The sequence below is a fragment of the Phyllobates terribilis genome, unplaced genomic scaffold, assembly GCF_046119375.1.
Source record: "Phyllobates terribilis strain yellow unplaced genomic scaffold, ASM4611937v1 Scaffold_13__5_contigs__length_258822181, whole genome shotgun sequence".
In the NCBI taxonomy this organism is placed as follows: Eukaryota; Metazoa; Chordata; class Amphibia; order Anura; family Dendrobatidae; genus Phyllobates; species Phyllobates terribilis.
The window spans coordinates 164,685,799-164,829,977 of record NW_027362773.1 but is presented as its reverse complement, the minus strand read 5'-3'; the positions used below and the strand labels follow the sequence as shown (position 1 = coordinate 164,829,977).

The 144,179-nt window shown below is 46.7% G+C and overlaps 1 protein-coding gene across 2 annotated transcripts; it reads left to right on the top strand.

Moving 5' to 3' along the window:
* Nucleotides 1–24,185: 24,185 nt before the first annotated feature.
* Nucleotides 24,186–143,007, top strand: SWAP70 (switching B cell complex subunit SWAP70). Of its 2 annotated transcripts, none has more exons than XM_073659011.1 (12): nt 24,186–24,384; nt 72,186–72,326; nt 87,675–87,848; nt 127,196–127,423; nt 127,798–127,944; nt 128,100–128,208; nt 131,216–131,397; nt 131,592–131,699; nt 139,935–140,101; nt 140,916–141,114; nt 141,265–141,361; nt 141,510–143,007. In XM_073659011.1, the coding sequence occupies exons 1-12, from the start codon at nt 24,289–24,291 to the stop codon at nt 141,623–141,625; spliced, it is 1,764 nt and encodes a 587-aa protein (XP_073515112.1). In that variant the 5' UTR covers nt 24,186–24,288; the 3' UTR covers nt 141,626–143,007. The 2 variants fall into 2 exon arrangements, with proteins under 2 accessions (XP_073515112.1, XP_073515111.1); XM_073659010.1 differs by lacking the exon at nt 24,186–24,384 and adding an exon at nt 67,468–67,599.
* Nucleotides 143,008–144,179: the final 1,172 nt, after the last annotated feature.

Below are 144,179 nucleotides of genomic sequence, written 5' to 3'. Positions count from 1 at the left end.
CTGTCTGTTGAGCCGTGTATCTAATCCTCTCTTGTGTGATACTGGGATGAGCGTGTATCTAATCCTCTCCTGTGTGATACTGTCTGCTGAGCCGTGTATCTAATCCTATCCTGTGTGATACTGTCTGCTGAGCTGTGTATCTAATCCTCTCCTGTGTGATACCGTCTGCTGAGCCGTGTATCTCATCCTCTCCTGTGTGATACTGTCTGCTGAGCCGTGTATCTAATCCTCTCCTGTGTGATACTGTCTGCTGAGCCATGTATCTAATCCTCTCCTGTGTGATACTGTCTGCTGAGCCATGTATCTAATCCTCTCCTGTGTGATACTGTCTGCTGAGCCATGTATCTAATCCTATCCTGTGTGAAACCGTCTGCTGAGCGGTGTATCTAATCCTATCCTTTGTGATACTGTCTGCTGAGCTGTGTATCTAATCCTCTCCTGTGTGATACTGTCTGCTGAGCCGTGTATCTCATCCTCTCCTGTGTGATACTGTCTGCTGAGCCGTGTATCTCATCCTCTCCTGTGTGATACTGTCTGCTGAGCCCTGTATCTAATCCCATCATGTGTGATACTATCTGCTGAGCTGTGTATCTAATCCCATCATGTGTGATACTGTCTGCTGAGTCGTGTATCTAATCCTATCCTGTGTGATACTGTCTGCTGAGTCGTGTATCTAATCCTCTCCTGTGTGATACCGTCTGCTGAACCGTGTATCTAATCCTATCCTGTGTGATACTGTCTGCTGAGCCGTGTATCTCATCCTCTCCTGTGTGATACCGTCTGCTGAGCCGTGTATCTAATCCTCTCCTGTGTGATACTGTCTGCTGAGCCGTGTATCTAATCCTATCCTATGTGATACTGTCTGCTGAGCCGTGTATCTCATCCTCTCCTGTGTGATACTGTCTGCTGAGCCGTGTATCTAATCCTATCCTGTGTGATACTGTCTGCTGAGCCGTGTATCTAATCCTCTCCTGTGTGATACTGTCTGCTGAGCCGTGTATCTAATCCTATCCTGTGTGATACTGTCTGCTGAGCCGTGTATCTCATCCTCTCCTGTGTGATACCGTCTGCTGAGCCGTGTTTCTAATCCTATCCTGTGTGAAACCGTCTGCTGAGCCGTGTATCTAATCCTCTCCTGTGTGATACTGTCTGCTGAGCCGTGTATCTAATCCTATCCTGTGTGATACTGTCTTCTGAGCCGTGTATCTAATCCTATCCTGTGTGATACTGTCTGCTGAGCCGTGTATCTAATCCTATCCTGTGTGATACTGTCTGCTGAGCTGTGTATCTAATCCTATCCTGTGTGATACTGTCTGCTGAGCTGTGTATCTAATCCTCTCCTGTGTGATACTGTCTGCTGAGCCGTGTATCTAATCCTATCCTGTGTGATACTGTCTGCTGAGCTGTGTATCTAATCCTCTCCTGTGTGATACTGTCTGCTGAGCCGTGTATCTAATCCTATCCTGTGTGATACTGTCTGCAGAGCCGTGTATCTAATCCTCTCTTGTGTGATACTGGGATGAGCGTGTATCTAATCCTCTCCTGTGTGATACTGTCTGCTGAGCCATGTATATAATCCTATCCTGTGTGATACTGTCTGTTGAGCCGTGTATCTAATCCTCTCCTGTGTGATACTGTCTGCAGAGCCGTGTATCTAATCCTCTCTTGTGTGATACTGGGATGAGCGTGTATCTAATCCTCTCCTCTGTGATACTGTCTGCTGAGCCGTGTATCTAATCCTATCCTGTGTGATACTGTCTGCTGAGCTGTGTATCTAATCCTCTCCTGTGTGATACCGTCTGCTGAGCCGTGTATCTAATCCTATCCTGTGTGATACTGTATGCTGAGCTGTGTATCTAATCCTCTCCTGTGTGAAACCGTCTGCTGAGCCGTGTATCTCATCCTCTCCTGTGTGATACGGTCTGCTGAGCCGTGTATCTAATCCTATCCTGTGTGAAACCGTCTGCTGAGCGGTGTATCTAATCCTATGCTGTGTGATACTGTCTGCTGAGCCGTGTATCTAATCCTCTCCTGTGTGATACTGTCTGCTGAGCCGTGTATCTCATCCTCTCCTGTGTGATACTGTCTGCTGAGCCCTGTATCTAATCCCATCATGTGTGATACTATCTGCTGAGCCGTGTATCTAATCCTCTCCTGTGTGATACTGTCTGCTGAGCCGTGTATCTAATCCTCTCCTGTGTGATACTGTCTGCTGAGCTGTGTATCTAATCCTCTCCTGTGTGATACCGTCTGCTGAGCCGTGTATCTAATCCTATCCTGTGTGATACTGTCTGCTGAGCCGTGTATCTAATCCTATCCTGTGTGATACTGTCTGCTGAGCCGTGTATCTAATCCTCTCCTGTGTGATACTGTCTGCTGAGCTGTGTATCTAATCCTCTCCTGTGTGATACCGTCTGCTGAGCCGTGTATCTAATCCTCTCCTTTGTGATACTGTCTGCTGAGCCGTGTATCTAATCCTCTCCTGTGTGATACTGTCTGCTGAGCCGTGTATCTAATCCCATCATGTGAGATACTGTCTGCTGAGCCGTGTATCTAATCCCATCATGTGTGATACTGTCTGCTGAGCCGTGTATCTAATTCTATCCTGTGTGATACTGTCTGCTGAGCCGTGTATCTAATCCCATCATGTGTGATACTGTCTGCTGAGCCGTGTATCTAATTCTATCCTGTGTGATACTATCTGCTGAGCCGTGTATCTAATCCCATCATGTGTGATACTGTCTGCTGAGCCGTGTATCTAATTCTATCCTGTGTGATACTATCTGCTGAGCCGTGTATCTAATCCCATCATGTGTGATACTGTCTGCTGAGCCGTGTATCTAATTCTATCCTGTGTGATACTGTCTGCTGAGCCGTGTATCTAATCCCATCATGTGTGATACTGTCTGCTGAGCCGTGTATCTAATCCTCTCCTGTGTGATACTGTCTGCTGAGCCGTGTATCTAATCCTATCCTGTGTGATACTGTCTGCTGAGCCGTGTATCTAATCCCATCATGTGTGATACTGTCTGCTGAGCCGTGTATCTAATCCTATCCTGTTTGATACTGTCTGCTGAGCCGTGTATCTAATCCCATCATGTGTGATACTGTCTGCTGAGCAGTGTATCTAATCCTATCCTGTTGATACTGTCTGCTGAGCCGTGTATCTAATCCTATCCTGTGTGATACTGTCTGCTGAGCCGTGTATCTAATCCTATCCTGTGTTATACTGTCTGCTGAGCCGTGTATCTAATCCTATCCTGTGTGATACTGTCTGCTGAGCCGTGTATCTAATCCTATCCTGTGTGATACTGTCTGCTGAACCGTGTATCTAATCCTATCCTGTGTGATACTGTCTGCTGAGCCGTGTATCTAATCATCTCCTGTATGATACTGACTGCTGAGCCGTGTATCTCATCCCATCCTGTGTGATACTGTCTGCTGAGCCGTGTATCTAATCCTCTCCTGTGTGATACTTTCTGCTGAGCCGTGTATCTAATCCTATCCTGTGTGATACTGTCTGCTGAGCCCTGTATCTAATCCCATCATGTGTGATACTATCTGCTGAGCCGTGTATCTAATCCTCTCCTGTGTGATACTGTCTGCTGAGCCGTGTATCTAATCCTCTCCTGTGTGATACTGTCTGCTGAGCTGTGTATCTAATCCTCTCCTGTGTGATACCGTCTGCTGAGCCGTGTATCTAATCCTATCCTGTGTGATACTGTCTGCTGAGCCGTGTATCTAATCCTATCCTGTGTGATACTGTCTGCTGAGCCGTGTATCTAATCCTCTCCTGTGTGATACTGTCTGCTGAGCCGTGTATCTAATTATATCCTGTGTGATACTGTCTGCTGAGCCGTGTATCTAATCCCATCATGTGTGATACTGTCTGCTGAGCCGTGTATCTAATCCTCTCCTGTGTGATACTGTCTGCTGAGCCGTGTATCTAATCCCATCATGTGAGATACTGTCTGCTGAGCCGTGTATCTAATCCCATCATGTGTGATACTGTCTGCTGAGCCGTGTATCTAATTCTATCCTGTGTGATACTGTCTGCTGAGCCGTGTATCTAATCCCATCATGTGTGATACTGTCTGCTGAGCCGTGTATCTAATTCTATCCTGTGTGATACTATCTGCTGAGCCGTGTATCTAATCCCATCATGTGTGATACTGTCTGCTGAGCCGTGTATCTAATTCTATCCTGTGTGATACTATCTGCTGAGCCGTGTATCTAATCCCATCATGTGTGATACTGTCTGCTGAGCCGTGTATCTAATTCTATCCTGTGTGATACTGTCTGCTGAGCCGTGTATCTAATCCCATCATGTGTGATACTGTCTGCTGAGCCGTGTATCTAATCCTCTCCTGTGTGATACTGTCTGCTGAGCCGTGTATCTAATCCTATCCTGTGTGATACTGTCTGCTGAGCCGTGTATCTAATCCCATCATGTGTGATACTGTCTGCTGAGCCGTGTATCTAATCCTATCCTGTTTGATACTGTCTGCTGAGCCGTGTATCTAATCCCATCATGTGTGATACTGTCTGCTGAGCAGTGTATCTAATCCTATCCTGTTGATACTGTCTGCTGAGCCGTGTATCTAATCCTATCCTGTGTGATACTGTCTGCTGAGCCGTGTATCTAATCCTATCCTGTGTTATACTGTCTGCTGAGCCGTGTATCTAATCCTATCCTGTGTGATACTGTCTGCTGAGCCGTGTATCTAATCCTATCCTGTGTGATACTGTCTGCTGAACCGTGTATCTAATCCTATCCTGTGTGATACTGTCTGCTGAGCCGTGTATCTAATCATCTCCTGTATGATACTGACTGCTGAGCCGTGTATCTCATCCCATCCTGTGTGATACTGTCTGCTGAGCCGTGTATCTAATCCTCTCCTGTGTGATACTTTCTGCTGAGCCGTGTATCTAATCCTATCCTGTGTGATACTGTCTGCTGAGCCGTGTATCTAATCCTATCCTGTGTGATACTGTCTGCTGAGCCGTGTATCTAATCCTCCCCTGTGTGATACTGTCTGCTGAGCCATGTATCTAATCCTCTCCTGTGTGATACTGTCTGCTGAGCCGTGTATCTAATCCTCTCCTGTGTGATACTGTCTGCTGAGCCGTGTATCTAATCCCATCATGTGTGATACTGTCTGCTGAGCCGTGTATCTAATCCTATCCTGTGTGATACTGTCTGCTGAGCCGTGTATCTAATCCTATCCGGTGTTATACTGTCTGCTGAGCCGTGTATCTAATCCTATCCTGTGTGATACTGTCTGCTGAGCTGTGTATCTAATCCTCTCCTGTGTGATACCGTCTGCTGAGCCGTGTATCTAATCCTATCCTGTGTGATACTGTCTGTTGAGCCGTGTATCTAATCCTCTCCTGTGTGATACTGTCTGCAGAGCCGTGTATCTAATCCTCTCTTGTGTGATACTGGGATGAGCGTGTATCTAATCCTCTCCTGTGTGATACTGTCTGCTGAGCCGTGTATCTAATCCTATCCTGTGTGATACCGTCTGCTGAGCCGTGTATCTAATCCTATCCTGTGTGATACTATCTGCTGAGCTGTGTATCTAATCCTCTCCTGTGTAAAACCGTCTGCTGAGCCGTGTATCTCATCCTCTCCTGTGTGATACGGTCTGCTGAGCGGTGTATCTAATCCTATCCTGTGTGAAACCGTCTGCTGAGCGGTGTATCTAATCCTATCCTGTGTGATACTGTCTGCTGAGCCGTGTATCTAATCCTCTCCTGTGTGATACTGTCTGCTGAGCCGTGTATCTCATCCTCTCCTGTGTGATACTGTCTGCTGAGCCGTGTATCTCATCCTCTCCTGTGTGATACTGTCTGCTGAGCCCTGTATCTAATCCCATCATTTGTGATACTATCTGCTGAGCTGTGTATCTAATCCCATCATGTGTGATACTGTTTGCTGAGCCGTGTATCTAATCCTCTCCTGTGTGATACTGTCTGCTGAGCTGTGTATCTAATCCTCTCCTGTGTGATACTGTCTGCTGAGCCGTGTATCTAATCCTATCCTGTGTGATACTGTCTGCTGAGCCGTGTATCTCATCCTCTCCTGTGTGATACTGTCTGCTGAGCCGTGTATCTCATCCTCTCCTGTGTGATACCGTCTGCTGAGCCGTGTATCTAATCCTATCCTGTGTGAAACCGTCTGCTGAGCTGTGTATCTAATCCTCTCCTGTGTGATACTGTCTGCTGAGCCGTGTATCTAATCCCATCCTGTGTTGTACTGTCTGCTGAGCCGTGTATCTCATCCTCTCCTGTGTGATACTGTCTGCTGAGCCGTGTATCTAATCCTCTCCTGTGTGATACTGTCTGCTGAGCCGTGTATCTAATCCTATCCTGTGTGATACTGTCTGCTGAGCCGTGTATCTAATCCTCTCCTGTGTGATACTGTCTGCTGAGCTGTGTATCTAATCCTATCCTGTGTGATACTGTCTGCTGAACCGTGTATCTAATCCTATCCTGTGTGATACTGTCTGCTGAGCCGTGTATCTAATCCTATCCTGTGTGATACTGTCTGCTGAGCTGTGTATCTAATCCTCTCCTGTGTGATACTGTCTGCTGAGCCGTGTATCTAATCCTATCCTGTGTGATACTGTCTGCTGAGCCGTGTATCTAATCCTATCCTGTGTGATACTGTCTGCTGAGCCGTGTATCTGATCCTATCCTGTGTGATACTGTCTGCTGAGCCGTGTATCTAATCCTATCCTGTGTGATACTGCCTGCTGAGCTGTGTATCTAATCCTATCCTGTGTGATGTGATACTGTCTGCTGAGCCGTGTATCTGATCCTATCCTGTGTGATACCATCTGCTGAGCTGTGTATCTAATCCTATCCTGTGTGATACTGTCTGCTGAGCTGTGTATCTAATCCTATCCTGTGTGATACTGTCTGCTGAGCCGTGTATCTAATCCTATCCTGTGTGATACTGTCTGCTGAGCTGTGTATCTAATCCTATCCTGTGTGATACTGTCTGCTGAGCCGTGTATCTCATCCTATCCTGTGTGATACTGTCTGCTGAGCAGTGTATCTAATCCTATCCTGTGTGATACTGTCTGCTGAGCCGTGTATCTGATCCTATCCTGTGTGATACTGTCTGCTGAGCCGTGTATTTAATCCTATCCTGTGTGATACTGTCTGCTGAGCCGTGTATCTAATCCTATCCTGTGTGATACTGTCTGCTGAGCCGTGTATCTAATCCTATCCTGTGTGATACTGTCTGCTGAGCTGTGTATCTAATCCTATCCTGTGTGATACTGTCTGCTGAGCCGTGTATCTCATCCTATCCTGTGTGATACTGTCTGCTGAGCTGTGTATCTAATCCTATCCTGTGTGATACTGTCTGCTGAGCCGTGTATCTCATCCTATCCTGTGTGATACTGTCTGCTGAGCAGTGTATCTAATCCTATCCTGTGTGATACTGTCTGCTGAGCCGTGTATCTAATCCTATCCTGTGTGATACTGTCTGCTGAGCCGTGTATCTAATCCTCTCCTGTGTGATACTGTCTGCTGAGCCGTGTATCTAATCCTCTCCTGTGTGATACTGTCTGCTGAGCTGTGTATCTAATCCTATCCTGTGTGATACTGTCTGCTGAGCCGTGTATCTAATCCTATCCTGTGTGATACTGTCTGCTGAGCCGTGTATCTAATTATATCCTGTGTGATACTGTCTGCTGAGCCGTGTATCTAATCCCATCATGTGTGATACTGTCTGCTGAGCCGTGTATCTAATCCTCTCCTGTGTGATACTGTCTGCTGAGCCGTGTATCTAATCCTATCCTGTGTGATACTGTCTGCTGAGCCGTGTATCTAATCCCATCATGTGTGATACTGTCTGCTGAGCCGTGTATCTAATCCTATCCTGTTTGATACTGTCTGCTGAGCCGTGTATCTAATCCCATCATGTGTGATACTGTCTGCTGAGCCGTGTATCTAATCCTATCCTGTTTGATACTGTCTGCTGAGCCGTGTATCTAATCCCATCATGTGTGATACTGTCTGCTGAGCCGTGTATCTAATCCTATCCTGTGTGATACTGTCTGCTGAGCCGTGTATCTAATCCTATCCTGTGTTATACTGTCTGCTGAGCCGTGTATCTAATCCTATCCTGTGTGATACTATCTGCTGAGCCGTGTATCTAATCCTATCCTGTGTGATACTGTCTGCTGAGCCGTGTATCTAATCCTATCCTGTGTGATACTGTCTGCTGAACCGTGTATCTAATCATCTCCTGTGTGATACTGACTGCTGAGCCGTGTATCTAATCCTATCCTGTGTTATACTGTCTGCTGAGCCGTGTATCTAATCCTATCCTGTGTGATACTATCTGCTGAGCCGTGTATCTAATCCTATCCTGTGTGATACTGTCTGCTGAGCCGTGTATCTAATCCTATCCTGTGTGATACTGTCTGCTGAGCCGTGTATCTAATCCTCTCCTGTGTGATACTGTCTGCTGAGCCGTGTATCTAATCATCTCCTGTATGATACTGACTGCTGAGCCGTGTATCTCATCCCATCCTGTGTGATACTGTCTGCTGAGCCGTGTATCTAATCCTCTCCTGTGTGATACTTTCTGCTGAGCCGTGTATCTAATCCTATCCTGTGTGATACTGTCTGCTGAGCCGTGTGTCTAATCCTATCCTGTGTGATACTGTCTGCTGAGCCGTGTATCTAATCCTCTCCTGTGTGATACTGTCTGCTGAGCCGTGTATCTAATCCCATCATGTGTGATACTGTCTGCTGAGCCGTGTATCTAATCCTATCCTGTGTGATACTGTCTGCTGAGCCGTGTATCTAATCCTATCCGGTGTTATACTGTCTGCTGAGCCGTGTATCTAATCCTATCCTGTGTGATACTGTCTGCTGAGCCGTGTATCTAATCCCATCCTGTGTGATACTGTCTGCTGAGCCGTGTATCTAATCCCATCATGTGTGATACTGTCTGCTAAGCCGTGTGTCTAATCCTATCCTGTGGGATACTGTCTGCTGAGCCGTGTATCTAATCCCATCATGTGTGATACTGTCTGCTGAGCCGTGTGTCTAATCCTATCCTGTGGGATACTGTCTGCTGAGCCGTGTATCTAATCCTATCCTGTGTGATACTGACTGCTGAGCCGTGTATCTAATCCTATCCTGTGTGATACTGTCTGCTGAGCCGTGTATCTAATCCTATCCTGTGTGATACTGCCTGCTGAGCCGTGTATCTAATCCTATCCTGTGTGATACTGTCTGCTGAACCGTGTATCTAATCCTATCCTGTGTGATACTGTCTGCTGAGCCGTGTATCTAATCCTCTCCTGTGTGATACTGTCTGCTGAGCAGTCTATCTAATCCTATCCTGTGTGATACTGTCTGCTGAGCCGTGTATCTAATCCCATCATGTGTGATACTGTCTGCTGAGCGGTGTATCTAATCCTATCCTGTGTGATACTGTCTGCTGAGCCGTGTATCTAATCCTATCCTGTGTGATACTGTCTGCTGAGCCGTGTATCTAATCCTATCCTGTGTGATACTGTCTGCTGAGCCGTGTATCTAATCCTCTCCTGTGTGATACTGTCTGCTGAGCCGTGTATCTAATCCTCTCCTGTGTGATACTGTCTGCTTAGCAGTGTATCTAATCCTATCCTGTGTGATACTGTCTGCTGAGCCGGGTATCTAATCCCATCATGTGTGATACTGTCTGCTGAGCCGTATATCTAATCCTATCCTGTGTGATACTGTCTGCTGAGCCGTGTATCTAATCCTCTCCTGTGTGATACTGTCTGCTGAGCTCTGTATCTAATCCTATCCTGTGTGATACTGTCTGCTGAGCCATGTATCTAATCCTCTCCTGTGTGATACCGTCTGCTGAGCCGTGTATCTAATACTCTCCTGTGTGATACTGTCTGCTGAGCCGTGTATCTAATCCCATCATGTGTGATACTGTCTGCTGAGCCGTGTTTCTAATCCTATCTTGTGTGATACTGTCTGCTGAGCCGGGTATCTAATCCCATCCTGTGTGATACTGTCTGCTGAGCCGTGTATCTAATCCCATCATGTGTGATACTGTCTGCTGAGCCGTGTTTCTAATCCTATCTTGTGTGATACTGTCTGCTGAGCCGGGTATCTAATCCTATCCTGTGTGATACTGTCTGCTGAGCCGTGTATCTAATCCTATCCTGTGTGATACTGTCTGCTGGCCGTGTATCTAATCCTATCCTGTGTGATACTGTCTGCTGAGCCGTGTATCTAATCCTATCCTGTGTGATACTGTCTGCTGAGCCGTGTATCTAATCCTATCCTGTGTGATACCGTCTGCTGAGCCGTGTATCTAATCCTCTCCTGTGTGATACTGTCTGCTGAGCTCTGTATCTAATCCTATCCTGTGTGATACTGTCTGCTGAGCCGTGTATCTAATCCTCTCCTGTGTGATACTGTCTGCTGAGCTCTGTATCTAATCCTATCCTGTGTGATACTGTCTGCTGAGCCGTGTATCTAATCCTCTCCTGTGTGATACTGTCTGCTGAGCTCTGTATCTAATCCTATCCTGTGTGATACTGTCTGCTGAGCCGTGTATCTAATCCTATCCTGTGTGATACTGTCTGCTGAGCCGTGTATCTAATCCTCTCCTGTGTGATACTGTCTGATGATCTCTGTATCTAATCCTATCCTGTGTGATACTGTCTGCTGAGCCGTGTATCTAATCCTCTCCTGTGTGATACTGTCTGCTGAGCTCTGTATCTAATCCTATCCTGTGTGATACTGTCTGCTGAGCCGTGTATCTAATCCTATCCTGTGTGATACTGTCTGCTGAGCCGTGTATCTCATCCTATCCTGTGTGATACTGTCTGCTGAGCAGTGTATCTAATCCTATCCTGTGTGATACTGTCTGCTGAGCCGTGTATCTAATCCTATCCTGTGTGATACTGTCTGCTGAGCCGTGTATCTAATCCTCTCCTTTGTGATACTGTCTGCTGAGCCGTGTATCTAATTCTCTCCTGTGTGATACTGTCTGCTGAGCCGTGTATCTAATCCCATCATGTGAGATACTGTCTGCTGAGCCGTGTATCTAATCCCATCATGTGTGATACTGTCTGCTGAGCCGTGTATCTAATCCCATCATGTGTGATACTGTCTGCTGAGCCGTGTATCTAATCCTATCCTGTGTGATACTGCCTGCTGAGCCGTGTATCTAATCCCATCATGTGTGATACTGTCTGCTGAGCCGTGTATCTAATCCTCTCCTGTGTGATACTGTCTTCTGAGCCGTGTATCTAATCCTATCCTGTGTGATACTGTCTGCTGAGCCGTGTATCTAATCCCATCATGTGTGATACTGTCTGCTGAGCCGTGTATCTAATCCTATCCTGTTTGATGCTGTCTGCTGAGCCGTGTATCTAATCCCATCATGTGTGATACTGTCTGCTGAGCCGTGTATCTAATCCTATCCTGTGTGATACTGTCTGCTGAGCCGTGTATCTAATCCTATCCTGTGTTATACTGTCTGCTGAGCCGTGTATCTAATCCTATCCTGTGTGATACTGTCTGCTGAGCCGTGTATCTAATCCTATCCTGTGTGATACTGTCTGTTGAGCCATGTATCTAATCCCATCATGTGTGATACTGTCTGCTGAGCCGTGTATCTAATCCTCTCCTGTGTGATACTGTCTGCTGAGCCGTGTATCTAATCCTATCCTGTGTGATACTGTCTGCTGAGCCGTGTATCTAATCATCTCCTGTATGATACTGACTGCTGAGCCGTGTATCTCATCCCATCCTGTGTGATACTGTCTGCTGAGCCGCGTATCTAATCCTCTCCTGTGTGATACTTTCTGCTGAGCCGTGAATCTAATCCTATCCTGTGTGATACTGTCTGCTGAGCCGTGTATCTAATCCTATCCTGTGTGATACTGTCTGCTGAGCCGTGTATCTAATCCTCTCCTTTGTGATACTGTCTGCTGAGCCGTGTATCTAATCCTCTCCTGTGTGATACTGTCTGCTGAGCCGTGTATCTAATCCTATCCTGTGTGATACTGTCTGCTGAGCTCTGTATCTAATCCTATCCTGTGTGATACTGTCTGCTGAGCCGTGTATCTAATCCTCTCCTGTGTGATACTATCTGCTGAGCCGTGTATCTAATCCTATCCTGTGTGATACTGTCTGCTGAGCCGTGTATCTAATCCCATCATGTGTGATACTGTCTGCTGAGCCGTGTATTTAATCCTATCCTGTTTGATACTGTCTGCTGAGCCGTGTATCTAATCCCATCATGTGTGATACTGTCTGCTGAGCCGTGTATCTAATCCTCTCCTGTGTGATACTGTCTGCTGAGCCGTGTATCTAATCTTATCCTGTGTTATACTGTCTGCTGAGCCGTGTATCTAATCCTATCCTGTGTGATACTGTCTGCTGAGCCGTGTATCTAATCCTATCCTGTGTGATACTGTCTGCTGAGCCGTGTATCTAATCCTATCCTGTGTGATACTGTCTGCTGAGCCGTGTATCTAATCCTATCCTGTGTGATACTGTCTGCTGAGCCGTGTATCTCATCCCATCCTGTGTGATACTGTCTGCTGAGCCGCGTATCTAATCCTCTCCTGTGTGATACTTTCTGCTGAGCCGTGTATCTAATCCTATCCTGTGTGATACTGTCTGCTGAGCCGTGTATCTAATACTCTCCTGTGTGATACTGTCTGCTGAGCCGTGTATCTAATCCTATCCTGTGTGATACTGTCTGCTGAGCCGTGTATCTAATCCTCTCCTGTGTGATACTGTCTGCTGAGCCGTGTATCTAATCCTATCCTGTGTGATACTGTCTGCTGAGCCGTGTATCTAATCCTCTCCTGTGTGATACTGTCTGATGAGCCGTGTATCTAATCCTATCCTGTGTGATACTGTCTGCTGAGCCGTGTATCTAATCCTATCCTGTGTGATACTGTCTGCTGAGCCGTGTATCTAATCCTCTCCTGTGTGATACTGTCTGCTGAGCCGTGTATCTAATCCTATCCTGTGTGATACTGTCTGCTGAGCCGTTTATCTAATCCCATCTTGTGTGATACTGTCTGCTGAGCCGTGTATCTAATCCTATCCTGTGTGATACTGTCTGCTGAGCCGTGTATCTAATCCTATCCGGTGTTATACTGTCTGCTGAGCCGTGTATCTAATCCTATCCTGTGTGATACTGTCAGCTGAGCCGTGTATCTAATCCTATCCTGTGTGATACTGTCTGCTGAGCCGTGTATCTAATCCTCTCCTGTGTGATACTGTCTGCTGAGCTCTGTATCTAATCCTCTCCTGTGTGATACTGTTTGCTGAGCCGTGTATCTAATCCTCTCCTGTGTGATACTGTCTGCTGAGCTCTGTATCTAATCCTATCCTGTGTGATACTGTCTGCTGAGCCGTGTATCTAATCCTATCCTGTGTGATACTGTCTGCTGAACCGTGTATCTAATCCTATCCTGTGTGATACCGTCTGCTGAGCCGTGTATCTAATCCTCTCCTGTGTGATACTGTCTGCTGAGCTCTGTATCTAATCCTATCCTGTGTGATACTGTCTGCTGAGCCGTGTATCTAATCCTCTCCTGTGTGATACTGTCTGCTGAGCTCTGTATCTAATCCTCTCCTGTGTGATACTGTCTGCAGAGCCGTGTATCTCATCCTCTCCTGTGTGATACTGTCTGCTGAGCCGTGTATCTAATCCTATCCTGTGTGATACTGTCTGCAGAGCCGTGTATCTCATCCTATCCTGTGTGATACTGTCTGCTGAGCCGTGTATCTAATCCTATCCTGTGTGATACTGTCTGCTGAGCCGTGTATCTAATCCTCTCCTGTGTGATACTGTCTGCTGAGCCGTGTATCTAATCCTCTCCTGTGTGATACTGTCTGCTGAGCTGTGTATCTAATCCTATCCTGTGTGATACTGTCTGCTGAGCCGTGTATCTAATCCTCTCCTTTGTGATACTGTCTGCTGAGCCGTGTATCTAATCCTATCCTGTGTGATACTGTCTGCTGAGCCGTTTATCTAATCCCATCATGTGAGATACTGTCTGCTGAGCCGTGTATCTAATCCTATCCTGTGTGATACTGTCTGCTGAGCCGTGTATCTAATCCTATCCTGTGTGATACTGTCTGCTGAGCCGTGTATCTAATCCCATCATGTGTGATACTGTCTGCTGAGCCGTGTATCTAATCCTCTCCTGTGTGATACTGTCTGCTGAGCCGTGTATCTAATCCTATCCTGTGTGATACTGTCTGCTGAGCCGTGTATCTAATCCCATCATGTGTGATACTGTCTGCTGAGCCGTGTATCTAATCCTATCCTGTTTGATACTGTCTGCTGAGCCGTGTATCTAATCCCATCATGTGTGATACTGTCTGCTGAGCCGTGTATCTAATCCTATCCTGTTTGATACTGTCTGCTGAGCCGTGTATCTAATCCCATCATGTGTGATACTGTCTGCTGAGCCGTGTATCTAATCCTATCCTGTGTGATACTGTCTGCTGAGCTGTGTATCTAATCCTATCCTGTGTTATACTGTCTGCTGAGCCGTGTATCTAATCCCATCATGTGTGATACTGTCTGCTGAGCCGTGTATCTAATCCTATCCTGTGTGATACTGTCTGCTGAGCCGTGTATCTAATCCTATCCTGTGTTATACTGTCTGCTGAGCCGTGTATCTAATCCTATCCTGTGTGATACTGTCTGCTGAGCCGTGTATCTAATCCTATCCTGTGTGATACTGTCTGCTGAGCCGTGTATCTAATCCTATCCTGTGTGATACTGTCTGCTGAGCCGTGTATCTAATCCTATCCTGTGTGATACTGTCTGCTGAGCCGTGTATCTAATCATCTCCTGTATGATACTGTCTGCTGAGCCGTGTATCTAATCCTATCCTGTGTGATACTGTCTGCTGAGCCGTGTATCTAATCCTATCCTGTGTGATACTGTCTGCTGAGCCGTGTATCTAATCCTATCCTGTGTTATACTGTCTGCTGAGCCGTGTATCTAATCCTATCCTGTGTGATACTGTCTGCTGAGCCGTGTATCTAATCCTATCCTGTGTGATACTGTCTGCTGAGCCGTGTATCTAATCCTATCCTGTGTTATACTGTCTGCTGAGCCGTGTATCTAATCCTATCCTGTGTGATACTGTCTGCTGAGCCGTGTATCTAATCCTATCCTGTGTGATACTGTCTGCTGAGCCGTGTATCTAATCCTATCCTGTGTGATACTGTCTGCTGAGCCGTGTATCTCATCCCATCCTGTGTGATGCTGTCTGCTGAGCCGCGTATCTAATCATCTCCTGTGTGATACTTTCTGCTGAGCCGTGTATCTAATCCTATCCTGTGTGATACTGTCTGCTGAGCCGTGTATCTAATCCTATCCTGTGTGATACTGTCTGCTGAGCCGTGTATCTAATCCCATCATGTGTGATACTGTCTGCTGAGCCGTGTATCTAATCCTATCCTGTGTGATACTGTCTGCTGAGCCGTGTATCTAATCCTATCCGGTGTTATACTGTCTGCTGAGCCGTGTATCTAATCCTATCCTGTGTGATACTGTCTGCTGAGCCGTGTATCTAATCCTATCCTGTGTGATACTGTCTGCTGAGCCGTGTATCTAATCCCATCATGTGTGATACTGTCTGCTGAGCCGTGTATCTAATCCTATCCTGTGTGATACTGTCTGCTGAGCCGTGTATCTAATCCTATCCGGTGTTATACTGTCTGCTGAGCCGTGTATCTAATCCTATCCTGTGTGATACTGTCTGCTGAGCCGTGTATCTAATCCTATCCTGTGTGATACTGTCTGCTGAGCCGTGTATCTAATCCTATCCTGTGTGATATTGTCTGCTGAACCGTGTATCTAATCCTATCCTGTGTGATACTGTCTGCTGAGCCGTGTATCTAATCCTCTCCTGTGTGATACTGTCTGCTAAGCAGTGTATCTAATCCTATCCTGTGTGATACTGTCTGCTGAGCCGTGTATCTAATCCCATCATGTGTGATACTGTCTGCTGAGCCGTGTATCTAATCCTCTCCTGTGTGATACTGTCTGCTGAGCCGTGTATCTAATCCTCTCCTGTGTGATACTGTCTGCTGAGCCGTGTATCTAATCCTCTCCTGTGTGATACTGTCTGCTGAGCCGTGTATCTAATCCTATCCTGTGTGATACTGTCTGCTGAGCCGTATATCTAATCCTATCCTGTGTGATACTGTCTGCTGAGCCGTGTATCTAATCCTCTCCTGTGTGATACTGTCTGCTGAGCTCTGTATCTAATCCTATCCTGTGTGATACTGTCTGCTGAGCTCTGCATCTAATCCTATCCTGTGTGATACTGTCTGCTGAGCCATGTATCTAATCCTCTCCTGTGTGATACCGTCTGCTGAGCCGTGTATCTAATCCTCTCCTGTGTGATACTGTCTGCTGAGCCTTGTATCTAATCCCATCATGTGTGATACTGTCTGCTGAGCCGTGTTTCTAATCCTATCTTGTGTGATACTGTCTGCTGAGCCGGGTATCTAATTCCATCATGTGTGATACTGTCTGCTGAGCCGTGTATCTAATCCTATCCTGTGTGATACTGTCTGCTGAGCCATGTATCTAATCCTATCCTGTGTGATACTGTCTGCTGAGCCGTGTATCTAATCCTATCCTGTGTGATACTGTCTGCTGAGCCGTGTATCTAATCCTCTCCTGTGTGATACTGTCTGCTGAGCCATGTATCTAATCCTATCCTGTGTGATACCGTCTGCTGAGCCGTGTATCTAATCCTCTCCTGTGTGATACTGTCTGCTGAGCTCTGTATCTAATCCTATCCTGTGTGATACTGTCTGCTGAGCCGTGTATCTAATCCTCTCCTGTGTGATACTGTCTGCTGAGCTCTGTATCTAATCCTATCCTGTGTGATACTGTCTGCTGAGCCGTGTATCTAATCCTCTCCTGTGTGATACTGTCTGCTGAGCCGTGTATCTAATCCTATCCTGTGTGATACTGTCTGCTGAGCCATGTATCTAATCCTATTCTGTGTGATACTGTCTGCTGAGCCGTGTATCTAATCCTATCCTGTGTGATACTGTCTGCTGAGCCGTGTATCTAATCCTATCCTGTGTGATACTGTCTGCTGAGCCGTGTATCTAATCCTCTCCTGTGTGATACTGTCTGCTGAGCCGTGTATCTAATCCTCTCCTGTGTGATACTGTCTGCTGAGCCATGTATCTAATCCTATCCTGTGTGATACTGTCTGCTGAGCCGTGTATCTAATCCTCTCCTGTGTGATACTGTCTGCTGAGCCGTGTATCTAATCCTATCCTGTGTGATACTGTCTGCTGAGCCGTGTATCTAATCCTATCCTGTGTGATACTGTCTGCTGAGCTGTGTATCTAATCCTATCCTGTGTGATACCGTCTGCTGAGCCGTGTATCTAATCCTCTCCTGTGTGATACTGTCTGCTGAGCTCTGTATCTAATCCTATCCTGTGTGATACCGTCTGCTGAGCCGTGTATCTAATCCTCTCCTGTGTGATACTGTCTGCTGAGCTCTGTATCTAATCCTATCCTGTGTGATACTGTCTGCTGAGCCGTGTATCTAATCCTCTCCTGTGTGATACTGTCTGCTGAGCTCTGTATCTAATCCTATCCTGTGTGATACTGTCTGCTGAGCCGTGTATCTAATCCTCTCCTGTGTGATACTGTCTGCTGAGCTCTGTATCTAATCCTATCCTGTGTGATACTGTCTGCTGAGCCGTGTATCTAATCCTATCCTGTGTGATACTGTCTGCTGAGCCGTGTATCTAATCCTCTCCTGTGTGATACTGTCTGCTGAGCCGTGTATCTAATCCTATCCTGTGTGATACTGTCTGCTGAGCCATGTATCTAATCCTATTCTGTGTGATACTGTCTGCTGAGCCGTGTATCTAATCCTCTCCTGTGTGATACTGTCTGCTGAGCTCTGTATCTAATCCTATCCTGTGTGATACTGTCTGCTGAGCCGTGTATCTAATCCTATCCTGTGTGATACTGTCTGCTGAGCCGTGTATCTAATCCTATCCTGTGTGATACTGTCTGCTGAGCCGTGTATCTAATCCTATCCTGTGTGATACTGTCTGCTGAGCCGTGTATCTAATCCTATCCTGTGTGATACTGTCTGCTGAGCTCTGTATCTAATCCTATCCTGTGTGATACTGTCTGCTGAGCCATGTATCTAATCCTCTCCTGTGTGATACTGTCTGCTGAGCCGTGTATCTAATCCTATCCTGTGTGATACTGTCTGCTGAGCCGTGTATCTAATCCTATCCTGTGTGATACTGTCTGCTGAGCCATGTATCTAATCCTCTCCTGTGTGAAACTGTCTGCTGAGCCGTGTATCTAATCCTATCCTGTGTGATACTGTCTGCTGAGCCGTGTATCTAATCCTATCCTGTGTGATACTGTCTGCTGAGCTCTGTATCTAATCCTCTCCTGTGTGATACTGTCTGCTGAGCCATGTATCTAATCCTATCCTGTGTGATACTGTCTGCTGAGCCGTGTATCTAATCCTATCCTGTGTGATACCGTCTGCTGAGCCGTGTATCTAATCCTATCCTGTGTGATACCGTCTGCTGAGCCGTGTATCTAATCCTATCCTGTGTGATACCGTCTGCTGAGCCGTGTATCTAATCCTCTCCTGTGTGATACTGTCTGCTGAGCTCTGTATCTAATCCTATCCTGTGTGATACTGTCTGCTGAGCCGTGTATCTAATCCTCTCCTGTGTGATACTGTCTGCTGAGCTCTGTATCTAATCCTATCCTGTGTGATACCGTCTGCTGAGCCGTGTATCTAATCCTATCCTGTGTGATACTGTCTGCTGAGCCGTGTATCTAATCCTATCCTGTGTGATACTGTCTGCTGAGCCGTGTATCTAATCCTCTCCTGTGTGATACTGTCTGCTGAGCCGTGTATCTAATCCTATCCTGTGTGATACTGTCTGCTGAGCCGTGTATCTAATCCTATTCTGTGTGATACTGTCTGCTGAGCCGTGTATCTAATCCTCTCCTGTGTGATACTGTCTGCTGAGCTCTGTATCTAATCCTATCCTGTGTGATACTGTCTGCTGAGCCGTGTATCTAATCCTATCCTGTGTGATACTGTCTGCTGAGCCGTGTATCTAATCCTATCCTGTGTGATACTGTCTGCTGAGCCGTGTATCTAATCCTATCCTGTGTGATACTGTCTGCTGAGCCGTGTATCTAATCCTATCCTATGTGATACTGTTTGCTGAGCTCTGTATCTAATCCTATCCTGTGTGATACTGTCTGCTGAGCCATGTATCTAATCCTCTCCTGTGTGATACTGTCTGCTGAGCCGTGTATCTAATCCTATCCTGTGTGATACTGTCTGCTGAGCCGTGTATCTAATCCTATCCTGTGTGATACTGTCTGCTGAGCCATGTATCTAATCCTCTCCTGTGTGATACTGTCTGCTGAGCCGTGTATCTAATCCTATCCTGTGTGATACTGTCTGCTGAGCCATGTATCTAATCCTATCCTGTGTGATACTGTCTGCTGAGCCATGTATCTAATCCTCTCCTGTGTGATACTGTCTGCTGAGCCGTGTATCTAATCCTATCCTGTGTGATACTGTCTGCTGAGCCGTGTATCTAATCCTATCCTGTGTGATACTGTCTGCTGAGCTCTGTATCTAATCCTATCCTGTGTGATACTGTCTGCTGAGCCATGTATCTAATCCTCTCCTGTGTGATACTGTCTGCTGAGCCGTGTATCTAATCCTCTCCTGTGTGATACTGTCTGCTGAGCCGCGTATCTAATCCTATCCTGTGTGATACTGTCTGCTGAGCCGTGTATCTAATCCTATCCTGTGTGATACTGTCTGCTGAGCCGTGTATCTAATCCTATCCTGTGTGATACTGTCTGCTGAGCCGTGTATCTAATCCTATCCTGTGTGATACTGTCTGCTGAGCCGTGTATCTAATCCTATCCTGTGTGATACTGTCTGCTGAGCTCTGTATCTAATCCTATCTTGTGTGATACTGTCTGCTGAGCCATGTATCTAATCCTCTCCTGTGTGATACTGTCTGCTGAGCCGTGTATCTAATCCTATCCTGTGTGATACTGTCTGCTGAGCCGTGTATCTAATCCTATCCTGTGTGATACTGTCTGCTGAGCCGTGTATCTAATCCTATCCTGTGTGATACTGTCTGCTGAGCCGTGTATCTAATCCTATCCTGTGTGATACTGTCTGCTGAGCCGTGTATCTAATCCTCTCCTGTGTGATACTGTCTGCTGAGCCGTGTATCTAATCCTATCCTGTGTGATACTGTCTGCTGAGCCGTGTTTCTAATCCTATCTTGTGTGATACTGTCTGCTGAGCCGTGTATCTAATCCTCTCCTGTGTGATACTGTCTGCTGAGCTGTGTATCTAATCCTATCCTGTGTGATACTGTCTGCTGAGCCATGTATCTAATCCTATCCTGTGTGATACTGTCTGCTGAGCCGTGTATCTAATCCTATCCTGTGTGATACCGTCTGCTGAGCTGTGTATCTAATCCTATCCTGTGTGATACCGTCTGCTGAGCCGTGTATCTAATCCTCTCCTGTGTGATACTGTCTGCTGAGCTCTGTATCTAATCCTATCCTGTGTGATACCGTCTGCTGAGCCGTGTATCTAATCCTCTCCTGTGTGATACTGTCTGCTGAGCTCTGTATCTAATCCTATCCTGTGTGATACTGTCTGCTGAGCCGTGTATCTAATCCTCTCCTGTGTGATACTGTCTGCTGAGCTCTGTATCTAATCCTATCCTGTGTGATACTGTCTGCTGAGCCGTGTATCTAATCCTCTCCTGTGTGATACTGTCTGCTGAGCTCTGTATCTAATCCTATCCTGTGTGATACTGTCTGCTGAGCCGTGTATCTAATCCTATCCTGTGTGATACTGTCTGCTGAGCCGTGTATCTAATCCTATCCTGTGTGATACTGTCTGCTGAGCCGTGTATCTAATCCTCTCCTGTGTGATACTGTCTGCTGAGCCGTGTATCTAATCCTATCCTGTGTGATACTGTCTGCTGAGCCATGTATCTAATCCTATTCTGTGTGATACTGTCTGCTGAGCCGTGTATCTAATCCTCTCCTGTGTGATACTGTCTGCTGAGCCGTGTATCTAATCCTATCCTGTGTGATACTGTCTGCTGAGCCGTGTATCTAATCCTATCCTGTGTGATACTGTCTGCTGAGCCGTGTATCTAATCCTATCCTGTGTGATACTGTCTGCTGAGCCGTGTATCTAATCCTATCCTGTGTGATACTGTCTGCTGAGCCGTGTATCTAATCCTCTCCTGTGTGATACTGTCTGCTGAGCTCTGTATCTAATCCTATCCTGTGATACTGTCTGCTGAGCCATGTATCTAATCCTCTCCTGTGTGATACTATCTGCTGAGCCGTGTATCTAATCCTATCCTGTGTGATACTGTCTGCTGAGCTCTGTATCTAATCCTATCCTGTGTGATACAGTCTGCTGAGCCATGTATCTAATCCTCTCCTGTGTGATACTGTCTGCTGAGCCGTGTATCTAATCCTCTCCTGTGTGATACTGTCTGCTGAGCCGCGTATCTAATCCTATCCTGTGTGATACTGTCTGCTGAGCCGTGTATCTAATCCTCTCCTGTGTGATACTGTCTGCTGAGCTCTGTATCTAATCCTATCCTGTGTGATACTGTCTGCTGAGCTGTGTATCTAATCCTCTCCTGTGTGATACTGTCTGCTGAGCCGTGTATCTAATCCTATCCTGTGTGATACTGTCTGCTGAGCCGTGTATCTAATCCTATCCTGTGTGATACTGTCTGCTGAGCCGTGTATCTAATCCTCTCCTGTGTGATACTGTCTGCTGAGCCGTGTATCTAATCCTATCCTGTGTGATACTGTCTGCTGAGCCGTGTATCTAATCCTATCCTGTGTGATACTGTCTGCTGAGCCATGTATCTAATCCTCTCCTGTGTGATACTGTCTGCTGAGCCGTGTATCTAATCCCATCATGTGTGATACTGTCTGCTGAGCCGTGTATCTAATCCTATCCTGTGTGATACTGTCTGCTGAGCCGTGTATCTAATCCCATCTTGTGTGATACTGTCTGCTGAGCGGGGTATCTAATCCCATCATGTGTGATACTGTCTGCTGAGCGGGGTATCTAATCCCTTCATGCGTGGTACTGCGCTGTGTCCGGTGCAGGCAGATGATACCAGTGTGCGCTGCAGCAGCTGAGTCTCGGGTGGTTGGGGTCTTCCCCGGGGGTTTCTCTCTCTGCAGATGTTCGGTAACAGAGCGGCTTTCACTTCCCTCTCTGGCACCAGATCCGGGCGGCAGATGAGGGGCACCTGGGTCTGTGCTCCCCCCACTGTACCCCTGAGAAATGCGGCAGCGTCTGACATGTGACAGCAGGTGGGCGACGAGTGACGGAGCGTGAAAACGGAAACCCCCAAATAATAAATGAAATCCGTCCATAGGGGCGAGCGGGGACCCCGGGATCAGGAGGGGCGAGTGGGGACCCCGGGATCAGGAGAGGCGAGTGGGGTCCCCAGGATCCAGAGGGGCGAGCGGGGACCCCGGGATCAGGAGGGGCGAGCGGGGACCCCGGGATCAGGAGAGACGAATGGGGACCCCGGTATCCGGAGGGGCGAGCTGGGACCCCGGGATCCGGAGAGGCGAGCGGGGACCCCGGGATCAGGAGGGTCGAGCGGGGACCCCGGGATCCAGAGGGTCGGGCGGGTCCCCCGGGATCAGGAGGGGCGAGCGGGGACCCTGGAATCCGGAGGGGCGAGCTGGGATCCTGAGATCCGGAGAGGCGAGCGGGGACCCCGGGATCCTGATGGGTGAGCAGGGACCCCGGGATCAGGAGGGGCGAGCTGGGCTCCCAGGATCTGGAGAGGCGAGCGGGGACCCCGGGATCAGGAGGGGTGTGCGGGGACCCCGGGATCCTGAGGGGCGAGCAGGGACCCCGGGATCCTGAGGGGCGAGCTGGGCTCCCGGGATCTGGAGAGGCGAGCGCGGACCCCGGGATCAGGAGGGGCGAGCAGGGACCCCAGGATCCGAAGAACGAGCCGACACTGGTCCCGAACCGAGATGCAGTCCAATGGGGGTTGTACTCCAAAGGAATAATGGGAGTTATCGTCTTTCATCATAGGCTGCTTTTTATGCCCATAAGCCGCGTTCACATGGTTTTTAAAGACTGTTGAAAAATGTCACTGGCTGCAGTGTGTGAACACAGCTATAATCAGTGACTCCGGCTCCGCTGCAGCGTCTGTTGGAGCCTGAGGTTGTCTGAAACTCATGTCCATCTTCTGTAGAAGCTCCACATGATGTTCTGTCCTTACTCTGTTCTTTACACTGCAGTCCAGCTCCATTAGGGCACGCCCACGATTGCTGCAGCAGCTGAGGTGTGTATTATGAGGTTCTGCAGCAGCTGAGGTGTGTATTATGAGGTTCTGCAGCAGCTGAGGTGTGTATTATGAGGTTCTGCAGCAGCTGAGGTGTGTATTATGAGGTCCTGCAGCAGCTGAGGTGTGTACTATGAGGTTCTGCAGCAGCTGAGGAGTGTATTATGAGATTCTACAGCAGCTGAGGTGTATTATGAGGTTCTGCAGCAGCTGAGGTGTGTATTCTGAGGTTCTGCAGCAGCTGAGGTGTGTATTATGAGGTTCTGCAGCAGGTGAGGTGTGTACTATGAGATTCTGCAGCAGCTGAGGTGTATTATGAGGTTCTGCAGCAGCTGAGGTGTATTATGAGGTTCTGCAGCAGCTGAGGGGTGTATTATGAGGTTCTGCAGCAGCTGCGGTGTATTATGAGGTTCTGCAGCAGCTGAGGTGTGTATTATGAGGTTCTGCAGCAGCTGAGGTGTATTATGAGGTTCTGCAGCAGCTGAGGTGTATTATGAGGTTCTGCAGCAGCTGATGTGTGTACTATGAGGTTCTGCAGCAGCTGAGTGATGTATTATGAGGTTCTGCAGCAGCTGTGGTGTATTATGAGGTTCTGCAGCAGCTGAGGTGTATTATGAGGTTCTGCAGCAGCTGAGGGGTGTATTATGAGGTTCTGCAGCAGCTGAGGTACCGCCAGGTTACAGCCGTCCCGAGCTGTTTAGGGAAGTCGGGTGGGCTGTGATTGGCCTCGGGAGGAGGTCACATGACAGGGAGGAGAAGGAGCTGACAGTCGCAGGAAGCCCGGGGCTGCACTCTCGGTTCGGCAGCGCAGCAGGAACTTTCTGTCTTTTCTTTCTTCTCTTCTTCCTCCTCGATGGCGCTGAAGGAGGATTTGCTGAAGCCGATCTGGCACGCCTTCACCGCCCTGGACGTGGACAAGAGCGGAAAAGTCTCCAAGTCCCAGCTGAAGGTAAGGAGGCCACCAAGGGGTTAACTCCTGCCGACGGCGAAACCACAAGTCCCAGCACGTAAGCTGATGGTGAACTACAACTCCCAACATCACACTAAGTAATGCAATGTATCATATATCCACCTGTAGAACCTACAACTCCTATCATCCTTGCCAAATAATTTGGGTGGTCGTGCCCCTGTCCTATACAATAATCCTCATCATTTCATCATTGGTCTAAACAAGAACCTGACGCTTTGTAACTACAACTCCCATCGTCTTACCCAAAAGGCATAATGAGCCTCATTCAATGCTGTACAGCGAGTTGTCTGCAGCTTCGCCAGCACATACTACAACCCCCAATATCCATCTCCAGCTTGTCCTCCTAGTCTTCATGACAGATCACCTTCATATAATCCGGGGGGCTGTGTCCCCTACAGCTGATGCATCCCAATGGGGGGTAACTGTCCCTTTAGGGCTGATTCCTTTGGCAGAATTAGTGTCACATTGTATCAGCTCTTACAGAGGTCACTGCCCCGGATATCGGGGTCCTCACTCCATGGCTGTCGCCTCATCCCCAAAAATAGAACTGACTACCCTCCCCCCCAGTAAATATCCCTGCACCCTCCGCCCATAGTGGGGGTCACTCTGCAGCCGGTCGGGGAAGGGGAGACTTTTCTATGAAGATTTGGGTACATTGACGACATCCATCCCTCATTCCGGAGGTCGCGACTCCTAATATCTGACCCGACACATCCTAATCCTGCAGTGTGGCCCATTCCCAGCTTGACGGGTGAATGTTGGGGGTTGTAGTTCTAGAGTTTGCATCCTTTGTGTGGCCAGTGGATTTATTTCCTCTGTGATCCAGATTCTCCGGGGAGAAAAGAACAAAATAATGATGGAGGTTCCACTTCGAGGGCGCAGTCCGGGGCCACCTCCACCTGCAGCTGTCAGGAAATGCTGGGAGTTGTAGTGTGACCACTAGTATTTGTGTGTCCTAAGTGATAGTCAGCGGCGTACATAGAAATCATGGGGCCCCATAGCAGAAGTTCTAATGGGCCCCCCCCCCCTATCCCCAACAACCACAAAAAATCATTAATATTCGGTGGGGCGGCAGAAGAGCAGATCTCACAACATTGCAGCCTTTGTAAAGTAATATTCCCCCTACTGAAGCCCCTAGATTCCTCTGTCATTGCCCCCATAAAGTATGATGTCTACAAAAGTGCCCCCCAAACACAGTATGATCCCCCTACGGTGAATTCCTCCACATGCGCAGTGTAATCACTTTACTCTACCCCACCTCAACTCCCCCGGAAAAGCATGGTGACCCCAACACAGTAGAATCCCCCAACTGTGACCCCCACAGAAACCATCACACTGTATAATTGCTCGCATACAGTATAATGGCCCTTAAATATATTGTACACTGCACCCCATAGTCCTCCATATTGTACACTGCACCCCATAGTCCTCCATATTGTACACTGCACCCCATAGTCCTCCATATTGTACACTGCACCCCATAGTCCTCCATATTGTACACTGCACCCCATAGTCCTCCATATTGTACACTGCACCCCATAGTCCTCCATATTGTACACTGCACCCCATAGTCCTCCATATTGTACACTGCACCCCATAGTCCTCCATATTGTACACTGCACCCCATAGTCCTCCACATTGTACACTGCACCCCATAGTCCTCTATATTGTACACTGCACCCCATAGTCCTCTATATTGTACACTGCACCCCATAGTCCTCCATATTGTACACTGCACCCCATAGTCCTCCATATTGTACACTGCACCTCATAGTCCTCCACATTGTACACTGCACCCCATAGTCCTCCATATTGTACACTCCACCCCATAGTCCTCCATATTGTACACTCCACCCCATAGTCCTCCACATTGTACACTGCACCCCATAGTCCTCCATATTGTACACTGCACCCCATAGTCCTCCATATTGTACACTGCACCTCATAGTCCTCCATATTGTACACTGCACCCCATAGTCCTCCATATTGTACACTGCACCCCATAGTCCTCCATATTGTACACTGCACCCCATAGTCCTCCACATTGTACACTGCACCCCATAGTCCTCTATATTGTACACTGCACCCCATAGTCCTCCATATTGTACACTGCACCCCATAGTCCTCCATATTGTACACTGCACCCCATAGTCCTCCATATTGTACACTGCACCCCATAGTCCTCCATATTGTACACTGCACCCCATAGTCCTCCATATTGTACACTTCACCCCACAGTCCTCCATATTGTACACTGCTCCCCACAGTCCTCCATATTGTACACTGCACCCCATAGTCCTCCATATTGTACACTCCACCCCATAGTCCTCCACATTGTACACTGCACCTCATAGTCCTCCACATTGTACACTGCACCCCATAGTCCTCCATATTGTACACTCCACCCCATAGTCCTCCATATTGTACACTCCACCCCATAGTCCTCCACATTGTACACTGCACCCCATAGTCCTCCATATTGTACACTGCACCCCATAGTCCTCCATATTGTACACTGCACCTCATAGTCCTCCATATTGTACACTGCACCCCATAGTCCTCCATATTGTACACTGCACCCCATAGTCCTCCACATTGTACACTGCACCCCATAGTCCTCTATATTGTACACTGCACCCCATAGTCCTCTATATTGTACACTGCACCCCATAGTCCTCCATATTGTACACTGCACCCCATAGTCCTCCATATTGTACACTGCACCCCATAGTCCTCCATATTGTACACTGCACCCCATAGTCCTCCATATTGTACACTGCACCCCATAGTCCTCCATATTGTACACTGCACCCCATAGTCCTCCATATTGTACACTGCACCCCATAGTCCTCCATATTGTACACTGCACCCCATAGTCCTCCATATTGTACACTCCACCCCATAGTCCTCCATATTGTACACTGCACCCCATAGTCCTCCATATTGTACACTGCACCCCATAGTCCTCCATATTGTACACTGCACCCCATAGTCCTCCATATTGTACACTGCACCCCATAGTCCTCCATATTGTACACTGCACCTCATAGTCCTCCATATTGTACACTGCACCCCATAGTCCTCCATATTGTACACTGCACCCCATAGTCCTCCATATTGTACACTGCACCCCATAGTCCTCCACATTGTACACTGCACCCCATAGTCCTCTATATTGTACACTGCACCCCATAGTCCTCTATATTGTACACTGCACCCCATAGTCCTCCATATTGTACACTGCACCCCATAGTCCTCCATATTGTACACTGCACCCCATAGTCCTCCATATTGTACACTGCACCCCATAGTCCTCCATATTGTACACTGCACCTCATAGTCCTCCATATTGTACACTGCACCCCATAGTCCTCCATATTGTACACTGCACCCCATAGTCCTCCATATTGTACACTGCACCTCATAGTCCTCCATATTGTACACTGCACCCCATAGTCCTCCATATTGTACACTGCACCCCATAGTCCTCCATATTGTACACTGCACCCCATAGTCCTCCATATTGTACACTGCACCCCATAGTCCTCCATATTGTACACTGCACCCCATAGTCCTCCATATTGTACACTGCACCCCATAGTCCTCCATATTGTACACTGCATCTCATGGTCCTCCGCTAAACTATCCAAATTTTTAAAAAGTCGCACATAACAAATCAGTCAAAAACATCTGGAATATTAAACTCCACCCACAAAGAGGAAACAAAGAACAGGCAGCGGATATAGAATAGACCTCAAAAGAGTCGCAAATAGAATAATGAATTGGGTATTAAGAAAGGTGCAAAAAACAGGCGCAAAGGCAACGACGAATCAGGGACTTTGTCTCATATCTGCACATGGCCCCTTGTCACTGTATGGGACTTGGGTCAGAGGGATGTATGTGTGCGCCCCTGCGCTATATGGGTGGTCGTGTGCACCCCTGCACTATAGTATGTTCATGTGCGCCCCTGCGCTATAGTATGTTCGTGTGCGCCCCAGCGCTATATGGGTGGTCGTGTGCGCCCCTGCGCTATATGGGTGGTCGTGTGCACCCCTGCACTATAGTATGTTCGTGTGCGCCCCTGCGCTATAGTATGTTCGTGTGCGCCCCAGCGCTATATGGGTGGTCGTGTGCGCCCCTGCACTATAGTATGTTCGTGTGCGCCCCTGCACTATAGTATGTTCGTGTGCGCCTCTGCCCTATATGGGTGGTCGTGTGCGCCCCTGCACTATAGTATGTTCGTGTGCGCCTCTGCCCTATATGGCTGGTCGTGTGCACACCTGCACTATAGTATGTTCGTGTGCGCCTCTGCCCTATATGGCTGGTCGTGTGCACACCTGCACTATAGTATGTTCGGGTGCGCCTCTGCCCTATATGGGTGGTCGTGTGCACACCTGCACTATAGTATGTTCGTGTGCGCCTCTGCCCTATATGGGTGGTCGTGTGCGCCCCTGCACTATAGTATGTTCGTGTGCGCCCCTGCACTATAGTATGTTCGTGTGCGCCTCTGCACTATATGGGTGGTCGTGTGCGCCCCTGCACTATAGTATGTTCGTGTGCGCCTCTGCCCTATATGGGCGGTCGTGTGCGCCCCTGCACTATAGTATGTTCGTGTGCGCCTCTGCACTATAGTATGTTCGTGTGCGCCTCTGCACTATAGTATGTTCGTGTGCGCCTCTGTCCTATATGGGTGGTCATGTGCACACCTGCACTATAGAATGTTCGGGTGCGCCTCTGCCCTATATGGGTGGTCATGTTCACACCTGCACTATATAGTATGTTCGTATGCGCATCTGCCCTATATGGGTGGTCATGTGCACACCTGCACTATAGTATGTTCGGGTGTGCCTCTGCCCTATATGGGTGGTCGTGTGCGCCCCTTCACTATAGTATGTTCTTGGGCGCCTCTGCCCTATATGGGTGGTCGTGTGCACACCTGCACTATAGTATGTTCGTGTGTGCCTCTGCGCTATATGGGTGGTTGTGTGCACACCTGCACTATAGTATGTTCGTGTGCGCCTCTGCCCTATATGGGTGGTCATGTGCACACCTGCACTATAGAATGTTCGGGTGCGCCTCTGCGCTATATGGTTGGTCATGTGCACACCTGCACTATAGTATGTTCGGGTGCGCCTCTGCCCTATATGGCTGGTCGTGTGCACACCTGCACTATAGTATGTTCGGGTGCGCCTCTGCCCTATATGGGTGGTCGTGTGCACACCTGCACTATAGTATGTTCGGGTGCGCCTCTGCCCTATATGGGTGGTCGTGTGCGCCCCTGCACTATAGAATGTTCGGGTGCACCTCTGCCCTATATGGGTGGTCATGTGCACACCTGCACTATAGTATGTTCGTGTGCGCCCCTGCACTATAGAATGTTCGGGTGCACCTCTGCCCTATATGGGTGGTCATGTGCACACCTGCACTATAGAATGTTCGGGTGTTCCTCTGCCCTATATGGGTGGTCATGTGCACACCTGCACTATAGTATGTTCGTGTGCGCCCCTGCACTATATGGATGTTCGTGTGCGCCTCTGCCCTATATGGGTTGTCATGTGCACACCTGCACTATAGTATGTTCGGGTGTGCCTCTGCCCTATATGGGTGGTCATGTGCACACCTGCACTATAGAATGTTCGGGTGCGCCTCTGCCTTATATGGGTGGTCATGTGCACACCTGCACTATAGTATGTTCGTGTGCGCCCCTGCACTATATGGATGTTCGTGTGCGCCTCTGCCCTATATGGGTTGTCATGTGCACACCTGCACTATAGTATGTTCGGGTGCGCCTCTGCCCTATATGGTTGGTCATTTTCACACCTGCACTATAGAATGTTCGGGTGTTCCTCTGCCCTATATGGGTGGTCATGTGCACACCTGCACTATAGTATGTTCGTGTGCGCCCCTGCACTATATGGATGTTCGTGTGCGCCTCTGCCCTATATGGGTTGTCATGTGCACACCTGCACTATAGTATGTTCGGGTGTGCCTCTGCCCTATATGGGTGGTCATGTGCACACCTGCACTATAGAATGTTCGGGTGTGCCTCTGCCCTATATGGGTGGTCATGTGCACACCTGCACTATAGTATGTTCGGGTGCGCCTCTGCCCTATATGGGTGGTCATGTGCACACCTGCACTATAGTATGTTCGGGTGCGCCTCTGCCCTATATGGGTTGTCATGTGCACACCTGCACTATAGTATGTTCGGGTGCGCCTCTGCCCTATATGGGTGGTCATGTGCGCCCCTGCACTATAGTATGTTCGGGTGCGCCTCTGCCCTATATGGGTGGTCATGTGCGCCCCTGCACTATAGTATGTTCGGGTGTGCCTCTGCCCTATATGGGTGGTCATGTGCACACCTGCACTATAGTATGTTCGGGTGCGCCTCTGCCCTATATGGGTGGTCATGTGCACACCTGCACTATAGTATGTTCGGTGTGCCTCTGCCCTATATGGGTGGTCATGTGCACACCTGCACTATAGAATGTTCGGTTGCGCCTCTGCCCTATATGGGTGGTCATGTGCACACCTGCACTATAGCATGTTCGTGTGCGTCCCTGCCCTATATGGGTGGTCGTGTGTGCCCCTGCACTATAGTATGTTCTTGGGCGCCTCTGCCCTATATGGGTGGTCGTGTGCGCCTCTGCCCTATATGGGTGGTCATGTGCACACCTGCACTATAGCATGTTCGTGTGCGCCCCTGCCCTATATGGGTGGTCGTGTGCGCCCCTGCACTATAGTATGTTCTTGGGCGCCTCTGCCCTATATGGGTGGTCGTGTGCGCCTCTGCCCTATATGGGTGGTCATGTGCACACCTGCACTATAGCATGTTCGTGTGCGCCCCTGCCCTATATGGGTGGTCGTGTGCGCCCCTGCACTATAGTATGTTCGTGTGCGCCTCTGCCCTATATGGGTGGTCATGTGCGCCCCTGCACTATACAGTCATGGCCAAAAGTATTGAGAATGAGACAAATAGTAATTTTTCCAAAGTTTACTGCTTCATTTTTTGTAATGGCAATTTGCATCTACTCCTGAATGTCAAAGAGTGATCAGCTTAACAGCAATTACTGTACTTGCAAAGTCAATATTTGCCCAGAAAATGAACTTTAACCCCCAAAACACATTTCAACATCATTGCAGTCCTGCCTTAAAAGGAGCAGCTAACATCGTTTTAGTGATTGATCCATTAACACAGGTGTGGGTGTTGATGAGGACAGGGCTGGCGATCAATCAGTCATGATTAAGTAAGAATGACATCACTGGACACTTTAAAAGGAGGCTGGTTCTTGGTATCATTGTTTCTCTTCAGTTAACCATGGTTATCTCTAAAGAAACACGTGCAGCCATCATTGCACTGCACAAAAATGGCCTAACAGGGAAGAGTATCGCAGCTACAAAGATTGCACCTCAGTCAACAATCTATCGCATCATCAAGAACTTCAAGGAGAGAGCTTCCATTGTTGTCAAAAAGGCTCCAGGGCGCCCAAGAAAGACCAGCAAGCGCCAGGACCGTATCTTAAAACTGTTTCAGCTGCGGGATCGGACTACCAGCAGTGCCGAGCTTGCTCTGGAATGGCAGCAGGCTGGTGTGAGTGCTTCTGCACGCACTGTGAGGCGGAGACTCTTTGAGCAAGGGCTGGTTTCAAGGAGGGCAGCAAAGAAGCCACTTCTCTCCAGAAAAAACATCAGGGACCGACTGATATTCTGCAAAAGGTACAGGGAGTGGACTGCTGAGGACTGGGGCAAAGTCATTTTCTCTGATGAATCCCCTTTTCGATTGTTTGGGACATCTGGAAAACAGCTTATTCGGAGAAGAAGAGGTGAGCGCTACCACCAGTCTTGTCTCATGCCAACTGTAAAGCATCCTGAAACCATTCATGTGTGGGGTTGCTTCTCAGCCAAGGGAATCGGCTCACTCACAGTTTTGCCTAAAAACACAGCCATGAATAAAGAATGGTACCAGAATGTCCTCCTAGAGCAACTTCTCCCAACCGTCCAAGAGCAGTTTGGCGCCCAACAATGCCTTTTCCAGCATGATGGAGCACCTTGCCATAAAGCAAAGGTGATAACTAAATGGCGCATGGAACAAAACATAGAGATTTTGGGTCCATGGCCTGGAAACTCCCCAGATCTTAATCCCATTGAGAACTTGTGGTCAATCATCAAGAGACGGGTGGACAAACAAAAACCAACAAATTCTGGCAAAATGCAAGCATTGATTATGCAAGAATGGACTGCTGTCAGTCAGGATTTGGTCCAAAAGTTGATTGAGAGCAGCCAGGGAGAATTACAGAGGTCTTGAAGAAGAAGGGGCAACACTGCAAATATTGACTTGCTGCATTAACTCATTCTAACTGTCAATATAATCTATTGGTACTCATAATATGATTGCAATTATATTTCTGTATGTGATATAAACATCAGACAAACACTAAGAAAAACCAGAGGCCAGCAGATCATGGGAAAATATCATTGGTGTCATTCTCAAAACTTTTGGCCATGACTGTAGTATGTTCGTGTGTGCCCCTGCACTATAGTATGTTCTTGTACGCCTCTGCCCTATATGGGTCGTCGTGTGCGCCCCTGCCCTATATGGGTGGTCGTGTGCGCCCCTGCCCTATATGGATGTTTGTGTGCGCCCCTGCCCTATATGGATGTTTGTGTGCGCCCCTGCCCTATATGGATGTTTGTGTGCGCCCCTGCACTATAGTATGTTCTTGTGCGCCCCTGCCCTATATGGGTGGTCGTTAGCGCTCCTGCGCTGTATGGGTGGGCGCTCGCGCCCCTGCGTTATTTAGGTGGTCACACACCCCTGTCCTGTGTCAGTTGTGCATCTCTATATGGCGCACATAGTCCATTCAGAATGGCGCCCCCTGGAGTGTTGCATTTCATTGTGCCATCAGTAGGATTTTGCGGCACGGTGACTTGTGACTTCCAGTATTTCCGGAGTCACAAGATGACGAGGAATCTTTAAGGCTTTTATCTGTCACCTGCAGAGGAAGTTATGAAATCCGCAGCATTTAAAGGAGCCGCGCTTCTATTTTATTTACAGTTCATTTCCTCTTTTGAAAAAAAAAAAAAAATGACACAGAAATCCTGGAATCCTGGGTGAGAAGCTGGGTGACCTAGTTATGGCGTGTCCTCGATGGGCGATCACCCAGCTTTCCTAGTGCCATGATCGCTGGACGTTTCTTGCTTTAGTGGTGACAGGGCTTGTGACATTGTAGCCAATGCTTTGTTTCCTCTTGTGAGGATGGATAACCTGGCAGATGGTTATAGAGTTTCTGCGTTGTTGGTCATCCAGCTTTTCCAGTGTCGTGATCGTTAGATATTCTAGTTTTGCACCATTATGGCTACATTACACATGGCCATGTTATATTATATGCCAAGACTGATTTAGCCTTCAAGAGACTGGGGGCTTTGGGTGGAATATTTATAGAGCTCCCTCAGGGGTCTTCATCCAGTTATCCATCTCCTGATTGGCACATGGTTTTCTATGGCAGTACAGACGTATAATACTGGGAGAGCTGGGTGATCTCGGTATGGAGCTTCCTCAGGGGTTATTACCCAGCTTTCTCAGTGTCGTGGTCATTAAATACTTCTATCTTTGGACCATAGTGGGTTCTGGGCACATGGTACTGTAAGCCCTTGGCGAGTCTGGGAAAGCTGGGTGATCTAGTTGTATAGATGCCCACAGGGTTGTAACCCAGCTTTCTCAGGGTCGTGGGCCCTGGACGTATAGTGGAGTATGCCATGGCAGATTTGCCCTCAGTGGATGAGGTGAGAGGGCTGCAGGTGATGAAGCATGGCGGAGATCAGCAGAGGGGGATGAAGTGGATGAATTCAGAGAATCGTCGGGACAGAAGGTACCGGGACGTCACCCTGGGCCAGACTGGCACAAAAAATGGCCCCGGGTCACATCCATCCCCTCTGTATGATGCCTCCACACTTGTATCCCTGCTATAGTCCGCTGTATACATTGTATCAGTTTGTAACTTCCATCGTCATAGCAACTACTTTCAAACTCCATCCTTGGGTTCTGTCACTTCTGCCTCCAGTTAGAGGTTGGAAATGATGCATTATGGGAGTGGGGCTGGTGGCTGGGGAGGAGGGGGTAGGGATTGGTGAAAGATCACCGAGGGTACAAGGGTGAAGGTTTACTCTAGGACCCTCCCTTTACTCTAGGACCCTCCCTCCGCAGTGCTGGTTGGGCCCCCCGCCTTTCACTTTAGGAAGTGATGCGACAATTGCCCCCAGACCCCTGGGCCCTTGTGTTTATTTATTTATTGATTCTGTTTAATTAACTTTTTAATCCCAGAGATTATTAAACTATAAACAATAATCCCCCCTCCTCCCTGTGATCAGAGAGATCCCCCTAAACAGCTCTAGCCTAGGACTGTGATAATTGGACCTGGCGGGGAATAGGTTTTCGGACTAATGGCGCCTTTCTGATATTGATACATAATATCCTCTCTGTTATCTGTGACAATGGCGCTGTCAGCGAGGGCCATGCATTATATATACCCGTCCGTCATCTGGGCTGCAAATACAGAATGAGCCCAGAACGTTTGGACCATGGGGGTCACAAACTTTTCTCGTCATCTCTCATGCTGTCTTTTGTAGTGGCAAATACCAGATGATTTACCCACAACACAGGGGTTAGGAGGGCACCGACACCTGTCTACACCCCTAGAACTTCTTAGTAATAGAAACGTAATTGTTTGGGAATTTACTGTCCCGTTAAAGTAATCCTACATTTACAGGTTATTTCCTAATTGCTTTGTTGTTGTAGCGGTGGCTGCGGTGTTGGATGCGGATGTATAGTTTTATTATCTGGGCAGTGTATGTTATTCTGTCATGTCTATGCTATATGGCGGCATTGTGCGATGGGCATCGCATAGACAGGTGAAAGTTGTATGGCGCCTTTATCTGTTCTATAAGGACTGTATGGCGGTATTATTATACACGCACTTTGCGGATATATTCTAGATTTGTTAGCATTGGATTATAAGAAATTCCCCTGAACACAGAGGAGTAATGTTACCAGATCCTCATACACTGATTAATGACACCTTTGTTCTCTTCTGTGTAATGATTGTCACAGAAAAGGGATTTACAGACAACGAGGACAAAGGCGTCTTGAAAGTACAGAGGATTGTAGAGGAGGATCTGCAGGGGGCAGTGGATTATGGAGCTGCAGAGGAATCTGGAGGGAGGAGGAGGACAGAGGAGTCTGGAGGGAGGAGGAGGAGGAGGACAGAGGAGCCTGGGGGGAGGAGGTGGAGGACAGAGGAGCCTGGAGGGAGGAGGAGGAGGGCAGAGGAGCCTGGAGGGAGGAGGAGGACAGAGGAGCCTGGAGGGAGGAGGAGGAGGACAGAGGAGCCTGGAGGGAGGAAGAGGAGGAGGACAGAGGAGCCTGGGGGGAGGAGGTGGAGGACAGAGGAGCCTGAAGGGAGGAGGAGGAGGGCAGAGGAGCCTGGAGGGAGGAAGAGGAGGACAGAGGAGCCTGGAGAGAGGAAGATGAGGACAGAGGAGCCTGGAGGGAGGAAGAGGAGGACAGAGGAGCCTGGAGGGAGGAGGAGGAGGACAGAGGAGCCTGGAGGGAGGAAGAGGAGGACAGAGGAGCCTGGAGGGAGGAAGAGGAGGACAGAGGAGCCTGAAGGGAGGAGGAGGAGGACAGAGGAGCCTGGAGGGAGGAAGAGGAGGACAGAGGAGCCTGGAGAGAGGAAGAGGAGGACAGAGGAGCCTGGAGGGAGGAAGAGGAGGACAGAGGAGCCTGGAGGGAGGAAGAGGAGGACAGAGGAGCCTGGAAGGAGGAGGAAGAGGAGGACAGAGGAGCCTGGAGGGAGGAGGAAGAGGAGGACAGAGGAGCCTGGAGGGAGTAGGAGGAGGAGGACAGAGGAGCCTGGAGGGAGTAGGAGGAGGGCAGAGGAGCCTGGAGGGAGAAGGAGGAGGACAGAGGAGCCTGGAGGGAGAAGGAGGAGGACAGAGGAGCCTGGAGGGAGTAGGAGGAGGGCAGAGGAGCCTGGAGGGAGGAGGAGGACAGAGGAGCCTGGAGGGAGGAGGAGGAGGACAGAGGAGCCTGGAGGGAGGAAGAGGAGGACAGAGGAGCCTGGAGGGAGGAAGAGGAGGACAGAGGAGCCTGGAGGGAGGAAGAGGAGGACAGAGGAGCCTGGAGGGAGGAAGAGGAGGACAGAGGAGCCTGGAGGGAGGAAGAGGAGGACAGAGGAGCCTGGAGGGAGGAGGAAGAGGAGGACAGAGGAGCCTGGAGGGAGGAGGAAGAGGAGGACAGAGGAGCCTGGAGGGAGTAGGAGGAGGAGGACAGAGGAGCCTGGAGGGAGTAGGAGGAGGACAGAGGAGCCTGGAGGGAGAAGGAGGAGGACAGAGGAGCCTGGAGGGAGAAGGAGGAGGACAGAAGAGCCTGGAGGGAGAAGGAGGAGTAGGACAGAGGAGCCTGGAGGGAGGAGGAGGAGGACCGAGGAGCCTGGAGGGAGAAGGAGGAGTAGGACAGAGGAGCCTGGAGGGAGGAGGAGGAGGACAGAGGAGCCTGGAGGGAGGAGGACAGAGGAGCCTGGAGGGAGGAGGAGCGACTTAGTTAGCTCTCCCCATTCTAAACACATGGCTAAGCATGTAGGTTTAGGTTATGTACATGCTTTTATTTTTAAATTTGATTGTAAGTTTTTAGAATAGAACAAAACGTTTAGCATGATCCCTTTTTCTTCTGTTCTAAAAAGGATTCTTGAAACCCAAATGGATCCCATAATAATCAACAGAGTTCCTCAGCTTCTGTTTCCATCAGTTATGCACCCGATTCATTTGTGACATTATTCCATTTATCTCCTCAAAAAGTAGCAAACGAAAATGTGAATGGAGCTGATCTCCCACATTAACAAGTTTTTGTGACAACAAAACACAAAACCAATTTTGCTGCTTAGTGTAAATCATCAAATCTCTCCAAACCGGAGAAGTCCGGATATGAAGCTGCTCATGGTCCCTGCAGAGAAACCAGAGTAACCAGATACTCTCCAACAACACAAAGATCAGAAGTCCAAGGAGGAGGAGGAAAGTAACGAAACCACAGGGACAAAGAAATCATATTCTCGAATCCCATCATCAGTAACTCCAATGTGTGACACATTAACCCTACTACTAACTGTACTGCCATATTAGCAGTATTATAGTAGTTATATTCTTGTACATAGGGGCAGTATTATAGGAGTTATATTCTTGTACATAGGGGGCAGTATTATAGTAGTTATATTCTTGTACATAGGGGGCAGTATTATAGCAGTTATATTCTTGTACATAGGGGGCAGTATTATAGTAGTTATATTCTTGTACATAGTGGTAGTATTATAGTAGTTATATTCCTGTACATAGGAGCAGTATTATAGTAGTTATATTCTTGTACATAGGGGGCAGTATTATAGTAGTTATATTCTTGTACATAGGGGCAGTATTATAGTAGTTATATTCTTGTACATAGGGGGCAGTATTATAGTAGTTATATTCTTGTACATAGTGGTAGTATTATAGTAGTTATATTCCTGTACATAGGAGCAGTATTATAGTAGTTATATTCTTGTACATAGGGGGCAGTATTATAGTAGTTATATTCTTGTACATAGGGGGCAGTATTATAGTAGTTATATTCTTGTACATAGGGGGCAGTATTATAGTAGTTATATTCTTATACATAGGGGCAGTATTATAGTAGTTATATTCTTGTACATAGGGGCAGTATTATAGTAGTTATATTCTTGTACATAGGGGGCAGTAATATAGTAGTTATATTCTTGTACATAGGAGCAGTATTATAGGAGTTATATTCTTGTACATAGTGGCAGTATTATAGTAGTTATATTCTTGTACATAGGAGCAGTATTATAGTAGTTATATTCTTGTACATAGGGGCAGTATTATAGTAGTTATATTCTTGTATATGGGGGGCAGTATTATAGTAGTTATATTCTTGTACATAGGGGCAGTATTATAGTAGTTATATTCTTGTATATGGGGGGCAGTATTATAGTAGTTATATTCTTGTACATAGGAGCAGTATTATAGTAGTTATATTCTTGTACATAGGAGCAGTATTATAGTAGTTATATTCTTGTACATAGGAGCAGTATTATAGTAGTTATATTCTTGTACATAGGGGCAGTATTATAGTAGTTATATTCTTGTATATGGGGGGCAGTATTATAGTAGTTATATTCTTGTACATGGGGCAGTATTATAGTAGTTATATTCTTGTACATAGGAGCAGTATTATAGTAGTTATATTCTTGTACATAGGGGCAGTATTATAGGAGTTATATTCTTGTACATAGGAGCAGTATTATAGTAGTTATATTCTTGTACATAGGAGCAGTATTATAGTAGTTATATTCTTGTACATAGGGGCAGTATTATAGGAGTTATATTCTTGTACATAGGGGCAGTATTATAGTAGTTATATTCTTGTACATAGGAGCAGTATTATAGGAGTTATATTCTTGTACATAGGGGGCAGTACTATAGTAGTTATATTCTTGTACATAGGAGCAGTATTATAGTAGTTATATTCTTGTACATAGGAGCAGTATTATAGGAGTTATATTCTTGTACATAGGGGCAGTATTATAGTAGTTATATTCTTGTACATAGGAGCAGTATTATAGTAGTTATATTCTTATACATAGGGGCAGCATTATAGTAGTTATATTCTTGTACATAGGGGCAGTATTATAGTAGTTATATTCTTATACATAGGGGCAGTATTATAGTAGTTATATTCTTGTACATAGGAGCAGTATTATAGTAGTTATATTCTTGTACATAGGGAGCAGTATTATAGTAGTTATATTCTTATACATAGGGGCAGTATTATAGTAGTCATATTCTTGTACATAGGAGCAGTATTATAGTAGTTATATTCTTGTACATAGGAGCAGTATTATAGGAGTTATATTCTTGTACATAGGGGCAGTATTATAGTAGTTATATTCTTGTACAAAGGAGCAGTATTATAGTAGTTATATTCTTGTATATAAGGAGCAGTATTATAGTAGTTATATTCTTGTACATAGGGGGCAGTATTATAGTAGTTATATTCTTGTACATAGGGGGCAGTATTATAGTAGTTATATTCGTGTACATAGGAGCAGTATTATAGTAGTTATATTCTTATACATAGGGGCAGTATTATAGTAGTTATATTCTTGTACATAGGGGCAGTATTATAGTAGTTATATTCTTGTACATAGGAGCATTATTATAGTAGTTATATTCTTGTACATAGGGGGCAGTATTATAGTAGTTATATTCTTGTACATAGGAGCAGTATTATAGTAGTTATATTCTTATACATAGGGGCAGTATTATAGTAGTTATATTCTTGTACATAGGGGCAGTATTATAGTAGTTATATTCTTGTACATAGGAGCAGTATTATAGTAGTTATATTCTTGTACATAGGGGGCAGTATTATAGTAGTTATATTCTTGTACATAGGGGGCAGTATTATAGTAGTCATATTCTTGTACATAGGGGGCAGTATTATAGTAGTTATATTCTTGTACATAGGAGCAGTATTATAGTAGTTATATTCTTGTACATAGGGGGCAGTATTATAGTAGTTATATTCTTGTACATAGGAGCAGTATTATAGTAGTTATATTCTTGTACATAGGGGGCAGTATTATAGTAGTTATATTCCTGTACATAGGAGCAGTATTATAGTAGTTATATTCTTGTACATATGGGCAGTATTATAGTAGTTATATTCTTGTACATAGGGGCAGTATTATAGTAGTTATATTCTTGTACATAGGGGCAGTATTATAGTAGTTATATTCTTGTACATAGGGGCAGTATTATAGTAGTTATACTCTTGTACATAGGGGGCAGTATTATAGTAGTCATATTCTTGTACATAGGGCACAGTATTATAGTAGTTATATTCTTGTACATAGGAGCAGTATTATAGTAGTTATATTCTTGTACATAGGGGGCAGTATTATAGTAGTTATATTCTTGTACATAGGGGGCAGTATTATAGTAGTCATATTCTTGTACATAGGGGGCAGTATTATAGTAGTTATATTCTTGTACATAGGAGCAGTATTATAGTAGTTATATTCTTGTACATAGGGGGCAGTATTATAGTAGTTATATTCTTGTACATAGGGGGCAGTATTATAGTAGTCATATTCTTGTACATAGGGGGCAGTATTATAGTAGTTATATTCTTGTACATAGGAGCAGTATTATAGTAGTTATATTCTTGTACATAGGGGGCAGTATTATAGTAGTTATATTCTTGTACATAGGGGGCAGTATTATAGTAGTTATATTCTTGTACATAGGGGGCAGTATTATAGTAGTTATATTCTTGTACATAGGGAGCAGTATTATAGTAGTTATATTCTTGTACATAGGAGCAGTATTATAGTAGTTATATTCTTGTACATAGGGGGCAGTATTATAGTAGTTATATTCTTGTACATAGGGAGCAGTATAATAGCAGTTATATTCTTGTACATAAGAGCAGTATTATAGTAGTTATATTCTTGTATATAGGGAGCAGTATTATAGTAGTTATATTCTTGTACATAGGGGGCAGTATTATAGTAGTTATACTCTTGTACATAGGGGGCAGTATTATAGTAGTTATATTCTTGTACATAGGGGCAGTACTATAGTAGTTATATTCCTGTACATAGGGGGCAGTATTATAGGAGTTATATTCTTGTACATAGGGGGTAGTATTATAGTAGTTATATTCTTGTATATAGGGGCAGTATTATAGTAGTTATATTCTTGTACATAGGGGGCAGTATTATAGTAGTTATATTCTTGTACAGAGGAGCAGTATTATAGTAGTTATATTCTTGTACAGAGGAGCAGTATTATAGTAGTTATATTCTTGTACATAGGAGCAGTATTATAGTAGTTATATTCTTGTACATAGAGGCAGTATTATAGTAGTTATATTCTTGTACATAGGGGGCAGTATTATAGTAGTTATATTCTGGTACATAGGAGCAGTATTATAGTAGTTATATTCTTGTACATAGGGGCAGTATTATAGTAGTTATATTCTTATACATAGGGGCAGTATTATAGTAGTTATATTCTTGTACATAGGAGCAGTATTATAGTAGTTATATTCCTGTACATAGGAGCAGTATTATAGTAGTTATATTCTTGTACATAGGAGCAGTATTATAGTAGTTATATTCTTATACATAGGGGCAGTATTATAGTAGTTATATTCTTATACATAGGGGCAGTATTATAGTAGTTATATTCTTGTACATAGGAGCAGTATTATAGTAGTTATATTCTTGTACATAGGGGCAGTATTATAGTAGTTATATTCTTATACATAGGGGCAGTATTATAGTAGTTATATTCTTGTACATAGGAGCAGTATTATAGTAGTTATATTCTTGTACATAGGGAGCAGTATTATAGTAGTTATATTCTTATACATAGGGGCAGTATTATAGTAGTCATATTCTTGTACATAGGAGCAGTATTATAGTAGTTATATTCTTGTACATAGGAGCAGTATTATAGGAGTTATATTCTTGTACATAGGGGCAGTATTATAGTAGTTATATTCTTGTACAAAGGAGCAGTATTATAGTAGTTATATTCTTGTATATAAGGAGCAGTATTATAGTAGTTATATTCTTGTACATAGGGGGCAGTATTATAGTAGTTATATTCTTGTACATAGGGGGCAGTATTATAGTAGTTATATTCGTGTACATAGGAGCAGTATTATAGTAGTTATATTCTTATACATAGGGGCAGTATTATAGTAGTTATATTCTTGTACATAGGGGCAGTATTATAGTAGTTATATTCTTGTACATAGGAGCATTATTATAGTAGTTATATTCTTGTACATAGGGGGCAGTATTATAGTAGTTATATTCTTGTACATAGGAGCAGTATTATAGTAGTTATATTCTTATACATAGGGGCAGTATTATAGTAGTTATATTCTTGTACATAAGGGCAGTATTATAGTAGTTATATTCTTGTACATAGGAGCAGTATTATAGTAGTTATATTCTTGTACATAGGGGGCAGTATTATAGTAGTTATATTCTTGTACATAGGGGGCAGTATTATAGTAGTCATATTCTTGTACATAGGGGGCAGTATTATAGTAGTTATATTCTTGTACATAGGAGCAGTATTATAGTAGTTATATTCTTGTACATAGGGGGCAGTATTATAGTAGTTATATTCTTGTACATAGGAGCAGTATTATAGTAGTTATATTCCTGTACATAGGAGCAGTATTATAGTAGTTATATTCTTGTACATATGGGCAGTATTATAGTAGTTATATTCTTGTACATAGGGGCAGTATTATAGTAGTTATATTCTTGTACATAGGGGCAGTATTATAGTAGTTATATTCTTGTACATAGGGGCAGTATTATAGTAGTTATACTCTTGTACATAGGGGGCAGTATTATAGTAGTCATATTCTTGTACATAGGGGGCAGTATTATAGTAGTTATATTCTTGTACATAGGAGCAGTATTATAGTAGTTATATTCTTGTACATAGGGGGCAGTATTATAGTAGTTATATTCTTGTACATAGGGGGCAGTATTATAGTAGTCATATTCTTGTACATAGGGGGCAGTATTATAGTAGTTATATTCTTGTACATAGGAGCAGTATTATAGTAGTTATATTCTTGTACATAGGGGGCAGTATTATAGTAGTTATATTCTTGTACATAGGGGGCAGTATTATAGTAGTTATATTCTTGTACATAGGGGGCAGTATTATAGTAGTTATATTCTTGTACATAGGGAGCAGTATTATAGTAGTTATATTCTTGTACATAGGAGCAGTATTATAGTAGTTATATTCTTGTACATAGGGGGCAGTATTATAGTAGTTATATTCTTGTACATAGGGAGCAGTATAATAGCAGTTATATTCTTGTACATAAGAGCACTATTATAGTAGTTATATTCTTGTATATAGGGAGCAGTATTATAGTAGTTATATTCTTGTACATAGGGGGCAGTATTATAGTAGTTATACTCTTGTACATAGGGGGCAGTATTATAGTAGTTATATTCTTGTACATAGGGGCAGTACTATAGTAGTTATATTCCTGTACATAGGGGGCAGTATTATAGGAGTTATATTCTTGTACATAGGGGGTAGTATTATAGTAGTTATATTCTTGTATATAGGGGCAGTATTATAGTAGTTATATTCTTGTACATAGGGGGCAGTATTATAGTAGTTATATTCTTGTACAGAGGAGCAGTATTATAGTAGTTATATTCTTGTACAGAGGAGCAGTATTATAGTAGTTATATTCTTGTACATAGGAGCAGTATTATAGTAGTTATATTCTTGTACATAGAGGCAGTATTATAGTAGTTATATTCTTGTACATAGGGGGCAGTATTATAGTAGTTATATTCTGGTACATAGGAGCAGTATTATAGTAGTTATATTCTTGTACATAGGGGCAGTATTATAGTAGTTATATTCTTATACATAGGGGCAGTATTATAGTAGTTATATTCTTGTACATAGGAGCAGTATTATAGTAGTTATATTCTTGTACATAGGAGCAGTATTATAGTAGTTATATTCTTGTACATAGGGCAGTATTATAGTAGTTATATTCTTGTACATAGAGGGCAGTATTATAGTAGTTATATTCTTGTACATAGGAGCAGTATTATAGTAGTTATATTCTTGTATATAGGAGCAGTATTATAGTAGTTATATTCTTGTACAGAGGAGCAGTATTATAGTAGTTATATTCTTGTACATAGGAGCAGTATTATAGTAGTTATATTCTTGTACATAGGGGCAGTATTATAGTAGTTATATTCTTGTACATAGAGGGCAGTATTATAGTAGTTATATTCTTGTACATAGGGGCAGTATTATAGTAGTTATATTCTTATACATAGGGGCAGTATTATAGTAGTTATATTCTTGTACATAGGAGCAGTATTATAGTAGTTATATTCTTGTATATAGGAGCAGTATTATAGTAGTTATATTCTTGTACATAGGGAGCAGTATTATAGTAGTTATATTCTTGTACATAGGAGCAGTATTATAGTAGTTATATTCTTGTACATAGAGGCAGTATTATAGTAGTTATATTCTTGTACATAGGGGGCAGTATTATAGTAGTTATATTCTGGTACATAGGAGCAGTATTATAGTAGTTATATTCTTGTACATAGGGGCAGTATTATAGTAGTTATATTCTTATACATAGGGGCAGTATTATAGTAGTTATATTCTTGTACATAGGAGCAGTATTATAGTAGTTATATTCCTGTACATAGGAGCAGTATTATAGTAGTTATATTCTTGTACATAGGAGCAGTATTATAGTAGTTATATTCTTATACATAGGGGCAGTATTATAGTAGTTATATTCTTATACATAGGGGCAGTATTATAGTAGTTATATTCTTGTACATAGGAGCAGTATTATAGTAGTTATATTCTTGTACATAGGGGCAGTATTATAGTAGTTATATTCTTATACATAGGGGCAGTATTATAGTAGTTATATTCTTGTACATAGGAGCAGTATTATAGTAGTTATATTCTTGTACATAGGGAGCAGTATTATAGTAGTTATATTCTTATACATAGGGGCAGTATTATAGTAGTCATATTCTTGTACATAGGAGCAGTATTATAGTAGTTATATTCTTGTACATAGGAGCAGTATTATAGGAGTTATATTCTTGTACATAGGGGCAGTATTATAGTAGTTATATTCTTGTACAAAGGAGCAGTATTATAGTAGTTATATTCTTGTATATAAGGAGCAGTATTATAGTAGTTATATTCTTGTACATAGGGGGCAGTATTATAGTAGTTATATTCTTGTACATAGGGGGCAGTATTATAGTAGTTATATTCGTGTACATAGGAGCAGTATTATAGTAGTTATATTCTTATACATAGGGGCAGTATTATAGTAGTTATATTCTTGTACATAGGGGCAGTATTATAGTAGTTATATTCTTGTACATAGGAGCATTATTATAGTAGTTATATTCTTGTACATAGGGGGCAGTATTATAGTAGTTATATTCTTGTACATAGGAGCAGTATTATAGTAGTTATATTCTTATACATAGGGGCAGTATTATAGTAGTTATATTCTTGTACATAAGGGCAGTATTATAGTAGTTATATTCTTGTACATAGGAGCAGTATTATAGTAGTTATATTCTTGTACATAGGGGGCAGTATTATAGTAGTTATATTCTTGTACATAGGGGGCAGTATTATAGTAGTCATATTCTTGTACATAGGGGGCAGTATTATAGTAGTTATATTCTTGTACATAGGAGCAGTATTATAGTAGTTATATTCTTGTACATAGGGGGCAGTATTATAGTAGTTATATTCTTGTACATAGGAGCAGTATTATAGTAGTTATATTCCTGTACATAGGAGCAGTATTATAGTAGTTATATTCTTGTACATATGGGCAGTATTATAGTAGTTATATTCTTGTACATAGGGGCAGTATTATAGTAGTTATATTCTTGTACATAGGGGCAGTATTATAGTAGTTATATTCTTGTACATAGGGGCAGTATTATAGTAGTTATACTCTTGTACATAGGGGGCAGTATTATAGTAGTCATATTCTTGTACATAGGGGGCAGTATTATAGTAGTTATATTCTTGTACATAGGAGCAGTATTATAGTAGTTATATTCTTGTACATAGGGGGCAGTATTATAGTAGTTATATTCTTGTACATAGGGGGCAGTATTATAGTAGTCATATTCTTGTACATAGGGGGCAGTATTATAGTAGTTATATTCTTGTACATAGGAGCAGTATTATAGTAGTTATATTCTTGTACATAGGGGGCAGTATTATAGTAGTTATATTCTTGTACATAGGGGGCAGTATTATAGTAGTTATATTCTTGTACATAGGGGGCAGTATTATAGTAGTTATATTCTTGTACATAGGGAGCAGTATTATAGTAGTTATATTCTTGTACATAGGAGCAGTATTATAGTAGTTATATTCTTGTACATAGGGGGCAGTATTATAGTAGTTATATTCTTGTACATAGGGAGCAGTATAATAGCAGTTATATTCTTGTACATAAGAGCAGTATTATAGTAGTTATATTCTTGTATATAGGGAGCAGTATTATAGTAGTTATATTCTTGTACATAGGGGGCAGTATTATAGTAGTTATACTCTTGTACATAGGGGGCAGTATTATAGTAGTTATATTCTTGTACATAGGGGCAGTACTATAGTAGTTATATTCCTGTACATAGGGGGCAGTATTATAGGAGTTATATTCTTGTACATAGGGGGTAGTATTATAGTAGTTATATTCTTGTATATAGGGGCAGTATTATAGTAGTTATATTCTTGTACATAGGGGGCAGTATTATAGTAGTTATATTCTTGTACAGAGGAGCAGTATTATAGTAGTTATATTCTTGTACAGAGGAGCAGTATTATAGTAGTTATATTCTTGTACATAGGAGCAGTATTATAGTAGTTATATTCTTGTACATAGAGGCAGTATTATAGTAGTTATATTCTTGTACATAGGGGGCAGTATTATAGTAGTTATATTCTGGTACATAGGAGCAGTATTATAGTAGTTATATTCTTGTACATAGGGGCAGTATTATAGTAGTTATATTCTTATACATAGGGGCAGTATTATAGTAGTTATATTCTTGTACATAGGAGCAGTATTATAGTAGTTATATTCTTGTACATAGGAGCAGTATTATAGTAGTTATATTCTTGTACATAGGGCAGTATTATAGTAGTTATATTCTTGTACATAGAGGGCAGTATTATAGTAGTTATATTCTTGTACATAGGAGCAGTATTATAGTAGTTATATTCTTGTATATAGGAGCAGTATTATAGTAGTTATATTCTTGTACAGAGGAGCAGTATTATAGTAGTTATATTCTTGTACATAGGAGCAGTATTATAGTAGTTATATTCTTGTACATAGGGGCAGTATTATAGTAGTTATATTCTTGTACATAGAGGGCAGTATTATAGTAGTTATATTCTTGTACATAGGGGCAGTATTATAGTAGTTATATTCTTATACATAGGGGCAGTATTATAGTAGTTATATTCTTGTACATAGGAGCAGTATTATAGTAGTTATATTCTTGTATATAGGAGCAGTATTATAGTAGTTATATTCTTGTACATAGGGAGCAGTATTATAGTAGTTATATTCTTGTACATAGGGAGCAGTATTATAGTAGTTATATTCTTGTACATAGGAGCAGTATTATAGTAGTTATATTCTTGTACATAGGAGCAGTATTATAGTAGTTATATTCTTGTACATAGGAGCAGTATTATAGTAGTTATATTCTTGTACATAGGAGCAGTATTATAGTAGTTATATTCTTGTACATAGGGGCAGTATTATAGTAGTTATATTCTTGTACATAGAGGGCAGTATTATAGTAGTTATATTCTTGTACATAGGGGCAGTATTATAGTAGTTATATTCTTATACATAGGAGCAGTATTATAGTAGTTATATTCTTGTACAGAGGAGCAGTATTATAGTAGTTATATTCTTGTACATAGGAGCAGTATTATAGTAGTTATATTCTTGTACATAGGGGCAGTATTATAGTAGTTATATTCTTGTACATAGAGGGCAGTATTATAGTAGTTATATTCTTGTACATAGGGGCAGTATTATAGTAGTTATATTCTTATACATAGGGGCAGTATTATAGTAGTTATATTCTTGTACATAGGAGCAGTATTATAGTAGTTATATTCTTGTATATAGGAGCAGTATTATAGTAGTTATATTCTTGTACATAGGGAGCAGTATTATAGTAGTTATATTCTTGTACATAGGGAGCAGTATTATAGTAGTTATATTCTTGTACATAGGAGCAGTATTATAGTAGTTATATTCTTGTACATAGGAGCAGTATTATAGTAGTTATATTCTTGTACATAGGAGCAGTATTATAGTAGTTATATTCTTGTACATAGGAGCAGTATTATAGTAGTTATATTTTTGTACATAGGGGCAGTATTATAGTAGTTATATTCTTGTACATAGGGGCAGTATTATAGTAGTTATATTCTTGTACATAGGAGCAGTATTATAGTAGTTATATTCTTGTACATAGGGAGCAGTATTATAGTAGTTATATTCTTGTACATAGGAGCAGTATTATAGTAGTTATATTCTTGTACATAGGGAGCAGTATTATAGTAGTTATATTCTTATACATAGGGGCAGTATTATAGTAGTCATATTCTTGTACATAGGAGCAGTATTATAGTAGTTATATTCTTGTACATAGGAGCAGTATTATAGGGGTTATATTCTTGTACATAGGGGCAGTATTATAGTAGTTATATTCTTGTACATAGGAGCAGTATTATAGTAGCTATATTCTTGTATATAGGGAGCAGTATTATAGTAGTTATATTCGTGTACATAGGAGCAGTATTATAGTAGTTATATTCTTATACATAGGGGCAGTATTATAGTAGTTATATTCTTGTACATAGGGGCAGTATTATAGTAGTTATATTCTTGTATATAGGAGCAGTATTATAGTAGTTATATTCTTATACATAGGGGCAGTATTATAGTAGTTATATTCTTATACATAGGGACAGTATTATAGTAGTTATATTCTTATACATAGGGGCAGTATTATAGTAGTTATATTCTTGTACATAGGGGCAGTATTATAGTAGTTATATTCTTGTATATAGGAGCAGTATTATAGTAGTTATATTCTTGTACATAGGGAGCAGTATTATAGTAGTTATATTCTTGTACATAGGGAGCAGTATTATAGTAGTTATATTCTTGTACATAGGGAGCAGTATTATTGTAGTTATATTCTTGTACATAGGGGCAGTATTATAGTAGTTATATTCTTGTACATAGGAGGCAGTATTATAGTAGTTATATTCTTGTACATAGGGGGCAGTATTATAGTAGTTATATTCCTGTACATAGGAGCAGTATTATAGTAGTTATATTCTTGTACATAGGAGCAGTATTATAGTAGTTATATTTTTGTACATAGGAGGCAGTATTATAGTAGTTATATTCTTGTACATAGGAGCAGTATTATAGTAGTTATATTCTTGTACATAGGAGCAGTATTATAGTAGTTATATTCTTATACATAGGGGCAGTATTATAATAGTTATATTCTTGTACATAGGGGCAGTATTATAGTAGTTATATTCTTATACATGGGGCAGTATTATAGTAGTTATATTCTTGTAAATAGGAGCAGTATTATAGTAGTTATATTCTTGTACATAGTGGCAGTATTATAGTAGTTATATTCTTGTACATAGGAGCAGTATTATAGTAGTTATATTCTTGTACATAGGGGCAGTATTATAGTAGTTATATTCTTGTATATGGGGGGCAGTATTATAGTAGTTATATTCTTGTACATAGGGAGCAGTATTATAGTAGTTATATTCTTGTACATAGGAGCAGTATTATAGTAGTTATATTCTTGTACATAGGGGGCAGTATTATAGTAGTTATATTCCTGTACATAGGAGCAGTATTATAGTAGTTATATTCTTGTACATAGTAGCAGTATTATAGTAGTTATATTTTTGTACATAGGAGGCAGTATTATAGTAGTTATATTCTTGTACATAGGAGCAGTATTATAGTAGTTATATTCTTGTACATAGGAGCAGTATTATAGTAGCTATATTCTTGTACATAGGGGGCAGTATTATAGTAGTTATATTCTTGTACATAGGGGCAGTATTATAGTAGTTATATTCTTGTACATAGGGGGCAGTATTATAGTAGTTATATTCTTGTACATAGGGGCAGTATTATAGTAGCTATATTCTTGTACATAGGGGGCAGTATTATAGTAGTTATATTCTTGTACATAGGGGTAGTATTATAGTAGTTATATTCTTGTACATAGGGGGCAGTATTATAGTAGTTATATTCTTGTACATAGGGGCAGTATTATAGTAGTTATATTCTTGTACATAGGAGCAGTATTATAGTAGTTATATTCTTGTACATAGGGGCAGTATTATAGTAGTTATATTCTTGTACATATGGGCAGTATTATAGTAGTTATATTCTTGTACATAGGGGGCAGTATTATAGTAGTTATATTCTTGTACATATGGGCAGTATTATAGTAGTTATATTCTTGTACATATGGGCAGTATTATAGTAGTTATATTCTTGTACATAGGGGGCAGTATTATAGTAGTTATATTCTTGTACATAGGGGGCAGTATTATAGTAGTTATATTCTTGTACATAGGGGCAGTATTATAGTAGTTATATTCTTGTACATAGGGGGCAGTAATATAGTAGTTATATTCTTGTACATAGGAGCAGTATTATAGGAGTTATATTCTTGTACATAGGAGCAGTATTATAGTATTTATATTCTTGTACATAGTGGCAGTATTATAGTAGTTATATTCTTGTACATAGGAGCAGTATTATAGTAGTTATATTCTTGTACATAGGGGCAGTATTATAGTAGTTATATTCTTGTATATGGGGGGCAGTATTATAGTAGTTATATTCTTGTACATAGGGGCAGTATTATAGTAGTTATATTCTTGTACATAGGAGCAGTATTATAGTAGTTATATTCTTGTACATAGGAGCAGTATTATAGTAGTTATATTCTTGTACATAGGGGCAGTATTATAGTAGTTATATTCTTGTATATGGGGGGCAGTATTATAGTAGTTATATTCTTGTACATAGGGGCAGTATTATAGTAGTTATATTCTTGTACATAGGAGCAGTATTATAGTAGTTATATTCTTGTACATAGGAGCAGTATTATAGTAGTTATATTCTTGTACATAGGAGCAGTATTATAGTAGTTATATTCTTGTACATAGGAGCAGTATTATAGAAGTTATATTCTTGTACATAGGGGCAGTATTATAGGAGTTATATTCTTGTACATAGGGGCAGTACTATAGTAGTTATATTCTTGTACATAGGGGCAGTACTATAGTAGTTATATTCTTGTACATAGGAGCAGTATTATAGTAGTTATATTCTTGTACATAGGAGCAGTATTATAGGAGTTATATTCTTGTACATAGGGGCAGTATTATAGTAGTTATATTCTTGTACATAGGAGCAGTATTATAGTAGTTATATTCTTGTATATAGGGAGCAGTATTATAGTAGTTATATTCGTGTACATAGGAGCAGTATTATAGTAGTTATATTCTTGTACATAGAAGCAGTATTATAGTAGTTATATTCTTATACATAGGGGCAGGATTATAGTAGTTATATTCTTGTACATAGGGGCAGTATTATAGTAGTTATATTCTTATACATAGGGGCAGTATTATAGTAGTTATATTCTTGTACATAGGAGCAGTATTATAGTATTTATATTCTTGTACATAGGGAGCAGTATTATAGTAGTTATATTCTTATACATAGGGGCAGTATTATAGTAGTCATATTCTTGTACATAGGAGCAGTATTATAGTAGTTATATTCTTGTACATAGTAGCAGTATTATAGGAGTTATATTCTTGTACATAGGGGCAGTATTATAGTAGTTATATTCTTGTACAAAGGAGCAGTATTATAGTAGTTATATTCTTGTATATAAGGAGCAGTATTATAGTAGTTATATTCTTGTACATAGGGGGCAGTATTATAGTAGTTATATTCTTGTACATAGGGGGCAGTATTATAGTAGTTATATTCGTGTACATAGGAGCAGTATTATAGTAGTTATATTCTTATACATAGGGGCAGTATTATAGTAGTTATATTCTTGTACATAGGGGCAGTATTATAGTAGTTATATTCTTGTACATAGGAGCAGTATTATAGTAGTTATATTCTTGTACATAGGGGGCAGTATTATAGTAGTTATATTCTTGTATATAGGAGCAGTATTATAGTAGTTATATTCTTATACATAGGGGCAGTATTATAGTAGTTATATTCTTGTACATAGGGGCAGTATTATAGTAGTTATATTCTTATACATAGGGGCAGTATTATAGTAGTTATATTCTTGTACATAGGAGCAGTATTATAGTAGTTATATTCTTGTACATAGGGGCAGTATTATAGTAGTTATATTCTTGTACATAGGGGGCAGTATTATAGTAGTCATATTCTTGTACATAGGGGGCAGTATTATAGTAGTTATATTCTTGTACATAGGAGCAGTATTATAGTAGTTATATTCTTGTACATAGGGGGCAGTATTATAGTAGTTATATTCTTGTACATAGGAGCAGTATTATAGTAGTTATATTCCTGTACATAGGAGCAGTATTATAGTAGTTATATTCTTGTACATATGGGCAGTATTATAGTAGTTATATTCTTGTACATAGGGGCAGTATTATAGTAGTTATATTCTTGTACATAGGGGCAGTATTATAGTAGTTATATTCTTGTACATAGGGGCAGTATTATAGTAGTTATACTCTTGTACATAGGGGGCAGTATTATAGTAGTCATATTCTTGTACATAGGGCGCAGTATTATAGTAGTTATATTCTTGTACATAGGAGCAGTATTATAGTAGTTATATTCTTGTACATAGGGGGCAGTATTATAGTAGTTATATTCTTGTACATAGGGGGCAGTATTATAGTAGTCATATTCTTGTACATAGGGGGCAGTATTATAGTAGTTATATTCTTGTACATAGGAGCAGTATTATAGTAGTTATATTCTTGTACATAGGGGGCAGTATTATAGTAGTTATATTCTTGTACATAGGAGCAGTATTATAGGAGTTATATTCTTGTACATAGGGGGCAGTATTATAGTAGTTATATTCTTGTACATAGGGGGCAGTATTATAGTAGTTATATTCTTGTACATAGGAGCAGTATTATAGTAGTTATATTCTTGTACATAGGGGGCAGTATTATAGTAGTTATATTCTTGTACATAGGGGGCAGTATTATAGTAGTTATATTCTTGTACATAGGGGGCAGTATTATAGTAGTTATATTCTTGTACATAGGAGCAGTATTATAGTAGTTATATTCTTGTACATAGGAGCAGTATTATAGTAGTTATATTCTTGTACATAGGGGCAGTATTATAGTAGTTATATTCTTGTACATAGGGGGCAGTATTATAGTAGTTATATTCTTGTACATAGGGGGCAGTATTATAGTAGTTATATTCTTGTACATAGGAGCAGTATTATAGTAGTTATATTCTTGTACATAGGAGGCAGTATTATAGTAGTTATATTCTTGTTCATAGGAGCAGTATTATAGTAGTTATATTCTTGTACATAGGGGCAGTATTATAGTAGTTATATTCTTGTACATAGGGGCAGTATTATAGTAGTTATATTCTTGTACACAGGGGCAGTATTATAGTAGTTATATTCTTGTACATAGGAGCAGTATTATAGTAGTTATATTCTTGTACATAGGAGCAGTATTATAGTAGTTATATTCTTGTACATAGGGGGTAGTATTATAGTAGTTATATTCTTGTACATAGGAGCAGTATTATAGTAGTTATATTCTTGTACATAGGGGCAGTATTATAGTAGTTATATTCTTGTACATAGGGGGCAGTATTATAGTAGTTATATTCTTGTACATAGGGGGCAGTATTATAGTAGTTATATTCTTGTACATAGGAGCAGTATTATAGTAGTTATATTCTTGTACATAGGGGGCAGTATTATAGTAGTTATATTCTTGTACATAGGGGCAGTATTATAGTAGTTATATTCTTGTACATAGGGGCAGTATTATAGTAGTTATATTCTTGTACATAGGGGCAGTATTATAGTAGTTATATTCTTGTACATAGGGGGTAGTATTATAGTAGTTACATTCTTGTACATAGGGGGCAGTATTATAGGAGTTATATTCTTGTACATAGGAGCAGTATTATAGTAGTTATATTCTTGTACATAGGGGGCAGTATTATAGTAGTTACATTCTTGTACATAGGGGGCAGTATTATAGTAGTCATATTCTTGTACATAGGGGGCAGTATTATAGTAGTTACATTCTTGTACATAGGGGGCAGTATTATAGGAGTTATATTCTTGTACATAGGGAGCAGTATTATAGGAGTTATATTCTTGTATATAGGGGCAGTATTATAGTAGTTATATTCTTGTGCATAGGAGCAGTATTATAGTAGTTATATTCTTGTACATAGGGGGCAGTATTATAGTAGTTATTTTCTTGTACATAGGGGGCAGTATTATAGTAGTTATATTCTTGTACATAGGAGCAGTATTATGGTAGTTATATTCTTGTACATAGGAGCAGTATTATGGTAGTTATATGCTTGTACATAGGGGGCAGTATTATAGTAGTTATATTCTTGTACATAGAGGGCAGTATTATAGTAGTTATATTCTTGTACATAGGGGGCAGTATTATAGTAGTTATATTCTTGTACATAGGGGGCAGTATTATAGTAGTTATATTCTTGTACATAGGGGGCAGTATTATAGTAGTTATATTCTTGTACATAGGGGGCAGTATTATAGTAGTTATATTCTTGTACATAGGAGCAGTATTATAGTAGTTATATTCTTGTACATAGGAGCAGTATTATAGTAGTTATATTCTTGTACATAGGGGGTAGTATTATAGTAGTTATATTCTTGTACATAGGAGCAGTATTATAGTAGTTATATTCTTGTACATAGGGGCAGTATTATAGTAGTTATATTCTTGTACATAGGGGGCAGTATTATAGTAGTTATATTCTTGTACATAGGGGGCAGTATTATAGTAGTTATATTCTTGTACATAGGAGCAGTATTATAGTAGTTATATTCTTGTACATAGGGGGCAGTATTATAGTAGTTATATTCTTGTTCATAGGAGCAGTATTATAGTAGTTATATTCTTGTACATAGGGGCAGTATTATAGTAGTTATATTCTTGTACATAGGGGCAGTATTATAGTAGTTATATTCTTGTACACAGGGGCAGTATTATAGTAGTTATATTCTTGTACATAGGAGCAGTATTATAGTAGTTATATTCTTGTACATAGGAGCAGTATTATAGTAGTTATATTCTTGTACATAGGGGGTAGTATTATAGTAGTTATATTCTTGTACATAGGAGCAGTATTATAGTAGTTATATTCTTGTACATAGGGGCAGTATTATAGTAGTTATATTCTTGTACATAGGGGGCAGTATTATAGTAGTTATATTCTTGTACATAGGGGGCAGTATTATAGTAGTTATATTCTTGTACATAGGAGCAGTATTATAGTAGTTATATTCTTGTACATAGGGGGCAGTATTATAGTAGTTATATTCTTGTACATAGGGGCAGTATTATAGTAGTTATATTCTTGTACATAGGGGCAGTATTATAGTAGTTATATTCTTGTACATAGGGGCAGTATTATAGTAGTTATATTCTTGTACATAGGGGGTAGTATTATAGTAGTTACATTCTTGTACATAGGGGGCAGTATTATAGGAGTTATATTCTTGTACATAGGAGCAGTATTATAGTAGTTATATTCTTGTACATAGGGGGCAGTATTATAGTAGTTACATTCTTGTACATAGGGGGCAGTATTATAGTAGTCATATTCTTGTACATAGGGGGCAGTATTATAGTAGTTACATTCTTGTACATAGGGGGCAGTATTATAGGAGTTATATTCTTGTACATAGGGAGCAGTATTATAGGAGTTATATTCTTGTATATAGGGGCAGTATTATAGTAGTTATATTCTTGTGCATAGGAGCAGTATTATAGTAGTTATATTCTTGTACATAGGGGGCAGTATTATAGTAGTTATTTTCTTGTACATAGGGGGCAATATTATAGTAGTTATATTCTTGTACATAGGAGCAGTATTATGGTAGTTATATTCTTGTACATAGGAGCAGTATTATGGTAGTTATATGCTTGTACATAGGGGGCAGTATTATAGTAGTTATATTCTTGTACATAGAGGGCAGTATTATAGTAGTTATATTCTTGTACATAGGGGGCAGTATTATAGTAGTTATATTCTTGTACATAGGAGCAGTATTATGGTAGTTATATTCTTGTACATAGAGGGCAGTATTATAGTAGTTATATTCTTGTACATAGGAGCAGTATTATAGTAGTTATATTCTTGTACATAGTGGCAGTATTATAGTAGTTATATTCTTGTACATAGGGGGCAGTATTATAGTAGTTATATTCTTGTACATAGGAGCAGTATTATAGTAGTTATATTCTTGTACATAGGAGCAGTATTATAGTAGTTATATTTTTGTACATAGGGGGCAGTATTATAGTAGTTATATTCTTGTACATAGGGGGCAGTATTATAGTATTTATATTCTTGTACATAGGGGGCAGTATTATAGTAGTTATATTCTTGTACATAGGGGGCAGTATTATAGTAGTTATATTCTTGTACATAGGAGCAGTATTATAGTAGTTGTATTCTTGTACATAGGAGCAGTATTATAGTAGTTATATTCCTGTACATAGGGGGCAGTATTATAGTAGTTATATTCTTGTACATAGGGGGCAGTATTATAGTAGTTATATTCTTGTACATATGAGCAGTATTATAGTAGTTATATTCTTGTACATAGGGGGCAGTATTATAGTAGTTATATTCTTGTACATAGGAGCAGTATTATAGTAGTTATATTCTTGTACATAGGGGCAGTATTATAGTAGTTATTTTCTTGTACATAGGGGCAGTATTATAGTAGTTATATTCTTGCACATAGGAGCAGTATTATAGTAGTTATATTCTTGTACATAGGGGGCAGTATTATAGTAGTTATATTCTTGTACATAGGAGCAGTATTATAGTAGTTGTATTCTTGTACATAGGAGCAGTATTATAGTAGTTATATTCCTGTACATAGGGGGCAGTATTATAGTAGTTATATTCTTGCACATAGGAGCAGTATTATAGTAGTTATATTCTTGTCCGTAGGGGGCAGTATTATAGTAGTTATATTCTTGTACATAGGAGCAGTATTATAGTAGTTATATTCTTGTACATAGGAGCAGTATTATAGTAGTTGTATTCTTGTACATAGGAGCAGTATTATAGTAGTTATATTCCTGTACATAGGGGGCAGTATTATAGTAGTTATATTCTTGCACATAGGAGCAGTATTATAGTAGTTATATTCTTATACATAGGGGGCAGTATTATAGTAGTTATATTCTTGTACATAGGAGCAGTATTATAGTAGTTATATTCTTGTACATAGGAGCAGTATTATAGTAGTTATATTCTTGTACATAGGGGGCAGTATTATAGTAGTTATATTCTTGTACATAGGAGCAGTATTATAGTAGTTATATTCTTGTACATAGGGGGCAGTATTATAGTAGTTATATTCTAGTACATAGGGAGCAGTATTATAGTAGTTATATTCTAGTACATAGGGGGCAGTATTATAGCAGTTATATTCTTGTACATAGGAGCAGTATTATAGTAGTTATATTCTTGTACATAGGGGGCAGTATTATAGTAGTTATATTCTAGTACATAGGGAGCAGTATTATAGTAGTTATATTCTTGTACATAGGGAGCAGTATTATAGTAGTTATATTCTTATACATAGGAGCAGTATTATAGTAGTTATATTCTTGTACATAGGGGGCAGTATTATAGTATATTCTTGTACATGGTGGTATTATAGTAATGTACACTGTAGATATCTGGCATCTTATCTCTTGTTGGGGAACAGATATCAGCGTAGTGAGGCAATAAGACATAATAACATTTATCAGTTTCCTCATCTTGTCGTCGTGCCTCTTTGATATCACATCTTTGTCGTTGCTGCTGTTTCTTCTCCATGTAATGGTTGGTGATGGGGTCTCCGGGACGTGGGGAAGGCTCCGGAGCTTGTATTTGCATGATGGACATTTCTCTTAGAAGAAGAACAGAACCAGAATAACCAGTTAATAACCTGATAATCCGCCTGTCCGTCATGTGGGGGCAGTGACCGCCCCACCCTTGTGATGAGACAGTATGGTAGAGGGGTGAGGGCTGCTTGTGTCAGGGTCTGTGTAATCATGTAAGGCAGGGAAGAGGGTCGAAGGAGCTGCATGCCTCAGCAGCACAGAGTGTTTTAGGAGATGAGTGTAATAATCTTGTGGAGAGTGACAGAAGTGAATGGACTGAGCAGTGTCCTCAGCAGCACAGAGTATTTCAGGAGATGAGTGCACTGATCATAAGGGATATCACAGATTACGGGTCAGACAGTGGATGGAGTAGGACGCACAGCAGAGTATTGTGCTGATGGACCGGAGCACAATGATGAAGGGGTATTATGTAACCACTGGAGTTTCCCATCCTCCTTCGGAGGATTAGTGAGTAGTGCTATTTGTTTTGTGCGGTGTCTGGAGGAATATAGAAAACATCACATTGAAACGCTCCTGCAGCTCTGCACTCAGCCTGGGTGTCAGCAGGTCCTCACCTCCTCGTGTCTGCTGCGCCACAGCCCCTGACTTCATCACCTCCTCGTATCTTCTGCGCCACAGCCCCTGACTTCATCACCTCCTCGTATCTGCTGTGCCACAGCCCCTGACTTCATCACCTCCTCGTGTCTGCTGCACCACAGCCCCTGACTTCATCACCTCCTCGTATCTGCTGCGCCACAGCCCCTGACTTCATCACCTCCTCGTGTCTGCTGCACCACAGCCCCTGACTTCATCACCTCCTCGTATCTGCTGCGCCACAGCCCCTGACTTCATCACCTCCTCGTGTCTGCTGCACCACAGCCCCTGACTTCATCACCTCCTCGTATCTGCTGCGCCACAGCCCCTGACTTCATCACCTCCTCGTGTCTGCTGCACCACAGCCCCTGACTTCATCACCTCCTCGTATCTGCTGCGCCACAGCCCCTGACTTCATCACCTCCTCGTGTCTGCTGCACCACAGCCCCTGACTTCATCACCTCCTCGTATCTGCTGCGCCACAGCCCCTGACTTCATCACCTCCTCGTATCTGCTGCGCCACAGCCCCTGACTTCATCACCTCCTCGTATCTGCTGCGCCACAGCCCCTGACTTCATCACCTCCTCGTATCTGCTGCTCCACAGCCCCTGACTTCATCTTCTTCTTCTCATTGTTTTCTATCCATCAGGAAATGAGACGTTGTCAGATCTCCAGAACTTGTAGGAAGTGAGCTCAGAATGGACTCCATATTCAATCATCATTACAGGAAATCTCCACTGTGCAGGAGCTTTGTGTTATTACTCTGCTCCATTATCGGGATTATTCCCAGGAACGCTGTGAACAGGAAGAACGAGCAGAATACCGGCGATCAGGTGGAAGGGCCGCTGCACAAAACCCGTCACTCACAGCACATCGTCCTATGCAAGGATGTATTCAGATCCTTCCCTGCATGATCACTATTCTGCTGTTACATTGTGTCTTATCCTCCAGAGCTGCACTCACTATTCTGCTGTTACATCGTGTCTTATCCTCCAGAGCTGCACTCACTATTCTGCTGTTACATCGTGTCTTATCCTCCAGAGCTGCACTCACTATTCTGCTGTTACATCGTGTCTTATCCTCAAGAGCTGCACTCACTATTCTGCTGTTACATCATGTCTTATCCTCCAGTCACCTCCAGAGCTGCAGTCACTATTCTCCTGTTACGTTATGTCTTATCCTCCAGTCACATCCAAATCTGCAGTCATCATTCCGCTGTTGCATCATATCTTATCCTCCAGTCACCTCCAGAGCTGCAGTCACTTTTCTGCTGTTACAACGTGTCTTATCCTCAGTGGTCCTCGGTGGTCATTGGTCCCCTCTCATGGATGGAGGTTCTCGGTGGTCACTAGTCCCTTCTGCTGTACAAAGGTCCTAGGTGGTCACTGGTCGCTTCTGCTGGATGGAGGTCTGCAGTGGTCACTTCTGCTGGAAGAAGGTCTTCAGTGGTGACTGCTCACTTTTGTTGGATAAAGGTCCTTGTCTGGGATTATGCCCACGCACGATCCCGATTACTCGCTACGTAGCAATAGGCAAGCGAGCAGTGAGCGTATGGCGTACAGACCTCCGAATTCCAGCGCATGGAATATGTGTATATGCTCCCGAATGATCACTACCAGCTTCACGATAGCCCAATAAGATTATTTGCTGCCACCAGCAATCAGTTTAGTTTTTGAAGAGATCTAAAATCCACTACAAGCCTGATTGGACGCCTACTTCCTGGTAGGGTATATGGCTTCAGTGGAGGAATGATTTCAGAACAGAAGAAACAGGACTATTCAATTTTATATTTAATCCAAAATGAGGCAGTGTTTATAAAAAAAAATATACAAAAGATTTTACAAAGGGGGACAAAAAATACAGCATATACAGTTACACAAAATAAAAGGGATTAATAGAAGAACTTACTAGATTGATTGCACAGACGATTCAAGTTATTCGGAGGAGAGCACCCCAATTTGGCCGTTTCGATGAACGTGACCCCTGCTTACACGAAGATATGTATCTCCTAGCATGATTATAGATCCATATTCAGCTGGATCTTTTAGAAGGGGGGCACTGCACACACACTCCCCTGTGATGACCTCACGTGGGCTGGTCTCCGCCCTTCATGCTTTTATGAAATCTCTAATTTCTGCAATAACTTCTCGCTGGTTGAGCGCAGAAGTTAGCAAGTGATGCCATATTTTTTATTGCGATTTTACCGTTCTTTAGAGGCCACATGTCACATAACTGTCGTTGGTTATATTTTCCCTCTTGCATTACAGCTCACCGGCAGGGCGTACAGATATGGAAAAATATGCATATTGTCCCTTAGCTAACCCCACCACTAAAATATGTGTCCCATCGCAATTGAAATTATAAGAACTCTGATATTCCATATTTCATATCTGTGCCTAAAAGTCTGCCTGATGTCTGGTGATTGCAGTTTGGAATATCCTGGCTATTGTGGAGAGAGAGATGGATTTCCTTGAGGCTTTAACAAGCTGTTTCCTCTACTCAGGTGTCTATTCATCAACCATGTCTCTTCATTTGGTATGGTAACTAGCCTGGATAATTGAGTTTGCCACTTCTTGTGTGTACCGCCATTTGCATAGAGACAGCTCGTTAGATTGCTAGCTCTTGTCCTCTGCAAATGTTATAGGGGAGGGTGGGTCGGTGAGAGGGATTTTAGAGGGATAGAGAGATTTTTAATATCTTCCGTGACAGTCCTCAATGGTCACTGGTCCCTTCTGTTGGATGGAGGACTTCAGTGGTCAATGGTCACTTTTGTTGGATGGAGGTCTTCAGTAGTCATTGGTTACTTCTGCTGGATGGAGGTATTCAGTAGTCATTGGTCACTTCTGCTGGATGGAGGTATTCAGTGGTTACTGGTCACTTCTGCTGGATGGAGGTCTTCAGTGGTCACTGGTCATTTCTGCTGGATGGAGGTCCTCAATGGTCACTGGTCCCTTTGCTGGATGGAGGTCTTCAGTGGTCATTGGTCACTTCTGCTGGATGGAGGTCTTCAGTGGTCACTGGTCACTTCTGCTGGATGGAGATCTTCAGTGGTAACTGGTCACTTTTGCTGGATGGAGGTCTTCAGTGGTCACTGGTCACTTCTGCTGGATGGAGGTCCTCAATGGTCACTGGTCCCTTTGCTGGATGGAGGTCTTCAGTGGTCATTGGTCACTTCTGCTGGATGGAGGTCTTCAGTGGTCACTGGTCACTTCTGCTGGATGGAGGTCTTCAGTGGTCACTGGTCACTTTTGCTGGATGGAGGTCTTCAGTGATTACTGGTCACTTCTGCTGGATGGAGGTCTTCAGTGGTCACTGGTCACTTTTGCTGGATGGAGGTATTCAGTGGTTACTGGTCACTTCTGCTGGATGGAGGTCTTCAGTGGTCACTGGTCACTTCTGCTGGATGGAGGTCCTCAATGGTCACTGGTCCCTTTGCTGGATGGAGGTCTTAAGTGGTCATTGGTCATCTCTGCTGGATGGAGGTCTTCAGTGGTCACTGGTCACTTCTGCTGGATGGAGGTCTTCAGTGGTTACTGGTCACTTCTGCTGGATGGAGGTCTTCAGTGGTCACTGGTCACTTTTGCTGGATGGAGGTCTTCAGTGGTTACTGGTCACTTGTGCTGGATGGAGGTCTTCAGTAGTCACTGGTCACTTTTGCTGGATGGAGGTCTTCAGTGGTCACTGGTCACTTCTGCTGGATGGAGGTCTTCAGTGGTCACTGGTCACTTTTGCTGGATGGAGGTATTCAGTGGTTACTGGTCACTTCTGCTGGATGGAGATCTTCAGTGGTCACTGGTCACTTTTGCTGGATGGAGGTATTCAGTGGTCACTGGTCACTTCTGCTGGATGGAGATCTTCAGTGGTCACTGGTCACTTTTGCTGGATGGAGGTCTTCAGTGGTTGCTGGTCACTTCTGCTGGATGGAGATCTTCAGTGGTCACTGGTCACTTCTGCTGGATGGAGATCTTCAGTGGTCACTGGTCACTTTTGCTGGATGGAGGTCTTCAGTGGTTACTAGTCACTTCTGCTGGATGGAGGTCTTCAGTGGTCACTGGTCACTTTTGCTGGATGGAGGTATTCAGTGGTTACTGGTCACTTCTGCTGGATGGAGATCTTCAGTGGTCACTGGTCACTTTTGCTGGATGGAGGTATTCAGTGGTTACTGGTCACTTCTGCTGGATGGAGATCTTCAGTGGTCACTGGTCACTTTTGCTGGATGGAGGTCTTCAGTGGTTACTGGTCACTTCTGCTGGATGGAGATCTTCAGTGGTCACTGGTCACTTCTGCTGGATGGAGATCTTCAGTGGTCACTGGTCACTTTTGCTGGATGGAGGTCTTCAGTGGTTACTGGTCACTTCTGCTGGATGGAGGTCTTCAGTGGTCACTGGTCACTTCTGCTGGATGGAGGTCTTCAGTGGTCACTGATCACTTCTACTGCATACAGGTCTTCAGTGGTGACTTATCACTTCTGTTGGGTGAAGGTCCTCAATGGTCACTGGTCACTTCTGGATGGAGGTCCTCAATGGTCACTGGTCTCTTCAGCTGGATGGAGGACCTCGGTGGTCACTGGTCACGTCTGCTGGATGGAGTAATGTGCTTTAAGGGTTAACGCTCCTTTGAGATATTTTTACTGTCCTCGTCATTCTATTATTCTTTGCTCTTTGGCTGAGACAGACGAGGTGGGACCTATTTCCTCTTAAGAAAATAAATGGGCGACGTCACCCGGCCAGTGACCCAGATTTACTGTAAGGGAAGATAAACATCTCCAGGTTTTCAGTCCCAGTGTCCGACCTGCAGACCTGAGCACAGAAAGTGGAGCGGGAGGAAATGGTGCCGACGACATCCCACCCTCGAGTCTGTTACAAGTTCTTCAGCTCTCTAACAGACTTGGTTCCATTATTATATTTGGGCTTTTTTTTGTTTAGTTTTTTTTCTGCCATTTTTCATTTGCTCCTTATTCTTCCTTTATGCTCTAACTGTAGAAAAAAAGAGACCTGGAGCCGCACGTCCAAAAACCACACCATGATCTATTGCGGCAGCAACAATGTGTCAAAACCGAACACGAGTTCAGTTTAATGTTCTGATCAGATTGTGTGAACCTCTCGGCAGGTCCCTGACCTACAAGGTGCGGCACCGACCACCGCCGATGCGCCAGCGTACACCGACCACCGCCGATGCGCCAGCGTACACCGACCACCACCGATGCACCAGCGTACACCGACCACCGCCGATGCTCCAGCGTACACCGACCACCGCCGATGCTCCAGCGTACACCGACCACCGCCGATGCGCCAGCGTGCCTGCAGGGTGAGCAGTCTGGTAACCCCACAGCAGCCATGCTGCCAGGTAAAGCCCCCAAGGCTTCAGGCCGCACCACCGCACAGACGCACTGCGAGGTTCGGGGGGACGTGGCCTCATATAGTCTGATCACATTGTTACATTTAAGCCTCGTCGTCACTTTTGTACATTTTTGCTCATCTGCAGCAGATCAGTCCGTGATTCTGGATGTGCCGCTCCACGTTTCTTTTTTTCTCTACAATTATATATTATTCTTTCAACATGCGCCATTTCTAAAGTCTATTTTATGTGTTCGGTGTTTCTTTCGGATCGCCATTGTGGCTGAGATTTGAGGTTTTTAGATGTTTTCTGCTGATCCGTTAGTTATGACTTTTATTTTAAAGTTGTAAATATTCGTCTGCCGGACAGGTGAGTGCGGACAGGTGAGTGCGGACAGGTGAGTGCGGTCCTTTCGTCCGGCGGCTGGATACATAGTGGAGCCAGGACAGCACAGCGCCGTATACTGTGTAGTGGCCGATCTCAGTACTACATCTCAGCTCTTACTGAAGTGAATGTGACCCGAGCTGCAGTACCGAGAACGGCCACTTTGGACGCTGTTCACATCATCTTATGGATGGGGCATCACTGTATTAAAGGGGCTCTGTCAGCACAGAATGACTGTTCAAACCAAGCACAGGCGCTTGGTGCATCATGGCAGCAAAACATTAAAGTGCAGCTTCCCATCTACAGTCATGGCCAAAAGTTTTGAGAATGACACCAATGATATTTTCCCATGATCTGCTGGCCTCTGGTTTTTCTTAGTGTTTGTCTGATGTTTATATCACATACAGAAATCTAATTGCAATCATATTCTGAGTACCAATAGGTTATATTGACAGTTAGAATGAGTTAATGCAGCAAGTCAATATTTGCAGTGTTGCCCCTTCTTCTTCAAGACCTCTGTAATTCTCCCTGGCTGCTCTCAATCAACTTTTGGACCAAATCCTGACTGACAGCAGTCCATTCTTGCATAATCAATGCTTGCATTTTGCCAGAATTTGTTGGTTTTTGTTTGTCCACCCGTCTCTTGATGATTGACCACAAGTTCTCAATGGGATTAAGATCTGGGGAGTTTCCAGGCCATGGACCCAAAATCTCTATGTTTTGTTCCATGAGCCATTTAGTGATCACCTTTGCTTTATGGCAAGGTGCTCCATCATGCTGGAAAAGGCATTGTTGGGCGCCAAACTGCTCTTGGACGGTTGGGAGAAGTTGCTCTTGGAGGACATTCTGGTACCATTCTTTATTCATGGCTGTGTTTTTAGGCAAGACTGTGAATGAGCCGATTCCCTTGGCTGAGACGCAACCCCACACATGAATGGTTTCAGGATGCTTTACAGTTGGCATGAGACAAGACTGGTGGTAGCGCTCACCTCTTCTCCGAATAAGCTGTTTTCCAGATGTCCCAAACAATCGAAAAGGGGATTCATCAGAGAAAATGACTTTGCCCCAGTCCTCAGCAGTCCACTCCCTGTACCTTTTGCAGAATATCAGTCGGTCCCTGATGTGTTTTCTGGAGAGAAGTGGCTTCTTTGCTGCCCTCCTTGAAACCAGCCCTTGCTCAAAGAGTCTCCGCCTCACAGTGCGTTCAGAAGCACTCACACCAGCCTGCTGCCATTCCAGAGCAAGCTCGGCACTGCTGGTAGTCCCATCCCACAGCTGAAACAGTTTTAAGATACGGTCCTGGCGCTTGCTGGTCTTTCTTGGGCGCCCTGGAGCCTTTTTGACAACAATGGAAGCTCTCTCCTTGAAGTTCTTGATGATGCGATAGATTGTTGACTGAGGTGCAATCTTTGTAGCTGCGATACTCTTCCCTGTTAGGCCATTTTTGTGCAGTGCAATGATGGCTGCACGTGTTTCTTTAGAGATAACCATGGTTAACTGAAGAGAAACAATGATACCAAGAACCAGCCTCCTTTTAAAGTGTCCAGTGATGTCATTCTTACTTAATCATGACTAATTGATCGCCTGCCCTGTCCTCATCAACACCCACACCTGTGTTAATGGATCAATCACTAAAACGATGTTAGCTGCTCCTTTTAAGGCAGGACTGCAATGATGTTGAATTGTGTTTTGGGGGTTAAAGTTCATTTTCTGGGCAAATATTGACTTTGCAAGTACAGTAATTGCTGTTAAGCTGATCACTCTTTGACATTCAGGAGTACATGCAAATTGCCATTACAAAAAATGAAGCAGTAAACTTTGGAAAAATTACTATTTGTCTCATTCTCAATACTTTTGGCCATGACTGTACTTGTTTCCCCTCTATCTCCCCTCCCCCTCTTCTTTGATCGACAGCTCAACTTCAAAGAGCTTAGAAGGGCAGAGATAGATGGAAAACAAGCAGGTGGGAAGGTGTAGGTGAATGATTAGTCACTTCATAATGCACCGAGCGCCTGTGCTTGGTTTGATTGGTCATTCGGTGCTGACGGCGGCCCTTTAAGGCGCCCTGCAGTGCTTTGGGGATAGGTTGTATTGGAGGATGCTGGACATTGTTACAATGTTGCACTGGATTTTCCTCCTTTCTGTTCCATTTACATCTGATATAAAGGGCAGCCGTTAACCCTTCATTGTCTGCCAGGCGGTCTCTGTGCTTGACCTCACCAGGTCCCTCTTATGGTCTAGGCATTTACCCAGGTGTGTCCCCCCTCTGCGCTGTGCTGGACCCTCGCTCCACCCTCTTATCTCATCAGCTCGGTTCCTTTTTCTTAGGAAGCTTTTCTATCATTTCTTCTGCATTACACACAATCTGTCCGCTTGCTGTCAGTGAATGGAAACAAGTAGACACATTGCAAACGAAGCCCCCCAGTACAAATCAGGGGTCTGTACCTCCTATGGTATGAGCTGTCGGTACCATACCAGTATAGGTGGCCCCCCCGGTGCCGCCTGTGTCTGCAGATGTGGCCCCCCCGGTGCCGCCTGTGTCCGCAGATGTCGCCCCGTCCTCCGTCTCACCACAAGGCTGCAAATCCCACAGGACTTCTGAGTCTGAACTCGGGGGGCTGCGATCATTTTCTTGAGGTCTCTAATAATTGTGCAACAGGAGAAACTGTGAAACTCCATCTTAGCAGGAAAGGGAAGCGCCGACGTAGAACAGCAGAATCGGCGAAACCCAGATTACACAACGTCTACAACAATGGTGGCCAGTCTGTCCGAATATCCCCTGCACCGCGCTGCGTCCTCACCCTGCTCAGGACAATACGTGTCTTATAAAGGATGACAAAGGAGTCACCGAAAAAAGAGCCGAAAAGAGCGAGGAACAAACAGCCGCTCACACCGAGAAGTCCGAGAGGACGGCGGCATAGTGTTAGAATAGCACATGGGTCTGACTATGTAAGTACACCCCACAAGACAAAGCCAAGACTACAGCTCTGGAGTATAATACTGCATCAGTAATGTAATGTATGTACACAGTGACTGCACCAGCAGAATAGTGAGTGCAGCTCTGGAGTATAATACAGGATGTAACTCAGGATCAGTAATGTATGTATGTACACAGTGACTGCACCAGCAGAATAGTGAGTGCAGCTCTGGGGTATAATACAGGAGGTAACTCAGGATCAGTAATGTAATGTATGTACACAGTGACTGTACCAGCAGAATAGTGAGTGCAGCTCTGGGGTATAATACAGGATGTAACTCAGGATCAGTAATGTAATGTATGTACACAGTGACTGTACCAGCAGAATAGTGAGTGCAGCTCTGGGGTATAATACAGGATGTAACTCAGGATCAGTAATGTAATGTATGTACACAGTGACTGCACCAGCAGAATAGTGAGTGCAGCTCTGGAGTATAATACAGGATGTAACTCAGGATCAGTAATGTAATGTATGTACACAGTAACTGCACCAGCAGAATAGTGAGTGCAGCTCTGGAGTATAATACAGGATGTAATTTAGGATCAGTAATGTAATGTATGTACACAGTGACTGCACCAGCAGAATAGTGAGTGCAGCTCTGGAGTATAATACAGGCGGTAACTCAGGATCAGTAATGTAATGTATGTACACAGTGACTACACCAGCAGAATAGTGAGTGCAGCTCTGGAGTATAATACAGGATGTAACTCAGGATCAGTAATGTATGTACACAGTGACTGCACCAGCAGAATAGTGAGTGCAGCTCTGTAGTATAATACAGGATGTAACTCAGGATCAGTAATGTAATGTATGTACACAGTGACTGCACCAGCAGAATAGTGAGTGCAGCTCTGGAGTATAATACAGGATGTAACTCAGGATCAGTAATGTAATGTATGTACACAGTGACTGCACCAGCAGAATAGTGAGTGCAGCTCTGGGGTATAATACAGGAGGTAAGTCAGGATCAGTAATGTAATGTATGTACACAGTGACTGTACCAGCAGAATAGTGAGTGCAGCTCTGGGGTATAATACAGGATGTAACTCAGGATCAGTAATGTAATGTATGTACACAGTGACTGCACCAGCAGAATAGTGAGTGCAGCTCTGGAGTATAATACAGGAGGTAACTCAGGATCAGTAATGTAATGTATGTACACAGTGACTGTACCAGCAGAATAGTGAGTGCAGCTCTGGAGTATAATACAGGATGTAACTCAGGATCAGTAATGTAATGTATGTACACAGTGACTGCACCAGCAGAATAGTGAGTGCAGCTCTGGAGTATAATACAGGATGTAATTCAGGATCAGTAATGTAATGTAAGTACACAGTGACTGCACCAGCAGAATAGTGAGTGCAGCTCTGGAGTATAATACAGGATATAACTCAGGATCAGTAATGTAATGTATGTACACAGTGACTGCACCAGCAGAATAGTGAGTGCAGCTCTGGAGTATAATACAGGATATAACTCAGGATCAGTAATGTAATGTAAGTACACAGTGACTGCACCAGCAGAATAGTGAGTGCAGCTCTGGAGGATAATACAGGAGGTAACTCAGGATCAGTAATGTAATGTATGTACACAGTGACTGCACCAGCAGAATAGTGAGTGCAGCTCTGGAGTATAATACAGGATGTAACTCAGGATCAGTAATGTAATGTATGTACACAGTGTCTGCACCAGCAGAATAGTGAGTGCAGCTCTGGAGTATAATACAGGATGTAACTCAGGATCAGTAATGTAATGTATGTACACAGTGACTGCACCAGCAGAATAGTGAGCGCAGCTCTGGAGGACAATACAGGATGTAACTCAGGATCAGTAATGTAATGTATATACACAGTGACTGTACCAGCAGAATAGTGAGTGCAGCTCTGGGGTATAATACAGAATGTAACTCAGGATCAGTAATGTAATGTATGTGTACAGTGACTGCACCAGCAGAATAGTGAGTGCAGCTCTGGGGTATAATACAGGATGTAACTCAGGATCAGGAATGTAATGTATGTACACAGTGACTGCACCAGCAGAATAGTGAGTGCAGCTCTGGAGTATAATACAGGATGTTACTCAGGATCAGTAATGTAATGTATGTACACAGTGACTGCACCAGCAGAATAGTGAGTGCAGCTCTGGAGTATAATACAGGAGTAACTCAGGATCAGTAATGTAATGTATGTACACAGTGACTGCACCAGCAGAATAGTGAGTGCAGCTCTGGAGTATAATACAGGAGGTAACTCAGGATCAGTAATGTAATGTACACAGTGACTGCACCAGCAGAATAGTGAGTGCAGCTCTGGAGTATAATACAGGATGTAACTCAGGATCAGTAATGTAATGTATGTACACAGTGACTGCACCAGCAGAATAGTGAGTGCAGCTCTGGAGTATAATACAGGAGGTAACTCAGGATCAGTAATGTAAAGTATGTACACAGTGACTTCACCAGCAGAATAGTGAGTGCAGCTCTGGGGTATAATACAGGAGGTAACTCAGGATCAGTAATGTAATGTATGTACACAGTGACTGCACCAGCAGAATAGTGAGTGCAGCTCTGGAGTATAATACAGGAGGTAACTCAGGATCAGTAATGTAATGTATGTACACAGTGACTGCACCAGCAGAATAGTGAGTGCAGCTCTGGCGTATAATAGAGGATGTAACTCAGGATCAGTAATGTAATGTATGTACACAGTGACTGCACCAGCAGAATAGTGAGTGCAGCTCTGGAGGATAATACAGGATGTAACTCAGGATCAGTAATGTAATGTATGTACACAGTGACTGCACCAGCAGAATAGTGAGTGCAGCTCTGGAGGATAATACAGGATGTAACTCAGGATCAGTAATGTAATGTATGTACACAGTGACTGCACCAGCAGAATAGTGAGTGCAGCTCTGGAGTATAATGCAGGATGTAACTCAGGATCAGTAATGTAATGTATGTACACAGTGACTGCAGCAGCAGAATAGTGAGCGCAGCTCTGGAGTATAATACAGGATGTAACTCAGGATCAGTAATGTAATGTATATACACAGTGACTGCAGCAGCAGAATAGTGAGCGCAGCTCTGGGGTATAATACAGGATGTAACTCAGGATCAGTAATGTAATGTATGTGCACAGTGACTGCACCAGCAGAATAGTGAGTGCAGCTCTGGAGTATAATACAGGAGGTAACTCAGGATCAGTAATGTAATGTATGTACACAGTGACTGCACCAGCAGAATAGTGAGTGCAGCTCTGGAGTATAATACAGGATGTAACTCAGGATCAGTAATGTAATATATGTGCACAGTGACTGCACCAGCAGAATAGTGAGTGCAGCTCTGGAGGATAATACAGGATGTAACTCAGGATCAGTAATGTAATGTATGTACACAGTGACTGCACCAGCAGAATAGTGAGTGCAGCTCTGGAGTATAATGCAGGATGTAACTCAGGATCAGTAATGTAATGTATGTACACAGTGACTGCACCAGCAGAATAGTGAGTGCAGCTCTGGAGGATAATACAGGATGTAACTCAGGATCAGTAATGTAATGTATGTACACAGTGACTGCACCAGCAGAATAGTGAGTGCAGCTCTGGAGTATAATGCAGGATGTAACTCAGGATCAGTAATGTAATGTATGTACACAGTGACTGCAGCAGCAGAATAGTGAGCGCAGCTCTGGAGTATAATACAGGATGTAACTCAGGATCAGTAATGTAATGTATATACACAGTGACTGCAGCAGCAGAATAGTGAGCGCAGCTCTGGGGTATAATACAGGATGTAACTCAGGATCAGTAATGTAATGTATGTGCACAGTGACTGCACCAGCAGAATAGTGAGTGCAGCTCTGGAGTATAATACAGGATGTAACTCAGGATCAGTAATGTAATATATGTGCACAGTGACTGCACCAGCAGAATAGTGAGTGCAGCTCTGGAGTATAATACAGGAGGTAACTCAGGATCAGTAATGTAATGTATGTACACAGTGACTGCACCAGCAGAATAGTGAGTGCAGCTCTGGAGTATAATACAGGATGTAACTCAGGATCAGTAATGTAATATATGTGCACAGTGACTGCACCAGCAGAATAGTGAGTGCAGCTCTGGAGAATAATACAGGATGTAACTCAGGATCAGTAATGTAATGTATGTACACAGTGACTGCACCAGCAGAATAGTGAGTGCAGCTCTGGAGTATAATGCAGGATGTAACTCAGGATCAGTAATGTAATGTATGTACACAGTGACTGCACCAGCAGAATAGTGAGTGCAGCTCTGGAGTATAATACAGGAGGTAACTCAGGATCAGTAATGTAATGTATGTACACAGTGACTGCACCAGCAGAATAGTGAGTGCAGCTCTGGAGTATAATACAGGATGTAACTCAGGATCAGTAATGTAATGTATGTACACAGTGACTGCACCAGCAGAATAGTGAGTGCAGCTCTGGAGTATAATTCAGGATTTCATGTATATGATATAATGGTGACGTTCTCCTCTGTATTTGCTGTCGGCTCCTCTGATCTTTCCTCTGTCTCTTCTCAGGTTCTCTCGCACAATCTCTGCACGTTGCTGCACGTCCCACATGATCCTGTGGCTTTGGAGGAACATTTCAGGGATGATGATGAAGGTCCGGTGTCTAACCAAGGATACATGCCGTATCTGAATAAATTCATCCTGGATAAGGTGAGCCCCTTCTTTTCCTGCGTTGACCACACATTTATCGAGTGTGAACCTCCGGTTTCCATATAATTTAATGTTTTGACTTATTTTTGTCATTTTATTGAAAAAAAAATAGTAAAACTTCCTGATACTTAGGCTTTGTTCACACGTGGCTTTTTTTCTGCAGCAAAAAAAAAAGTTTACTTTTCGTAATAAAAATGCCGCATATAAAACGCAGCTAACTTATGGAAAAAAATCAACGTGCCGGAGATTTCTAAGATCTCGTAGCTTGTAAAATGCAGCTTCATTTCTGCAGAAAAAAAAACAAGCTGCAAAAACGCTGAGTGTGAACACGGCCTTAGCCTTCGAGTGTCATCGCTTCTCCTTCACATACGGGACGGTTCCTGGAGGTGACTGACATGTTTCCGCAGTAACTCTTGGCCATGATGGGTGTAGTTGTCTCCGTGTTATTTCTCTTCACATCGTTCAGACAATTCCTGTTCTCTGGAAACTTTCCGATAGAATATTAAAGATGACAAAATATTTCTGTCCGTCACGTGTGGACATCGTCCCCCCGACCGCAACTCCAAGCGAATCGTCTGATTCTATCACAATGACCCCTGGAATATCCTACTTAGGACACCTGTGTGGACCAACCTATGGCATGCAGGGGAGACAAGGGGCAATGCAGGGGAGAAGAGGGGTCCGTGCTGGGGAGACGATGGGCCGTGCAGGGGAGACGAGGGGCCGTGCAGGGGAGACGAGGGGTCCGTGCTGGGGAGACGAGGGGTCCGTGCAGGGGAGACGAGGGGGCCGTGCAGGGGAGACGAGGGGCGTGCTGGGGAGATGAGGGGCCGTGCAGGGGAGAAGAGGGGTCCATGCTGGGGAGACGAGGGGGCCGTGCTGGGGAGATGATGGGCCGTGCAGGGGAGACGAGGGGGCCGTGCTGGGGAGACGATGGGCCGTGCAGGGGAGAAGAGGGGTCCGTGCTGGGGAGACGATGGGCCGTGCAGGGGAGACGAGGGGTCCGTGCAGGGGAGACGAGGGGCAATGCAGGGGAGAAGAGGGGTCCGTGCTGGGGAGACGATGGGCCGTGCAGGGGAGACGAGGGGTCCGTGCAGGGGAGACGTGCGGCCGTGCAGGGGAGACGAGGGGCCGTGCAGGGGAGACGAGGGGTCCGTGCAGGGGAGACGAGGGGGCGTGCTGGGGAGACGAGGGGTCCGTGCAGGGGAGACAAGGGATCTGTGCAGGGGAGACGAGGGGTCCGTGCAGGGGAGACGTGCGGCCGTGCAGGGGAGACGAGGGGCGTGCTGGGGAGACGAGGGGCCGTGCTGGGGAAACGAAGGGATCCGTGCAGGGGAGACGAGGGGCCGTGCAAGGGAGACGAGGGGCAGTGCAGGGGAGATGAGGGGCCGTGCAGGGGAGACGAGGGGCAATGCAGGGGAGACGAGGGGCAATGCAGGGGAGAAGAGGGGTCCGTGCTGGGGAGACGATGGGCCGTGCAGGGGAGACGAGGGGTCCGTGCAGGGGAGACGAGGGGCAATGCAGGGGAGAAGAGGGGTCCGTGCTGGGGAGACGAGGGGCCGTGCAGGGGAGATGAGGGGTCAGTGCTGGGGAGACGAGGGGTCAGTGCTGGGGAGACGAGGGGCCGTGCAGGGGAGATGAGGGGTCCGTGCAGGGGAGACGAGGGGTCCGTGCAGGGGAGACGAGGGGCCGTGCAGGGGAGACGAGGGGCCGTGCAGGGGAGACGAGGGGTCCGTGCAGTGGAGACAAGGGGTCTGTGCAGGGGAGACGAGGGGTCCATGCTGGGGAGACGAGGGGTCCGTGCTGGGGAGACGAGGGGTCCGTGCAGGGGAAACAAGGGGTCCGTGCAGGGGAGACGAGGGGTCCGTGCAGGGGAGACGAGGGATCCGTGCAGGGGAGACGAGGGATCCGTGCAGGGGAGACGAGGGGTCCGTGCAGGGGAGACGAGGGGTCCATGCAGGGGAGACGATGGGCCGTGCAGGGGAGACGAAGGGTCTGTGCTGGGGAGACGAGGGGTCTGTGCTGGGGAGACGAGGGGTCCGTGCAGGGGAGACGAGGGTCCGTGCAGGGGAGACGAGGGTCCGTGCAGGGGAGACCATGGGCCGTGCAGGGGAGACGAAGGGGTCAGTGCTGGGGAGACGAGGGGTCAGTGCAGGGGAGACGAGGGGTCCTTGCTGGGGAGACGAGGGGCCGTGCTGGGGAGACGAGGGACCGTGCAGAGTAGATGAGGGGTCCGTGCAGGGTAGACGAGGGATCCGTGCAGGGGAGACGAGGGATCCGTGCAGGGTAGACGAGGGATCCGTGCAGGGTAGACGAGGGGGCCGTGCAGGGGAGACGAGGGGTCCGGTCAGGGGAGACGAGGGGCCGTGCAGGGGAGACGAAGGATCCGTGCAGGGGAGACGAAGGATCCGTGCAGGGGAGACGAAGGGTCCGTGCTGGGGAGACGAGGGGCCTGTGCTGGGGAGATGAGGGGCCGTGCTGGGGAGACGAGGGGCCGTGCAGAGTAGACGAGGGGCCGTGTTGGGGAGACGAGGGACCGTGTTGGGGAGACGAGGGGCCGTGCTGGGGAGACGAGGGGCCGTGCAGGGGAGACGAGGGGGCCGTGCAGGGGAGACGAGGGGTCCGGTCAGGGGAGACGAAGGGTCCGTGCTGGGGAGACGAGGGGCCTGTGCTGGGGAGACGAGGGGCCGTGCTGGGGAGACGAGGGGCCGTGCTGGGGAGACGAGGGGCCGTGCAGAGTAGACGAGGGGCCGTGCTGGGGAGACGAGGGGATCCGTACAGGGGAGACGAGGGGCCGTGCAGGGAAGACGAGGGGGCCGTGCAGGGGAGACGAGGGGGCCGTGCAGGGGAGACGAGGGGTCTGGTCAGGGGAGACGAGGGCCCGTGCAGGGGAGACGAGGAGCCGTGCAGGGGAGACGAGGGTCCTGTGCAGGGGAGACGAGGGGTTAATGCTGGGGAGACGAGGGGCCGTGCTGGGGAGACGAGGGGGCCATGCAGGGGAGACGAGGGGTCCGGTCAGGGGAGACGAGGGGCCGTGCAGGGGAGACGAGGGGTCGTGCAGGGGAGACGAAGGATCCGTGCAGGGGAGACGAAGGGTCCGTGCTGGGGAGACGAGGGGGCCGTGCAGGGAAGACGAGGGGGCCGTGCAGGGGAGACGAGGGGGCCGTGCAGGGGAGACGAGGGGTCTGGTCAGGGGAGACGAGGGCCCGTGCAGGGGAGACGAGGAGCCGTGCAGGGGAGACGAGGGTCCTGTGCAGGGGAGACGAGGGGTTAATGCTGGGGAGACGAGGGGCCGTGCTGGGGAGACGAGGGGGCCATGCAGGGGAGATGAGGGGTCTGGTCAGGGGAGACGAGGGGTCCGGTCAGGGGAGACGAGGGGCCGTGCAGGGGAGACGAGGGGTCGTGCAGGGGAGACGAAGGATCCGTGCAGGGGAGACGAAGGGTCCGTGCTGGGGAGACGAGGGGCCTGTGCAGGGGAGACGAGGGGTCCGTGCTGGGGAGACAAAGGATCCGTGCAGGGGAGACGAGGGGTTAATGCTGGGGAGACGAGGGGCCGTGCTGGGGAGACGAGGGGGCCGTGCTGGGGAGACGAGGGGGCCGTGCAGGGGAGACGAGGGGTCCGGTCAGGGGAGACGAGGGGCCGTGCAGGGGAGACGAGGGGTCGTGCAGGGGAGACGAAGGATCCGTGCAGGGGAGACGAAGGGTCCGTGCTGGGGAGACAAGGGGCCTGTGCAGGGGAGACGAGGGGCCGTGCAGGGGAGAAGAAGGATCCGTGCAGGGGAGACGAAGGGTCCGTGCTGGGGAGACGAGGGGCCGTGCTGGGGAGACGAGGGGCCTGTGCTGGGGAGATGAGGGGCCGTGCTGGGGAGACGAGGGGCCGTGCTGGGGAAACGAAGGGATCCGTGCAGGGGAGACGAGGGGGCCGTGCAGGGGAGACGAGGGGGCCGTGCAGGGGAGACGAGGGGGCCGTGCAGGGGAGACGAGGGGGCCGTGCAGGGGAGACGAGGGGGCCATGCAGGGGAGACGAGGGGCCGTGCAGGGGAGACGAGGGGCTGTGCAGGGGAGACGAGGGGTCCGTGCTGGGGAGACGTGGGGTCCGTGCAGGGGAGACGAGGGGCCGTGCTGGGGAGACGAAGGACCTGTGCTGGGGAGACGAGGGGCCTGTGCTGGGGAGACGAGGGGTCCGTGCTGGGGAGACGAGGGGTCCGTGCTGGGGAGACAAAGGATCCGTGCAGGGGAGACGAGGGGTTAATGCTGGGGAGACGAGGGGCTGTGCTGGGGAGACGAGGGGTTTGTGGAGACGAAGGGGCCACTCTGGGGAGACAAAGGGGCCACATGAAAAGATGAGGGGGCCATGCATGGAAGCTGAGGGGGCTGCACTGTGGAGTTGAGGGGCCCGTGCTGTGGATATGAGGGGGCCATGCTGGGGAGACGAGGGGTCTGCACTGGGGAACTGAGGAGGTTATGCAGGGGAGACGAGGGGGCCGTGCAGGGGAGACGAGGGGTCCGTGCAGGGGAGACGAGGGTCCGTGCAGGGGAGACGAGGGGTCCGTGCAGGGGAGACGAGGGTCCGTGCAGGGGAGACGAGGGGTCCGTGCAGGGGCTGCACTGGGAAGATGAGGGGGCTCTGTAGTGACGAATAAGGGGCCGCACTGGGAAGATGAGAGGGAGGCTGCGCTGGGGAGGTGAGGAGGAATCTACTCTGGGGAGGTGAGGAGGAATCTACTCTGGGGAGGTGAGGAGGAATCTACTCTGGAGAGGTGAGGAGGAATCTACGCTGGGGAGGTGAGGAGGAATCTACGCTGGGGAGGTGAGGAGGAATCTACTCTGGGGAGGTGAGGAGGAATCTACGCTGGGGAGGTGAGGAGGAATCTACTCTGGGGAGGTGAGGAGGAATCTACTCTGGGGAGGTGAGGAGGAATCTACTCTGGGGAGGTGAGGAGGAATCTACTCTGGGGAGGTGAGGAGGAATCTACTCTGGGGAGGTGAGGAGGAATCTACGCTGGGGAGGTGAGGAGGAATCTACGCTGGGGAGGTGAGGAGGAATCTACGCTGGGGAGGTGAGGAGGAATCTACGCTGGGGAGAAGAGGAGACCATCTTCATTGGTTCGCTGAATGGTCACCAGTGTCCTCCAGCGATAAGTTGCAATCTGTAGAGGAATCCGGCAGCGAGTCTTCCCCTTCCCTGCAGCGCCACCACAGGGCACATCAAATATTACACAGTTATAACTGAAGTCAGTGTTGGTGAATCACTGTGACATATGGGGTCCTGCAGAGCGAGACCCTGTATAATTAATGGTGGTGCTGGAACAAGTCCTCCCTCCACCTTCATCTAGTAGATTTAAGGGGTCCCATAAAGGCAATGACCTTATTGTGTTCGGTCAATGGCGATAAAGGATTTCCGAAAGTCTATGTCTTATTCAGTGACCCAGAAATATCTAAAGGAAACGTCCCTGTGAGTCACCGACGTCAAGTGTCGGAAAGTCTCGTTACCGGATTACTAAGACCCTGGATTTCCCCTTTAAGATCTCTCTGCTGAGATTCTGAACTATTTTGCTGCGGGAATCTGTGATAAATTCGTTCGATCGATTTAAATATATTCTGGTATCTGATCGATCGATCGAGTCTGTGATCCGTTGTGAAGGGAGATAAAAAATTGCAAAATAAAGAAAATCAAAAAATCAACATTTTCCGCCATTTTCAACAGATTTATACGTTGATAAGTGCAGTTTTGGGGGTCCGACCCTCTGCGGTCTCAGATCTTAGTGTTTTGGTGGCGGTCTCACCGATCCATATACCGGCTGACATTTCTTCTCCGCGCTGCGGTAACCACAGGCGTCCGCATTACCATGATAAAAGCCTGAAGATGTTGTGAACATTCCCGGCCGCTTCTGAGCGCCCCTCTTTTATAGGTGGACGGGGGGGGGGGGAGCGCAGCCAAGATTTTGAAGAAAGTTCTTGCTTTTTACAGATGCAAATGAATTATTGATCTCACAGAAAAGAAAATGAGCAGAGAAAACAGGGGTCTCATTGTGAACCCCGGGGGCTGGCCCCGAGCCCAGAGGAACAACTTCATCTTCTAACATGTATCTCTGGGGATGAAGAAGGGGCCTCAGTCCGGCTTCCTCCACCCACTGACCAAATATCACGTCTTATGCACTGGACACTTAACCCTTAGTCAGAAGTTGTCACTAAAGAAAGTTATTGTCCATTAGAAAAGGTGGAAACAGAAATAAGCTCAATAAGTCCCCAATCTCGGTGCACAAAGTCATCGGAAGGAATGCAGAAAGCTTACATAGCATGTCTGCAGCCACCACTAGGTGGAGCTCCCTGTATACAGAGATACAAAAGATTCTGTCCGCAGCCACCACTAGGGGGAGCTCTCTGTATACAGAGATACAAAAGATTCTGTCTTCAGCCACCACTAGGGGGAGCTCCCTGTATACAGAGATACATGATAAGATCCTGTCTGCAGCCACCACTAGGGGGAGCTCCCTGTATACAGAGATACATGATAAGTTCCTGTCTGCAGCCACCACTAGGGGGAGCTCCCTGTATACAGAGATACAAAAGATTCTGTCTGCAGCCACCACTAGGGGGAGCTCCCTGTATACAGAGATACATGATAAGATTCTATCTGTAGACACCACTAGGGGGAGTTCCCTGTATACAGAGATAAATGATAAGATCCTGTCTGCAATCACCACTAGGGGGAGCTCCCTGTATACAGAGATACATGATAAGATCCTGTCTGCAGTCACCACTAGGGGGAGCTCCCTGTATACAGAGATACATGATAAGATCCTGTCTGCAGCCACCACTAGGGGGAGCTCCCTGTATATAGAGAAACAGGATAAGATCCTGTCTGCAGCCACCACTAGGGGGAGCTCCCTGTATACAGAGATACATGATAAGATCCTGTCTGCAACCACCACTAACTAGGGGGAGCTCTCTGTGTACAGAGATACATGATAAGATTCTGTCTGCAGCCACCACTAGGGGGAGCTCCCTGTATACAGAGATACATGATAAGATCCTGTCTGCAACCACCACTAGGGGGAGCTCCCTATATATAGAGATACATGATAAGATTCTGTCTGCAGCCACCACTAGGGGGAGCTCCCTGTATACAGAGATACATGATAAGATTCTGTGTGTAGTCACCACTAGGAGGAGCTCCCTGTATACAGAGATAAATGATAAGATCCTGTCTGCAATCACCACTAGGGGGAGCTCCCTGTATACAGAGATACATGATAAGATCCTGTCTGCAGTCACCACTAGGGGGAGCTCCCTGTATACAGAGATACATGATAAGATCCTGTCTGCAACCACCACTAGGGGGAGCTCTCTGTGTACAGAGATACATGATAAGATCCTGTCTGCAGCCACCACTAGGGGGAGCTCCCTGTATATAGAGAAACAGGATAAGATCCTGTCTGCAGCCACCACTAGGGGGAGCTCCCTGTATACAGAGATACATGATAAGATCCTGTCTGCAACCACCACTAACTAGGGGGAGCTCTCTGTGTACAGAGATACATGATAAGATCCTGTCTGCAACCACCACTAGGGGGAGCTCTCTGTGTACAGAGATACATGATAAGATTCTGTCTGCAGCCACCACTAGGGGGAGCTCCCTGTATACAGAGATACATGATAAGATTCTGTGTGTAGTCACCACTAGGGGGAGCTCCCTGTATACAGAGATACATGATAAGATCCTGCCTGCAGTCACCACTAGGGGGAGCTCCCTGTATACAGAGATACATGATAAGATTCTGTCTGCAGCCACCACTAGGGGGAGCTCACTGTATACAGAGATACATGATAAGATCCTGCCTGCAGTCACCACTAGGGGGAGCTCCCTGTATACAGAGATACATGATAAGATCCTGTCTGCAGCCACCACTAGGGGGAGCTCCCTGTATACAGAGATACATGATAAGATCCTGCCTGCAGCCTCCACTAGGGGGAGCTCCCTGTATACAGAGATACATGATAAGATCCTGCCTGCAGCCTCCACTAGGGGGAGCTCCCTGTATACAGAGATACATGATAAGATCCTGTCTGCAGCCACCACTAGGTGGAGCTCCCTATATACAGAGATACATGATAAGATCCTGCCTGCAGCCTCCACTAGGGGGAGCTCCCTGTATACAGAGATACATGATAAGATTCTGTGTGTAGTCACAACTAGGGGGAGCTCCCTGTATACAGAGATACATGATAAGATCCTGTCTGCAGCCACCACTAGGTGGAGCTCCCTGTATACAGAGATACATGATAAGATCCTGTCTGCAGCCTCCACTAGGGGGAGCTCCCTGTATACAGAGATACATGATAAGATCCTGTCTGCAGCCTCCACTAGGGGGAGCTCCCTGTATACAGAGATACATGATAAGATTCTGTGTGTAGTCACAACTAGGGGGAGCTCCCTGTATACAGAGATACATGATAAGATCCTGTCTGCAGCCACCACTAGGTGGAGCTCCCTGTATACAGAGATACATGATAAGATCCTGTCTGCAGCCTCCACTAGGGGGAGCTCCCTGTATGCAGAGATACATGATAAGATTCTGTCTGCAGCCACCTCTAGGGGGAGCTCCCGGTATACAGAGATACATGATAAGATCCTGCCTGCAGTCACCACTAGGGGGAGCTCCCTGTATACAGAGATACATGATAAGATCCTGTCTGCAGCCACCACTAGGGGGAGCTCCCTGTATACAGAGATACATGATAAGATCCTGCCTGCAGCCTCCACTAGGGGGAGCTCCCTGTATACAGAGATACATGATAAGATCCTGCATGCAGCCTCCACTAGGGGGAGCTCCCTGTATACAGAGATACATGATAAGATCCTGTCTGCAGCCACCACTAGGTGGAGCTCCCTGTATACAGAGATACATGATAAGATCCTGCCTGCAGCCTCCACTAGGGGGAGCTCCCTGTATACAGAGATACATGATAAGATCCTGTCTGCAGCCTCCACTAGGGGAAGCTCAGCTCCCTGTATACAGAGATACATGATAAGATTCTGTGTGTAGTCACCACTAGGAGGAGCTCCCTGTATACAGAGATAAATGATAAGATCCTGTCTGCAATCACCACTAGGGGGAGCTCCCTGTATACAGAGATACATGATAAGATCCTGTCTGCAGTCACCACTAGGGGGAGCTCCCTGTATACAGAGATACATGATAAGATCCTGTCTGCAACCACCACTAGGGGGAGCTCTCTGTGTACAGAGATACATGATAAGATCCTGTCTGCAGCCACCACTAGGGGGAGCTCCCTGTATATAGAGAAACAGGATAAGATCCTGTCTGCAGCCACCACTAGGGGGAGCTCCCTGTATACAGAGATACATGATAAGATCCTGTCTGCAACCACCACTAACTAGGGGGAGCTCTCTGTGTACAGAGATACATGATAAGATCCTGTCTGCAACCACCACTAGGGGGAGCTCTCTGTGTACAGAGATACATGATAAGATTCTGTCTGCAGCCACCACTAGGGGGAGCTCCCTGTATACAGAGATACATGATAAGATTCTGTGTGTAGTCACCACTAGGGGGAGCTCCCTGTATACAGAGATACATGATAAGATCCTGCCTGCAGTCACCACTAGGGGGAGCTCCCTGTATACAGAGATACATGATAAGATTCTGTCTGCAGCCACCACTAGGGGGAGCTCACTGTATACAGAGATACATGATAAGATCCTGCCTGCAGTCACCACTAGGGGGAGCTCCCTGTATACAGAGATACATGATAAGATCCTGTCTGCAGCCACCACTAGGGGGAGCTCCCTGTATACAGAGATACATGATAAGATCCTGCCTGCAGCCTCCACTAGGGGGAGCTCCCTGTATACAGAGATACATGATAAGATCCTGCCTGCAGCCTCCACTAGGGGGAGCTCCCTGTATACAGAGATACATGATAAGATCCTGTCTGCAGCCACCACTAGGTGGAGCTCCCTGTATACAGAGATACATGATAAGATCCTGCCTGCAGCCTCCACTAGGGGGAGCTCCCTGTATACAGAGATACATGATAAGATCCTGTCTGCAGCCTCCACTAGGGGGAGCTCCCTGTATACAGAGATACATGATAAGATTCTGTGTGTAGTCACAACTAGGGGGAGCTCCCTGTATACAGAGATACATGATAAGATCCTGTCTGCAGCCACCACTAGGTGGAGCTCCCTGTATACAGAGATACATGATAAGATCCTGTCTGCAGCCTCCACTAGGGGGAGCTCCCTGTATGCAGAGATACATGATAAGATTCTGTCTGCAGCCACCTCTAGGGGGAGCTCCCGGTATACAGAGATACATGATAAGATCCTGCCTGCAGTCACCACTAGGGGGAGCTCCATGTATACAGAGATACATGATAAGATCCTGTCTGCAGCCACCACTAGGGGGAGCTCCCTGTATACAGAGATACATGATAAGATCCTGCCTGCAGCCTCCACTAGGGGGAGCTCCCTGTATACAGAGATACATGATAAGATCCTGTCTGCAGCCACCACTAGGGGGAGCTCCCTGTATACAGAGATACATGATAAGATCCTGTCTGCAGCCTCCACTAGGGGGAGCTCCCTATATACAGAGATACATGATAAGATCCTGTCTGCAGCCACCACTAGGGGGAGCTCCCTGTATACAGAGATACATGATAAGATCCTGTCTGCAGCCACCACTAGGGGGAGCTCCCTGTATACAGAGATACATGATAAGATCCTGTCTGTAGTCACCACTAGGGGGAGCTCCCTGTATACAGAGATACATGATAAGATCCTGTCTGCAGCCACCACTAGGGGGAGCTCCCTGTATACAGAGATACATGATAATATCCTGTCTGCAGCCACCACTAGGGGGAGCTCCCTGTATACAGAGATACATGATAAGATTCTGTCTGCAGCCACCACTAGGGGGAGCTCCCTGTATACAGATATACATGATAAGATCCTGTCTGCAGCCACCACTAGGGGGAGCTCCCTGTATACAGAGATACATGATAAGATTCTGTCTGCAGCCACCACTAGGGGGAGCTCCCTATATATAGAGATACATGATAAGATTCTGTCTGCAGCCACCACTAGGGGGAGCTCCCTATATATAGAGATACATGATAAGATTCTGTCTGCAGTCACCACTAGGGGGAGCTCCATGTATGCAGAGATACATGATAAGATTCTGTCTGCAGCCTCCACTAGGGGGAGTTCCCTGTATACAGAGATACATGATAAGATCCTGTCTGCAGCCACCACTAGGGGGAGCTCTCTGTATACAGAGATACATGATAAGATCCTGCCTGCAGCCTCCACTAGGGGGAGCTCCCTGTATACAGAGATACATGATAAGATCCTGCCTGCAGCCTCCACTAGGGGGAGCTCCCTGTATACAGAGATACATGATAAGATCCTGTCTGCAGCCACCACTAGGTGGAGCTCCCTGTATACAGAGATACATGATAAGATCCTGCCTGCAGCCTCCACTAGGGGGAGCTCCCTGTATACAAAGATACATGATAAGATCCTGTCTGCAGCCTCCACTAGGGGGAGCTCCCTGTATACAGAGATACATGATAAGATTCTGTGTGTAGTCACAACTAGGGGGAGCTCCCTGTATACAGAGATACATGATAAGATCCTGTCTGCAGCCACCACTAGGTGGAGCTCCCTGTATACAGAGATACATGATAAGATCCTGTCTGCAGCCTCCACTAGGGGGAGCTCCCTGTATGCAGAGATACATGATAAGATTCTGTCTGCAGCCACCTCTAGGGGGAGCTCCCGGTATACAGAGATACATGATAAGATCCTGCCTGCAGTCACCACTAGGGGGAGCTCCCTGTATACAGAGATACATGATAAGATCCTGTCTGCAGCCACCACTAGGGGGAGCTCCCTGTATACAGAGATACATGATAAGATCCTGCCTGCAGCCTCCACTAGGGGGAGCTCCCTGTATACAGAGATACATGATAAGATCCTGCCTGCAGCCTCCACTAGGGGGAGCTCCCTGTATACAGAGATACATGATAAGATCCTGTCTGCAGCCACCACTAGGATGAGCTCCCTGTATACAGAGATACATGATAAGATCCTGCCTGCAGCCTCCACTAGGGGGAGCTCCCTGTATACAGAGATACATGATAAGATCCTGTCTGCAGCCTCCACTAGGGGAAGCTCAGCTCCCTGTATACAGAGATACATGATAAGATTATGTGTGTAGTCACAACTAGGGGGAGCTCCCTGTATACAGAGATACATGATAAGATCCTGTCTGCAGCCACCACTAGGTGGAGCTCCCTGTATACAGAGATACATGATAAGATCCTGTCTGCAGCCTCCACTAGGGGGAGCTCCCTGTATGCAGAGATACATGATAAGATTCTGTCTGCAGCCACCTCTAGGGGGAGCTTCCTGTATACAGAGATACATGATAAGATTCTGTCTGCAGTCACCTCTAGGGGGAGCTCCCTATATACAGAGATACATGATAGGATTCTGTCTGCAGCCACCACTAGGGGGAGCTCCCTGTATGCAGAGATACATGATAGGATTCTGTCTGCAGCCACCACTAGGGGGAGCTCCCTGTATACAGAGATACATGATAAGATCCTGTCTGCAGTCACCACTAGGGGGAGCTCCCTGTATACAGAGATACATGATAGGATTCTGTCTGCAGCCACCACTAGTGGGAGCTCCCTGTATACAGAGATACATGATAAGATCCAGTCTGCAGCCTCCACTAGGGGGAGCTCCCTGTATACAGAGATACATGATAAGATCCTGTCTGCAGTCACCTCTAGGGGGAGCTCCCTGTATACAGAGATACATGATAAGATCCAGTCTGCAGCCTCCACTAGGGGGAGCTCCCTGTATACAGAGATACATGATAAGATTCTGTCTGCAGCCACCACTAGGGGGAGCTCCCTGTATACAGAGATACATGATAAGATTCTGTCTGCAGCCACCACTAGGGGGAGCTCCTTGTGTACAGAGATACATGATAAGATCCTGTCTGCAGCCACCTCTAGGGGGAGCTCCCTGTATACAGAGATACATGATAAGATCCTGTCTGCAGCCACCACTAGGTGGCGCTCCCTGTATACAGAGATACATGATAAGATCCTGTCTGCAGCCACCACTAGGGGGAGCTCCCTGTATACAGAGATACATGATAAGATCCTGTCTGCAGCCTCCACTAGGGGGGGCTCCCCGTATACAGAGATACATGATAAGATCCTGTCTGCAGCCACCACTAGGGGGAGCTCCCTGTATACAGAGATACATGATAAGCTTCTGTCTGCAGCCACCACGAGGGGGAGCTCCCTGTATACAGAGATACATGATAAGATTCTGTCTGCAGCCACCACTAGGGGGAGCTCCCTGTATACAGAGATACATGATAAGATCCTATCTGCAGCCATGACTAGGGGGTGCTCCCTGTATACAGAGATACATGATAATATCCTGTCTGCAGCCTCCACTAGGGGGAGCTCCCTGTATACAGAGATACATGATAAGATCCTATCTGCAGCCATCACTAGGGGGAGCTCCCTGTATACAGAGATACATGATAATATCCTGTCTGCAGCCTCCACTAGGGGGAGCTCCCTGTATACAGAGATACATGATAAGATCCTGTCTGCAGCCACCACTAGGGGGAGCTTCTTGTGTACAGAGATACATGATAAGATCCTGTCTGCAGCCACCACTAGGGGGAGCTCCCTGTATACAGAGATACATGATAAGATTCTGTCTGCAGCCACCTCTAGGGGGAGCTCCCTGTATACAGAGATACATGATAAGATTCTGTCTGCAGCCTCCACTAGGGGGAGCTCCCTGTATACGGAGATACATGATAAGATCCTGTCTGCAGCCACCACTAGATGGAGCTCCCTGTATACAGAGATACATGATAAGATCCTGTCTGCAGCCTCCACTAGAGGGAGCTCCCTGTAAACAGAGATACATGATAAGATCCTGTCTGCAGCCACCACTAGGGGGAGCTCCCTGTATACAGAGATACATGATAAGATCCTGTCTGCAGCCACCACTAGGGGGAGCTCCCTGTATACAGAGATACATGATAATATCCTGTCTGCAGCCACCACTAGGGGGAGCTCCCTGTATACAGATATACATGATAAGATCCTGTCTGCAGCCACCACTAGGTGGAGCTCCCTGTATACAGAGATACATGATAAGATTCTGTCTGCAGCCACCACTAGGGGGAGCTCCCTATATATAGAGATACATGATAAGATTCTGTCTGCAGCCACCACTAGGGGGGCTCCCTATATATAGAGATACATGATAAGATTCTGTCTGCAGCCTCCACTAGGGGGAGTTCCCTGTATACAGAGATACATGATAAGATTCTGTCTGCAGCCACCACTAGGGGGAGCTCCCTGTATACAGAGATACATGATAAGATTCTGTCTGCAGCCACCACTAGGGGGAGCTCCCTATATATAGAGATACATGATAAGATTCTGTCTGCAGCCACCACTAGGGGGAGCTCCCTGTATACAGAGATACATGATAAGATTCTGTCTGCAGCCACCACTAGGGGGAGCTCCCTATATATAGAGATACATGATAATATCCTGTCTGCAGCCACCACTAGGGGGAGCTCCCTGTATACAGAGATACATGGTAAGATCCTGTCTGCAGCCACCACTAGGGGGAGCTCCCTGTATACAGAGATACATGATAAGATCCTGTCTACAGTCACCACTAGGGGGAGCTCCCTGTATACAGAGATACATGATAAGATTCTGTCTGCAGCCACCACTAGGGGGAGCTCCCTGTATACAGAGATACATGATAATATCCTGTCTGCAGCCACCACTAGGGGGAGCTCTCTGTATACAGAGATACATGATAAGATCCTGTCTGCAGCCACCACTAAGGGGAGCTCCCTGTATACACAGATATATGATAAGATCCTGTCTGCAGCCACCACTAGGGGGAGCTCCCTGTATACAGATATACATGATAAGATCCTGTCTGCAGCCACCACTAGGGGGAGCTCCCTGTATACACAGATATATGATAAGATCCTGTCTGCAGCCACCACTAGGGGGAGCTCCCTGTATACAGATATACATGATAACATCCTGTCTGCAGCCACCACTAGGGGGAGCTCCCTGTATACACAGATATATGATAAGATCCTGTCTGCAGCCACCACTAGGGGGAGCTCCCTGTATACAGAGATAGGTTGTGCTCCAGGACGCGGCTTTACCCATCCATAATACAGGGTGTAACTGTTGTCAGGATTTCGAGTTACCTGACCGTTTTGTAACCTCTTTTTCTAGGTAACGGGAGACTTTGACAAGGTGGAGTTCAATAAGATGTGCTGGACCCTCTGCGCTAAGAAGCACCTGCCGAGAAGCCCCCTGTGCATCAGCGAGGACAGCGCCTTCAAGGTGTGGACCATCTTCAACTTCCTGTCAGATGACAAGTATCCGCTCACCATCGTCCCGGAGGAGGTAAGTGACATCTAGAAGTCATCACTCCTCCCTGAGAGAAATCTTTAACTTTGCAACAATAGTATCAGTTCTGAATTCTATCATCAGTTAACCCTTTACCTCCAGTGGTCAATATGTGAACAGAGATAAGACGACTCGTAAGAAAGGCGCCGCTCTGCCGTCGGTCACCCGCGCTTTTCCTCTCCTGATGTCTCTGTTGCTCTGATTTTCCTTCGCGCTCAGTTCCCGTCTTCTTTGTGGTTTTACATTTATGGTTTATTTGTTGTTAGTTTGCGTTTACAACTCTATAAAGTTTTATGCTCCTTCTGTAAATATTTGGTGGAGTCGTTTCCAGAGGAGGAGTTTTCCCTCGGGTTTCTGGATTTTTCTGTAATAAGAGCTGCGGCAGCCGAGGAGATCTCGAGAAATATCCAGAATAACAAGAATTCTATAGTTTTTAAAGCCGTATTTAGAGGATTTCCGTACAGAAATGTGCACAGAGATCCTGCTGTTTTTCCTACTCTTTTCTACTCTTATTCGCCTCGTTTCTTGCTCTTTTTTGACCTTGTTTCTTGCCCTTTTTCGCCTCGTTTCTTGCTCTTTTTGGCCTTGTTTCTTGCTCTTTTTGGCCTAGTTTCTTGCTCTTTTTCGCCTCGTTTCTTGCTCTTTTTGGCCTCGTTTCTTGCTCTTTTTGGCCTAGTTTCTAGCTCTTTTTGGCCTTGTTTCTTGCTCTTTTTGGCCTCGTTTCTTGCTCTTTTTCGCCTCGTTTCTTGCTCTTTTTCGCCTCGTTTCTTGCTCTTTTTGGCCTAGTTTCTTGCTCTTTTTGGCCTAGTTTCTAGCTCTTTTTGGCCTAGTTTCTAGCTCTTTTTTGCCTAGTTTCTAGCTCTTTTTTGCCTAGTTTCTAGCTCTTTTTTGCCTAGTTTCTTGCCCTTTTTTGCCTAGTTTCTTGCCCTTTTTGCCTAGTTTCTTGCTCTTTTTCGTCTCGTTTCTTGCTCTATTTTCGCCTCCTTTCTTGCTTTTTTTCTCCTCCTTTCTTGCTCTTTTTGGCCTAGTTTCTTGCTCTTTTTGGCCTAGTTTCTTGCTCTTTTTTGCCTCGTTTCTTGCTCTTTTTTGCCTCGTTTCTTGCTCTTTTTTGCCTCGTTTCTTGCTCTTTTTTTTTGCCTCCTTTCTTGCTCTTTTTTTTTGCCTCCTTTCTTGCTCTTTTTTTTTGCCTCCTTTCTTGCTCTTTTTTTTGCCTCCTTTCTTGCTCTTTGTCGCCTCCTTTCTTGCTCTTTTTCGCCTTGTTTCTTGCTCTTTTTTTTGCTCTTTTCCTTATTCTAGTCATGTGCTTCAGTCACATCTAGAGCTGCATTCACAATTCTGTAGGTTTATAATTTATCCATGGCTTCTCCTTCAGTCTTCTCCTGCATTGATTGGAGTCTGAGGAATCCACCTCTTGTCTCATTAGAGGCCCAGGCTGCCGCTCTCTCCCTTCCCCATGCTTTGCCCTGCCTTTCTGCTCTATTACCATATAGCTATAGTCAGTGATCAGTGGTGTACCGCCAATGGCGGCTGGCCACGCCACTGCTAGGGGCCCCATGACCGGTGGGGACCTGTGAGCCGGTAGGGGCCCAAGCAGCGTGGGAACGAGGAGGATAGGTGAGTAGGAGGTTGCGGCGGCGTAGGAGCGGTGCACACGCAGTAGCCGCTGCTGCAGCTGCTAAAGGGACATGAATATTCACTCTTTTCTACTCCCATGGGCGTGGAGAAGAGGGAATATTCATTCTCTTTAGTAGTGGGCACGGAGGAGCGCTGAGCCGCGGCTCCTGCTGACAGTGCCCGCTGCTAAAGCGAACGAATATTCCCTCTTCTCCACTCCCATAGTCCCGGCGTGGAGAAGAGTGAATGTGCGGGCAGCAGCAGCTCACCTCGGCATCTGAGAGCGCATGGCTGTGATGTCATGCGCTGCTCAGATGCTGACATGAGCTGCTGGCAGACAGGATACAGCAGTGCTGGAGCAGAGGTGAGGAAGGAAGGTGAGTATTAGTGCTTATTGTTTTATGTGTGCAGTGATTGGGGGATGAGGGGGCCACACATACCAGGATTGGGGGACTGAGGGGACCACACATACCAGGATTGGGGGATTGAGGGGGCCCACACATACCAGGATTGGGGGATTGAGGGGGCCACACATACCAGGATTGGGTGATTGAGGGGGCCCACACATACCAGGACTGGGGGATTGAGGAGGCCACACGTAAAAGGATTGGGGGATTGAGGAGGCCACACGTACCAGGATTTGGGGATTGAGGGGGCCCACTCATACCAGGATTGTGGGATAGAGGAGGCCACTCGTAAAAGGATTGGGGGATTGAGGAGGCCTCACGTACCAGGATTGGGGGATTGAGGAGGCCACACATGCCAGGATAGGGAGATTGAGGGGGCCACACATACCAGGATTGGGGGATTGAGGGGGCCCACATGTAAAAGGATTGGGGGATTGAGGAGGCCACACGTACCAGGATTGGGGGATTGAGGAGGCCACACGTACCAGGATTGGGGGATTGAGGAGGCCACACGTACCAGGATTGGGAGATTGAGGGGGCCACACATACCAGGATTGGGGGATTGAGGGTGCCCACACATACCAGGATTGGGGGATTGAGGAGGCCACACGTACCAGGATTGGGGGATTGAGGAGGCCACACGTACCAGGATTGGGAGATTGAGGGGGCCACACATACCAGGATTGGGGGATTGAGGGTGCCCACACATACCAGGATTGGGGGATTGAGGAGGCCACACATACCAGGATTGGGGGATTGAGGGGGCCACACATACCAGGATTGGGGGATTGAGGAGGCCACACGTACCAGGATTGGAGGATTGAGGGGGTCACACATACCCTAGGTTTAATACTCAAGTCAATATGTTTTCCCAGGTTTTTTGTGGTAAAATTAGGGCCCTCGGCTTGTTCTCGGGTCGGCTGTGGGGTGCATCACACCCTATGGGGTGTGTAATATACTGTATGAAGGACTATGGGGAGTGCATTCTATTCTATGGGGGACAATGGGAAGTTCATTATACTATATGGAGGATTATGGGGGGCGCATTATACTATATGGAAGGCTATGTGGGGCCATTATAATATTTTGAGGGCTCTGTGGGGGGCCATTATATTGTATGAAATCAATTATACAGTGTGAAGGTTTGTGTGGGGTCCATCATACTGTTTGGAGGGCTAGTGCGGGCCATTATACTGTATGGAGAGCTGTGTGGGGGTCACAGTTGGGGGATCATACAGTGTTGGGGTCACCATACTTTGCCTTGGGAGTTGAGGTGGGGTACAGTAGGGTCATTATACTGCGCATGTGGAGGAATTCACCCTGGGGGTATCATACTGTTTGGGGGGCACTTTTGTTGGCATCACACTTTATGTGGCAATGACAGAGGAATCTAGGGGCTTCAGTAGGGGGAAAATTACTTTATAAAGGCTGCAATGTAGTGAGATCTGCTCTTCTGTGACACAGACAAATATATATATACAGTACAGACCAAAAGTTTGGACACACCTTCTCATTTACAGATTTTTCTGTATTTTCATGACTATGAAAATTGTACATTCACACTGAAGGCATCAAAACTATGAATTACCACATGTGGAATTATATACTTAACAAAAAAGTGTGAAACAACTGAAAATATGTCTTATATTCTAGGGTCTTCACAGTAGCCACCTTTTGCTTTGATGGCTGCTTTGCACACTCTTGGCATTCTCTTGATGAGCTTCAAGAGGTAGTCACCGGAAATGGTCTTCCAACAATCTTGAAGGAGTTCCCAGAGATGCTTAGCACTTGTTGGCCCTTTTGCCTTCACTCTGCGGTCCAGCTCACCCCAAACCATCTCGATTGGGTTCAGGTCTGGTGACTGTGGAGGCCAGGTCATCTGGCGTAGCCCCCCATCACTCTCCTTCTTGGTCAAATAGCCCTTACACAGCCTGGAGGTGTTTGGGGTCATTGTCCTGTTGAAAAATAAATGATGGTCCAACTAAACGCAAACCGGATGGAATAGCATGCCGCTGCAAGATGCTGTGGTACCCATGCTGGTTCAGTATGCCTTCAATTTTGAATAAATCCCCAACAGTGTCACCAGAAAAGCCCCCCCACACCATCACACCTCCTCCTCCATGCTTCACGGTGGGAACCAGGCATGTAGAGTCCATCCGTTCACCTTTTCTGCGTCGCACAAAGACACGGTGGTTGGAACCAAAGATCTCAAATTTGGACTCATCAGACCAAAGCACAGATTTCCACTGGTCTAATGTCCATTCCTTGTGTTCTTTAGCCCAAACAAGTCTCTTCTGCTTGTTGCCTGTCCTTAGCAGTGGTTTCCTAGCAGCTATTTTACCATGAAGGCCGGCTGCACAAAGTCTTCTCTTAACAGTTGTTGTAGAGATGTGTCTGCTGGTAGAACTCTGTGTGGCATTGACCTGGTCTCTAATCTGAGCTGCTGTTAACCTGAGATTTCTGAGGCTGGTGACTCGGATAAACTTATCCTCAGAAGCAGAGGTGACTCTTGGTCTTCCTTTCCTGGGGCGGTCCTCATGTGAGCCAGTTTCTTTGTAGCGCTTGATGGTTTTTGCAACTGCACTTGGGGACACATTCAAAGTTTTCCCAATTTTTCAGACTGACTGACCTTCATTTCTTAAAGTAATGATGGCCACTCGTTTTTCTTTACTTAGCTGCTTTTTTCTTGCCATAATACAAATTCTAACAGTCTATTCAGTAGGACTATCAGCTGTGTATCCACCAGACTTCTGCACAACACAACTGATGGTCCCAACCCCATTTATAAGGCAAGAAATCCCACTTATTAAACCTGACAGGGCACACCTGTGAAGTGAAGACCATTTCCGGTGACTACCTCTTGAAGCTCATCAAGAGAATGCCAAGAGTGTACAAAGCAGTCATCAAAGCAAAAGGTGGCTACTGTGAAGACCCTAGAATATAAGACATATTTTCAGTTGTTTCACACTTTTTTGTTAAGTATATAATTCCACATGTGGTAATTCATAGTTTTGATGCCTTCAGTGTGAATGGACAATTTTCATAGTCATGAAAATACAGAAAAATCTTTAAATGAGAAGGTGTGTCCAAACTTTTGGTCTGTACTGTATTTTTTGGGGTGGGGGACAGTTATAACTTCCGCTGTGGGGCCCCATGATTTCTATGTACGCCCCTGTCAGTGACTCTCGCTTAACTGCATTGTCTTTTACAGTCTGAAGTTATCTGAAGTCCTTCTATCACATGAAAGTGCTGCTCTGTCCCCTGTGCTTTACACTGCAGCACTACTTATTTGGACTATGAATACCACAATCTCGGCAGTGCATGGAGAGATGATTACATTACAGCAAGACCAAAAACGTATCAGATAAAAGCAACTACATCCCTACAGCATAATTGGGAATAATAATAATAAAAATGGCAGCATATAGGCTGAGGGCGGAGCCTTGTAGAAGGGGAGGGGCCTAAATAAGGCGGGTGCGGGAGGACGTGATGTATGCCCTTATTACATTCTCTATGGAGGTTATGGGGGTCACTTAATTAATGAAACAACTGCACCTAGAGAGTATTATTCCCCCTTTGTTACAGGCGGATATGAGATTGATGTGATATATTATCAGCTGTTATATACGGAGGATACAGCACTCTGTATATCACACAGCGGACAAGTATACGGTGCTGCGCTGAGGAACTGACTGCTGACAAGTATACGGCGCTGCGCTGAGGAACTCACTGCTGACAAGTATACGGCGCTGCGCTGAGGAACTGACTGCTGACAAGTATACGTCGCTGCGCTGAGGAACTGACTGCTGACAAGTATACGTCGCTGCGCTGAGGAACTGACTGCTGACAAGTATACGGCGCTGCGCTGAGGAACTCACTGCTGACAAGTATACGGCGCTGCGCTGAGGAACTGACTGCTGACAAGTATACGTCGCTGCGCTGAGGAACTGACTGCTGACAAGTATACAGCGCTGCGCTGAGGAACTGACTGCTGACAAGTATACGGCGCTGCGCTGAGGAACTGACTGCTGACAAGTATACAGCGCTGCGCTGAGGAACTGACTGCTGACAAGTATACGGCGCTGCGCTGAGGAACTGACTGCTGACAAGTATACGTCGCTGCGCTGAGGAACTGACTGCTGACAAGTATACGGCGCTGCGCTGAGGAACTCACTGCTGACAAGTATACGGCGCTGCGCTGAGGAACTGACTGCTGACAAGTATACGGCGCTGCGCTGAGGAGCTCACTGCTGACAAGTATACGTCGCTGCGCTGAGGAACTGACTGCTGACAAGTATACGGCGCTGCGCTGAGGAACTGACTGCTGACAAGTATACGGCGCTGCGCTGAGGAACTGACTGCTGACAAGTATACGGCGCTGCGCTGAGGAACTGACTGCTGACAAGTATACGGCGCTGCGCTGAGGAACTGACTGCTGACAAGTATACGGCGCTGCGCTGAGGAGCTGACTGCTGACAAGTATACGGCGCTGCGCTGAGGAGCTGACTGCTGACAAGTATACGGCGCTGCGCTGAGGAGCTGACTGCTGACAAGTATACGGCGCTGCGCTGAGGAGCTGACTGCTGACAAGTATACGGCGCTGCGCTGAGGAGCTGACTGCTGACAAGTATACGGCGCTGCGCTGAGGAACTGACTGCTGACAAGTATACGGCGCTGCGCAGAGGAACTGACTGCTGACAAGTATACGGCGCTGCGCTGAGGAGCTGACTGCTGACAAGTATACGGCGCTGCGCTGAGGAACTGACTGCTGACAAGTATACGGCGCTGCGCTGAGGAACTGACTGCTGACAAGTATACGGCGCTGCGCTGAGGAACTGACTGCTGACAAGTATACGGCGCTGCGCTGAGGAACTGACTGCTGACAAGTATACGGCGCTGCGCTGAGGAACTGACTGCTGACAAGTATACGGCGCTGCGCTGAGGAGCTCACTGCTGACAAGTATACGGCGCTGCGCTGAGGAGCTCACTGCTGACAAGTATACGGCGCTGCGCTGAGGAACTGACTGCTGACAAGTATACGGCGCTGCGCTGAGGAGCTGACTGCTGACAAGTATACGGCGCTGCGCTGAGGAGCTGACTGCTGACAAGCATACGGCGCTGCGCTGAGGAACTGACTGCTGACAAGCATACGGCGCTGCGCTGAGGAACTGACTGCTGACAAGTATACGGCGCTGCGCTGAGGAGCTGACTGCTGACAAGTATACGGCGCTGCGCTGAGGAACTGACTGCTGACAAGTATACGGCGCTGCGCTGAGGAACTGACTGCTGACAAGTATACGGCGCTGCGCTGAGGAGCTGACTCCTGACAAGTATACGGTGCTGCGCTGAGGAGCTGACTCCTGACAAGTATACGGTGCTGCGCTGAGGAACTGACTGCTGACAAGTATACGGCGCTGCGCTGAGGAACTGACTGCTGACAAGTATACGGGGCTGCGCTGAGGAGCTGACTGCTGACAAGTATACGGCGCTGCTCTGAGGAACGCACAGCTGACAAGTATACGGCGCTGCGCTGAGGAACTGACTGCTGACAAGTATACGGCGCTGCGCTGAGGAACTGACTGCTGACAAGTATACGGCGCTGCGCTGAGGAACTGACTGCTGACAAGTATGCGGCTCTGCGCTGAGGAGCTCACTGCTGACAAGTATACGGCGCTGCGCTGAGGAACGCACAGCTGACAAGTATACGGCGCTGCGCTGAGGAGCGCACAGCTGACAAGTATACGGCGCTGCGCTGAGGAGCGCACAGCTGACAAGTATACGGCGCTGCGCTGAGGAGCGCACTGCTGACAAGTATACAGCGCTGCGATGAGGAACTGACTGCTGACAAGTATACGGCGCTGCGCTGAGGAACTGACTGCTGACAAGTATACGGCGCTGCGCTGAGGAACTCACTGCTGACAAGTATACAGCGCTGCGATGAGGAACTGACTGCTGACAAGTATACGGCGCTGCGCTGAGGAACTCACTGCTGACAAGTATACAGCGCTGCGATGAGGAACTGACTGCTGACAAGTATACGGCGCTGCGCTGAGGAACTGACTGCTGACAAGTATACGGCGCTGCGCTGAGGAACTGACTGCTGACAAGTATACAGCGCTGCGATGAGGAACTGACTGCTGACAAGTATACGGCGCTGCGCTGAGGAACTGACTGCTGACAAGTATACAGCGCTGCGATGAGGAACTGACTGCTGACAAGTATACGGCTGTAACGGGTCTGGGAGGCGGAACCTCTGAGCTACTATACAAGGGGGCGGTCCTTGTAAGGGAGCGGGTGGCGACCAGGGAAGACGGGCTGGAAGTCTCAGCAGGTGAACGGGACAGTCTCTGAGTGAACGGGACAGTCTCTGAGTGAACGGGCTGGAGGTCACGGCAAGTGACCGGGGCAGTCTCTAGGTATAGGGTTGGTACGACCTGTGGCGGCTGAAGATAGACGTGAGCTCCCAGGTGAGCAGGCGAGAGTCTCTGGATGAACGGGTGGTCACAGCATGTGACGGCGGAGCCTCCAGGAAGACCAACAGACAGGCGACAGATGAGCGCTCCCAGGTGAGCGGACAGGAGTCACTGGACAGGCAGGTGGTCACAGCACGTGACGGCAGAGCCTCCGGGTAGGCAAGCGGACTGGTAGCAGATGAGCGCTCTCAGGTGAGCGGGCAAGCTGGTCCATAGACAGACTGACAGGAGTTGGAAGGCAGACCGTCGGACCTCAGGCAAGCAGGCAGGTAGCTGATGTGCGCTCCCAGGTGAGCGGGCAGGCTGGTCCTTAGACAGACTGACAGGAGTAGTAAGGCAGACCGTCGGACCTCAGGCAAGCAGGCAGGTAGCAAGTAATCAGGCAGGAATCTGGCAGGTAACTGGCAACGGGACCTGAGGGCTGAAGCACAGGTGAGACACAGGTGCAAACAACATTGCTCGGGCACCTCCATTTTGGAGGAGGTGCCTTATATATGGTAAAGTCCTCCGGCCATTGGCCGGGGACTCCTTAGGACGGCGCGCGCGGCCCCTTTAAGAGGGAGGGAGAGCGCGCGCGCCCTAAGCACAGTGGCCGGGAAGGAGCGCGCGCTGCCAGCAGAGCGGGAGGAGGACGCCGGGCACGGAGCAGAGCGGTGAGGGGAACAGCGTCCCTGCCTAGCAGAGGGCAGGGACGCCGGCACTACAACGGCGCTGCGCTGAGGAACTGACTGCTGACAAGTATACGGTGCTGCGCTGAGGAACTGACTGCTGACAAGTATACAGCGCTGCGCTGAGGAATTGACTGGTGACAAGTATACGGCGCTGCGCTGAGGAGCTGACTGCTGACAAGTATACGGCGCTGCGCTGAGGAACTGACTGCTGACAAGTATACGGCGCTGCGCTGAGGAACTGACTGCTGACAAGTATACGGCGCTGCGCTGAGGAACTGACTGCTGACAAGTATACGGCGCTGCGCTGAGAAACTGACAGCTGACAAGTATACGGCGCTGCGCTGAGGAACTGACTGCTGACAAGTATACGGCGCTGCGCTGAGGAACTGACTGCTGACAAGTATACAGCGCTGCGCTGAGGAACTGACTGCTGACAAGTATACGGCGCTGCGATGAGGAACTGACTGCTGACAAGTATACAGCGCTGCGCTGAGGAACTGACTGCTGACAAGTATACGGCGCTGCGATGAGGAACTGACTGCTGACAAGTATACGGCGCTGCGATGAGGAACTGACTGCTGACAAGTATACGGCGCTGCGATGAGGAACTGACTGCTGACAAGTATACGGCGCTGCGATGAGGAACTGACTGCTGACAAGTATACGGCGCTGCGCTGAGAAACTGACAGCTGACAAGTATACGGCGCTGCGCTGAGGAACTGACTGCTGACAAGTATACGGCGCTGCGATGAGGAACTGACTGCTGACAAGTATACGGCGCTGCGATGAGGAACTGACTGCTGACAAGTATACGGCGCTGCGATGAGGAACTGACTGCTGACAAGTATACGGTGCTGCGCTGAGGAACTGACTGCTGACAAGTATACGGCGCTGCGCTGAGGAACTCACTGCTGACAAGTATACGGCGCTGCGCTGAGGAATTGACTGGTGACAAGTATACGGCGCTGCGCTGAGGAACTGACTGCTGACAAGTATACGGTGCTGCGCTGAGGAACTGACTGCTGACAAGTATACGGCGCTGCGCTGAGGAACTCACTGCTGACAAGTATACGGCGCTGCGCTGAGGAATTGACTGCTGACAAGTATACGGCGCTGCGCTGAGGAACTCACTGCTGACAAGTATACGGCGCTGCGCTGAGGAATTGACTGGTGACAAGTATACGGCGCTGCGCTGAGGAATTGACTGGTGACAAGTATACGGTGCTGCGCTGAGGAACTCACTGCTGACAAGTATACGGCGCTGCGCTGAAGAACTCACTGCTGACAAGTATACGGTGCTGCGCTGAGGAACTCACTGCTGACAAGTGTACGGCGCTGCGCTGAGGAATTGACTGCTGACAAGTATACGGTGCTGCGCTGAGGAATTGACTGGTGACAAGTATACGGCGCTGCGCTGAGGAACTCACTGCTGACAAGTATACGGCGCTGCGCTGAAGAACTCACTGCTGACAAGTATACGGTGCTGCGCTGAGGAACTCACTGCTGACAAGTGTACGGCGCTGCGCTGAGAAACTCACTGCTGACAAGTATACGGCGCTGCGCTGAGGAGCTCACTGCTGACAAGTATACGGCGCTGCGCTGAGGAACGCACAGCTGACAAGTATACGGCGCTGCGCTGAGGAACGCACTGCTGATAAGTATACAGCGCTGCGCTGAGGAACGCACAGCTGACAAGTATACGGCGCTGCGCTGAGGAGCGCACAGCTGACAAGTATACGGCGCTGCGCTGAGGAGCGCACAGCTGACAAGTATACGGCGCTGCGCTGAGGAGCGCACTGCTGACAAGTATACGGTGCTGCGCTGAGGAACTGACTGCTGACAAGTATACAGCGCTGCGCTGAGGAACTGACTGCTGACAAGTATACGGCGCTGCGCTGAGGAGCGCACAGCTGACAAGTATACGGCGCTGCGCTGAGGAACTGACTGCTGACAAGTATACGGCGCTGCGCTGAGGAACTGACTGCTGACAAGTATACGGTGCTGCGCTGAGGAACTGACTGTTGACAAGTATACGGTGCTGCGATGAGGAACTGACTGCTGACAAGTATACGGCGCTGCGCTGAGGAATTGACTGGTGACAAGTATACGGCGCTGCGCTGAGGAACTGACTGCTGACAAGTATACGGCGCTGCGCTGAGGAATTGACTGGTGACAAGTATACGGCGCTGCGCTGAGAAACTCACTGCTGACAAGTATACGGCGCTGCGCTGAGGAACTGACTGCTGACAAGTATACGGCGCTGCGCTGAGGAACTGACTGCTGACAAGTATACGGCGCTGCGCTGAGGAACTCACTGCTGACAAGTATACGGCGCTGCGCTGAGGAACTGACTGCTGACAAGTATACGGCGCTGCGCTGAGGAATTGACTGGTGACAAGTATACGGCGCTGCGCTGAGAAACTCACTGCTGACAAGTATACGGCGCTGCGCTGAGGAACTGACTGCTGACAAGTATACGGCGCTGCGCTGAGGAACTGACTGCTGACAAGTATACGGCGCTGCGCTGAGGAACTCACTGCTGACAAGTATACGGCGCTGCGCTGAGGAACTGACTGCTGACAAGTATACGGCGCTGCGCTGAGGAATTGACTGGTGACAAGTATACGGTGCTGCGCTGAGGAACTGACTGCTGACAAGTATACGGCGCTGCGCTGAGGAATTGACTGCTGACAAGTATACGGCGCTGCGCTGAGGAGCTCACTGCTGACAAGTATACGGCGCTGCGCTGAGAAACTCACTGCTGACAAGTATACGGCGCTGCGCTGAGGAACTGACTGCTGACAAGTATACGGCGCTGCGCTGAGGAACTCACTGCTGACAAGTATACGGCGCTGCGCTGAGGAGCTCACTGCTGACAAGTATACGGCGCTGCGCTGAGAAACTCACTGCTGACAAGTATACGGCGCTGCGCTGAGGAGCTCACTGCTGACAAGTATACGGTGCTGCGCTGAGGAACTGACTGCTGACAAGTATACGGCGCTGCGCTGAGGAACTGACTGCTGACAAGTATACGGCGCTGCGCTGAGGAACTCACTGCTGACAAGTATACGGCGCTGCGCTGAGGAGCTCACTGCTGACAAGTATACGGCGCTGCGCTGAGGAACTGACTGCTGACAAGTATACGGCGCTGCGCTGAGGAACTGACTACTGACAAGTATACAGTGCTGCGCTGAGGAACTGACTGCTGACAAGTATACGGCGCTGCGCTGAGGAGCTCACTGCTGACAAGTATACGGCGCTGCGCTGAGGAACTCACTGCAGACAAGTATACGGCGCTGCGCTGAGGAACTCACTGCAGACAAGTGTACGGTGCTGCGCTGAGGAACTGACTGCTGACAAGTATACGGTGCTGCGCTGAGGAGCTCACTGCTGACAAGTATACGGTGCTGCGCTGAGGAGCTCACTGCTGACAAGTATACGGTGCTGCGCTGAGGAGCTCACTGCTGACAAGTATACGGCGCTGCGCTGAGGAACTCACTGCTGACAAGTATACGGCGCTGCGCTGAGGAACTCACTGCTGACAAGTATACGGCGCTGCGCTGAGGATTTGATTGGTGACAAGTATACGGCGCTGCGCTGAGGAACTGACTGCTGACAAGTATACGGCGCTGCGCTAAGGAACTGACTGCTGACAAGTATACGGCGCTGCGCTGAGAAACCCACTGCTGACAAGTATACGGCGCTGCGCTGAGGAACTGACTGCTGACAAGTATACGGCGCTGCGCTGAGGAGCTCACTGCTGACAAGTATACGGCGCTGCGCTGAGGAGCGCACAGCTGACAAGTATACGGCGCTGCGCTGAGGAGCTCACTGCTGACAAGTATACGGCGCTGCGCTGAGGAACTGACTGCTGACAAGTATACGGCGCTGCGCTGAGGAACTGACTGCTGACAAGTATACGGCGCTGCGCTGAGGAGCTCACTGCTGACAAGTATACGGTGCTGCGCTGAGGAACTGACTGCTGACAAGTATACGGCGCTGTGCTGAGAAACTCACTGCTGACAATTATACGGCGCTGCGCTGAGGAACTCACTGCTGACAAGTATACGGCGCTGCGCTGAGGAGCGCACAGCTGACAAGTATACGGCGCTGCGCTGAGGAGCTCACTGCTGACAAGTATACGGCGCTGCGCTGAGGAACTGACTGCTGACAAGTATACGGCGCTGCGCTGAGGAACTGACTGCTGACAAGTATACGGCGCTGCGCTGAGGAGCTCACTGCTGACAAGTATACGGTGCTGCGCTGAGGAACTGACTGCTGACAAGTATACGGTGCTGCGCTGAGAAACTCACTGCTGACAAGTATACGGCGCTGCGCTGAGGAACTCACTGCTGACAATTATACGGCGCTGCGCTGAGGAACTCACTGCTGACAAGTATACGGCGCTGCGCTGAGGAACTGACTGCTGACAAGTATACGGCGCTGCGCTGAGGAACTGACTACTGACAAGTATACGGCGCTGCGCTGAGAAACTGACTGCTGACAAGTATACGGCGCTGCGCTGAGGAACTGACTGCTGACAAGTATACGGCGCTGCGCTGAGGAACTGACTACTGACAAGTATACGGCGCTGCGCTGAGGAACTGACTACTGACAAGTATACGGCGCTGCGCTGAGGAGCTCACTGCTGACAAGTATACGGCGCTGCGCTGAGAAACTCACTGCTGACAAGTATACGGCGCTGCGCTGAGAAACTCACTGCTGACAATTATACGGCGCTGCGCTGAGGAACTCACTGCTGACAAGTATACGGCGCTGCGCTGAGGAACTGACTGCTGACAAGTATACGGCGCTGCGCTGAGGAACTGACTACTGACAAGTATACGGCGCTGCGCTGAGAAACTGACTACTGACAAGTATACGGCGCTGCGCTGAGAAACTGACTACTGACAAGTATACGGCGCTGCGCTGAGGAACTGACTGCTGACAAGTATACGGCGCTGCGCTGAGGAACTGACTACTGACAAGTATACGGCGCTGCGCTGAGGAACTGACTACTGACAAGTATACGGTGCTGCGCTGAGGAGCTCACTGCTGACAAGTATACGGCGCTGCGCTGAGGAGCTGACTGCTGACAAGTATACGGCGCTGCGCTGAGGAACTGACTACTGACAAGTATACGGCGCTGCGCTGAGGAACTGACTGCTGACAAGTATACGGCGCTGCGCTGAGGAGCTCACTGCTGACAAGTATACGGTGCTGCGCTGAGGAACTGACTGCTGACAAGTATACGGTGCTGCGCTGAGAAACTCACTGCTGACAAGTATACGGCGCTGTGCTGAGAAACTCACTGCTGACAATTATACGGCGCTGCGCTGAGGAACTCACTGCTGACAAGTATACGGCGCTGCGCTGAGGAACTGACTGCTGACAAGTATACGGCGCTGCGCTGAGGAACTGACTGCTGACAAGTATACGGCGCTGCGCTGAGGAACTGACTACTGACAAGTATACGGCGCTGCGCTGAGAAACTGACTGCTGACAAGTATACGGCGCTGCGCTGAGAAACTGACTACTGACAAGTATACGGCGCTGCGCTGAGGAACTGACTGCTGACAAGTATACGGCGCTGCGCTGAGGAACTGACTACTGACAAGTATACGGCGCTGCGCTGAGGAACTGACTACTGACAAGTATACGGCGCTGCGCTGAGGAGCTCACTGCTGACAAGTATACGGCGCTGCGCTGAGGAGCTGACTGCTGACAAGTATACGGCGCTGCGCTGAGGAACTGACTACTGACAAGTATACGGCGCTGCGCTGAGGAACTGACTGCTGACAAGTATACGGCGCTGCGCTGAGGAGCTCACTGCTGACAAGTATACGGTGCTGCGCTGAGGAACTGACTGCTGACAAGTATACGGCGCTGCGCTGAGGAACTGACTGCTGACAAGTATACGGCGCTGCGCTGAGGAACTGACTACTGACAAGTATACGGCGCTGCGCTGAGGAGCTCACTGCTGACAAGTATACGGCGCTGCGCTGAGAAACTCACTGCTGACAAGTATACGGCGCTGTGCTGAGAAACTCACTGCTGACAAGTATACGGCGCTGCGCTGAGGAACTCACTGCTGACAAGTATACGGCGCTGCGCTGAGGAGCTGACTGCTGACAAGTATACGGCGCTGCGCTGAGGAACTGACTACTGACAAGTATACGGCGCTGCGCTGAGGAACTGACTGCTGACAAGTATACGGCGCTGCGCTGAGAAACTCACTGCTGACAAGTATACGGCGCTGCGCTGAGGAACTCACTGCTGACAAGTATACGGCGCTGCGCTGAGGAGCTGACTGCTGACAAGTATACGGCGCTGCGCTGAGGAACTGACTACTGACAAGTGTACGGCGCTGCGCTGAGAAACTGACTGCTGACAAGTATACGGCGCTGCGCTGAGAAACTGACTACTGACAAGTATACGGCGCTGCGCTGAGGAACTGACTACTGACAAGTATACGGCGCTGCGCTGAGGAGCTCACTGCTGACAAGTATACGGCGCTGCGCTGAGGAACTGACTGCTGACAAGTATACGGCGCTGCGCTGAGGAACTGACTGCTGACAAGTATACGGCGCTGCGCTGAGAAACTGACTGCTGACAAGTATACGGCGCTGCGCTGAGAAACTGACTACTGACAAGTATACGGCGCTGCGCTGAGGAACTGACTACTGACAAGTATACGGCGCTGCGCTGAGGAACTGACTGCTGACAAGTATACGGCGCTGCGCTGAGGAACTGACTACTGACAAGTGTACGGCGCTGCGCTGAGAAACTGACTGCTGACAAGTATACGGCGCTGCGCTGAGAAACTGACTACTGACAAGTATACGGCGCTGCGCTGAGGAGCTCACTGCTGACAAGTATACGGCGCTGCGCTGAGGAGCGCACTGCTGACACTCAACTCCCAGGAGACTCCAGCGACTGTACAGCTCAGCTGTGCATCTCCTATATATAATTATATATGTACAGCCGGTATAACCTGGGCATCTCCTGTATATAATTATATATGTACAGCTGGTATAACCTAGGTATGTCCTGTATATAATTATATATGTACAGCTGGTATAACCTGGGCATCTTCTGTATATAATTATATATGTACAGCTGGTATAACCTGGGCATCTCCTGTATATAATTATATATGTACAGCTGGTATAACCCGGGCATCTCCTGTATATAATTATATATGTACAGCTGGTATAACCTAGGTATGTCCTGTATATAATTATATATGTACAGCTGGTATAACCTGGGCATCTCCTGTATATAATTATATATGTACAGCTGGTATAACCTAGGCATCTTTTGTATATAATTATATATGTACAGCCGGTATAACCTGGGCATCTCCTGTATATAATTATATATGTACAGCTGGTATAACCTGGGCATCTCCTGTATATAATTATACATGTCCAGCTGGTATAACCTGGGTATCTCCTGTATATAATTATATATGTACAGCCGGTACAACCTGGGCATCTCCTGTATATAATTATATATGTACAGCTGGTATAACCTGGGCATCTCCTGTATATAATTATATATGTACAGCTGGTATAACCTGGGCATCTCCTGTATATAATTATATATGTACAGCTGGTATAACCCGGGCATCTTCTGTATATAATTATATATGTACAGCTGGTATAACCTGGGCATCTCCTGTATATAATTATATATGTACAGCCGGTATAACCTGGGCATCTCCTGTATATAATTATATATGTACAGCTGGTATAACCTGTGTATCTCCTGTATATAATTATATATGTACAGCCGGTACAACCTGGGTATCTCCTGTATATAATTATATATATACAGCCGGTATAACCTGGGTATCTCCTGTATATAATTATATATGTACAGCTGGTATAACCTGGGTATCTCCTGTATATAATTATATATGTACAGCCGGTATAACCTGGGTATCTCCTGTATATAATTATATATGTACAGCTGGTATAACCTGGGTATCTCCTGTATATAATTATATATGTACAGCTGGTATAACCTGGGCATCTCCTGTATATAATTTTATATGTACAGCTGATATAACCTGGGCATCTCCTGTATATAATTATATATGTACAGCTGGTATAACCTGGGCATCTTTTGTATATAGTTATATATGTACAGCCGGTATAACCTGGGCCTCTCCTGTATATAGTTATATATGTGCAGCTGGTATAACCTGGGTATTTCCTGTGTATAATTATATATGTACAGCTGGTGTAACCTGGGCATTTCCTGTGTATAATTATATATGTACAGCTGGTATAACCTGGGCATCTCCTGTATATAATTATATATGTACAGCTGGTATAACCTGGGCCTCTCCTGTATATAGTTATATATGTGCAGCTGGTATAACCTGGGTATCTCCTGTGTATAATTATATATGTACAGCTGGTATAACCTGGGTATCTCCTGTATATAGTTATATATGTGCAGCTGGTATAACCTGGGTATCTCCTGTGTATAATTATATATGTACAGCTGGTATAACCTGGGTATCTCCTGTATATAGTTATATATGTGCAGCTGGTATAACCTGGGTATCTCCTGTGTATAATTATATATGTACAGCTGGTATAACCTGGGCCTCTCCTGTATTTAATTATATATGTACAGCTGGTATAACCCGGGCATCTCCTGTATATAATAATATATGTACAGCCGGTATAACCTGGACATCTCCTGTATTTAATTATATATGTACAGCTGGTATAACCTGGGCATCTCCTGTATATAATTATATATGTACAGCTGGTATAACCTGGGCATCTCCTGTATATAATTATATATGTACAGCTGGTATAACCTGGGCATCTCCTGTATATAATTATATATGTACAGCTGGTATAACCTGGGTATCTCCTGTATATAATTATATATGTACAGCTGGTATAACCTGGGCATCTCCTGTATATAATTATATATGTACAGCTGGTATAACCTGGGTATCTCCTGTATATAATTATATATGTACAGCTGGTATAACCTGGGTATCTCCTGTATATAATTATATATGCACAGCTGGTATAACCTGGGCATCTCCTGTATATAATTATATATGTACAGCTGGTATAACCTGGGCATCTCCTGTATATAATTATATATGTACAGCTGGTATAACCTGGGTATCTCCTGTATATAATTATATATGTACAGCTGGTATAACCTGGGTATCTCCTGTATATAATTATATATGTACAGCTGGTATAACCTGGGTATCTCCTGTATATAATTATATATGTACAGCTGGTATAACCTGGGCATCTCCTGTATATAATTATATATGTACAGCTGGTATAACCTGGGTATCTCCTGTATATAATTATATATGTACAGCTGGTATAACCTGGGCATCTCCTGTATATAATTATATATGTACAGCTGGTATAACCTGGGTATCTCCTGTATATAATTATATATGTACAGCTGGTATAACCTGGGCATCTCCTGTATATAATTATATATGTACAGCTGGTATAACCTGGGCATCTCCTGTATATAATTATATATGTACAGCCGGTATAACCAGAGCATCTCCTGTATATAATTATATATGTACAGCTGGTATAACCTGGGTATCTCCTGTATATACAGCTGTATTGACATTTACTGCACAGTTAATATTCCGTTTCTCTGTTAATCAGTAATGATGGTTTTGTGGATTTTCCACTTTTGCGTCTTCTGCATGATTCTCTCGTTGTGCCGCTCACAGATCGCCGCCTCGTGTGGATAAGATATCGGTATTATTAGACCCTCCGCTCCTTGTGAAGGATTCAATGTGACATCTCACAGCTGAGGGTTTGTTACAGTTGTTAATAGTCCTGTTTTCACCTTGGTCTTTCTTTGCCTCCATTCATCTCATTGGGTCGCAGGCAGCTCTGCTGATCCCGGGGACCCGAGGTCTCAGACCCCGAATGCCGGCGCCATTACTCTGTTTATGTTTCAATGTCAGAAAATCGGGATTCTTGTCTCAGACGAGATCGTGCGATCGTTAGATCCTGAGATCGTTAGATCCTGTGATTGTTAGATCCTGTGATCATTAGATCCTGACATCATTAGATCCTGTGATCTTTAGATCCTGACATCATTAGATCCTGAGATCGTTAGATCCTGACATCGTTAGATCCTGAGATAATTAGATCCTGAGATCGTTAGATCCTGAGATCATTAGATCCTGAGATCGTTAGATCCTGAGATAATTAGATCCTGACATTGTTAGATCCTGAGGTCGTTAGATCCTGAGATCATTAGATCCTGACATTGTTAGATCCTGAGATAATTAGATCCTGAGATCGTTAGATCCTGAGATAATTAAATCCTGAGATCATTAGATCCTGAGATCGTTAGATCCTGAGATCATTAGATCCTGAGATCTTTAGATCCTGAGATCGTTAGATCCTGAGATAATTAGATCCTGAGATAATTAGATCCTGAGATCGTTAGATCCTGAGATAATTAGATCCTGAGATCGTTAGATCCTGAGATAATTAGATCCTGAGATCGTTAGATCCTGAGATAATTAGATCCTGAGATCGTTAGATCCTGAGATAGTTAGATCCTGAGATAGTTAGATCCTGAGATCGTTAGATCCTGAGATCGTTAGATCCTGAGATAATTAGATCCTGAGATCATTAGATCCTGAGATCGTTAGATCCTGAGATCGTTAGATCCTGAGATAATTAGATCCTGAGATCATTAGATCCTGAGATAGTTAGATCCTGAGATAGTTAGATCCTGAGATCATTAGATCCTGAGATTGTTAGATCCTGAGATCCCCTTCACTACGACATGTCACAGTCTCTCTTGTAGGGTGTATGGGGCTCCAGTCACTTTTGGGGGCCCAAATGCACCAGCCAGAGGCTGACACTGAACATACAGGTTTACAGGCACAAAGTCATAGTGCTCGGCTGTGCGGGGTCCGGTGCGGACCCTCAGCTCTTCTTTGCCACTTGCACCAATATTATTTATTGAATGTTTTTTTTTTAAATGGAAACAAAGTTCTACATATTATAAAATCTTCCCACCTCATTCACAATCTATTATAGTTGTCAGGTTCCTCGGGGGCGTGAACAAAAGAGCCATAGCCCTGCCCCCGAGGAACCACCCCCGAGGATCCCAGCAGCGTAAAGCCGCCAGCAGATTCTACTGCTGATGTTTCATCACTGCACAGCGGGAATGGCGGCCATATTACTACTCACCATCTCTCAGGAACAGATCGAACTGTGACTGCACCAGCAGAATAGTGAGTGCAGCTCTGGAGTATAATACAGGATGTAACTCAGGATCAGTAATGTAATGTATGTACACAGTGACTGTACCAGCAGAATAGTGAGTGCAGCTCTGGGGTATAATACAGGATGTAACTCAGGATCAGTAATGTAATGTATGTACACAGTGACTCCACCAGCAGAATAGTGAGTGCAGCTCTGGAGTATAATACAGGATGTATCTCAGGATCAGTAATGTAATGTATGTACACAGTGACTGTACCAGCAGAATAGCGAGTGCTGCTCTGGGGTATAATACAGGAGGTAACTCAGGATCAGTAATGTAATGTATGTACACAGTGATTGCACCAGCAGAATAGTGAGTGCAGCTCTGGAGTATAATACAGGATGTATCTCAGGATCAGTAATGTAATGTATGTACACAGTGACTCCACCAGCAGAATAGTGAGTGCAGCTCTGGAGTATAATACAGGATGTATCTCAGGATCAGTAATGTAATGTATGTACACAGTGACTGTACCAGCAGAATAGTGAGTGCAGCTCTGGAGTATAATACAGGATGTAACTCAGGATCAGTAATGTAATGTATGTACACAGTGACTGCACCAGCAGAATAGTGAGTGCAGCTCTGGAGTATAATACAGGATGTAACTCAGTATCAGTAATGTAATGTATGTACACAGTGATTGCACCAGCAGAATAGTGAGTGCAGCTCTGGAGTATAATACAGGATGTAACTCAGGATCAGTAATGTAATGTATGTACACAGTGATTGCACCAGCAGAATAGTGAGTGCAGCTCTGGAGTATAATACAGGATGTAACTCAGGATCAGTAATGTAATGTATGTACACAGTGACTGTACCAGCAGAATAGTGAGTGCAGCTCTGGGGTATAATACAGGATGTAACTCAGGATCAGTAATGTAATGTATGTACACAGTGACTGTACCAGCAGAATAGTGAGTGCAGCTCTGGAGTATAATACAGGATGTAACTCAGGATCAGTAATGTAATGTATGTATACAGTGACTGCACCAGCAGAATAGTGAGTGCAGCTCTGGAGTATAATACAGGATGTAACTCAGGATCAGTAATGTAATGTATGTACACAGTGACTGTACCAGCAGAATAGTGAGTGCAGCTCTGGGGTATAATACAGGATGTAACTCAGGATCAGTAATGTAATGTATGTACACAGTGACTGTGCCAGCAGAATAGTGAGTGCAGCTCTGGAGTATAATACAGGATGTAACTCAGGATCAGTAATGTAATGTATGTATACAGTGACTGCACCAGCAGAATAGTGAGTGCAGCTCTGGAGTATAATACAGGATGTAACTCAGGATCAGTAATGTAATGTATGTACACAGTGACTGCACCAGCAGAATAGTGAGTGAAGCTCTGGAGTATAATACAGGATGTAACTCAGGATCAGCAATGTAATGTATGTATACACTGACTGCACCAGCAGAATAGTGAGTGCAGCTCTGGAGTATAATACAGGATGTAACTCAGGATCAGTAATGTAATGTATGTACACAGTGACTGTACCAGCAGAATAGTGAGTGCAGCTCTGGAGTATAATACAGGATGTAACTCAGGATCAGTAATGTAATGTATGTACACAGTGACTGTACCAGCAGAATAGTGAGTGCAGCTCTGGAGTATAATACAGGATGTAACTCAGGATCAGTAATGTAATGTATGTATACAGTGACTGCACCAGCAGAATAGTGAGTGCAGCTCTGGAGTATAATACAGGATGTAACTCAGGATCAGTAATGTAATGTATGTACACAGTGACTGTACCAGCAGAATAGTGAGTGCAGCTCTGGGGTATAATACAGGATGTAACTCAGGATCAGTAATGTAATGTATGTACACAGTGACTGCACCAGCAGAATAGTGAGTGCAGCTCTGGAGTATAATACAGGATGTAACTCAGGATCAGTAATGTAATGTATGTACACAGTGACTGTACCAGCAGAATAGTGAGTGCAGCTCTGGAGTATAATACAGGATGTAACTCAGGATCAGTAATGTAATGTATGTATACAGTGACTGCACCAGCAGAATAGTGAGTGCAGCTCTGGAGTATAATACAGGATGTAACTCAGGATCAGTAATGTAATGTATGTACACAGTGACTGTACCAGCAGAATAGTGAGTGCAGCTCTGGAGTATAATACAGGATGTAACTCAGGATCAGTAATGTAATGTATGTACACAGTGATTGCACCAGCAGAATAGTGAGTGCAGCTCTGGAGTATAATACAGGATGTAACTCAGGATCAGTAATGTAATGTATGTACACAGTGACTGTACCAGCAGAATAGTGAGTGCAGCTCTGGGGTATAATACAGGATGTAACTCAGGATCAGTAATGTAATGTATGTACACAGTGACTGTACCAGCAGAATAGTGAGTGCAGCTCTGGAGTATAATACAGGATGTAACTCAGGATCAGTAATGTAATGTATGTATACAGTGACTGCACCAGCAGAATAGTGAGTGCAGCTCTGGAGTATAATACAGGATGTAACTCAGGATCAGTAATGTAATGTATGTACACAGTGACTGTACCAGCAGAATAGTGAGTGCAGCTCTGGAGTATAATACAGGATGTAACTCAGGATCAGTAATGTAATGTATGTACACAGTGACTGTACCAGCAGAATAGTGAGTGCAGCTCTGGAGTATAATACAGGATGTAACTCAGGATCAGTAATGTAATGTATGTATACAGTGACTGCACCAGCAGAATAGTGAGTGCAGCTCTGGAGTATAATACAGGATGTAACTCAGGATCAGTAATGTAATGTATGTACACAGTGACTGTACCAGCAAAGTGAGTGCAGCTCTGGGGTATAATACAGGATGTAACTCAGGATCAGTAATGTAATGTATGTGCACAGTGACTGCACCAGCAGAATAGTGAGTGCTGCTCTGGAGTATAATACAGGATGTAACTCAGGATCAGTAATGTAATGTATGTGCACAGTGACTGCACCAGCAGAATAGTGAGTGCTGCTCTGGAGTATAATACAGGAGGTAACTCACGATCAGTAATGTAATGTATGTATACAGTGACTGCACCAGCAGAATAGTGAGTGCAGCTCTGGAGTATAATACAGGAGGTAACTCAGGATCAGTAATGTAATGTATGTGCACAGTGACTGCACCAGCAGAATAGTGAGTGCAGCTCTGGAGTATAATACAGGAGGTAACTCAGGATCAGTAATGTAATGTATGTGCACAGTGACTGCACCAGCAGAATAGTGAGTGCTGCTCTGGAGTATAATACAGGAGGTAACTCACGATCAGTAATGTAATGTATGTATACAGTGACTGCACCAGCAGAATAGTGAGTGCAGCTCTGGAGAATAATACAGGATGTAACTCAGGATCAGTAATGTAATGTATGTACACAGTGACTGCACCAGCAGAATAGTGAGTGCAGCTCTGGGGTATAATACAGGATGTAACTCAGGATCAGTAATGTAATGTATGTACACAGTGACTGCACCAGCAGAATAGTGAGTGCAGCTCTGGAGTATAATACAGGAGGTAACTCAGGATCAGTAATGTAATGTATGTGCACAGTGACTGCACCAGCAGAATAGTGAGTGCTGCTCTGGAGTATAATACAGGATGTAACTCAGGATCAGTAATGTAATGTATGTACACAGTGACTGTACCAGCAGAATAGTCAGTGCAGCTCTGGAGTATAATACAGGATGTAACTCAGGATCAGTAATGTAATGTATGTATACAGTGACTGCACCAGCAGAATAGTGAGTGCAGCTCTGGAGTATAATACAGGATGTAACTCAGGATCAGTAATGTAATGTATGTACACAGTGACTGTACCAGCAGAATAGTGAGTGCAGCTCTGGAGTATAATACAGGATGTAACTCAGGATCAGTAATGTAATGTATGTACACAGTGATTGCACCAGCAGAATAGTGAGTGCAGCTCTGGAGTATAATACAGGATATATCTCAGGATCAGTAATGTAATGTATGTACACAGTGACTGCACCAGCAGAATAATGAGTGCAGCTCTGGAGTATAATATAGGATGTAACTCAGGATCAGTAATGTAATGTATGTACACAGTGACTGCACCAGCAGAATAGTGAGTGCAGCTCTGGAGTATAATACAGGATGTAACTCAGGATCAGTAATGCATGTACACAGTGACTGCACCAGCAGAATAGTGAGTGCAGCTCTGGAGTATAATACAGGATGTAACTCAGGATCAGTAATGTAATGTATGTACACAGTGACTGCACCAGCAGAATAGTGAGTGCTGCTCTGGAGTATAATACAGGATGTAACTCAGGATCAGTAATGTAATGTATGTACACAGTGACTGCACCAGCAGAATAGTGAGTGCAGCTCTGGAGGATAATACAGGAGGTAACTCAGGATCAGTAATGTAATGTATATACACAGTGACTGCACCAGCAGAATAGTGAGTGCAGCTCTGGAGTATAATACAGGATGTAACTCAGGATCAGTAATGTAATGTATGTACACAGTGACTGCACCAGCAGAATAGTGAGTGCAGCTCTGGAGTATAATACAGGATGTAACTCAGGATCAGTAATGTAATGTATATACACAGTGACTGCACCAGCAGAATAGTGAGTGCAGCTCTGGAGTATAATACAGGATGTAACTCAGGATCAGTAATGTAATGTATGTACACAGTGACTGCACCAGCAGAATAGTGAGTGCTGCTCTGGAGTATAATACAGGATGTAACTCAGGATCAGTAATGTAATGTATGTACACAGTGACTGCACCAGCAGAATAGTGAGTGCAGCTCTGGAGTATAATACAGGAGGTAACTCAGGATCAGTAATGTAATGTATGTACACAGTGACTCCACCAGCAGAATAGTGAGTGCTGCTCTGGAGTATAATACAGGATGTAACTCAGGATCAGTAATGTAATGTATGTACACAGTGACTGCACCAGCAGAATAGTGAGTGCTGCTCTGGAGTATAATACAGGATGTAACTCCGGATCAGTAATGTAATGTATGTACACAGTGACTGCACCAGCAGAATAGTGAGTGCAGCTCTGGAGTATAATACAGGAGGTAACTCAGGATCAGTAATGTAATGTATGTACACAGTGACTCCACCAGCAGAATAGTGAGTGCTGCTCTGGAGTATAATACAGAATGTAACTCAGGATCAGTAATGTAATGTATGTATACAGTGACTGCACCAGCAGAATAGCGAGTGCTGCTCTGGGGTATAATACAGGATGTAAATCAGGATCAGTAATGTAATGTATGTACACAGTGACTGCACCAGCAGAATAGTGAGTGCTGCTCTGGAGTATAATACAGGATGTAACTCAGGATCAGTAATGTAATGTATGTACACAGTGACTGCACCAGCAGAATAGTGAGTGCAGCTCTGGGGTATAATACAGGATGTAACTCAGGATCAGTAATGTAATGTATGTACACAGTGACTGCACCAGCAGAATAGTGAGTACAGCTCTGGAGTATAATACAGGATGTAACTCAGGATCAGTAATGTAATGTATGTACACAGTGACTGCACCAGCCGAATAGTGAGTGCAGCTCTGGAGTATAATACAGGATGTAACTCAGGATCAGTACTGTAATGTATGTACACAGAGACTGCACCAGCAGAGTAGTGAGTGCAGCTCTGGAGTATAATACAGGATGTAACTCAGGATCAGTAATGTAATGTATGTACACAGTGACTGCACCAGCAGAATAGTGAGTGCAGCTCTGGAGTATAATAAAGGATGTAACTCAGGATCAGTAATGTAATGTATACACAGTGACTGCACCAGCAGAATAGTGAGTGCAGCTCTGGATTATAATACAGGATGTAACTCAGGATCAGTAATGTAATGTATGTACACAGTGACTGCACCAGCAGAATAGTGAGTGCAGCTCTGGAGTATAATACAGGATGTAACTCAGGATCAGTAATGTAATGTATGTGCACAGTGACTGCACCAGCAGAATAGTGAGTGCAGCTCTGGAGTATAATACAGGATGTAACTCAGGATCAGTAATGTAATGTATGTACACAGTGACTGTACCAGCAGAATAGTGAGTGCAGCTCTGGAGTATAATACAGGAGGTAACTCACGATCAGTAATGTAATGTATGTATACAGTGACTGCACCAGCAGAATAGTGAGTGCAGCTCTGGAGAATAATACAGGATGTAACTCAGGATCAGTAATGTAATGTTTGTACACAGTGACTGCACCAGCAGAATAGTGAGTGCAGCTCTGGGGTATAATACAGGATGTAACTCAGGATCAGTAATGTAATGTATGTACACAGTGACTGCACCAGCAGAATAGTGAGTGCAGCTCTGGAGTATAATACAGGAGGTAACTCAGGATCAGTAATGTAATGTATGTGCACAGTGACTGCACCAGCAGAATAGTGAGTGCTGCTCTGGAGTATAATACAGGATGTAACTCAGGATCAGTAATGTAATGTATGTGCACAGTGACTGCACCAGCAGAATAGTGAGTGCTGCTCTGGAGTATAATACAGGAAGTAACTCACGATCAGTAATGTAATGTATGTACACAGTGACTGCACCAGCAGAATAGTGAGTGCAGCTCTGGAGAATAATACAGGATGTAACTCAGGATCAGTAATGTAATGTATGTACACAGTGACTGCACCAGCAGAATAGTGACTGCAGCTCTGGAGTATAATACAGGAGGTAACTCAGGATCAGTAATGTAATGTATGTACACAGTGACTGCACCAGCAGAATAGTGAGTGCAGCTCTGGAGTATAATACAGGATGTAACTCAGGATCTGTAATGTAATGTATGTACACAGTGACTGCACCAGCAGAATAGTGAGTGCAGCTCTGGGGTATAATACAGGATGTAACTCAGGATCAGTAATGTAATGTATGTACACAGTGACTGCACCAGCAGAATAGTGAGTGCAGCTCTGGGGTATAATACAGGATGTAACTCAGGATCAGTAATGTAATGTATGTACACAGTGACTGCACCAGCAGAATAGTGAGTGCAGCTCTGGAGTATAATACAGGATGTAACTCAGGATCAGTAATGTAATGTATGTACACAGTGACTGCACCAGCAGAATAGTGAGTGCAGCTCTGGAGTATAATACAGGATGTAACTCAGGATCAGTAATGCATGTACACAGTGACTGCACCAGCAGAATAGTGAGTGCAGCTCTGGAGTATAATACAGGATGTAACTCAGGATCAGTAATGTAATGTATGTACACAGTGACTGCACCAGCAGAATAGTGAGTGCTGCTCTGGAGTATAATACAGGATGTAACTCAGGATCAGTAATGTAATGTATGTACACAGTGACTGCACCAGCAGAATAGTGAGTGCTGCTCTGGAGTATAATACAGGATGTAACTCAGGATCAGTAATGTAATGTATGTACACAGTGACTGCACCAGCAGAATAGTGAGTGCAGCTCTGGAGTATAATACAGGAGGTAACTCAGGATCAGTAATGTAATGTATGTACACAGTGACTGCACCAGCAGAATAGTGAGTGCAGCTCTGGAGGATAATACAGGAGGTAACTCAGGATCAGTAATGTAATGTATGTACACAGTGACTGCACCAGCAGAATAGTGAGTGCAGCTCTGGAGTATAATACAGGAGGTAACTCAGGATCAGTAATGTAATGTATGTACAGTGACTGCACCAGCAGAATAGTGAGTGCAGCTCTGGAGGATAATACAGGATGTAACTCAGGATCAGTAATGTAATGTATGTACACAGTGACTGCACCAGCAGAATAGTGAGTGCAGCTCTGGAGTATAATACAGGATGTAACTCAGGATCAGTAATGTAATGTATGTACACAGTGACTGCACCAGCAGAATAGTGAGTGCAGCTCTGGAGTATAATACAGGATGTAACTCAGGATCAGTAATGTAATGTATATGTACACAGTGACTGCACCAGCAGAATAGTGAGTGCAGCTCTGGAGTATAATACAGGATGTAACTCAGGATCAGTAATGTAATGTATGAACACAGTGACTGCACCAGCAGAATAGTGAGTGCAGCTCTGGAGTATAATACAGGAGGTAACTCAGGATCAGTAATGTAATGTATGTACACAGTGACTGCACCAGCAGAATAGTGAGTGCAGCTCTGGAGTATAATACAGGATGTAACTCAGGATCAGTAATGTAATGTATGTACACAGTGACTCCACCAGCAGAATAGTGAGTGCTGCTCTGGAGTATAATACAGGATGTAACTCAGGATCAGTAATGTAATGTATGTACACAGTGACTGCACCAGCAGAATAGTGAGTGCTGCTCTGGAGTATAATACAGGATGTAACTCAGGATCAGTAATGTAATGTATGTATACAGTGACTGCACCAGCAGAATAGTGAGTGCAGCTCTGGAGTATAATACAGGATGTAACTCAGGATCAGTAATGTAATGTATGTACACAGTGACTGCACCAGCAGAATAGTGAGTGCAGCTCTGGAGTATAATACAGGAGGTAACTCAGGATCAGTAATGTAATGTATGTACACAGTGACTCCACCAGCAGAATAGTGAGTGCTGCTCTGGAGTATAATACAGGATGTAACTCAGGATCAGTAATGTAATGTATGTATACAGTGACTGCACCAGCAGAATAGCGAGTGCTGCTCTGGGGTATAATACAGGATGTAACTCAGGATCAGTAATGTAATGTATGTACACAGTGACTGCACCAGCAGAATAGTGAGTGCTGCTCTGGAGTATAATACAGGATGTAACTCAGGATCAGTAATGTAATGTATGTACACAGTGACTGCACCAGCAGAATAGTGAGTGCAGCTCTGGGGTATAATACAGGATGTAACTCAGGATCAGTAATGTAATGTATGTACACAGTGACTGCACCAGCAGAATAGTGAGTGCAGCTCTGGAGTATAATACAGGATGTAACTCAGGATCAGTAATGTAATGTATGTACACAGTGACTGCACAAGCAGAATAGTGAGTGCAGCTCTGGAGTATAATACAGGATGTAACTCAGGATCAGTACTGTAATGTATGTACACAGAGACTGCACCAGCAGAGTAGTGAGTGCAGCTCTGGAGTATAATACAGGATGTAACTCAGGATCAGTAATGTAATGTATGTACACAGTGACTGCACCAGCAGAATAGTGAGTGCAGCTCTCGAGTATAATACAGGATGTAACTCAGGATCAGTAATGTAATGTATATACACAGTGACTGCACCAGCAGAATAGTGAGTGCAGCTCTGGAGTATAATACAGGATGTAACTCAGGATCAGTAATGTAATGTATGTACACAGTGACTGCACCAGCAGAATAGTGAGTGCAGCTCTGGAGTATAATACAGGATGTAACTCAGGATCAGTAATGTAATGTATGTACACAGTGACTGCACCAGCAAAATAGTGAGTGCAGCTCTGGAGTATAATACAGGAGGTAACTCAGGATCAGTAATGTAATGTATGTGCACAGTGACTGCACCAGCAGAATAGTGAGTGCTGCTCTGGAGTATAATACAGGATGTAACTCAGGATCAGTAATGTAATGTATGTGCACAGTGACTGCACCAGCAGAATAGTGAGTGCTGCTCTGGAGTATAATACAGGAGGTAACTCACGATCAGTAATGTAATGTAAGTATACAGTGACTGCACCAGCAGAATAGTGAGTGCAGCTCTGGAGTATAATACAGGAGGTAACTCAGGATCAGTAATGTAATGTATGTGCACAGTGACTGCACCAGCAGAATAGTGAGTGCAGCTCTGGAGTATAATACAGGAGGTAACTCAGGATCAGTAATGTAATGTATGTGCACAGTGACTGCACCAGCAGAATAGTGAGTGCTGCTCTGGAGTATAATACAGGATGTAACTCAGGATCAGTAATGTAATGTATGTACACAGTGACTGCACCAGCAGAATAGTGAGTGCAGCTCTGGAGTATAATACAGGATGTAACTCAGGATCAGTAATGTAATGTATGTACACAGTGACTGCACCAGCAGAATAGTGAGTGCTGCTCTGGAGTATAATACAGGAGGTAACTCACGATCAGTAATGTAATGTATGTACACAGTGACTGCACCAGCAGAATAGTGAGTGCAGCTCTGGAGTATAATACAGGATGTAACTCAGGATCAGTAATGTAATGTATGTACACAGTGACTGCACCAGCAGAATAGTGAGTGCAGCTCTGGGGTATAATACAGGAGGTAACTCAGGATCAGTTATGTAATGTATGTGCACAGTGACTGCACCAGCAGAATAGTGAGTGCTGCTCTGGAGTATAATACAGGATGTAACTCAGGATCAGTAATGTAATGTATGTGCACAGTGACTGCACCAGCAGAATAGTGAGTGCTGCTCTGGAGTATAATACAGGAGGTAACTCACGATCAGTAATGTAATGTATGTATACAGTGACTGCACCAGCAGAATAGTGAGTGCAGCTCTGGAGTATAATACAGGAGGTAACTCAGGATCAGTAATGTAATGTATGTGCACAGTGACTGCACCAGCAGAATAGTGAGTGCAGCTCTGGAGTATAATACAGGAGGTAACTCAGGATCAGTAATGTAATGTATGTACACAGTGACTGCACCAGCAGAATAGTGAGTGCTGCTCTGGAGTATAATACAGGATGTAACTCAGGATCAGTAATGTAATGTATGTATACAGTGACTGCACCAGCAGAATAGTGAGTGCAGCTCTGGAGAATAATACAGGATGTAACTCAGGATCAGTAATGTAATGTATGTACACAGTGACTGCACCAGCAGAATAGTGAGTGCAGCTCTGGAGTATAATACAGGAGGTAACTCACGATCAGTAATGTAATGTATGTATACAGTGACTGCACCAGCAGAATAGTGAGTGCTGCTCTGGAGTATAATACAGGAGGTAACTCACGATCAGTAATGTAATGTTTGTATACAGTGACTGCACCAGCAGAATAGTGAGTGCAGCTCTGGAGAATAATACAGGATGTAACTCAGGATCAGTAATGTAATGTATGTACACAGTGACTGCACCAGCAGAATAGTGAGTGCAGCTCTGGAGTATAATACAGGATGTAACTCAGGATCAGTAATGTAATGTATGTACACCGTGACTGCACCAGCAGAATAGTGAGTGCTGCTCTGGAGTATAATACAGGATGTAACTCAGGATCAGTAATGTAATGTATGTACACAGTGACTGCACCAGCAGAATAGTGAGTGCAGCTCTGGGGTATAATACAGGATGTAACTCAGGATCAGTAATGTAATGTATGTACACAGTGACTGCACCAGCAGAATAGTGAGTACAGCTCTGGAGTATAATACAGGATGTAACTCAGGATCAGTAATGTAATGTATGTACACAGTGACTGCACCAGCAGAATAGTGAGTGCAGCTCTGGAGTATAATACAGGATGTAACTCAGGATCAGTACTGTAATGTATGTACACAGAGACTGCACCAGCAGAGTAGTGAGTGCAGCTCTGGAGTATAATACAGGATGTAACTCAGGATCAGTAATGTAATGTATGTACACAGTGACTGCACCAGCAGAATAGTGAGTGCAGCTCTGGAGTATAATACAGGATGTAACTCAGGATCAGTAATGTAATGTATATACACAGTGACTGCACCAGCAGAATAGTGAGTGCAGCTCTGGAGTATATTACAGGATATATCTCAGGATCAGTAATGTAATGTATGTACACAGAGACTGCACCAGCAGAATAGTGAGTGCAGCTCTGGGGTATAATACAGGAGGTAACTCAGGATCAGTAATGTAATGTATGTACACAGTGACTGCACCAGCAGAATAGTGAGTGCAGCTCTGGAGTATAATACAGGAGGTAACTCAGGATCAGTAATCTAATACATGTACACAGTGACTGTACCAGTAGAATAGTGAGTGCAGCTCTGGAGGATAATAAAGGATGTAACTCAGGATCAGTAATGTAATGTATGTACACAGTGACTGCACCAGCAGAATAGTGAGTGCAGCTCTGGAGTATAATACAGGATGTAACTCAGGATCAGTAAAGTAATGTATGTACACAGTGACTGCACCAGCAGAATAGTGAGTGCAGCTCTGGAGTATAATACAGGAGGTAACTCAGGATCAGTAATGTAATGTATGTACACAGTGACTGCACCAGCAGAATAGTGAGTGCTGCTCTGGAGTATAATACAGGATGTAACTCAGGATCAGTAATGTAATGTATGTACACAGTGACTGCACCAGCAGAATAGTGAGTGCAGCTCTGGAGTATAATACAGGAGGTAACTCAGGATCAGTAATGTAATGTATGTACACAGTGACTGCACCAGCAGAATAGTGAGTGCAGCTCTGGAGGATAATACAGGATGTAACTCAGGATCAGTAATGTAATGTATGTACACAGTGACTGCACCAGCAGAATAGTGAGTGCAGCTCTGGAGTATAATACAGGAGGTAACTCAGGATCAGTAATGTAATGTATGTACACAGTGACTCCACCAGCAGAATAGTGAGTGCTGCTCTGGAGTATAATACATGATGTAACTCAGGATCAGTAATGTAATGTATGTACACAGTGACTGCACCAGCAGAATAGTGAGTGCAGCTCTGGGGTATAATACAGGATGTAACTCAGGATCAGTAATGTAATGTATGTACACAGTGACTGCACCAGCAGAATAGTGAGTGCAGCTCTGGGGTATAATACAGGATGTAACTCAGGATCAGTAATGTAATGTATGTACACAGTGACTGCACCAGCAGAATAGTGAGTGCAGCTCTGGAGTATAATACAGGAGGTAACTCAGGATCAGTAATGTAATGTATGTGCACAGTGACTGCACCAGCAGAATAGTGAGTGCTGCTCTGGGGTATAATACAGGATGTAACTCAGGATCAGTAATGTAATGTATGTACACAGTGACTGCACCAGCAGAATAGTGAGTACAGCTCTGGAGTATAATACAGGATGTAACTCAGGATCAGTAATGTAATGTATGTACACAGTGACTGCACCAGCAGAATAGTGAGTGCAGCTCTGGAGTATAATACAGGATGTAACTCAGGATCAGTACTGTAATGTATGTACACAGAGACTGCACCAGCAGAGTAGTGAGTGCAGCTCTGGAGTATAATACAGGATGTAACTCAGGATCAGTAATGTAATGTATGTACACAGTGACTGCACCAGCAGAATAGTGAGTGCAGCTCTGGAGTATAATACAGGATGTAACTCAGGATCAGTAATGTAATGTATATACACAGTGACTGCACCAGCAGAATAGTGAGTGCAGCTCTGGAGTATAATACAGGATATATCTCAGGATCAGTAATGTAATGTATGTACACAGAGACTGCACCAGCAGAATAGTGAGTGCAGCTCTGGGGTATAATACAGGAGGTAACTCAGGATCAGTAATGTAATGTATGTACACAGTGACTGCACCAGCAGAATAGTGAGTGCAGCTCTGGAGTATAATACAGGAGGTAACTCAGGATCAGTAATCTAATACATGTACACAGTGACTGTACCAGTAGAATAGTGAGTGCAGCTCTGGAGGATAATAAAGGATGTAACTCAGGATCAGTAATGTAATGTATGTACACAGTGACTGCACCAGCAGAATAGTGAGTGCAGCTCTGGAGTATAATACAGGATGTAACTCAGGATCAGTAAAGTAATGTATGTACACAGTGACTGCACCAGCAGAATAGTGAGTGCTGCTCTGGAGTATAATACAGGATGTAACTCAGGATCAGTAATGTAATGTATGTACACAGTGACTGCACCAGCAGAATAGTGAGTGCTGCTCTGGAGTATAATACAGGATGTAACTCAGGATCAGTAATGTAATGTATGTACACAGTGACTGCACCAGCAGAATAGTGAGTGCAGCTCTGGAGTATAATACAGGAGGTAACTCAGGATCAGTAATGTAATGTATGTACACAGTGACTGCACCAGCAGAATAGTGAGTGCAGCTCTGGAGGATAATACAGGATGTAACTCAGGATCAGTAATGTAATGTATGTACACAGTGACTGCACCAGCAGAATAGTGAGTGCAGCTCTGGAGTATAATACAGGAGGTAACTCAGGATCAGTAATGTAATGTATGTACACAGTGACTCCACCAGCAGAATAATGAGTGCTGCTCTGGAGTATAATACATGATGTAACTCAGGATCAGTAATGTAATGTATGTACACAGTGACTGCACCAGCAGAATAGTGAGTGCAGCTCTGGACTATAATACAGGAGGTAACTCAGGATCAGTAATGTAATGTATGTACACAGTGACTGCACCAGCAGAATAGTGAGTGCAGCTCTGGGGTATAATACAGGATGTAACTCAGGATCAGTAATGTAATGTATGTACACAGTGACTGCACCAGCAGAATAGTGAGTGCAGCTCTGGAGTATAATACAGGAGGTAACTCAGGATCAGTAATGTAATGTATGTACACAGTGACTGCACCAGCAGAATAGTGAGTGCAGCTCTGGGGTATAATACAGGATGTAACTCAGGATCAGTAATGTAATGTATGTACACAGTGACTGCACCTGCAGAATAGTGAGTGCAGCTCTGGGGTATAATACAGGATGTAACTCAGGATCAGTAATGTAATGTATGTACACAGTGACTGCACCAGCAGAATAGTGAGTGCAGCTCTGGAGTATAATACAGGAGGTAACTCAGGATCAGTAATGTAATGTATGTGCACAGTGACTGCACCAGCAGAATAGTGAGTGCTGCTCTGGAGTATAATACAGGATGTAACTCAGGATCAGTAATGTAATGTATGTGCACAGTGACTGCACCAGCAGAATAGTGAGTGCTGCTCTGGAGTATAATACAGGAGGTAACTCACGATCAGTAATGTAATGTATGTATACAGTGACTGCACCAGCAGAATAGTGAGTGCAGCTCTGGAGAATAATACAGGATGTAACTCAGGATCAGTAATGTAATGTATGTACACAGTGAATGCACCAGCAGAATAGTGAGTGCAGCTCTGGGGTATAATACAGGATGTAACTCAGGATCAGTAATGTAATGTATGTACACAGTGACTGCACCAGCAGAATAGTGAGTGCAGCTCTGGAGTATAATACAGGAGGTAACTCAGGATCAGTAATGTAATGTATGTGCACAGTGACTGCACCAGCAGAATAGTGAGTGCTGCTCTGGAGTATAATACAGGATGTAACTCAGGATCAGTAATGTAATGTATGTATACAGTGACTGCACCAGCAGAATAGTGAGTGCAGCTCTGGAGTATAATACAGGATGTAACTCAGGATCAGTAATGTAATGTATGTACACAGTGACTGCACCAGCAGAATAGTGAGTGCAGCTCTGGGGTATAATACAGGATGTAACTCAGGACCAGTAATGTAATGTATGTACACAGTGACTGCACCAGCAGAATAGTGAGTGCAGCTCTGGAGTATAATACAGGAGGTAACTCAGGATCAGTAATGTAATGTATGTACACAGTGACTGTACCAGCAGAATAGTGAGTGCAGCTCTGGAGTATAATACAGGAGGTAACTCAGGATCAGTAATGTAATGTATGTACACAGTGACTGCACCAGCAGAATAGTGAGTGCAGCTCTGGGGTATAATACAGGATGTAACTCAGGACCAGTAATGTAATGTATGTACACAGTGACTGCACCAGCAGAATAGTGAGTGCAGCTCTGGAGTATAATACAGGAGGTAACTCAGGATCAGTAATGTAATGTATGTACACAGTGACTGTACCAGCAGAATAGTGAGTGCAGCTCTGGAGGATAATAAAGGATGTAACTCAGGATCAGTAATGTAATGTATGTACACAGTGACTGCACCAGCAGAATAGTGAGTGCAGCTCTGGAGTATAATACAGGATGTAACTCAGGATCAGTAAAGTAATGTATGTACACAGTGACTGCACCAGCAGAATAGTGAGTGCAGCTCTGGGGTATAATACAGGATGTAACTCAGGATCAGTAATGTAATGTATGTACACAGAGACTGCAACAGCAGAATAGTGAGTGCAGCTCTGGGGTATAATACAGGATGTAACTCAGGATCAGTAATGTAATGTATGTACACAGAGACTGCACCAGCAGAATAGTGAGTGCAGCTCTGGGGTATAATACAGGATGTAACTCAGGATCAGTAATGTAATGTATGTACACAGAGACTGCAACAGCAGAATAGTGAGTGCAGCTCTGGAGTATAATACAGGAGGTAACTCAGGATCAGTAATGTAATGTATGTACACAGTGACTGCACCAGCAGAATAGTGAGTGCAGCTCTGGGGTATAATACAGGATGTAACTCAGGATCAGTAATGTAATGTATGTACACAGAGACTGCAACAGCAGAATAGTGAGTGCAGCTCTGGGGTATAATACAGGATGTAACTCAGGATCAGTAATGTAATGTATGTACACAGTGACTGCACCAGCAGAATAGTGAGTGCAGCTCTGGAGTATAATACAGGATGTAACTCAGGATCAGTAATGTAATGTATGTACACAGTGACTGCACCAGCAGAATGGTGAGTGCAGCTCTGGAGTATGATACAGGATGTTACTCAGGATCAGTAATGTAATGTATGTACACAGTGACTGCACCAGCAGAACAGTGAGTGCAGCTCTGGGGTATAATACAGGATGTAACTCAGGATCAGTAATGTAATGTATGTACACAGTGACTGCACCAGCAGAATAGTGAGTGCAGCTCTGGAGTATAATACAGGAGGTAACTCAGGATCAGTAATGTAATGGATGTACACAGTGACTGCACCAGCAGAATAGTGAGTGCAGCTCTGGAGTATAATACAGGAGGTAACTCAGGATCAGTAATGTAATGTATGTACACAGTGACTGCACCAGCAGAATAGTGAGTGCAGCTCTGGAGTATAATACAGGAGGTAACTCAGGATCAGTAATGTAATGGATGTACACAGTGACTGCACCAGCAGAATAGTGAGTGCAGCTCTGGAGTATAATACAGGAGGTAACTCAGGATCAGTAATGTAATGTATGTATACAGATACTGCACCAGCAGAATAGTGAGTGCAGCTCTGGGGTATAATACAGGAGGTAACTCAGGATCAGTAATGTAATACATGTACACAGTGACTGTACCAGCAGAATAGTGAGTGCAGCTCTGGAGGATAATAAAGGATGTAACTCAGGATCAGTAATGTAATGTATGCACACAGTGACTGCACCAGCAGAATAGTGAGTGCAGCTCTGGAGTATAATACAGGATGTAACTCAGGATCAGTAAAGTAATGTATGTACACAGTGTCTGCACCAGCAGAATGGTGAGTGCAGCTCTGGAGTATGATACAGGATGTAACTCAGGATCAGTAATGTAATGTATGTACACAGTGACTGCACCAGCAGAACAGTGAGTGCAGCTCTGGGGTATAATACAGGATGTAACTCAGGATCAGTAATGTAATGTATGTACACAGTGAGTGCACCAGCAGAATAGTGAGTGCAGCTCTGGAGTATAATACAGGAGGTAACTCAGGATCAGTAATGTAATGGATGTACACAGTGACTGCACCAGCAGAATAGTGAGTGCAGCTCTGGAGTATAATACAGGAGGTAACTCAGGATCAGTAATGTAATGTATGTACACAGTGACTGCACCAGCAGAATAGTGAGTGCAGCTCTGGAGTATAATACAGGAGGTAACTCAGGATCAGTAATGTAATGTATGTACACAGATACTGCACCAGCAGAATAGTGAGTGCAGCTCTGGAGTATAATACAGGAGGTAACTCAGGATCAGTAATGTAATGTATGTACACAGTGACTGCACCAGCAGAATAGTGAGTGCAGCTCTGGAGGATAATAAAGGATGTAACTCAGGATCAGTAATGTAATGTATGCACACAGTGACTGCACCAGCAGAATAGTGAGTGCAGCTCTGGAGTATAATACAGGATGTAACTCAGGATCAGTAATGTAATGTATGTACACAGTGACTGCACCAGCAGAATAGTGAGTGCAGCTCTGGGGTATAATACAGGATGTAACTCAGGATCAGTAATGTAATGTATGTACACAGTGACTGCACCAGCAGAATAGTGAGTGCAGCTCTGGAGTATAATACAGGATGTAACTCAGGATCAGTAAAGTAATGTATGTACACAGTGTCTGCACCAGCAGAATAGTGAGTGCAGCTCTGGAGTATAATACAGGATGTAACTCAGAATCAGTAATGTAATGTATGTACACAGTGACTGCACCAGCAGAATAGTGAGTGCAGCTCTGGGGTATAATACAGGATGCAACTCAGGATCTGTAATGTAATGTATGTACACAGTGACTGCACCAGCAGAATAGTAAGTGCAGCTCTGGAGTATAATACAGGAGGTAACTCAGGATCTGTAATGTAATGTATGTACACAGTGACTGCACCAGCAGAATAGTGAGTGCAGCTCTGGGGTATAATACAGGATGCAACTCAGGATCTGTAATGTAATGTATGTACACAGTGACTGCACCAGCAGAATAGTGAGTGCAGCTCTGGGGTATAATACAGGATGCAACTCAGGATCTGTAATGTAATGTATGTACACAGTGACTGCACCAGCAGAATAGTGAGTGCAGCTCTGGGGTATAATACAGGATGCAACTCAGGATCAGTAATGTAATGTATGTACACAGTGACTGCACCAGCAGAATAGTGAGTGCAGCTCTGGAGTATAATACAGGATGTAACACAGGATCAGTAATGTAATGTATGTACACAGTGACTGCACCAGCAGAATAGTGAGTGCAGCTCTGGAGTACGGGATCCGTAGTGTCATGAATGTACTGTAGTCTGACTTTCTGACAATCAGTTGCTTCTTTTCAGATTGAATACCTCCTGAAGAAGCTGACGGAGGCGATGGGCAGCGGTTGGCAGCAGGCCTTGTTTGAGGACTATAAGATCAGCCTCCAGGATAAGCAGAAGGGACTGTCAGTCTGGGAGCTGGTTGAGCTGATCGGCAGCGGTCAGTTCAGTAAAGGCACCGACTCCACCACCGTTTCTATGGCCATAAATGAAGTATTTAATGAGCTCGTCCTGGACGTTTTAAAGCAGGTGAGGATCACTTCGTATCGCTGCATATTTGCCTCTCAGGACCTTAGGAAAGCTGGGTGATGATCCTGGGTGCTGCTATACGAGATCCGGGGACATGTAATATGTCGGGCAGTTTACTGCACACTTGGAAGGTTGTGAGAAAACTGCTGAGAATGAAAATCTTAGATCCAAAGATTGAGGGTCCAGAGACCGCTAGAAAGAGTCTTGTCTGAATTATGCCCTGCGGAGAGCTGTAGAGCTTTTGTATGACTCTGGTGCCCTCTGCTGGTGAGATAAACAAACTGCATCCGATTATAATTTTTTTATTGTATTTTTCACATTATTTGAATAATATTTTTGACTTTCCTGTAACGATGTCTGATTCCTCGCCATAGGGTTATCTGTGGAAGAAAGGTCACAAGCGGAAGAACTGGACGGAGCGCTGGTTTGTGCTGAAACCCAACGTCATGTCCTACTACGTCAGTGAGGATCTGAAAGACAAGAAGGGCGACATCACCCTGGATGGGAATTGCTGCGTGGAGGTAACGTGCCGGGAATCGCTCCACCTTCCTAAGATTCCTGACATAGTGCATTGTACGCGATCACCCCGAGCATGAAGAAAATGCGAAAACTGCAGTGCAGACTGACACCGCAATCAAGAATCCAGCCATTAGATCACATTGTCCTTGTCTTTCAGTCATTGCTGGACAGAGAAGGGAAGAAGTGTCTGCTGCTTGTGAAATGTGTGGAGAAAAGCTACGAGATCAGCGCCTCTGACAAGAAGAAGAAGCAGGAGTGGATACAAGGTGAGCGGAACCGCAGCGACTCTGCCGCACGTGACTAGAGCGGAGCCGCGGCGACTCTGCCGCACGTGACTAGAGCGGAGGCGCAGCGACTCTGCCGCACGTGACTAGAGCGGAGGCGCAGCGACTCTGCCGCACGTGACTAGAGCGGAGGCGCAGCGACTCTGCCGCACGTGACTAGAGCGGAGGCGCAGCGACTCTGCCGCACGTGACTAGAGCGGAGCCGCAGCGACTCTGCCGCACGTTACTAGAGCGGAGGCGCAGCGACTCTGCCGCACGTGACCGGAGCGGATCCGCAGCGACTCTGCCGCACGTTACTAGAGCGGAGGCGCAGCGACTCTGCCGCACGTTACTAGAGCGGAGGCGCAGCGACTCTGCCGCACGTTACTAGAGCGGAGGCGCAGCGACTCTGCCGCACGTGACCGGAGCGGATCCGCAGCGACTCTGCCGCACGTTACTAGAGCGGAGGCACGGCGACTCTGCCGCACGTGACTAGAGCGGAGCTGCAGCGACTCTGCCGCACGTTACTAGAGCGGAGCCGCAGCGACTCTGCCGCACGTGACTAGAGCGGAGGCGCAGCGACTCTGCCGCACGTGACTAGAGCGGAGCCGCAGCGACTCTGCCGCACGTTACTAGAGCGGAGGCGCAGCGACTCTGCCGCACGTTACTAGATCGGAGGCGCAGCGACTCTGCCGCACGTGACCGGAGCGGATCCGCAGCGACTCTGCCGCACGATACTAGAGCGGAGGCACGGCGACTCTGCCGCACGTGACTAGAGCGGAGGCGCGGCGACTCTGCCGCACGTGACTAGAGCGGAGCCGCAGCGACTCTGCCGCACGTTACTAGAGCGGAGGCGCAGCGACTCTGCCGCACGTGACCGGAGCGGATCCGCAGCGACTCTGCCGCACGTTACTAGAGCGGAGGCACGGCGACTCTGCCGCACGTGACTAGAGCGGAGCCGCAGCGACTCTGCCGCACGTTACTAGAGCGGAGCCGCAGCGACTCTGCCGCACGTGACTAGAGCGGAGCCGCAGCGACTCTGCCGCACGTGACTAGAGCGGAGGCGCAGCGACTCTGCCGCACGTGACTAGAGCGGAGCCGCAGCGACTCTGCCGCACGTTACTAGAGCGGAGGCGCAGCGACTCTGCCGCACGTTACTAGAGCGGAGGCGCAGCGACTCTGCCGCACGTGACCGGAGCGGATCCGCAGCGACTCTGCCGCACGTTACTAGAGCGGAGGCACGGCGACTCTGCCGCACGTGACTAGAGCGGAGGCGCGGCGACTCTGCCGCACGTGACTAGAGCGGAGCCGCAGCGACTCTGCCGCACGTTACTAGAGCGGAGGCGCAGCGACTCTGCCGCACGTGACCGGAGCGGATCCGCAGCGACTCTGCCGCACGTGACTAGAGCGGAGGCGCAGCGACTCTGCCGCACGTGACTAGAGCGGAGCCGCAGCGACTCTGCCGCACGTTACTAGAGCGGAGGCGCAGCGACTCTGCCGCACGTGACCGGAGCGGATCCGCAGCGACTCTGCCGCACGTTACTAGAGCGGAGGCACGGCGACTCTACCGCACGTGACTAGAGCGGAGGCGCGGCGACTCTGCCGCACGTGACTAGAGCGGAGCCGCAGCGACTCTGACGCACGTGACCGGAGCGGATCCGCAGCGACTCTGCCGCACGTTACTAGAGCGGAGGCACGGCGACTCTGCCGCACGTGACTAGAGCGGAGGCGCGGCGACTCTGCCGCACGTGACTAGAGCGGAGCCGCAGCGACTCTGCCGCACGTTACTAGAGCGGAGGCGCAGCGACTCTGCCGCACGTGACCGGAGCGGATCCGCAGCGACTCTGCCGCACGTGACTAGAGCGGAGGCGCAGCGACTCTGCCGCACGTGACTAGAGCGGAGCCGCAGCGACTCTGCCGCACGTTACTAGAGCGGAGGCGCAGCGACTCTGCCGCACGTGACCGGAGCGGATCCGCAGCGACTCTGCCGCACGTTACTAGAGCGGAGGCACGGCGACTCTACCGCACGTGACTAGAGCGGAGGCGCGGCGACTCTGCCGCACGTGACTAGAGCGGAGCCGCAGCGACTCTGACGCACGTGACCGGAGCGGATCCACAGCGACTCTGCCGCACATTACTAGAGCGGAGGCACGGCGACTCTGCCGCACGTGACTAGAGCGGAGCCGCAGCGACTCTGCCGCACGTGACTAGAGCGGAGCCGCAGCGACTCTGCCGCACGTGACTAGAGCGGAGCCGCAGCGACTCTGCCGCACGTGACTAGAGCGGAGCCGCAGCGACTCTGCCGCACGTGACTAGAGCGGAGGCGCGGCGACTGTGCCGCACGTGACCAGAGCGGAGGCGCAGCGACTGTGCCGCACGTGACCAGAGCGGAGGCGCGGCGACTGTGCCGCACGTGACTAGAGCGGAGGCGCGGCGACTGTGCCGCACATGACTAGAGCGGAGGCGCAGCGACTCTGCCGCACGTGACCAGAGCGGAGGCGCAGCGACTCTGCCGCGCGTGACGGGAGTGGAGCCGCGACGTCTCTGCCGCGCGTGACGGGAGCGGAGTTGCAGGATGGGTCTAATGATTTTTTTGCGCAGTTGAAGACTAACCTGCGACTTTTTGTTCTGGAAAACCACAACAATTAGCTGCAAAAGTTGAGCTTCTTTGATTTCACGCTCATTTAACCAATAAGATTACCAAAAGCTAAAATGTGCTGGGACCCCGGTAATCACACAGCAAAGAGAAAGATGAATAATCTGCATTCAATATAATATAATTAAACATATAATACATAAAAAATGTGTGGGGGTCCCGTGTCTCCCGAAGCGGTAGTTGTGTGATCCTCCACCATTTATAGTTTTGGGACTGGCGGAGACAGCAGAGAGCACGCGCATGCGCGATCACTGGTTCTAAGCATACGCAACCTGTTATGAATGTTGGGGGTCCTAGTAGTGGCCCCCCAGCGAACAGACACTTGGGAATATCCCTTTAATGTTTTCCCTGCAGGTATTCAGACAGTTGTTAACCTGAGGAAGTTGGGCATCGCCTCGCCGCACAGAGACGCGCGGCAGAAGAGGAAAGCTCTGCGGCAGAAGCTCCAGGCCGAGCAGGAGCACCTGGAGCAGAAGATGAAGGAGCTGCAGACGTCCAACGAGATGAAGCAGCTGGAGCTGGAGCAAGTGCGGATGGTGAGAGGCGCGGGCCCCGGGGCCCCACAGCTGCTGGCTCAGTTTCTAGGACAGTTGGGTTCTGAGCGATCGGGTCGCGTTTACAGCCACCTCGAGAGTTGTCACCCAGCTTTCCAAGACCCCTGAGAGGCGCCGAGCTCTGCGACATATCAGATCTGAAATAATCAAACACTTCTTTGTGCTTTTTTTTGCAGCAATTGCAGGAGGCGGCCGCCCGCGCCGCGCAGGAGGAGCAGAAACGGCACGACACCCACATGGAGCTCCAGGACCGGTTCAGAGAGGAGCTGGAGCGGGAGCAGCTGGTAATGATGTGTGGCCGAATATAAGGGTCCGTACACGCTGGGCACTACGGTGCGCACGGCGGTCTGCACTAGGGTGCACATGGAAGTCTGCACTACAGTGCGCACGGCGGTCTGCACTACGGTGCGCACGGCGGTCTGCACTACGGTGCGCACAGCAGTCTGCACTACGGTGCGCACGGCGGTCTGTACTACGGTGTACATGGAAGTTTGCACTACGGTGTGCACGGCGGTCTGCACTACGGTGCGCACGGCGGTCTGTACTAGGGTTACATAGTTACATAGTTTATAAGGCCGAAAAAAAGACAAGCGTCCATCCAGTTCAGCCTATTTCTTGTGCACTGCAGCTATTCCGCAGCGTTGATCCAGGGGAAGGCAACAAAAACCATGCGGTATAGGCCAATTTACATCACTGAGGAAAAATTCACTTCCCGACACCAATCTGGCAGTCAGATTAAATCCCTGGATTAATTAACTAAGCATAAGATGTAATTTTATTGTTCTCAAGAAAGGCGTCCAGGCCTCTCTTGAACTCATTAAGTGAGTTGGACATCACCACTTCCTCTCCCAGAGAGTTCCAGAGTCTCACGGCTCTGACCGTAAAGAATCCCCTTCTATGCTGGTGCAGGAACCTCCTTTCCTCCAGACGCATAGTGTGACCCCTCGTCTTTGTCACCATCCTTGGTATAAACAGGTCATGGGAGAGATCTCTGTACTGCCCCCTGATGTATTTATACATGTTTATGAGGTCTCCCCTAAGCCTTCTCTTTTCCAACGTAAATAGGCCTAATTTTGACAACCTCTCTGGTTATTCTAGTCCCTCCATTCCCTTTATTACCTTAGTCGCCCTCCTTTGTACCCTCTCTAGCTCCAATATGTCTTTCCTGAGCACCGGAGCCCAGAACTGTGCACAATAGTCTAAGTGCGGCCTTACCAGCGCTTTATACAGAGGAAGAACAATGTTCTCATCATATGCCCCTATTCCTCTTCTGATGCATGCCATGACTCTATTTGCCTTCGCAGCTGCTGCCTGACACTGGGCACTCCAATTTAATTTGCTATTAACCAAGACGCCCAGGTCCTTCTCCATGTCAGATTTCCCCAACGGTTTCCCATTTAATATGTATGGGTGACTGCTGTTTTTCTTTCCCATGTGCATGACCTTACATTTATCGGCATTGAACCCCATTTGCCATTTTTTGGCCCAACTCCCCAATTTATCTAAATCCTCCTGTAGCTGTGCCCTGTCCTCATCTGTATTAACTACTTTACAAAGTTTAGTATCATCTGCAAATATTGCTATTTTACTATGCAACCCTTCCACTAGATCATTAATAAATATATTAAATAATATAGGGCCCAAGACAGACCCTTGAGGCCCCCCGCTAGTAACCCTGACACCCCCTGAGCTTACTCCATTGATAACCACCCTCTGCTTTCTATCACTCAGCCAGCTATTTACCCACTTGCACACATTATCCCCCAGACCAAGCATTCTCATTTTATAGACCAACCTTTTGTGTGGCACGGTATCAAACGCTTTGGAGAAGTCAAGGTCTACAACATCCACTGACTCTGCCCGGTCCAGCTGTGAGCTCACCTCCTCGTAGAAGGCCATCAGGAGCGATCTCTCATGAATCCATGTTGATACGGAGTTAGACAGTTATTATCATTAAGATATTCTACAATAGCGTCTCTAAGAAATCCTTCAAACAATTTACCCACAACAGACGTTAAGCTGACTGGTCTATAGTTCCCAGGGTCACTTTTAGACCCCTTTTTGAATATTGGTACCACATTTGCTTGGCGCCAGTCTAGTGGGACAGTCCCTGTCCATAAAGAGTGCTTGAATATAAGATACAGCGGTCTGTCTATCACATTACTTAATTCTTTTAGTACCCGGGGGTGTATGTCATCTGGGCCTGGTGACTTGTCTATTTTGATATTATTTAGGCGTTTCTGAACTTCCTCCTGGGTTAGGTGGGTGATATTTAGCGGAGGGTTTACTTTATCACTTTGCATTTCCTCCGATAAATTGTTTTCTTTTGTGAATACAGTGGAGAAAAAGCTATTGAGTAGGTTTGCTTTACCCTCATCGCCCTCTATGATTTTACCCAGGTTATTTTTCAATGGGCCAACGCCATCAGTTTTAATCCTTTTACTGTTTATAGAGTTACAGAACAGTTTGGGATTGGTTTTACTTTCCTTGGCAATTAGTCTCTCTGTCTCCTCTTTTGCTATTCTTATTTGTTTCTTACAGATTTTGTTTTTTTCCCTATAAGATATTAGCGCTTCCTCGCTGCCTTCTTGTTTAAGTTTACCGAAAGCCCTTTTTTTGTTTTTCATTGCCCTCTTGACGTCCTTATTTAGCCACATTGGCTTCCTCCTATTTCTCGCCCTTTTATTCCCATAAGGTATGTACCTTCTACAGTGACTATGTAGGACTGTTCTGAAAATTTCCCATTTTCTATCCGTGCTCCTATTACTGCAGATCCTATCCCAGTCTATAAGGTGAAGGGCATCTCTTAGCTGAAGTTCAGTGTTTTTGTGACTCCCTTGCTGGGCACCTACTGAAGCACATGTGGAATTGTATAATGTTGGGGTCACTATTTCCCAGGTGCCCCCCGACCTGCACCTCAGTTATTCTGTCTGGCCTGTTAGTTAATATTAAGTCTAAAAGGGCCGTCCCTCTAGTTGGTTCCTGCACAAGTTGTGACAAATAATTGTCTTTGATAATTGACAGAAACCTGTTTCCTTTCTGAGATCTACAGCTTTCGGTTTCCCAGTCTATATCGGGGTAGTTGAAGTCCCCCATAATAATCACCTGGTTATTTTTTGCTACTTCGTCTATTTGTCTCATTAATAGACTTTCCGTGGCTTCTGCTATATTTGGTGGTTTATAACAGACTCCTATGATAATTTTATTATTGTTTTTTGCCCCATGTATCTCCACCCATAAGGACTCGACCTCCTCATTTCCCTCCCATACATCCTCCCGTATTGTAGGCTTTAGACACGTCTTTACATATAGACAGACTCTACCCCCTTTCCGATTTCTTCTATCCCTTCTAAACAGACTGTAACCCTGTAAGTTACCTGCACAGTCATAGCTTTCATCTAACCATGTCTCGGTTATTCCCACTATGTCATAGTTACCTGTAGATATTTCTGCTTCCAGTTCATCCATCTTGTTTGTCAGGCTCCTGGCATTTGCTAGCACGCAGTTTACACGATTTTGTTTTGTTCCAATGTTCTCCCTGTGGATTGTATTAGAAATTTTCTTACCTTCCTTCCAAGCATCTTGTCTTGGACCTTCTTTGTCGCACTTCATATCTTTCATTAGTATGTTCTCTGGTTGCATGTTCGTGTCCGGTGTTTTTCTTCCCATCCCCTCTTCTTCTAGTTTAACGCCCTCCTGATGAGTGTTGCGAGTCTCCTGGCGAATGTGTGTTTCCCGGGTTTGTTGAGGTGTAGTCCGTCTCTGGCAAGGAGTCCGTCATAGAGGTAATTCACACCGTGGTCCAGGAATCCAAATCCTTGTTGTCTGCACCATCGTCTCAGCCAGCTGTTCACATCAAGGATCCTGTTCCATCTCCTGACGCCATGCCCGTCTACTGGAAGGATAGAAGAAAAAACTACCTGCGCATCCAGTTCTTTTACTTTCTTCCCCAATGCTTCAAAGTCCTTGCAGATTGTCGGTAGGTCCTTCTTTGCCGTGTCATTGGTGCCAACATGTATCAGAAGAAATGGGTGGACATCCTTGGAACTGATGAGCTTCGGTATCTTATCGGTAACATCCTTGATCTTCGCACCTGGGAGGCAGCATACTTCTCTTGCGGTTATGTCCGGTCTACAGATAGCTGCTTCTGTTCCTCTCAGTAGTGAGTCTCCCACCACCACCACTCTTCTTCCCTTCTTGGCTGTCCTTATTCTTGTCGCTTCTGGGTGTTTCTGGGTGCTCTTTCCTTTTTTGCTTGCTGGTAGTTCCTCATCCTTAGGTGTGCCATCTTCGTCCTCCACAAGTCCTTGGAATCTGTTTCTCAGTTGTGTGGTTGGTGGTGTCTCCATGGTCTTCTTGCTTCTTTTGGTCACTTGCCTCCACTTGTCTGCCTCTGGAGGTTCTCTGACGCTTCCTTCACTTTCCGTGACCAGTAGTGACGCTTCTGTTCTGTCCAGGAAGTCTTCATTTTCCTTGATGAGTTTTAATGTCGCAATTCTTTCTTCCAGTCCCCGCACCTTTTCTTCTAAAAGAGCCAGTAGTCCACACTTCTGGCAGGTGAAGTTGCTTTCAGCTTCTGGTCGATCTGTGAACATGTAGCACATGCTGCAGCTCACCATGTAGGTTGTCACATCTGCCATGCTGCTCCTTGTCCCTGCTGACTGGATTTCTGTCTTCTTTCTTGTGATACCCTAGGATAAACAAATTAAACAAATTCGCGCGCCATGAGGCGCGCGGTTTGGCGATGCTTTCCAAGCAGCTGGTCCCGGCTGTACCCAACGATCTTCTAGCTGAAGGAGACTCTTCGCTTTTCCCAGAAGGCACCTGGAATATGCAAATTGTCCTCTTCAAGCTTCAATCCCTGATTTGGCGATGCTTTCCAAGCAGCTGATCCCGGCTGTACCCAACGATCTTCTAGCTGAAGGAGACTCTTCGCTTTTCCCAGAAGGCACCTGTAATATGCAAATTGTCCTCTTCAAGCTTCAATCCCTGGTTTGCGCATGGCGGTCTGCACTACGGTGCGCATGGCGGTCTGCACTACGGTGCGCATGGCGGTCTGCACTACGGTGCGCATGGCGGTCTGCACTACGGTGCGCCCGGCGGTCTGCACTACGGTGCACATGGAAGTCTGCACTACAGTGCGCACGGCGGTGTGCATGGCGGTCTACACTACGTTGCTCATGGCGGTCTGCACTACGGTACGCACGGCGGTCTGCACTACGGTGCGCACGGCGGTCTGCACTACGGTGCACATGGAAGCCTGCACTACGGTGCGCACGGCGGTCTGCACTACGGTGCGCACGGCGGTCTGCACTACGGTGCACATGGAAGCCTGCACTATGGTGCGCACGGCGGTCTGCACTACGGTGCGCACGGCGGTCTGCACTACGGTGTGCACGGCGGTCTGCACTACGGTGCGCACGGCGGTCTGCACTACTGTGCGCACGGCGGTCTGCACTACTGTGCACACTATGGTGTGCACTACTGTGCGCACGGCGGTCTGTACTAAGGTGTGCCCGGCGGTCTGCACTACGGTGCACATGGTGGTCTGCACTACGGTGTACATGGAAGTCTGCACTACTGTGCGCACAGTGGTCTGCACTATGGTGTACATGGAAGTCTGCACTACTGTGCGCACAGTGGTCTGCACTACGGTGCACACGGCGGTCTGCACTACGGTGCGCACGGTGGTCTGTACTACGGTGCGCACGGTGGTCTGTACTACGGTACACATGGCGGTCGGCACTACGGTGCGCACGGCGGTCTGCACTACGGTGCACATGGCGGTCTGCACTATGGTGTACATGGAAGTCTGCACTACTGTGCGCACAACGGTCTGCACTACCTTGCACACGGCTGTCTGCATTATGGTGTACATGGAAGTCTGCACTACGGTGCGCATGGCGGTCTGCACTACGGTGCGCACGGCGGTCTGCACTATGGTGTACATGGAAGTCTGCACTACGGTGCACACGGCTGTCTGCACTACGGTGTACATGGAAGTCTGCACTACGGTCTTCACTACGGTGTGCACTATGGTCTGCACTGTGGTGTGCGTGGCGGTCTGCACTGTGGTGCGCGCGGCGGTCTGCGCTGTGGTGCGCGCGGCGGTCTGCACTGTGGTGCGCGCGGCGGTCTGCACTGTGGTGCGCGTGGCGGTCTGCACTGTGGTGCGCGCAGCGGTCTGCACTGTGGTGCCCATGGCGGTCGGCACTACGGTGTACATGGAAGTCTGCACTACGGTCTTCACTACGGTGTGCACTATGGTCTGCACTGTGGTGTGCGTGGCGGTCTGCACTGTGGTGTGCGTGGCGGTCTGCACTGTGGTGTGCGTGGCGGTCTGCACTGTGGTGTGCGTGGCGGTCTGCACTGTGGTGTGCGTGGCGGTCTGCACTGTGGTGTGCGTGGCGGTCTGCACTGTGGTGTGCGCGGCGGTCTGCACTGTGGTGTGCGCGGCGGTCTGCACTACGATGTGTGCGCGGCGGTCTGCACTGTGGTGTGCGTGGCGGTCTGCACTGTGGTGCCCATGGCGGTCGGCACTACGGTGTACATGGAAGTCTGCACTACGGTCTTCACTACGGTGTGCACTATGGTCTGCACTGTGGTGTGCGTGGCGGTCTGCACTGTGGTGTGCGTGGCGGTCTGCACTGTGGTGTGCGTGGCGGTCTGCACTGTGGTGTGCGTGGCGGTCTGCACTGTGGTGTGCGTGGCGGTCTGCACTGTGGTGTGCGCGGCGGTCTGCACTGTGATGTGTGCGCGGCGGTCTGCACTGTGATGTGTGCGCGGCGGTCTGCACTGTGATGTGCGTGGCGGTCTGCGCTGTGGTGCGCGCGGCGGTCTGCACTGTGGTGTGCGTGGCGGTCTGCACTGTGGTGTGCGTGGCGGTCTGCACTGTGGTGTGCGTGGCGGTCTGCACTGTGGTGTGCGTGGCGGTCTGCACTGTGGTGTGCGCGGCGGTCTGCACTGTGATGTGTGCGCGGCGGTCTGCACTGTGATGTGCGTGGCGGTCTGCGCTGTGGTGCGCGCGGCGGTCTGCGCTGTGGTGCGCGCGGCGGTCTGCACTGTGGTGTGCGCGGCGGTCTGCACTACGATGTGTGCGCGGCGGTCTGCGCTGTGGTGCGCGCGGCGGTCTGCGCTGTGGTGCGCGCGGCGGTCTGCGCTGTGGTGCGCGCGGCGGTCTGCGCTGTGGTGCGCGCGGTGGTCTGCACTGTGGTGCGCGCGGCGGTCTGCACTGTGGTGTGCGTGGCGGTCTGCACTGTGGTGTGCGCGGCGGTCTGCACTGTGGTGTGCGCGGCGGTCTGCACTGTGGTGTGCGCGGCGGTCTGCACTGTGGTGTGCGTGGCGGTCTGCACTGTGGTGTGCGTGGCGGTCTGCACTGTGGTGTGCGTGGCGGTCTGCACTGTGGTGTGCGCAGCGGTCTGTGGTGTGCGCGGCGGTCTGCACTGTGGTGTGCGTGGCGGTCTGCACTGTGGTGCGCGCGGCGGTCTGCACTGTGGTGCGCGTGGCGGTCTGCACTGTGGTGTGCGCGGCGGTCTGCACTGTGGTGTGCGCGGTGGTCTGCACTGTGGTGTGCGCGCCGGTCTGCACTGTGGTGTGCGTGGCGGTCTGCACTGTGGTGTGCGCGGCGGTCTGCACTGTGGTGTGCGTGGCGGTCTGCACTGTGGTGTGCGTGGCGGTCTGCACTGTGGTGTGCGCAGCGGTCTGTGGTGTGCGTGGCGGTCTGCACTGTGGTGTGCGTGGCGGTCTGCACTGTGGTGCGCGCGGCGGTCTGCACTGTGGTGTGCATGGCGGTCTGCACTGTGGTGTGCGCGGCGGTCTGCACTGTGGTGTGCGCGGCGGTCTGCACTGTGGTGCGCGCGGCGGTCTGCACTGTGGTGTGTGTGGCGGTCTGCACTGTGGTGTGCGCGGCGGTCTGCACTGTGGTGTGCGTGGCGGTCTGCACTGTGGTGTGCGCGGCGGTCTGCACTCTGGTGTGCGCGGCGGTCTGCGCTGCGGTGCACGGCTCTGCGCTGGGTTTATACTTTATTTGTATCGTTTACGGCTCTGCAGCTTTTTACTCGTTATTTCCATTCGATGCCATCTTTAAGATCTCTGTTTGCTGTCAGTGAATGCACACGAGGCTTAGAGGGATTTTCCGGTTTTGGACACCGATGACATCTCCGCAGGAGCGATGGACGTCTCGCCACTGGGACCCATCGTTCACTGTTTGGAACATAAAGATGGCTGCCTGTGCGCGGAGAGTGGGCACATCTCCAGCCTCCTCTGACAGCTGCGCCCGGTACTAGCCCCGGACTGATGGGACGTTATGGCGCCTCCTGCAGATGATTCTGACCGCGCACTGCCCACACAGCTGCTGAGCTTGTCACACTGGGTCCCTGCGCTGACACAGTGTAACGACTCCCTGCGCAGGGCTAGGATGGATTTTCAGTCACTAGATAGATGATTAATGTTCTCATTCACTGGCAGCAAGCAGAGATCTTGGCGCAGACTCACAATCCTCATCACTGATTATCCTGCAGATCCGGCAGCAGATGGAGGAGCAGATGGCGCAGAAATCCTCCGAACTGGAGCAATATCTGAAGCGAGTGCAGGAGCTGGAGGAGATGTATCTCCGCCTGCAGGAGGCGCTGGATGACGAGAAGCACGCGCGTCAGGAGGAGGAGAGAGCTCGGCTGCTGCAGACAAGGTCAGGGGTCTACCAGAGATCATACTTACTGATGGTTTCCCTGAGGGACAGAAAGCGTTGTCACCTCCCCTGGTCCAGGAGTGAGGATGTATAGAGGCAGCGCCGGCAGCAGCGCAGGGGCTCCCGGATGAAGGGGCTCTGGTTTGATCCGTGTTTATCTGCAGGCTGTCTGCTGGGTCCCAGTGCTCACCTGTAATCTCTTGGTATTAAGTGTTCAGTTTCTCTGCAACGCCCCCGCAGGGGAAATAAAGAATTATAGTGTCCATTCCTATCAATGGTTGTGAGTGTAATGCCGGAGAGGACGAGTCTTCAGGAGTGAGGACTCCTTGGGTTATGGGGATTGGGGGGGACACGACGGGACCATCTCTGAGCCTACGTGGTAGTATGTGCATGGACTTCCATTTATTTAATCCCCTGCATGTAACGCCACATTTTTCCTGTAGTGGTCGCTGTTGAGACTGCTAGTTCTGGAAAAGTGACAGAAGGACGAGCAGCCATATTGGTTGTCACCCTAAAGTCAAAAGCTGGTGCTGCTGGTGTCACCGATACGGCTGCCGCTCCTGGTGTCCCGGTGGTGCCGGCCGCTCCAACTCCTGGTCGTCTGCGACTACAAGGAAGTTTTTGGGGGTTTGGCGTAAATTCCCTTTAAGTGACTGTATAAGTAATGTATAGAATTTATGGTGATATAGCTTTAAAAGAAATGACTTTTGGGGGTAAATATGATGCTGGGGCCCCATCAGCTGCGCGGTGGTCGGACCGGGGGGGGGGTCTGGTATGACTGATGCCACTTATCACATTTTGCCGCCATTTCTAGGCTCCTGGAAGAAGAAGCCACAAAGCGAGCGATGCTGGAAAATCTGCACAAGGAACAGGAGGTGATGATCAAGATGAACGAGGAGGAGAAGAAGGAGCTGGAGGCCATGCAGGCCGCGAAGGAGGAGGCTCTGCAGGAGGCCATGCAGCAGCTGGAGCAGCTGGAGAAGGAGCGGATCGCAGCTCTGGAGCAATATGAGGTCATTCTCCCCCGACATTACCCAGATACGAGCTCGCCACAGACTGTGTGCAGCTCAATGCCAGCATGCTGCCATAAAGCCCAGGAATTCTGTTCTGCCGGCTCCTCCGGGCTTTTATCCCATTTCTTTATCTTTTATCTTTCATTGCAGCAAGTTAAGAGTAACCTTGAAATGGCGACCAGTAAGACCCGGAGCTGGAAGGACAAGGTGGCGCAGCACGAGGGGTTAATCCGACTAATCCAGCCAGGTGAGCGTGGAGGGGTGGCCATTACTCGGGGTGCACATACTTCTACTTACACAATGTAAATCTGCACAGATCGTCCGCAGCGTTTTCTTCCCCTCGTCTTTGTTTCCACCTTTCCGGTTTTGACACTAAAACTTCTCGTCTCTTTCAGGCTCTAAAAACCCCGGGATGATCACGAACTGGGGCCCCGCGTCCTTCACCCAAGGAGAACTCCAGGAACGGGAGAAGAACTGGCAGGAGAAGAAGAACGCCACCGGCGTGGAGTAAAGCCCGGAGCGCGGAGCGGCACCGCCGGTCAGGACTTCACCGCCCCAAACTACCGAACTTTGTGGATTTAGAATCTTAACTTGTCTTTAAGTTTCCAAGTTTTTCTTATTAAAGAAAAGACGCAACGTAGAACGATAGATCAGTAGTGGACATCATCTGCCTAAATCCATCATCTGCCTGACCCCATCATCTGCCCCATCGCATCCAAGTGCGCAACCGCATCCATCAGCCCCACCGCATCTGTGTGTGTCCTACCTCATCCATTGGCCCCGTCTCATCCAAGTGCCCAACTGCATCGATCTGCTCCACCACAATCATCTGCCCCACCCCATCCTATCAATCTGCCCCATCTTATCCAAGTGTGTAACCGCATCCATCTGCCCCACCGCATCTGTGTGTATCCTACCTCATCCATTGGCCCCATCTCATCCAAGTGCCCAACTGCATCGATCTGCTCCACCACAATCATCTGCCCCACCCCATCCTATCAATCTGCCCCATCGCATCTGTGTGTGCCCAACAGCATCTGTAGGCCCCATCTGCCCCATCACATCCAAGTGCTGAACTGCTTCGATCCGCCCCACCCCATCCATCTGCTCCACTCCATCATCGGACCAACCCCATCAACTGCTCCACTCCATCCATCTGCCTCATTCCATCCATCTGCCCAACTGCATCGATCTGCCCCATTGCAATCATTGGCTCCACCTCATCCATATGACCCGTCCCATCATCTGCCCCATCCCATCATCTGCCCCGTCCCATCATCTGCCCCGTCCCATCGCCTGCCCCGTCCCATCGCCTGCCCCGTCCCATCGCCTGCCCCGTCCCATCGCCTGCCCCGTCCCATCGCCTGCCCCGTCCCATCGCCTGCCCCGTCCCATCATCTGCCCCGTCCCATCACCTGCCCCGTCCCATCACCTGCCCCGTCCCATCACCTGCCCCGTCCCATCATCTGCCCCGTCCCATCACCTGCCCCGTCCCATCACCTGCCCTGTCCCATCCTCATTCCACATTTCTTCTCTTCTACTTGATCTGTTCCACTGGATTATTCTCTTCCCAACCACATCACCCACCCGTAAACCATCTGCCCAATCGCATCGTCTGCACCCGGGTCGCCCGTCTACCTTCATCATCTGCCCAACTGGAACCATAGTAACATGTCCGCTGTCCGCCCGTCTCCTCCTGGTGCCCGATCTGCTCCACCACTGGACTGGAATCTGGAAGACTTTCTCTCGGACTGGACGGGACGACGCCAGAAATTAACCCTTTCTCACTCGGCCGGACGATCTCGCCTCCATTATTACCTTTGTCTTGTTTTGCTTTATTTTTTAATTTCATGTTGGAATATCTGATGTACAATAAAAAAAAATGATATTGTGGCTCCGTGTCAGCCAGAAAAAGCAATGGAAATACTTTAATGCCCCAAAAAATCACAAAAGTATTTGTGGCGCCCCTGAGGGTTCAGTCGCCACAGGGGTACTGCACCTCAGAACGAGGTGTGGTATCTCCACTCCCAGGTAAGGATGGAGTACCACTCAGGACCCCAACCACACACTCAACACTACACCACTCCAGTTCTAAAGGGGGCCTCAAGCACCATAGTGCGGTCCCGGGCCTGAATGGAGGAGTTGGGGGGACGAAAGTTAGGGGGAACCACGTAGTGAGTGAGGGTGGAGGAAGCACTTTACTTAAGCACTTAACTAGAATCATATATATTTGGAGGCCATTTTATAATCGGGTCTTTGGTCGTGGGTTCTTGGGACGGCAGGTCAGTACAAAGCTGCAGCCGGCTGAGGGTCCACGGTTCCCAGTCTCAGGCCTCTAGACGGGGGGTCAGGGCAGAGTTATAACCGGCTCTGTCCCCGGTCAGAGTCCAACCAAGAAGGCCCAGGAGGGGAGCAGAGGAGATAGGCTCCGCAGGTGAAAGGATCTCAGGGGGTGCGGACGGAGCGGAGTCGCCACCTGCATGCCTTATTCTGGCCAAGCCAGAGACCCTGCCGCAAGAGGGGCTACCGGTCCCTGATTATCTGACTTTGTACTTCACGTCTCTGTCGGAAAAGTCTGGAGGCTTATGTGGATCCCAGGGGGATACGGACGGAGCGGAGTCGCCACCTGTATACCCTAATCTGAGTTTATCCAGAGGGACCCGGCCTTACGCCACGTTCTCACCACAAGTCACCAAAAAGGGCACCCAGTCGGTCCGGGAACTACACGTTACCCACAAGGGACATCGCAGTACCCGTACGGGACTCAGTGGGGGACACAAGGCGGGAGAAGTTCAACAAGAGAGGAACACACTAGAGCAGGGGTCCTCTCAAGCGCTCCTGAACTACCTGGAGTGTGCTGAACCCCACCCTGGCGGCCGCAGCTCGCCGTGTGACGGCAGAGAGAAGCTCTGAGCTGAGAAAACGCCACCGTGAGTAAAAGACTCGGATGACTTCAACTACCGCCTCTCTCTGTTCTTTCCTCCGCGGCTCTGCACCCGCCAACGCTTTATTACACCCTCTCTACGCTGCCCTGAGGCCCCGCTCCACCTGTGGGGGCCGAACCA

Bases quoted from the DNA above. Each gene is read 5' to 3' on its own strand.
- SWAP70 (XM_073659010.1), top strand. From the start codon at position 67,483: ATGACAAAGGAGTCACCGAAAAAAGAGCCGAAAAGAGCGAGGAACAAA. The intron at 127,945-128,099 runs GTAACGTGCCGG...CTTGTCTTTCAG, and splicing joins ATGGGAATTGCTGCGTGGAG to TCATTGCTGGACAGAGAAGG. The intron at 141,115-141,264 runs GTCATTCTCCCC...CTTTCATTGCAG, and splicing joins CAGCTCTGGAGCAATATGAG to CAAGTTAAGAGTAACCTTGA.